General features: G+C 44.1%; 1 protein-coding gene across 2 annotated transcripts; it reads left to right on the top strand.

Annotated features, from left to right (window-relative positions):
* The first annotated feature begins 32,665 nt into the window (after positions 1–32,665).
* N4BP1 (NEDD4 binding protein 1) lies at positions 32,666–81,584 on the top strand. Of its 2 annotated transcripts, XM_032424182.1 has the most exons (7): positions 32,690–32,887; positions 59,862–61,552; positions 68,395–68,525; positions 70,307–70,403; positions 72,885–72,992; positions 74,737–74,844; positions 76,528–81,583. In XM_032424182.1, the coding sequence occupies exons 1-7, from the start codon at positions 32,690–32,692 to the stop codon at positions 76,883–76,885; spliced, it is 2,691 nt and encodes an 896-aa protein (XP_032280073.1). In that variant the 3' UTR covers positions 76,886–81,583. The 2 variants fall into 2 exon arrangements, with proteins under 2 accessions (XP_032280074.1, XP_032280073.1); XM_032424183.1 differs by lacking the exon at positions 72,885–72,992 and having other exon boundaries at positions 32,666–32,887; positions 76,528–81,584.
* The last annotated feature ends 62,595 nt before the right edge of the window (positions 81,585–144,179 follow it).

Genomic DNA, 144,179 nt, shown 5'->3' with positions numbered 1-144,179 from the left:
ATAAGCAACTAATGAATCATTGAACACTACATCAAAAACTAATGATGTACTGTATGGTGACTAACATAACATAATAAAAAAAAAGTAGCATGTAAGAAAAGAGGGGCATGTAAGCACAGAGATGTAAATCCTAACAAAGAATCAAAAAGAAAGGTTAGAGATTAAAAACACTGTAACAGAAATGAAGAATGCCTTTGATGGTTTCAGGGTAGACTAGACAGAGGTAGACATCTCTGAGTTTGAAGATACATCAGTAGAAACCCCCAAAATTAAAAAGCAAAGAGAACAAATACTGAAAAGAACAGAATATCTAAGGACTGTGGGACAACTAAAAAGGTGTGACATGCACATAATGGGAATACCAGAAGGAAAAGAAAAGGGAACAGGAGAAATATTTGAAACAATAGTTCCCCAAATTAATGTCAGACACCAAACCATAGGTCCAAATAGCTCAAAGAACACCAATCAGGATAAATGTGAAAAACAAAAACTAAACCTAGGCATATCATTTTCAAATTATAGAAAGTCAAAGATAGCAAAAAGAATTCTGAAAGAAGCCAAACAAGGAGAAAAAAAAAAAAAAACTTACCTATATAGGAACAAAGATAAGAATTGCATGCAATTTCTCCTCAGAAACCATCCAGTCACTAAGAGAATGGAGTGAAATATCTAAATTGTTGAGAGGAAGAAAAAAAAACCCACCAATCTAGAATTCTATACCCTGAGAAATTGCCCTTCAAAAACAAAGGAGAAATACACTTTTTCAGACAAACAAAAATTGAGGAAAGCTTTTGACAGTTTGCATGCTTTGCAAAAACATTAAAAGTTCTTCAGAGAGAAGGGAAATGATCCAAGTCAGAAACTCAAATCTACATAAAATAAGAAAGAATTTGTGAAGGTGAAATAAAAACTTTTGTTTTTCTTATCCTTGATTGATCTAAGATAAATTTTTCAAAATAATAGTAACAATAATACATTTGATTATATTTACTTATGTGTGCTTATACATAAGTCAAATGAATAAAGGCAATAATACAAGGATAGGAAGGAGAATTAGGATTAATTTGTTATTATCAGTATCTGCACTACCCGTGAAGTGATACAGTGTTATTTGAAAGTGGACTCGGATTGGTTGTAAATGTATATTGCAAACTCTATTATGGGTCTGTTCAGGTTTTCTATTTCTTCCTGTTTCAGTTTTGGTAGTTTATATGTTTCTAGGAATGTATCCATTTTTTCCTGATTGCCTAATTTGTTCGCATATAATTGCTCATATCATTCTCTTATAATTGTTTATATAGAAATGCAACAGATTTCTTTACATTGATTTTGTGTCCTGTGACTTTGCTAAATTTGTGTTTCAGTTCTAGCAATATTTTGGTAACGTCTTTTGGGTTTTCTATATAGAGTATCATGTCATCTGCAAATAGTGAAAGTTTTACGTCTTCTTGGTCAATTTATTTCTTTTTGTTGTCTGACTGCTGTGTCTAGGACTTCTAGTACTATGTTAAATAACAGTGGTAAGAGTGGACATACCTGTCTGTTCCTGACCATAGAGAAAAGCTCTGTTTTTCCCCATTGAGTATATTAGCTGTAGGTTTTTTGTGTATGGCCTTTATTATGTTGAGGTATGTTCCCCCTCAACTACTTTGCTGAGGGTTTTTATCATGAATGGATGTTTTACTTTGTCAAATGCTTTTTCTGCATCTATTGAAATGATCATATGGTTCTTATCCTTTCTTTTATTAATGTGGTGTATCATGTTGATTGTTTGCAAATATTGAACCACCCTCTCAACCCAGGGTGCAAATAAATCCCACTTGATCGTGGTGAATGATTCTTTAAATGTATTGTTGGATTCAGTTTGCTAGTATTTTATTGAGAATTTTTGCATCTCTGTTCATCAGGTATATTGGCCTATAGTTCTCTTTTCTAGTGGGATCTTTGTCTGGTTTTGGTATCAGGGTAATACTGGCCTCATAGAATGAATTTGGAAGTTTTCCTTCCTTTTCTACTTTTTTGAATAGTTTGAGAATACGTATTAACTCTTCTTTAAATAGAATTCACTGTGAAGCCATCTGGCCCTGGGCTTTTCTTTGTTTGGAGAATTTTTTTATTAGTGATTCAGTTATTTTGCCAGTTATCAGTCTGTTCAAGTTTTATATTTCTTCCTGTTTTAGTTTTGGTAGTTTATATGTTTCTAGGAATTTCTCCATTTCTTCCAGGTTATCCAATTTGTTGGCATATCATTTTTCATAATATTCTCTTATAATTGTATTTCTATGGTGTTGGTTTTTATTTCTCTTCTCTCACTTGTGATTTTATTTATTTGGATCCTTTCTTTTTGATAAATCTGCTTAGGAGCTTATCAATTTTATTAATTTTTTTCAGAGAACTAGCTCCTGGTTTCATTAATGTGCTCTGCTGTTTTTTTAGTTTCTATGTCATTTATTTCTCCTCTAATCTTTATTATTTACTTCCTTCTGCTGGTTTTAGGTTTGGTTTGTTGTTCTTTTTCTAGCTTCTTTAGGTATAAGGTTAAATTATTTATTTGGAATTTTTCTTGCCTCTTGAGGTAGGTAACGCTATATACTTCCTTCTTAGGACCACTTTTGCTGCATCTCAAAGGTTTTGGACATTTGTGTTTTCATTTTCATTTGTTTTAATGTATTTTTTTATTTCTTCTTTGATTTCCTGACCCATTCACTGTTTAGTAGCATCTTGTTTAAGATGTATTTGTGGTCTTTCCAAATTTTTTCATGTGGTTGACTTCAAGTTTAATAGCATTGTGGTCAGAAAAGATGCATTGGTATGATTTCAATCTTTTTGTATTTGTTGAGGTCTGATTTGTGATCCAGTATGTGATCTATTCTGGAGAATGTCCCATGTGCACTTGAAAAGAATGTGTGTTCTGCTGATGAAACCCACTTTAAATAAAAAGACACATATAGATGAAAAATTAAATGGATGGACCAAAATATACTATGCCAACGCTAATCAAAAGAAAGCAGAAGTGGTTATATTAATTTCAGACAGAGCAGACTTCAGAGCAAGGGAAGTTATCAAGGATAAAGAGAGGCATTACATAATGATAAAAGGGTCAATTTTCCAAGAAGGCAAACAACCCTTAACGTGTATGCACCTAACAACAGAGCGTCAAACTACATGAGGCAAAAACTGATAGAACTGCAAGGAGAAACAGATTAATCCACTATCATAGTTGGAGACTTCAACACTCCTGAATCAGGAATGGACAGATCCAGCAGGCAGAGATTCAGTAAAGACAGAGTTGAATTCAACAACACCATCAATCACCTGATATAACTTACATCTATAAACTACTACATCCCACAACAGCAGAAAATACATTTTTCTTTTATGGTTTTGTTTTTTTTTTGTTTTTTTTTTTACTTAAATTCAATTTAGTTAACATAAAGTGTATTGATAGTTTCAGGGGTAGAATTCAGTGATTCATCAGTTGCATATAACACCCAGTGCTCATTACATCAAGTGCCCTCCTTAATGTGCATCAGTCAATTACCCCATCCCCTCCCTTCCAGCAACCCTCAATTTGTTTCCTATAGTTAAGGGTCTCTTATGGTTTGTCTCCCTCTCTGTTTTTATCTTATTTTATTTTTCCTTCCCTTCCTCTATGCACATCTGTTTTGTTTCTTAAATCCTACATATGAGTAAAATCATATGGTATTTGTCTTTCTGTGACTGACCTATTTCACTTAGCACAATACCCTCTAGTTCCATCCACATCATTGCAAATGGCAAGATTTCATTCTTTTTGATGGCTGAGTAATATTCCGTGGACATCTGGGCTCTTTCCATATTTTGACTATTGTAAACATTGCTGTTATAAACATTGGGGTTCAGGTGCCCCTTCAAATCACTATATTTGTATCCTTTGGATAAATACCTAGTAGTGCAATTTGCAGGTCATAGGTTTGTTCTATTTTTAACTTTTTGAGGAACCTCTATACTGTTTTCCAGAGTGGCTGCACCAGTTCACGTTCCCACCAACAGTGTAAGAGGGTTCCCGCTTTCTCCGCATCCTCACCAACATCTGTTGCTTCCTGAGTTGTTCATTTTAGCCATTCTGACTGGTGTGAGGTGGTATCTCATTGTGGTTTTGATTTGTACTTCCCTGATGCCTTGATTTCTCTTTCTGCTGCTTCATCATTAGTGTACAGAAGTGCAACTGACTTCTGTGCATTGATTTTATATCTTGTGATTTTGCTGAATTCCTGTATCAGTTCTAGCAATTTTTTGGTGGAGTCTTTCAGGTTTTCTACAGAGTATCATGTCGTCTATAAAAAGTGAAAGTTTGATTTCTTCTTTGCCTATTTGGATGCCTTTTATTTCTTTTTGTTGTCTGATTGCTGAGGCTAGGACTTTCAGTACTATGTTGAAAAACAGTGGTAAGAGTGGACATCCCTGTCATGTTCCTGACTTTCGGGGAAAAGCTCTGTTTTTCCCCATTGAGGATGATATTCTCTGTGGGTCTTTCATATATGACCTTTGTGATGTTGAGTTATGTTCCCTCTACCCCTACATTGTGGAGGGTTTTTATCAAGAAAGCAACCCAGTAATAAATCCCACTTGGTCGTGCTGAATAATACTTTTAATGTACTGTTGGATCCTATTAGCTAGTATCTTGGTGAGAATTTTTCCATCCATGTTCATCAGGGATATTGGTCTGTAATTCAACTTTATAGTGGGATCTTTGGTTTTGAGATGTAGGTAATACCAGCCTCATAGAATGAGTTTGGAAGTGTTCCTTCATTTCTCTTTTTTGGAACAGTTTCAGAAGAATGGGTATCAATTCTTCTTTAAATGTTTGGTAGAATTCCCCTGGGAAGCCATCTGGCCCTGGACTCTTGTTTTTTGGGAGATTTTTGACTACTCATTCAATTTCTTTGTCGGTTATGGGTCTGTTCAGGTTTTCTATTTCTTCCTGTTTCAGTTTTGGTAGTTTATATGTGTCTAGGAATGCATCCATTTCTTCCAGATTGCCTAATTTATTGGCATATAATTGCTCATAATAGTCTCTTATAATTGTTTATGCTTCTTCAGTGTTGGCTGTGATCTCTCCTCTTTCATTCATAATTTTATTTATTTGGGTCCTTTCTCTTTTCTTTTTGATAAGTCTGCCTAGGGGTTTATCAATCTTTTTAATTCTTTCAAAGAACCAGCTCCCGGTTTCATTGAGCTGTTCTACTGGGTTTTTTTATTTCTATATCATTGATTGCTGCTCTAATCTGTATTATTTCTCTTCTCCTGCTGGATTTGGGCTTTATTTGCTATTCTTTTTCTAGGTCCTTAAGGTGTAAGGTTAAATTGTTTATTTGGGATTTTGTTGCTTCTTGAGGAAGGCCTGTATTGCTATATCCTTCCCTCTTAGGACCACCTTTGCTGCATTCCAAAGGTTTTGAACTGCTGTGTTTTCATTTTCATTTGCTTCCATGTATTTTTTTTAATTCTTTAATTTCTTGGTTGACCCATTCATTCTTTAGTAGGATGTTTTTTAACCTCCATGTATTTGTGGTCCTTCTAAATTTCTTCTTGTGGTTGTCTTCATGTTTCATAGCACTGTGGTCTGAAAATATGCATGGTATTATCTCAATCTTTTTGTATTTGTTGAGTCCTGGTTTGTGACCCAATATGTGATCTATTCTGGAGAATGTTCAATGTGCACCCTAGAAGAATGTATTCTGCTGCTTTAGGATGAAAAGCTCTGAATATATCAGCGAAGTCCATCTGGTCCAGTGTATCATTCAAAGCCCTTGTTTCCTTTTTGGTCTTCTGCTTAGATGATCTGTTCATTGCTGTGAGTGGGGTGCTAAAGTCCCCTACTATTACTGTATTATTATCAATGAGTTTCTTTTTTTTTTTAATTTTTTTTTTAAGATTTTATTTATTTATTTGAGAGAGAGAGAGAATGAGAGACAGAGAGCATGAGAGGGAGGAGGGTCAGAGGGAGAAGCAGACTCCCCACCGAGCAGGGAGCCTGATGTGGGACTCGATCCTGGGACTCCAGGATCACGACCTGAGCCGAAGGCAGTTGCCCAACCAACTGAGCCACCCAGGCGCCCTATCAATGAGTTTCTTTAAGTTTGTTATTAATTGGTTTATATATTTGGCTGCTCCCAAGTTATAGGGCATATTTACAATTATTATATCTTCTTGTTGGATAGACCCCTTTATTATAATATAGTGTCCTTCTTCATCTCTTAGTACAGTCTTTGTTTAAAATCTAGTTTGTTTGATATAAGAATGGCTACTCCAGGTTTTTTTGATGTCCATGAGTATGATAAATAGTTCTCCACCCCCTCACTTTCAATCTAGAAGTGTTTTGGGGTCTAAAAATGAGTTTCTTATAAGCAGCATATAAATGGGTCTTTTTTTTTTTTAATCCATTCTAATACCCTATGTCTTTTGATTGGATCATTAATCCATTTACATTCAGAGTAATTATTGAAAGATATGAAGTTAGTGCCACTGTGTTACCTATAAAGTTGCTGTTCTTGTAGGTTGTCTCTGTTCCTTTCTGGTCTTTGTTACTTTTGGTCTCTCTTTCTGCTCAAAGGGTCCCATTATTATTTCTTGCAGGGCTGGTTTAGTGTTCAGAAATTCCTTTAGTTTTTGTTTGTGTTGGAAACTCTCTCTCTCCTATTCTGAATGACGGCCTTGCTGGATAAAGTATTCTTGGCTGCATATTTTTCCACTTAGCACATTGAATACATCATGCCAGTCCTTTCTGGCCTGCCAGGTCTCTGTGGACAGGTCTGCTGCCCTTATGTGTCTACCCTTATAGTTTAAGGACCTCTTATCTTGAGCTGCTTTCAGGATTTTCTCTTTATCTTTGTAATTTGCAAGCTTCACTATAATATGTTGAGGTGTTGACCTATTTTTGTTCATTTTGAGGGGAGTTCTCTGTGCCTCTTGGACTTGAATGCCTATTTCCTTCCCCAGATTAAGGAAGCTCTCAGCTATAATTTGTTCAAATAAATTTTCTGCCCCCTTTTCCCACTCTTCTTCTTCTGGGACTCCTATAATATGGATCTAAAATCAATAATCTAATTTCTGCATTAGGAATCTAGAAAAAGAACCAACTACATTCAAAGTAAGCATAAGAAAAGAAAAATAAGAGCCCAAAGCAATCCACAGATTCAATGCAATCCCTATCAAAATTCCAATGACATTTTTCACAAAATGGAAAAAACAATTCTAAAATTTTTACAAAATCACAAAAGACGCTGAATAGCCAAAGCAATCTTGAGAAAGAAGAACAAAGTTGGAGGCATCACACTTCCTGATTTCAAACTATAATACAAAGCTATTCTAGTCAAAATAGTATGGTACTGGCATAAAAGCAGACACATAGACCAATCGAAAACAATGAGGAGTCCAGAAATAAGGCCATGCATATATGGTCATAATCTTTGACAAGGGTGTCAAGAATACACAATGGGGGAAGGATAGTCTCTTCAATAAATGGTTCTGGGAAAACTGCATATCCACATGCAAAAGACTGAAATTGGACCTTTATATTACACCATACACAAAATGAATTAAAGATTTAAATGTAAGACCCAAAACAACTCCTAGAAGAAAACATAAGAGAAAAATCCTTGATGTTGGTCTTGGCAATGATTTCTTAGATATAGCAACAAAAATATAGCCAACACAAGCAAACTCAAACAAGTGGAACTACATCAAACTAAAAACCCATCGTAAGCTAAGGAAATAATAAAATGAAAAGGCAACCTCATGCCATTCACAAAAATTAACCTGAAATGGATCGTAGATCTAAATGTAAAAGTTAGCTCTAAAAGAAAACAGAAGATTTTGGAGTGGGCCAAAAATGTTTTTGATAGGACACAAAAATCAAAAATCATAAAAGAAAAAATTTGATAAATTGGATCTCATCAAAATTAAAAACTCCTCACTATTATGTAAAAATTAGATGTATCTTCAAGTCCCACACCTTCAGCTCTGTTCGATTACTTGAGGTTAACCTGCCCAGAAAGCTTCTGTCTCAGTCCCGGTCATTTAAGGTGAAACTTGAGGCTGACACATGCACTGTAACACATGGCAATACATTCTAAGCAAGTGTATAATGCACTACAAGAACTGCTATTTAATGGATTGCTTTGAAAAGAACAAAGAATCTTTTTGGAATCTGTGGAGTTCTCCAGGCTTATATTTATTGTCCTAACAGTTGGACTTGTTTCCTGGAGAGTCTTTGAGGTCTTGTCCCACATCTTACAGCTGGAAAGAAGGAGGCGAAAGGAGACAAGAGTCAGGAAAGATGGACAAGAGGACAGGAGAGAAGGGCAAATAGGTACCACGCATCACCTGACAGACCAGAAGGGGATCCAAAGAGGGAAGAGGGTAAAGACAAAAACTAGTGTTCCTAAGACTGGGACCCCAGGCACATGGCTGAGAGATGGGGCTCTCCCTGCCCCATGCCAGAAGAGAATAACTAGCTTGCCCTGGTCCAGGGAGTGAACACCATGAGGGACTCTTTTCTGGCAAGAGTCAGGACTCCTTGTGGACTGTGGGAATGGGAACTGTCTGCCTTCTTCCCACAGTACTGGGCAAGTAAGACTCTGAAAGTCAAATTCAGCAAATACTAGGGCATTAAAATGGATATAGTCCTGCCCTCAGAGACAGTCAAGTGGAAAGACATATATAAACCCACCAAGATAAAATTACAAACCAGCATAAGCGCTACAGAGAAAAAGAAGAAGATGTTTCTAATTTAGATTCACATTATCAGATGTTGCCAATACAGGGCCCCAGGAGGGACACAAGCCTACCCCAATCACCTACCTGCGATTCAGCTCTGTGTCCTCTCTCTGGCAGCCCCCTCAGCTGAGATTCAGGGCCAAGGCATGTCCTAGCTGCCATCACTAACTGGGAGCCGGTGGGGGAGACAAATGGATCCCTCCCACACAGCATGGCAAAATACTTACAGCAAGGAGTGCCTGGGTGGCTCAGATGGTTAAGTGTCTGCCTTCAGCTCAGGTCATGATCCCAGGGTCCTGGGATCGAGTCCCTCATTGGGCTCCCTGCTAGGTGGGGAGCCTGCTTCTCCCTCTGCTTCTCTCTCTCTCTCTCTCTCTGACTCTCATGAATAAATAAATAAAACATTTAAAAAAAAATACTTACAGCAAAAGGGGCTTGGCCAGAGGAAGACTGGGGTCCAGCACATGTTATATAAATAAATAAATGGCCTTCCCACTTCTCATCACCAAAAGAACATGTGAAAATAAAATCTTAAAAATTCACTTAGCAATAATAGTAATAATAATAATTAAACTCCTGTTCTTCTAAAAATATCATTAAAAAAATGAAAGGGCAAGCCACAGAGTGGGAGAAAATATTTACAATATATATATATTTGAAAAAGGACTCGTGTCTGGATAGATTTTTTTAAAGGGAAAAAACTCTTATAACTCTAAATAAGACAATACCCAATTAAAAAATGAGCAAAAAAAAAAAAAAAACATGTGAACAGACACTTCACAGAAGATTTATATAAATGGCCAATAAGTACATGGAAAGATACCCAATATCACTGGTCATTAGAAAAGTGCAAATCAAAATCAAAATGAGGAGGTACCACTACATACCCAAGAGAATAGCTAGTATTAAGAAGACTGACAATATCAAGCATTGGGATGGATGTAGAGCACCTGGAACTCTCAAAAATTGCCAGTGGGAATATAAAATGCCAAAATCACTTTGAAAAATCGTTTGGCCTTTTCTTTTAAGGTTACTTATAGCAATATGACTCAGAAGTCACACCCATAGGTATCTACCTAAGAGAAATGAAAGTATAGGTCCACACAAAATCTCACACAAGGAATGTTCATGACAGCTTTATTCATCTTAGCCAAAAACTGGAAACAACCCAAATGTCCACCAACAGATAAATGAATGAACAAATTGGGGTATATACATACATATAAATGGAAACGAGTCAGAAAAAATAAATTAACACACATGACCTGGATAAATCTCAAAAACATTATGCTAAGAGAGAAAAGCCAGACATAAAAGAATACTTACTGCATGATTCTACTTGCAGGAAGCTCTAGAAATGGCGAATCTAATCTGTAGTGGCAGAAAGGTCAGTGGGCACAAAGAAACATTTGGAGTAATGGAAGTGGTCTATATTTGAACGTGGTAACAATGTACACCTGGGTGTAAACATTTGTCCACACTCACAGAACTGCACATCAAAAAAATGGGTGCACTTCATTGTATGCATATTATACTTCAAAGAAGTTGTTTTAAAAAAAAAAAAAAAATCCCAGGTCTGGTGACTTAAAGCATGACACTGCTAAAATAAGCAAGTCAGAAGAATTTTCTCAGTGAGAAAATAGAGCTGAAAATTGCCTATTGCCTCCTGCTAGCTCCACCCTCTGTGGGCACCTTCTCCCAATGAGACCCAGATTTATGTTCTTGAGCTGCCTACACAGAAAATGGCACTTCTGTACAATAGTCCTTAAAATATATAAAGGGAAATAGTATGTTGTAACAAGCCCTAGACTGAGGAATCAAAAGCCCCTCAGTGCTGCCCCTGACCAGCCAAGCAGCCTAGGTCAAGGAAGTAGCTTCAAATCGGTGACCCCTGGACTCCTTATCTGCAAACTTAGGGTAACCACCAAGAGCCCTGGTGGCTTTTGAGAGGGCAGCACACTGGGATGATGAGGCAGGAGCCACACCAAAGGGGATTTCGAAGGGAGTTTCTGAAGAATAAAATGCTTTTTGTTTCTGATGTTTCATCCAGCTTGACTGGAGTCCTTTTTTTTTTTAATTTTTTATTGTTATGTTAATCACAATACATTACATCATTAGTTTTTGATGTAGTGTTCCATGATTCATTGTTTGTGCATAACAACCAGTGCTCCATGCAGAACGTGCCCTCTTTAATACCCATCACCAGGCTAACCCATCCCCCCACCCCTCCCCTCTAGAACCCTCAGTTTGTTTCTCAGAGTCCATAGTCTCTCATGGTTCGTCTCCCCCTCCGATTTCCCCCCTTCATCCTTCCCCTCCTGCTATCTTCTTTTTTTTTAACATGTAATGTATTATTTGTTTCAGAGGTACAGGTCTATGATTCAATCAGTGAGGTCATATGATACATTTGACTGGAGTCCTTAACAACAGGATATGGTTTGACTTAATCAAGAAAACAGGCATGTGAGCCCACTGACAGTTGTTAAGGGCTGAGCAGTTGTAAAAGATTGGCACTTTGTCCCCCTCCCGTATCTTCTCGCTTCTCCGATTTCCTCACCTGATCTTGACAAGATAGCTCTCTCCTGGACATCTGTGCTGCACTCAGAACAGGCAGGCCCCAAGGGCTGCCTTATTAAGTAGTGAGTCCATTCCTTTCCTCCAGCCCTGTTCCCTCTTTCCAGGATAATGTCAACAGCTGTGTGATGTAATCCATGTTGGAGCCAGCAGTCTGCAGCACCTACAATCACATTGTATCAAATTATTTTAAAATTCAATGTCATTCCCAGAAGCAGGACTGTAGCACTTTGTGGGGGAGGGTACTTGCCAGGGGCCCACCTCCAAGCACCCTCATTTCAGAGTCCCTAGCCCAGCACCTCCCCGTACACCTTCGTTATTTTGCCAGAATATTTTTTTAAAGGTTTTATTTATTTATTTGAGAGAGTGAGAGCACTAGAGAGAGAGAGCAAGCATTAGTGGGGGGCAGAGGGAGAGGGAGAAGCAGGCTTCCTGCAGAGCAGGGAGCCTGATGTGGGGCTCGATCCCAGGACCCTAAGATCATGACCTGAGCCGAAGGCAGATGTTTAACGGACTGAGCCACCCAGGCGCCCTTGCCAGAATATTTTGCTGTATTTACTTATCACCCAACTAATTTTCTTTAAATCAACTTTGATTCAGTTTATTATTCTTTAACTTAGCCCATTCTAAATAATAACTGTGAAATCATGGGTGTGATGTGTTAATAATACATTTTTCTAATTTTAAAAAATTACATATTTATAATTAATATATACATTTTTATATATTTATATATAATATAAATATTATATATATATAATTACATATATATAGTCCACCCCACCAGGGTTCCACATATCTCACTTTGGGTAACACCTCCTAAAGGCACCACCATGATCCAAGCCTACACCTCAACATTGCAATAACACTCATCAATCCAGACCCCATTTTTTGGTTTTGGGTTTGTTTGGTTTTTGTTTTTCTTTTTTTTTAGGGCGAGAGAGTAAGAACAAGGGAGGAGAGGGGTAGAGGGAGAGGGAAAGAGAGAACTTTAAGCAGGCTCAGACCCAGCGTAGAGATTGACATGGGTCTGGATCTCACAACCCTGAGATCATGACTTGAGCAGAAATCAAGAGCCAGACACTGAACCGACCGAGCCACCCAGGTGCCCCACAGACCCCATTTTTTAAATAAAGCTACAGCTGTATGCGCTCAGTTTGGATTGAGGTTACTGCTTGTAGGGGGTTATATTAGTTTCCTAGGGCTTCCATAACCAAGTACCACAGACTGGCAGGCTTAAACAATAGAAACTTATTTCTTCATAGTTCTGAGGCTGGAAGTCTGAGATCGAGGTGTCAGCAGGGTTAGCTTCTTCTGAGGCCTCTCTCCTTAACTTGTAGATTCTGCCTTGTTACTGTGTCCTTGTAAGGTCTTCCCTTTGTGTCTGTCTGTGTCCTAATCTCCTCTTGTTATAAGAATACCAGTCATACTGGATTAGGGCCCACCCATATGACCTTGATTAACTTTTATTATCTCTTTATTAGTTTTTTTTTTAAGTTTTTATTTTAATTCCAGTTAGTTAACACACTGTAATATTAGTTTCATCTTTACAATATAGTGATTCAATAATTCCATACATCACCCAGTGGCCATCATAACAAGTGCCCTCCTTCATCCCCATCACCTATTTCACCCATCCCCCCACCCCACCCCCTCTGGTAACCATCAGTTTGTTCTCTAGAGTTAAGAGTCTGTTTCTTGTTTTGCCTCTCTGTCTCTTATTTTTCCCCTTTGCTCATTTGTTTCTTAAATTCCAATATGAGTGAAATCGTATGGTATTTGTCTTTCTCTGACTTATTTCACTTAGCATTACACTCTCTAGCACCATCCATGTCATTGCAAATGACAAGATTTCATTCTTCTTTATGGCTGAATAATATTCCAATGTGTATATATACCACATCCTCTTTTTCCATTCATCAGTCGATGGACACATGGGCTACTTCCATAATTTGGCTATGGTAAATAATGGTGGTATACACATAGGGGGACATGTATCCCTTTGAATCAGTATTTTTGTATTCTTTGGGTAAATATCCAGTAGTTCAATTGCTCGATCATAGGGAGTTCTATTTTTTTTTTCTGATTCCTTTTGTTTATTCTTTTTTAAAAATTTTTATTGTTATGTTAATCATCATACATTACATCATTAGTTTTTGATGTAGTGTTCCATGATTCATTGTTTGTGCATAACATCCAGTGCTCCATGCAGAATGTGCCCTCTTTAATACCCATCACCAGGCTAATCCATCCTCCCACCCCCCCTCCCCTCTAGAACCCTCAGTTTGTTTTTCAGAGTCCATCATCTCTCATGGTTTGTCTCCCCCTCCGATTTCCCCCCCTTCATTCTTCCCCTCCTGGGAGTTCTATTTTTAACTTTTGAGGAAACTCCACATTGTTTTCCAGGGTGACTGCACCAGTTTGCATTCCTACCAACAGTGCATGAGTGTTCCTTTTTCTCCACATGCTTGCCAACACCTGTTGTTTCTTGTGTTGTTGATTTTAGCTCTTCTGACAGGTGTAAGGTGGTATCTCATTGTGGTTTTGATTTGCATTTCCCTGATGGTAAGTGATGTAACTTTTATTACCTCTTTAAAGGCCCAATCTCCAAATACAGTCACATTCTCAAGTACTGGGTGTTAGGACTTCAATGTATGAATTTGGAGGAACACAATTTATCCCATAACAGGGTTTATGCAGGATGGGCAAAAATGGTGACTTAGGGGAATGGCTGGGAGAATCAGATTGCAGGGGATTTCAAAGGGAAAGCTAAGGGCGCCTGGGTGGCTCAGTTGGTTAAGCGACTGCCTTCAGCTCAGGTCATGATCCTGGAGTCCCAGGATCGAGTCCCGCATCGGACTCCCTGCTCGGCAGGGAGTCTGCTTCTCCCTCTGACCCTCCCCCCTCTCATGCTCTCTCTCTCTATCTCATTCTCTCTCTCAAATAAATAAATAAAATCTTTTAAAAAAATAAAAAAAAAAAAATAAAGGGAAAGCTAAGCTTTGAAAATGAAATGAGGAACAAAAAAAGCAACAAAAAGAGGGCCCAAACAACAACAAAACAAATAAACAAACAACAACAACAACAAAAAAAAACAGGTCCAAACATCTGAAGACATTATTCATGGCCAAGAAGTGTTTATATACCAAAAGACTGATGAGTTCCTAGAACATTCCAAATCGAGTCAAAACAACCCAAAAGTTGTTTAGTTACAACTGAAATTAGGAAGGCATAAACAACAGATCAGATGGTCCTTGTCCAAAGACAATGTGTGTAGGGTGTCTCAGGAGGTAAGACAGAAACACATGTGTCTGTGTATCTCAGGCACTGTCCAGAAGCAAGGTGTAAGGTGTGAGGGTCTGGGCGGATGGTGGTGGAGTGGGTTGGTGACTTACCCAGGAACACCAGTATCTGGAGCGACCTTAGTGTAGAGCCAGATGCATCAGGACAGCCCAGCCTGATGTTGCTATTAGGATGACCCCGCTGACTGCCCCGCCTACAAAAGTCTGACACTGGTGGGGAAATGTGTCCATCAGTGAGCACAGGTCCAGTTAGCTTGATATGCAATGTTTTTCATGTTTTATCCATCAGTCTCCTATAAGCATGGTTAGCAGGGCAATTAGGACTACTCCCAAATATTCCAGTTCTCTCCTTCCAAGAACCTGCTAGAATTGCATTTCCCTACTCCTCTGAAATTAGGTGTATCAACTTGACTTGCTTTGGCCAATGAAAAGTGAATTAGTGAACCCTAATGTAAACTATAGACTCTGGGTAGTAATGATTTGTCAGTGTAGGTTCATCAATTGCAACAAATGTACCCCTCTGATGGGGGATGTTGATAATGGGAAAGGGTTGGCATGTGTAAAGGCACAGGTAGATGAGAAATCTATCTTCCACTCAATTTTGTGGCGAACCTAAAACTGCTCTAAAAAAATAAAATCTATTTTTTAAGATTTATTTATTTATTTGAGAGAGAGAGAGTGCGTGGGTGGGGAGGAGCAGAGGGAGAGAATCTTCAAGCAGGCTCCCTGCTGAGCGTGGAGCCTGACACAGGGCTCCATCCCAGGACCCATGAGATCATGATCTGAACCAAAACCAAGAGTCAGACACTCAACCAACTGAGCCACCCAGGTGCCCCTAAAGTCCATTTTTTTTTTCAGTGAGTGGAAATAACATGGTCACCTCTAGGTAAAGAGTTTCAGAGGAAGTAAGGGATTTGCCTTGGTCCTCTTCCTTCCTCTGTAATTTTTAAGATGGAGCCTGTATCAGCCTGTACTCCTCCAGGGACAATGATGAGCAGAAGCCCTCTGCCAAAGTACATTGAATGTGTAGCATAAGTGAGCATAAGCATAAGTCTCAGTGCTCACTGAGACTTGGGGATTATTGTTACTGTAGCAGAACCTAGCCCATGCTTATTGATATAGTTGTGTAAGGCAACACTGCTGAGTCTTCTCATCTCATCTCATGGAAAAGAAAAATAGAATTTCTGAACAACAAAGCTGAGAACCAAGCCTTGAGACAAAGTAACCAGTCTTAAGTGGCTAACTAGCCTTTCTTCTCTTCAACTTGCAACCATTACTACTTGAGATCTTTCATTTGGTTTAATGACAGCAGCTAACTATGGGAGAAAGTCTGTATCACCCCATACACACTGGCTGCCTGTGGGCCATAACCAACCTACAGACATATTCCTTCAGCTGTGCTTAAAATTCTTAATTAGTTAAAATAAGAAAATTTTACACAAAAATCCACCTTCCAGATTTCTGGGTGCTCAGAAGATATTTCAATCCTCTGTGCTTTTGCATCCTACTTCCTCTGTCTAGAATGCCTTCATCATCTCTACTGACCTCTGTGAAGGCCCAGCTCAAATACTACCTGCTAGGGCAGCAGATGTCAACCTTGACATCCATCATCCCTTCCTACAACTCTCTGCCTTCCTTTGAGTCAGAGATGATATGTACCCAAGTCCTGGCAAATGAGATGAAAGTGGAAATATGTTGTGGGCTTCCAGGAAGGCTGCCTGAAGGAAAATGTCTCCACCAGGAACTGGCGTTCGTTGACACCTTTGCTCTGCCCTCAGTCCAGCCTCTAGAACATGGAATGTGGCCTCTCTCACTTCCAAGTCCCTTCATGAATGCCACCTCTAAGTGAGAACTTCTCTAACCATTCTCTTTAAAATATTGATTCCCTCTCCCTTCCAACACTCCTGACCACACTTTCCCTACCCTTTCCTTGCATGACACTTACTTTTGAATGTACTATCTAGTGTATAAAATTATATTATTTATTGCCTGCTCTTCCATTAGACTATAAGCCTCACAAGGGCAGGGAGTTGTCTGTGATCTTTTTTTTCTGCTGTGTATCCCAAGCACCTAGAACAGGCCTGTGATAAACATGAATACATACCTTGAATGAGTAAATAACCCTCATCCATTTCATGCAATTTGAAACTCAGGCATTTTTAAAGGTTTGGCATTACCCCCACTTTCAGTTTACACCAAGTCCTGTAGACTGCACCTGTGTATCACCTCTCAGATGTGTCCATCTGCCCTCTGCCCCCAAATACCACCTGCATGTGACTCTCCCTCACTTCCCTCTACGTATTACAACAGCACGCTAACCATCTTCCTGCTCCCAACTCTTCCCCTCCATCCTGCAGAGGACCTCCCACATCACTACCCTGCTTAAAACCTTTCTACGGCTCCATCGCCTCAAACTAAAGTGCAAACTCTACAACTGTCCACAGACCTACACAATCTGGCCCCAACTCCTACCATGCCTCCTTATCCTCTAATCCACCTTGAACATACCCCAGACCTAGAAAACTCCTCACTGTTGTCCAAAGAGCTCTCCTACACACCTTTGTATCTTCCACCCCTTCTGCTGAAAATGCTCTTCCCTGCCTCTTTCACCAGGCTTGCTCTGGCTTATCCTTGGGAACTTGTGTACCACCTCTTCCAAGAAGCCTTCCCTAACTGCTCCTCAGGCTGAGCGAGCTACCCCTTCTTTATGTTCACATATCACTCCATATTTATCCCCGTCAGCTTTCTGACTTCATCATGAGACCACATGTGCCTTGAGATGGAATTTTGTCTTATTCTATAACCCCAGTGTGAAGAACAGCACCATCACGTAGTAGGCACTCAGTAAATGAGAAGGGAAGGAAGGCAGGAAGAAAGGAATGAGGAAAGAAGAAAAGAAGGAAAGAAGGAAATCACTGGGTCACAAATGTGCAGCTGTCTTCTGAGCCCTTGAGTTCATGCCTGGCCGTGTAACCTGCTATGGTCCATGAAATGTGAGTGTCACTCACGTGTCACTACTGGACAGAAACTGAAGGGGCAGTCTGTGGTCTCCAGGCTCTTTTCGCTGCCTGTTGAGATGGAGCCTCTGTCAGCCCGGGCCCTGAGGGACTAAGGGGAGTGGAGCCCTGGCTGACCTGAAGCATGCTTACAGCATTAATGAGAGTGACACTCTGTTCTTTTCAATTGCTGAGATGTTAGAGTTTATTACTAACCCAGCATAATTATGTCTGTTCTAACACAGCTGGTTTGAAGTATTGGGAGGAAAAAATCACACATTTTTAACCTTTTATTTCCCAAGAATATCGGACACCACCTTGCCTTTCCCACTGCCATGCAATTTTCAATCGAATTTTATGTTTCTCCACAGCTTCCTTCTGTCATTGCAAAGACACTATAAGATAAACTGCTCCGAGAGTATTATCCCCTCTCCTACAGACTCAGAAAAATTACAAAAATGACTTGCCTGAGACTCCCTGGGTGGGAGAGAGGAGAGCTCATTCTAGCACCAGCTCCCTCTGACACCTGACTGAGTGCTCACTGCCTACTCCAGGAAATAAAATAAAATAGCCCCGGTCTAAATATAGTCTAAAATGTGGGGGCCTACGCCAGAAAGGGCTTCTTCTCTTGCTACCGAGGAAATATATCAAAACTAACAGAATGGTGGGCTCTGGAGCCAAGCTGCCCTGAGTTCCTTCCAGCTCCAGGCTTCAGTACCCAGAGTCCTTAAGCAAGTTGCTACATTTCTCCCAACCTCTGCTCCCGCAGCCCTGCAATATGGGGACAACAATCGTACCTACTGCATTCTCTCCTTGTGAGTTTTCCATAAATGAATCCATGAGGGAGGCCTGGCGTGGCATCTAGCACATAACAAAAGCTCAATACAACTTAGTTATGACTGTCCCTATTATCACAGATGGAAGTCACTCGGTCCTATCTTTACCAGCTGTACTCTGCATGGTAATGCCAGGCTCTTGCCACAGGGTGGCACTCTTGTCTCTGGTCACCCTTCCTTCCTGACTTACTAAAGCTCCGTTTCTCAAAATGCCAAGTTGGGCAAAGATGGAAGGGGGACCCAGAAAAAAACGACAAAGTCTGGGCACTCCAACCAAAAAGATGTCTTCTCTATCACATCAAAAGTGAAAATACAACTTCATTCATTCATCTCTGCTGCCCCTTAGAGCTGCGTCTCTCAGCCTGGCTGATCCCCAACCTTGAGAAGAGGCTAAAGGAGCTAGGAAAATTGTGTTGTCCGGCCCTGGCTCCACACGCCATCGTGGGGGGGGGTCAGAAGTTGCACCTGGGAATCTGATGGAAAAGGGTGATTGGAAGCCACTGCTGTAGAGCAGGTCTTTCTAGGATTTTGCAGCGCATGTAAATCACCTGGGCACCTTGCTAAAATACAGATTCTGATTCAGCTGGTCTGGGGTCGAGCCTGGGATTCTGCGTTTCTAACAAGTGCTCAGGTGATGCCCATGCTGCTGATCCATGCACCATGATCCAAGCACCAAGAACCTGGAGGACCTGGCCCATTGCCTGGTGCATGGAAGCAGCAGACACTTTCTGAGTGCTGACCAGGCGTAAGCCCCTTCAGTATACTAATTCATTTCCCCCTCACAATAGCCCCATGCAATCAGTCCTATTGTCACTGTTTTACTGATGAGAAACAAAAACATTAAGTAACTGTTCCAAAATCATAACAGCTCATTCGTAGCAGAGCCAGGACTCACAATATACTTTTGCTAAATCGAATGTTACTGTTTTAGGTTGAATTAAAGTAAGCACCATCCAGCTTTCCTCCCTAACTTTCCAGGACAAAGAGGAAAGATCCCTGAAGCAGCATAATGGAGTGGTAAAGAGGGCAGGTTCTGGAGCCAAATTACCCAGATTCACAATCTCAGCTCTGCCTCGTAGGAGTTGTGCGACTTTGATGGGTGGTTTGACCTCTCTGTGCCTCATTTTCTTCATCACAAAAGTGGAATAACAATAGCAGCTACTTCAAGGAGTTGTTAGGAGGATTAAGTGAGGTAACTGAATACGGTGCTCAGTAGGCACCTGGTAGATGGTAAGTACTCAGCATTGCCTGCACCCAGGTCATACTTCCAAGGCTGTGAGAACTGCAGGGACAAATGAGTCCCCACTTTGGGCTTTAAGGAACTCACAATGTTAGGGGCGCCTGGGTGGCTCAGTCAGTTAAGCACCTGCCTTTGGCTCAGGTCATGATCCCAGGTCCTGGGATGGAGCCCCATGTCAGGCTCCCCGCTCAGTGGGGAGTCTGCTTCTTCCTCTCCCTCTGCCTGCCACTCCCCCTGCTTGCTCTCTCTCTCTCTCTGTGAAATAAATAAATAAAATCTTAAACAAAAAAAAAAGTGGAACTCACAGTTTAATGAAGGAGAGGGAGAGAAAGTCCATGGGGGGCAATCATCACCATCCAGTACAGCAAGAGGCAGCCCTCCAGCACCCCCCACACTCACGACTTACATTTATTCACCTGTATGCACCTCCCCCCCACAAAAAAAGCTTAATGTCTTGACTGATGCCACCCACCACCCCACCCAACAAGCCCAGAGAGGGCATGAGATGGGGGCTGTGAACCTGCTGGGCCCTCTGTTCCAAAAGCCTCTCCTAGTGTGAGGTGACCACAACGTGGGTGACTGCAGTGTGTAGACACTTGATTTGTACCCCAAGGCCCAGAAACGCACCTCTACTACTTCATATGGCACCTCTACTACTTCATATCACCACAGTGATCCATTCCAGTGCTAGAGGAAAAACAGCATGGGGTTTACTGAGAGAAGGTGGCCAGTCTTGAATGTGGGCCTGTCTATTTTAAAGGGTGAGTCTAAATAACACATTTCACTTTGCAGTCACAGTTTAAACTCTGGGTAAGTTGAGCTGGCTCCTTTGGGTGGTAGTTAACAATGTGTCTTCATGAGACTGGAAACAATCTCAACACCCATCAGCTGGGGAGTGGTGAAAGAAATTATAGTCCCTGTACAATAGCAGCTTAAAAAAGGAATGAGGTAGGGGCGCCTGGGTGGCTCAGTTGGTTAAGCGACTGCCTTCGGCTCAGGTCATGATCCTGGAGTCCCTGGATCGAGTCCTGCATCGGGCTCCCTGCTCGGCAGGGAGTCTGCTTCTCCCTCTGACCCTCCTCCCTCTCATGCTCTCTGTCTCTCATTCTCTCTCTCGCAAATAAATAGAAAAAAAAAAAATCTTAAAAAAAAAAAAGGAATGAAGTATAGCATTATTTACAATAACCAAGGTGTGGAAACAACCTAAGTGTCCATCAATGGATAAATGGATAAGGAAGATGTGGTATATATATACAATGGAATACTATCCAGACACACACATACACAAAAAATCTTTCTGTTTGCAACATGGATGGACTGTGAGGGCATTATGCTAAGTGAAAGAAGTCTGACACAGAGAGACAAATACCATAGGATCTCACTGATATGTGGAACCAAACCAAAACAAAACAAAACAAACAACAACAAAAACCAAGCTCATAGGTACAGAGAACAGATTGGTGGCTGGGGAGTTGGGGGGCAAAATGAGTGAAGGAAGTCAAAAGGTATAAACTTCTAGCAATAAAATAAGTAAGTCCTGGAAATGTGACATACAGCATGATGACTATACTTAATGATACTGTATTGCATATTTGAAAGTTGCTAAGAGAGGAGATCTTAAAAGTTCCCATCACAAGAAAAAACATTTCTATAACTATGTACAGTGGCAGATGTTAACTAGACTTATCACGGTGACCATTTCACAATATATACAAATATCAGATCATTATGTTGTACACCTGAAACTAATATAATGCTTTATGTCAATTATACCTCAATTAAAAATAAATAAGTATAAATGAATTTTTAAAGGGTGAGGGGTTCTCGATGTTCTGATGTAGAACGATCTCCAAGTTATTAGTGTCCCCAGACAATAATAAGATAATGATTGGTATGGATAGTTTGCTACTCTTTGTGCAAAAAGAGCAGGGGTTGGGGGAGGATTACCTGTATTGTGTGTATTTTTAAAAGCTGAAAGATCCATATAAAACTAATAGTGACGGTTTCCCATGGTGAGGCAGACAAGGGACACTGAATGCCTTTTTTTACTTGTAAAAAAAAAAAACAAAGAACATAAAATTCACCATCTTTACCATTTCCAAGTGTACAGTAGTGTTAAGTGTATTCACATTATTGCATGATGGTACTGAATATATTTTAATATTTTTTTAATTTTGGAACCACATAATTGTATTGCTTGTATTTTAAAAGTTAACTTTAAAATCATCATGCCCAGATAATAGGAATAAAGAGAATCATTGTTCTGGAAAAAGAAAAAAGAACACGTGCTTTGAAATCAAAATGAACTGAACTCAAATCTTTTGTCCCTTCCATTGCTGGTCTTGGGCAAGTCAAGTAAATTCTTTAAGCCTTAGTCTCTCCCTCCTTTAAAATGAACCAAAAAAAATGGTGAGCATCCCCCTATGGCGATGTGATGATGAGCATTAAGTGAGAATTCTCAGAAAGCACCAAGTGCAGTACATAGCCCAAAGTAAGCTTTCAGTTCACAGTGATTTTTTTTTATGACATCCAGAAGAAGCTGGACAAAGGAGTGCCTTTTAAGCCTGCACAAGTGCTTTGTTACCTTTGGAGGACCAGAATCACCCAGGGCGCCTGTTAGAAATATACATGCCCAGGGCCCCACCCCAAGCCCCCCATTCCCCCACCACCCCCCACTCCCCCCAGACACTCCTTTTTCAACATAACCGTCCCTTTAATTCAGATAGACCAAAGCTAGAGAACAGCTAAGGTGAAAAGCTTCTGTGCCCCTGGACCGCACCTCCTGGCCTCCAACTGAAAACTCCAGTGGACTTTGAGAATCTTTGCTCATAGTTGCACTAGGTGGAGGAGCCCGGTGCTGGGGAGGTGGCATCCCTGTTAGACTGGCACGCAAATGTTGCATTCTGAACACAGAGGAGTTCCAGCCCCATCACTTAGACTGCCAAGAAAGAGAGCTTTGGGGAGCAATTTCCCCACATGTGGGAGTCGAGGATGTCCTCTGTGCACTGACACCTTGCATCACCTTCCTCTCCACTTAAAGTAAAAACAGAATGAAAAGTCCCGAATAAATTAATTCATCATCCATTTATTGAACCTCTGATGCAGCTCCCTAGCTGCTCTCTCCACACCCAGGGCTGCGGTGGGAAGCAGACCCAGTCCCTTTTCGTTGCCTGGAGGTGCTTTTTGTAAGCCTTTATTCATGTCGGAGAAAAGCATGGCTTAATAGGCCTGTTGCTGCTTGCCCATTCCTTTTGGTTCCCTCTGAGGCCCTTCCATCCATGGGAGGCTTTTCTGCCAATCACACAGATCCGTTTACCTTGCCTCCCCATTCGGCCTTGCCACCTGTTCCCAAAAGAGATGCCTCCCCAATTTCCCCAGGGGATTCTCCCGCGCGCTCCCAGCAAAGGAAGGCTTGAAATCAAGCCCACTCCGCCACTGTCGGAAGCTGCACTGGCGCCGCTGGGACAGCAGGTGGCGCCCCGGACGGACTTCGGCGGCCGAGACCGGGAGCCGGTGAGAAACAAGTTTCCTTAGAGCAGAGGTGCCTGGGGCGCGGACGGGCGCAGTAAATATTTGATAAGGGAGCGAGTGTGCGTGTGAAACGTGAAATCGTTTCCCGTGACACTCTGTGCCCTGGTCTAAGCTCCAACGCTAGCAGGAGGGGGAAGGAATGAGAATGTGTCAGCTGGAAGGGCCGCAACCTCGTCATTGCAGAAATGGGGAACTCAGCCCACAGCCGGGGAGGCTCGCCCAGGCACCCACGGAAAAGGGGCAGAGCCAAGACAGCCCTTGGACCCTCAGACGTGGGTCTTCCAAAAGATCTGCCACTATTAGCACATGCCCTTGCATAAGGGACAGGGGACAGGGTCCCAAAGCACCAACTACCATGAGTATTTCCCACACTTGAGTCCTTTATGTTCCCTTTCGTGATTCTGGCCATTTCCACACACCACCCGAGTTATTATTCCGTTAATACATTTTCTTTAACCGACTCACGTTTTAAAGTTAAATATAATTATAAGGGAAATACTTACTTCATTGCTACAACTGGAAGTTCAGTATTTCTTGCCAAAAACAGGACTGTAAAAAATAAATATATAACAATTACAATTTCTTCGAAGTCTGGCTGTTTACCAATGAAACTCATCTGCCATTCCATCAGTGGTGTTTTCCACCCTTTAGTAAAAACTGGGCTTCTAGGACTACCTCTCACGGAAATTCCAAATGAGGTGAAGAGGTGGTCATGGGGAGCCAGAGAGAGAGGCAGCCGCATTGTTGACGCCGTTGTGAACAAAGGGAACCCTGACATATTCCATGTCCTTCCTGCAGTACACACAAACTTCCGAAAACTACAAGTTGTTTTTTAGTCTGGAAAGCTGGAGGGGAAGGGTGGAGACCTGGCTTCCTGTGAGCCTGCCCCACCCTGGAGCTCTTAGGGAATGCATAAAGTCGCATCTCAGGATGAGGAGGTCCTTAGAGGTCACCCAGCCAGGCTCCTGTAGCTGGGCTGATCTCCTCTCCCTCCCCTTGGGGGGCAGGGGTCTTCTGGCCCCTACACCAGCACAGCGCCTGCTGCCAGGGCAGCAGGAAAGATGCGTGTGACCTGCGGATGGGGATGGAGAAAGACAAGGCCCTCCTCTAGACAAGGTGAACCTGGGTCTTAAAGAGGTTTGTCCATTCTGGATTGGGTTGTAGGGAAAGACAGTCATGGGTGTGGATAATTCACTTCCCCTCTCTGAATCTTGGTTTTCTCATCTATACGATAAAGAGGGTGGACTGGACAGGGGCCTTAAGTTAGGGCCAGCCCCAAGCACCTCTCCAGCCTGCAACTTGGGGCTGTCAGGAGGAGATGCCCCCTGGCCAACTCTGTCTTCCAGAGCATTCAGGAGTTTTATAACAGGACTTCCAGACCTGTCTTCCACATCTCCAGAGCACAAACGAGAGACTGGTCAAGTAGGAGAAAGACCTTCCAGCTGTCCGTGTCTTGCAGTCCTGGAATAAGGAAAACTCATTTGTACCCTCTTGTCCTAGAGATCTTCAGGTCAGCAAGACCCAGGTATTGGCCCTGGGCAGTCACTGAACTAGCCTGGTACGTGCCTGGGTGCAGCAGAGCTGGAGGGGAACCAAGGCGTGCCTGCCCCCTTCTGGTTCTTCCATACTGCAGACCTGTGGTGCCGGTTTGGGCTCTGCCCCTTCCTCTCCTTCCTAGGGGTACGGACCTCAGACAAGTTACTTGACCTCCCTAAGTCTCAGTTTCCTCGTCTTTAAAATGGGCATAACACCTACTTCATAGAGTTGTTTGTGGGGGTGGACAAATGAGATCATTCGTGTAGAGTCAGCCAATCAATAATTTGTGGAACATGTACTGTTCTGAGTGCTGGGTGCATAACCCAGTTCCTTGTGTTGCATCAAGCATGCAAGGGGCATTTGGAAAACCAATGTATAGATAGACACATATACATATGTTTAGATAGCATGTCTTCCATGCCATAGCAATTCCATCCAATTCCTTCCTCATTTGTGGTCTCTGCATCTTTTACCTGCCCCTCACCACTTGATTTCTGTCCCTCGTGGTGGTGACAGCATTCTATCTTTCATTATGAAGACATTACTTTCCTTCTCTTGCTCTTCTGGGAAGATAAGCAAAGACCACCTTCATCACTGTCACCCCTACCTCCCACCCCCACTGGTGACTTCAGAATATCCTGTACATTATGGGCACTCATATGAACTTTGTCTAAAATTCCACTGCCCAGGTAGCTCAGACCAAAGGTCTCACAAAGTGGATACCTTTGTTTGGCCACATTGTCCTAGAGGTATCTGTATCCACCCAGGTGTTAGACCAGATTGCAATACATGCAGCTGAGCACCTGGAGTCTCACGCCTAGAGTGGTGGCCTCACGCAAGTATAGGAACACTACGGCCCCTCTACTCTGACTCCAACACAGTTCCACAAACAGGAAACTTGATGACAAGACTGCTGAAGTCCTCGCAGCTCTGCGATTTGCAGAATCTATTGATCAAGGAGCGTCGATCATCTTCTAATGTCTTCCCATCACATGTAAAATAAAGTCCAACACTTTCCCAGGCCCACAAGGCCCCCATGCTCTGGCTGTTGCCCACGTTTCAACCTCAACCTCTTCTCCTCCTCTCCATGCTCACTCAGCTCCAGGCACATGGGCCTCCTTGCTGCTCTGCAAACACACTAACCACTCTCTGCCTAGAAGCTCTTCTCCAGATATCCCCAGGGCTCCCCGACTCCACTCAGATGTCAGCTCCTCAGAGAGGCTTTTCTTATCCAGCCCATCTAAAGGGTTGCAAATGCATCTTCTCCATTTCAGAATCCCCATCACTGTTGGGGCACCCTTTTTCTCTATTCTTCATGTTTCCTGTGAAGGAGACCAGCCAGACCATCTCTCTTGGCCTATCTCCCTCCCTGTCACTCCCTCCTCTCTATGGGAAGATTGAGTTGTCTGATTGATGAGTTTGGGAGAAGACACTGAGCATGGGCAGCTCAGCCCTCTTCTCTTGGGGAGCCAGCCTATCTGCAGAGAGCACACTCTTGTCTGCTCTCTGACTCACAGAAAGGGGCTCCCCATGTGCTCAGAGGATAGGAAAGAAGAGAAGCCTGGAGGGTGACCAGCTGTGCCTGTCCCTGGACTCTGTCTAGTTCATGAGTAGGGCAATAACTAGCCACAACCTCCATTCAACATCACAGTTATAAATTTCAATATCTGTCTGGCTTCTATGTTGCCTGTCAGTTGGTTATGAATTTAAATGTTTCTTTATCTAGTGCTGCATAACAGATCACCCAAAACTCAATAGCTGAATTAACAATTTACTATTTCATGTAAGTCTGTGGGTTGACTAGATGGTTCTTTTGTTTCACAAGTTGTCTGTCAGCTGGAATGCTGAACCAGCTGGAAGTCCAAAATAGCCCTTCACGTGACTGGTACTTGGTTATTGGCCACTAGCTGGGAGCTCATCTGGGGGCTGTCAGCTGGGAAAATGAGGACCTTGGCCCTCCTCCACATAGTTGTTTGGGCTTCCTCTTGGCATGGTAACTAGGTTCCAATCAGGACTGTTCCACAAGCAAGCATTCCATAAGGAAGGAAGTAGAAGCTAACAGTCTTCTTAAGAATTGGTCTTGGATATCCTGGAATATCATTTCTACAGATGTTATTGGTCAATTCAGTCACAGAGCAGCCCAGATTCCTGATATAAAGAGCAGTATGACCACACAGGGAGGAAAAGCATTGTTGAGGGCCATCTCTGGAGACTAGCTACCACAGATGGGGGATAGAATATTGAGCCCTCTAAATTCCCACAGCCACTTCCCGGCATTATACCATTCATTCATTCATTCATTCATTGCCTCTTCCCTTCTAGTGAGTTCATGAAAGCAGATACTTTGCTTTGTTCATTGCTATTTTCAGGACAGTGTCTAGCACATAGTAGGTATTCTCTAACTATTTGTTGAATGCATAAATGAATTATAGAACCAGTCATTCAATTGTCCTAGTCAGCCACAGGAAGCTGAACAGGCCAGCACATTTTCTCAGAAGTGAGACTTAAGCTGGGCCTTAAAGACAGGCGGGCCTAGCAAGAACATTCTCTGTAGGTAAGCTGATGAGAAGCAGTGATGGGTAATGGGCGGCCAGTTGCCAGATCACTTGCTTGGTGGCCACACACCTGACCAGGACCCTCTTAACCCATGTTGTTCCATACTCAGTCTATACAGGACAGCATATCAGAGGGAACTCAGAGAGCTTTCATTAGATTTGGGGGGTGTGTGTGTGTGTGTGTGTGTGTCCCATAGAGAAAATGCAGAAGAGAGAAGGAGGCAGAATTCCGACTGGCTCAGTCCCAGGGACAGGGCTTTCTCTGAACTGCTGTGTAGATCAGCAGTTCTTAATAGGGATGGGGACATTATACACTATCTGCAGATGTTTTTGTTGTTGTCACAACTGGGCTAGAAGGATGCTACTGGCATCTGCGGAGGGAGGCCAGGGTTGCTGCCCACCATCCTAAAATTCACAGGATGGGCTGCCACAACCAAGAATTATCTGGCCCAAAATGTCAATTGTGCCATTGTTGAGAAACCCTGCTGTAAAGGGTGATAGGAAAATACTGTAGATTCAGGGCATCTCGGAGCTGGTAGGTTGCAGGCAGTCATGGGGTAACACTTGCCCAGAAACTGTATTCCCACCCGAGATGACTGAGATTTATAAATGACTCTCCATGCTGTAGCAGGTTAGCAGTTTGAATTAATGTCAGAGGAGTTCCAATAACATGGGTAATAACAACACAGAGGAATTGTAAAGGGAAAGAAACATAAGACTGAAGCAGCAGAAGCACCAGGGCTTTTCTGCAGCTAAGGAGAAACAAGCCCCCTGTACTTCACTGTTGAGGTTTTACTACCAAAATACCTCTCAGATTCCTCCTCTCAGTCTCCACTCCAACTTCCCTGATCCAAACCACCGCCATCCCTCTCCTGGACCAATACCCCCTAAATTCTACTCCCAGGTCCACTCTGGCCCTCCACGCTTCCTCTCCCAGGGAAGAGAGGGGGATCTCAGAGCACACACTGAATGGTGCCCTTGCTGCTTAAAACCCAGGAAGGCTTCCCAGTGTACTTAAAACACAGAATCTGTAACTGGCCCACCAGGTTGGTTCTGGAGGATCCAGCCTCATTCTACCTGTGGGTGTCCCCCTGCCTCAGCACTCTCTAGCCATAAAGGGCTACATGCTGCCCTGCTTTCCATTCCTGAAATAATTCAAGCTCATTCCAGCCTCAGGTGACAGCCCCTATGGAGCTGATGGTCTGATGACATCTGGAGATGGACATGAATCAATCATATCACACAAGCATATGTAAGACTGATCCCAGTGATATGAGCAAGAGGGCCACAGTGTCCCCAAGAGCCTGTAACAAGGCAATTTGATTCATCAGAAAAGCCAGTGAATGAATTCTTTTTTTTTTAAAGATTGTATTTATTTATTTGACAGAGAGAAAGAGAGAGAGAGAGAGAGAGCGCGCGCACCACAAGCAGAGGGAGCAACAGAGGGAGAGAGAGAAGCAGGCTCTCCGCTGAGCAGAGACCCTGGGTTCATGACCTGAGCTGAAGGCAGACACTTGACCAACTGAGCCACCCAGGCACCCCCAGTGATTGAATTCTTAAACAAGTGGATCTTGAGCTGAAATCTGATGGAGAAGCAGGCATCAAAGAAGTAAAAAGAAAACAGGAAGAAAAAAACCAGCCTGTGCAAATGCCCTGAGGCAGTGTAAGTTAGGCTAGGTGGAGAGAGAAGTGCAGGAGGAATAAGCAGGTGACAGTTCTTGCAAAAGCTGAAACCTACAGTAAGGAGTTTGGATTTTATTCTGAGCATAAGGGAAAGCCCTTGAGGGGTCTTAAGAGATTGACTGATGAAATTTGCCATTTGAGAACATACTCTGGCTGCAGCATCGATATTTGTAAATAATTTCTCCCAACCAGATGGCAGTTGTAGCTCTTCAAATTTGGAGAGAGGGCAGGAAGAATGTGGGAGGTGGACCCCACAGTTGTCAAAGCAAGAAACGATAGTGGCTTGGATTAGTGACAAAGGAGATGAGAAAAACTGAACAGTTTGTAAATATATTAAAACGTATGTGGCTAAAACACAACTGTATTCCTATTTTCTACTCTAAAGCCGTAGATGTCATTATACAAAAAGAAAAAAAAAAAAGAACCCAGGAGGACTCACCACCCTAGAGACTGGGGCTGGAGGGCATGTTGAGTCAGGGTTTATCAGATTGGTTGGCTGTGCCAAGCAATGTTACTTGTGCAAATCTGTCTATTTTTGACAGCATTCCAAGGCAAGTAGGGCCCAAGGGTTAGGAGGTCAGTCATGTGAACATATTATCTCCCCTTGTTTACTTTTGCCCAAGGCCAGAAAAGGGGGTTGGGTGCAGATGAAGGCTTATCATCATTAAGGCATAGCATACATGAGCGCTCCAGCACAGAGGGCCTGGATTCAAATTCTTATTCCTATCACTTGACTTCCCAGCTCTGAAACATTTCCAAACCTCTCTATGCCTCTATTTCCCCACCTTGAAAATAGGAATGATAATAACAGCAACAACTGTTGGCATTTTAGAAGACCAATAAACACTTTCTGCCCCTCCTGCTTTCAGAACTGAGACCAAAAGCAAGTGTCAGACAGCTGGAGGTCAAAAGGTCATCTTTACTACTGACAAAGCTGGACTGGAGGATGTGGCTGAAGTGACCCAGTGAACAACTGCAGACAGCACACAATAACATACCTTCTCTGGGGGAGGATGGTCCAACTTAGTCTTCTCAGAAAGCCACTGGTCTGCTGGATCAGTTAAGTCTTCCTCCTGTCCTGGGGAAAAATGAGGGAGGGGTAGATGGAAGCTAGGATGTATTCCTCCATACTTGGCCCTGCTAGGGAATAAAGTAGGAATCCACCCCCCATCTCCATGAAAATATGAGAAGGGGAAATAAGTGATTCCCTCAACACTGTTTCATGGGGCTCTTATGGATATTAGAGAAAAAAATAGGTAAAGGGTTTGAAATATAGACTCCATAAAGGTCTCATCCTTGGCATCAACTGTCCTGGGCTGGTGACACTAGCCAAGATAGGCAAGGCTGGTCAACTGAGGAAAGTTGTGGTTCAGAAATTGCAGGAATCAAGGGAGTTTCTTAAAAAGGGGATTTCTCTTTCTCCCTCTCTCCTAGTTCCCTACACTCAGGAAACCTTGAGAGTTCCCTAGAGGGAAATGCTGACCAGATATGAACTGACAAGTCTTTTAAATAGGGGAAAAACCCCAACAGCTGTATGTCTGGTGATATACGAATCTAGTGACTTATGAACACAGTATAATGGCCCAGCTTTCTTTTATGGGTGTGTGTGTATGCACTACTTTTGTTGGTATAGGGCGGGTTTTTGTTGGGGGACAGGAAGGAGCTGTTGTGTGTTTTTCAAGGCAGCCTCTCCTCACCCCTTACAATTAAGCAATTAAGAATCACTGGCCAGGAAGTCAACTGGGAGCAAACAGGAAAGCCTTGGGGAAAGCCTTGGCCAATCACTGAACAATAGCAATTCCTTTTAAGGTGAGTGCAGCAAGAAGACAGGAAATAACATGTGTTGACTCTAGCTCTGAGTGCAATCTATCAACAAGGCCATGCTCACCACCTGCCTTGTCTCAGCCAATCTCAGGTCACCTACCTGACAGTTGTGTAGACACCAAGGGAAAAGCCCAGGGGAACAGGAAGTTGTTGGTCTGTGAGCCTAATGGTTCTCTTCCCTGTGTTGAGTCATCTCTCATTGGGGCACCAGGGAACCACACCTGCCTAAATTTCTGAGGCAAATGGAAAACCCCAGCAGCCAGGATCCCTGAGAGGTTTTACCTTGGGTAATCCCTCTTACCAAGACCATTCACCTTTGGCATTTCCAACTGTAACATCTTTAGATCCCCTTCTTTCTCCTTAAGGGGAAATCTACACAGATGGAGGGGGCTCCCAGGGCCACAAGTTCAACATGGTTGTATAATCCATACAAAGTTTTTCCATGAAAATAGAACCTTAAATGCATTGCTAATTTAGCAATAGTAGTAGCTAATACTTAGTGATCATTTACTGTGTCCAGGTACTGCAGTAATTTTCACAACAGCAGGTACTATTGTTGCCCACATTTCACAGATGAGGAATTAAGACATAGAGAAGCTAAGTAATATTCCCACGATCCTTATCTATCTATCTACTATATCCACGACATTTAGCCCAGAGAAAGGAAACCAACATTTATCTCCCACAATCTCTTGTTATGGACTCACAGAATGGAAGATCTGGAAAAGCCTTTAAAGATAACTGAGTAAACCCATGATTTTATAGATGAGAAAACAGAGCTGGAGAGGGGTTAGGGTGTATTTATTCAAGTCCCACAATAAAACGGATGCACCCCTAATCCCCCACTTTTTGTACCTCTATTATAACATATCCCGCTTCTTCCCTCCCAGAAGAAATCACTCTTCTGAATTTTTAAATCATTTCTTTGCTCTTCAATTCTCTATATTTATTATTCCCATTTTCTTCTCTTCTTGTTACCATTTTTACCAAAAGAGCAATAGGAAAGAAAAGAGGGAAGGGAATGGAAAGGAAGAAGATGGGTAGGTAGAGAGAGAGAAAGAAGAGAGGGTGAGAGGGAAGGAGGGAGGGAGGAATGAAGGAAATCTGCCTAGCAATTACTGAGAAGCTGGAAGGGAGGAAGAGAGGGTGGAAGGGAGGGAGGGAGGGAGGGAGGAAGGAAAGGAGGGAGGAAGGTGGGAAGGAAAGGAGGGAGGAAGGGTGGGAAGGGAGAGAGGAAGGGAGGGAGGGAGACCATCTACCTATCAGTTACTCAGAAGCTAGAAAACTTCAATTGCTAGAGCCCTAGTTTGGGCTTCAAGATGTCTCAAGACAAGCCAAATCCCTTGTGACACTGGGTCAGTCCTGTCAACTGATTCAGAGCCTCAATTTCCCCATCTGTAAAACCAGGGATTCACCATCCATCAGGTCACCAAAAAGCGTTCTGCCCTCACCAAAGAAGGCCAACCGGGCCCCTCTCCGTAGCCGTCGCCTTGCCCTCAACAAACATGGCCACTGCACGTGACGTCGAGTTCCGTCGCCTCCGCCCTCCCTCCTTCCCTGGGGGGCGGCGAGCATCAATGACGGCGGCAGGCTGGGCGCATGCGCGGCGGCGGGGCCCTGCCCGCGGCGGCGGCGGCGAAGGGGCGGAGGGGTTCTCTTCCCGCAGTTGCCAAGCTGCGGCGGCCGTGCAGGGATGGTGTAGCTGGGCCTGCGGGCAGGCGGCGGGGCGCGGGCGGGGGCGAGGCGGCCGCGACGGCCGACGCCGCCTGACGGGCTCGGGTATAGCGGCAGCACGCTGAGGGGGCGTCGCCGCCGCCGGCCCCCGGCGCCGCCGCCGGAGGCCGCGCCCGCCATGGCGGCCCGGGCGGTGCTGGACGAGTTCACGGCGCCCGCGGAGAAGGCGGCGCTGCTGGAGCGGAGCCGCGGCCGCATCGAGGGCCTGTTCGGTGTGAGCCTGGCGGTGCTCGGCGCGCTCGGGGCTGAAGAACCGCTGCCCGCGCGCATCTGGCTGCAGCTCCGCGGGGCGCAGGAGGCGGTGCACAGCGCCAAGGTGAGTCCCGCCGCCGCCCCCGCGCGCCCGCCTTCCGCGGCCCGGCCCCCGCGGCCTCGGCTCAGCCGGGCTGCCTGGCCGCCCCCACCCCTTTCCTCCCTGCCCTTCGTACGGGGACGCAGCGAAGCGCGGTGGGTAAGAGCGCAGTCTCCAGAGCCCACGAACCTGCGTTCTCAGCTTTTCGAGCCATGTGACCTTGGGCTAGCGGTTCAGTCCTGGGGCGCCTCAGTTTCCCCATTTGTAAAGTGGCGCTGACGAAAGGATCTTCCTCGGAGGGCTGTCGCGAGGATTGGAGTAGGTGCTGTTGTAAAGCGCAGAGCTCAGTGGCTGGCGTGGAGTGAGCACGCTGCGAATGTTGCCTGTTGTCTTCCCTCCCGGCCCTGGGATGGTGCGCAGGGCCTGGTATCAGGGCCCACAGCCTCCTTGTCCACCACATCAGCCACCTTTCTCTTCCCAGGCCTCCAGTACAGTGGTTCTGAACCTTTTTGGGATTTCAGTCCCTTTTGAGAATCTGACAAAACCATTCTAGTAGTAAAATACACAGAATATCAAGAAGAGTGGGGATGTTTAATAATAGTGTTAAAAAGAGCATTATTTCTTGTATTGATGTTATGTTCAACTAACATTTATTTAATGGTTATAGCACATCAGACGTTATGCTGAACACTTAAGGATTATCTAATGCAGCTCTTAAAAAATCCAGTGAGGTAGATTTTATTATCTTCCTTTCTCTAAATTAACAGCTGGGGAAACTGAAACTCTGCAAGTGGTGACTCACCTTCTCTCAAAATCAGCATTTCAGGCTTATACCTACGCAACACCTTCAACTATTCCCCTTCCTTCCCAAGCCAAGAAACTAACAAAGCACATCCCCCGCTTTCCCAGGTGGCCAAGTTTCTCCAGGTTTTCCCGTCTAGTACGTGGGGGAACCAGGATTCAGATTTAGGGCCCTTGTTCTTGATACCTGTCTCCCAAATGATGAGCCCTCTGGCTGGGAAGAAAATGCTCCTTTTTTGGCATCCCACTTGAGAAATTTCACAGTGTACTTGGAGAATTAGATATGCTGTAATTCCTGACTCCCTTAGATAAAAAAGCCTGGGTGCTTTTTGTTTTAATATCTTCAGAAGAGATAGGACACTTAACTGTGATTCTTCTCCACAGCATAACTTAAAACATTGAAGATGTTGAATCAGGTTTGTTTTCCTGTGCTTAATCTTTCCCCTAACTTTTAATTTTCCCCCTAACTTTTAAATTTCTAAGTGTTTTTTTTATTTTATTTTTTAAGGTAGGCTCCATGCCCAAAGTGGGTCTTGAACTCAAGACCCTGAGATCAAGAGCCACACATTCTATGGACTGAGCCAGCCAGGCAACCCCTAACTTTTAATTTTTAGCTTCTTGGGCCCCTCATTCTTTTCTCCCTAGCTACCGAATTTCTTCCCACTCCCCAGAGCTAAAAGGTTTGACATGACTAAGTCCTGTTAATGCTTCTGAAAATCTCTTAGGTGCACTCATTCCTCTCCTTTCCATTGCCTCTGCTGCAATTAAGACCTTTATTCTTGGTATGTGCCCCTCCCTTAGTTCATTGCCCTCACTCCCTAGTACAACTTGCATTTAACTGATCCTCCCGCAGAAAATCATTTTCCTGCCCTGGGACCTACGAGGACCTCCTGTTGCCTATCTCATTCACTCTAAACTCCTCCTCTGGAGATTTACAAAGCATTTACTAGTCCAGTCCCACCTTATTTTCCCAATTCTCTGTCATAGCAACTCTCAAGCTTAAACCTCTCCTGTTGTCTGACTAGTCTCACTGCTTTTACTTGTGCTTCACCTGCTCCTAGTTCAGCTTTACTCAAGACTCATCCCAAGTGTGGAAAGTGCTTCTTTTGCTCTACAGAAAAACCTGGCGTATTCTGCCAGACTGTCCCAACTCCTGTTCTCTTGCCTGTCCTGCCACGCAGTTTAGCATAAGCTATTTGGAAAAGGTGTGTCTTAATATCTTGGTAGTGTCACTTGCCCATATATCTTTGTGATGTGTGTTACTCATAATCCAATCCTCCCACTTGTAAGAAATCCTGTTTCTTTTTCCTTGAGACTCATGGGTAAGCATTGAATGCCATAGTTGTTCATTGGTTTTGGAGTTTGTTTTACATTGTTTTGAGGAAGAAAAAACCATTAACTTAAAAATTAAGAACAGGAAAGCAAACTTCAACATCTACAGTATTTTAAGTTAAGTTGTGGAGGAGGAGAAAGTTTGGGGGAAGGAAGATTTAGAGTAAATAAGAATTGTTTAAACTAGCTGGTAGGTAGAGTCCTGATTAAGATAAGATACAGGCAACTGTTTTGGGTCCCTTCGGATGGTTTACTTTGTTTTCCTGCTCTTTCACTGCATTTAGCTAATGCTAGAGTAGAGGAGAATGTGGAGATTTAGTTTGTTAGGGCTCCATTGGCTAGAGAGAATGGGGCCTACAGGTAAAAAGTGATAATGTCCTAGGTTTACAACAAAGACACGCTCTAGAAGAGTGGCCACTTTTGTCAAAGGGGAAATGTGTTGGGGGAGACAGCACTTGAGCCGGGCTTTGAAGAGCTAATAATATTCCCAGGTGGAGGTAGTTGTGGGCAAAGGCTTGAAGTCCAAAAACACACAGAATATCTTGGTAGGAAGTGTCAGAGCCTTGAGGGACCCAAATGCCAGGTTAAGCCATTGGGCCTTATTCAATAAGTAGTCAGTGAGGATTTTTGAGAAAAGAAGGACTTGTCTTCTCTTTAGTTGGAAGGCAGGAAGACCCAGCTGTGGAAAAGACATGTTCCAACCTGGACATGGGTAGGTGACAAAGTTTTCACTGGGATTTGGCAACTGAGTGGATGTAGGGATTGAGGGAGAGGTTTTAAACCTTGGTGTCAGGAAGGATGGTGGGTATGTTGTTTGACCTGTTGGTGGGGCCAGGTAGCCAACATTTAAAGAAAATTTATGTGTCAGGAAGTTCACTAATGGTTGCCTCTGGACCTCAGGTAATCCACAGCCTAGTAGGGGAGACAAACTTGGAAACAAATAGTACAGTATGATACATGTTAACAATTGATATATGTGCAAGGTGTTTACAGTAATACAGGAGAAAAAGGGTTGTTCTGCCTAACTGGGTGTTAAAGGATGAACAAGAGTTTTCCAGAGGGAAGAGCATGTGTAAAGTCACAGGGATATGAAATAGTGCTAGTTTATCGCTGATTTCTCAAATCTAGGAGTAGATTGGTGGAAAGGGGCCAAGTCGCAGGTACTTGGGGCCTGCAGAAGAACATGGATTTTACCAAGCAGGCAGGTAGTAGAGAGTCACGGAAGTGTTGTGAGAACAGGAGTGCTGCCATCAGATTTACATTTCTAAGAAATACCTCCATTGTCAGTGTTTATACGTCTAGGCTTGTTTTTCTCAGTGTGGTCCATTGCTGGTTTGTGTTGATGTAAGGGTAGAAATTGGGGGTGTTTAGTGACTTTTATGGCAATGTGACATTACCATGAGGGCTGGAGAGGCGATGTCTCAAAGAGCAGAAAACCAATAGAGAACTTTGTACGTGGGGGCCCAGCAGGAGGGGGTTGAAGTCAGGGGTGGCCGAAGTTGTGGAATCAAAGGAGGTTGAGGACTGAATTTCAGAGAGGAAGTGTAGGTACTGACTTGATGCTGCCTCATTCATAGAGAGATCAAAGATGCAGTGCCTGGGTGGGATCCTTGGAGTCAGACAGTGGTGGGGAGGGGTGAGGCTGAAAAGATCTCAGCCCTGGGAGCAAGAAGTTATAATTCTTCCTTTAGCTCTAGGAGCCACAAATTCCATGCTCCATGGGTCCATGTAGAGAGACTGCATATGGAAGCAGCTGGTTGGTAGGGAGGACCTGGTGAATAAGGTGCTCATGCTTTGTGGGAAAAGGTAACTGCCAATGCTTAGTATTAGCCAGTTGCATAGTAGGGGCCCAGTGATGTCTCATCTCATTATCTGAGAAAAGCCAGGGGTTTGGATTTCATAATGTTAAATCTATTTTGTTTTTTAAGAGGCAACTAATTTATGTTTTAAAAACCATGCATGCTGTGAATGATATCTCAATAAAATTTGCATTAATGTATTCTTTTAAAAGTGTGTATGCTAAAAGCAAAAAGCAACCATGCATGCTAAACCAACCATGTCAGAGGACCAGGTTCAGCTTTTTAGGACCTCTTCTTTAGATACAGGAGACAGGATGAGTGATGATATGCTACCCCCTCTCCCATTTGGTGAAGAGGGCAGTTGAACACCTTCATGGCCTGTAGTACTGTCTCAATAAAGTAAGATACCAGTTCACGCCTAGAGAGGGAGGGTGGGAGCTTGAAGATGGTGGAGTGTTAGGGTGGATGCAGTGGAACTTGGAAGTGCATTGGAAGAGAACAAAAAGGGATTGGAACTGAAGTAAGGACCAGGGAAAGTTAAATGGCTGAATTTATACTATCACTTGATCCAGAAGTTCTTCAGTAGGTGATGATTTCCCCCACTCTGGGTATTGTGAAGCCAACACACCAAGGACTAAAGGAATCCAAGGTGTAATTGAACAAGGCAGAATGGGGCCCAGGCAATGCTTCTGAGTGGTCAGCATTATTTGGGTTAGAACAATCCAAAAATACATAAGACTTAACCTTCTACTTTTAGTGAACTGACAGCCAGAGAGGTTCAGACTGGAGAGGAGAAGGCAGAAAGGGGCATAATGAACTGTGAGAACAAAGGAAGGAATAAGACCTTAGACCCTGTCCCCTCCTAGACTCATGGAATCATATAGATAGGGCAAGTTCAGTGAGTATTGGAGAATTGTGGAAGTTGTAGTTAGGGAGGAATTTCAGAGATTAGAATCTTGGATATGGAGAAATTCTGAGAACCAAGGAGTGGTGCCTCAGTGGTCTGGATATGAATGGAAGTATTCCCTTCAACTTAGAGAATTAAGAAGATAGAGGGGATGAAAGTGTGAGGCATCTGGAGATAATAACAGTGCTGAGGTCAACAAGGTCCATAGTAGTGAATTGGGTGCTAACGTTAGTTTAGTTGGTTGATCCCGGAGCCTGTCCTGGAGGGTAACAAAACAGGAGGGAGTAATGGGAAACAAATGGCATGGCTACTTGTACAGTTTTTCCATGAACCTTTAGGTTGCTAATCACAATTGCCTATCAGTTGGTGTTTTAGGCGTTACCTCGTAACAGTGAGTAGCCACCATGAGCCATAGCCGGAACCAGTATGGAGGACTTATAAGAATAATTTGGAGGACTGGGAAGCCTTGGTGGCTCAGTTGGTTAAGATTCTGCCTTCAGCTCAGGTCATGATTCCAGGGTCCTGGGATCAAGTCCCGCATTGGGCTCCCTGCTCAGTGGGGAGTCTGCTTTTCCCTCTCCCACTCCCCCTGCTTGTGCACTCTCTCGCTCTCTCTCTGACAAGTAAATAAATAAAATCTTTAAAAAAAAAAAGGATTTGGAGGACTGATAAATCTTAAACATTGAAATTATAGTACACCCAAGAAACTATGCTAAGGTAGACTAAACATCTGATCCATTTTAATTTGTAAGGAAGAGAAAAAGAGAGGGAGAAAGAAGGTTGAAGAGTTGGCAGTTGTCCTTAGGGTTTTTACTTACATGTTTGTAGTGTAAGAGAGGAGAAAGATAAGGATTAAAAAAAAAAAAAAAAATGGAATTCGAGTAGAAGTGGCCCATTACTGCATTGACTTCAGAGGGTTAAAATGGACACTGTATTGTTTCATTTCCTTTTCTGTTAGGAGAGCTTGGTACCTGGTTTCATGAATGAATTCTTGAACAGTAGATTTGTTCATGGAGGAAATAATTTGTAGATGTAATACTGGGTAGTGACATGGAGTTTTTGTTTTGATTTTACCAGAAAGGTGGTGGGTGGCCTCTTTCATTTCCTAGAATGATTTTTTTTTTTTAACTCACGATAGTTGTGAAAATCATCTTCTTAAGAAATGGTGGTTTGTTCAGTTTCTTTTTATGGTTAATATTTTGGGGTTATACCAGAATGTTGAAATAAGGGATACTCACACTGGTTATACTGGGGTCAAAGTGATTGCTCATGACCGTAGTTTCCTCTTCCCTGTTTACCAGCTAGTATTGTAGGGTTTTAATTAAATCAAGGACAACATCTTGTTCTGTGTTGGCTTTTTACTAAATTAATGTAACTGTATTAAGTTAGAAGTCTTGCATTTCAAAGCCAAAATTATGGGGGAGGGGAATACTTAGAGTAATTAATTAAAGAACTTTTTTTTTAATAAGTTATGTCAAATGGAAACAACATAGGAAACTTCTTTGTTTAAAGAAACAGAATTGTTATTTTAAGAGGTTCCCTTTGACTTGGAGAAGGTTTTTTGTTCAGTTTAGTGCTGAGAGAATTAGTAATTTACATTAGTTGATGAATAAAGAGCCACATAATAAATATTTTAGATTTTGTGGACTATACAGGGTGTCTGTCTCATACTCTGTTTTTGTTTTTGCTTTTTTACAACCTTTTTGAAGGTAAAAACAATTCTTATCCTGGGGGCTGTACAGAAATAGTCCAGAGATATCCAGTATGTAGCCACTACCACATGGCTATTTAAATTAGTCAGAGTTCAGTGAAATACTTACTTTCTCAGTTGCATGTCAGGTGCACCATGGCCACGTGTGACTAGTGTGTACCAGTGTGGGGCAGTGCAGTTAGAGAACGTTTGTGCTGTTTTGTCCAGAAGTTCTGTCAGACAGTGCACGCCTAGATAGGAGATAATCCTTGGTTGGGCCTCCTAGACAATTCTCTGGCATGATATTGAAAGGACATGCAGCCATTCTTTTACCTTACTTTCTGAGTTTCTGTAATTTTTGTTGTGTCTCCTGTAATCATAAATAACTTCCAAGGACGACTCTTGATCATAGAACACATGCATATAGACTAGCTTCATTGTATTTGGAATATGGCAGGAGATATTAGCAATTAGTAAACCTGGAGAATTATCCTCTGTGGAAATTTCATAGGGAACCTTCTGTTGCATTTTTAATAGCCAGGTGGTTTTCATTTTTAATTGCCTTTTATGGCTCTTTTATTCTAAAGCTAGGAAACAGACCTCCAAAAAAATCAAGAAAGTCATCTTTCCATATTTCACCTATAGTATCTATACATTTGCATGACGACTTCTCTTCTCAAGGTTCCCAAAATATGCTAACATTTCTGGCCTGTCAGGAAGTGACTTTATACTGTATGTAAGGCTGGGACCCTGTGTGCCACAGAGCGGGTACCAGAGCAGTTCCCTGAGCATTGGTTCCATACGTGAACTACAGTCCTTGTTTTGTAATAGTGATGCTGCCATATCTGATCCAGCGGGATTCGTAAATAGGCATTCTAGTTATGGCCTGGGTTGCACATTGAATTTGTCTAATTTTATCCTAGTTAAAGTGAGGACAGATTGTCACTGATCCCTATGCAAATAACCACATTGCCATGAAAAAGTAAAAGAAACCAGACTTCCTTTTTGATTTGAGACAACTTAATAGTGTTACACTACTTAAGAAATATGGAGTACCCGGAAATAAGTCACCTAGTTTTAGCATCCTTCTTGTTAGAAGGTAAAAGACAAATCTTTGTGACTGATTGCTGGGGACCTTTGGGAAACCCCAAGGATAATTTAGGAGTTAATGCTTTCAGAGCGGTATACTGCACAGCACTAATGTGGATGAACCTCAAAGATAAGCCGAGTGAAAGAAGACTTATATAAGAGTATATATTGTATGATTCTATATATGTGAAATACTAGATAGGGCAAAAAATTGTGTAATTATGGTGAAAAAATCAGAATAATTAGAGCAGAACAACTGGAAAAGGACATTAAACATAGACTGAGTATTAGCAATACTAGGGAATCACTGTTCATTTTGTTGGGTGCCGTAATGACATTGTGGTTTTATTAGAAAGCCTGTATGTGTATGTGTTTAAATTGCACTTGGTGTCTGACTCATTTGGAAATTAATGATGTATCTAAAGAGGACCTTCGTTAACCATTTACTGTTAGTCCAATCAAGGTTTTAAAGTTAACAAGGATATTGAAAATTATGCTTATGCTGACAGCTGAATAGCATATAATTTCTTATATTATGAAAGTTGTCAGTGTTATAATTCAATTTAGTTGAACATATAAGCTTGTATTTTTCCTAATTATAAATGTGAGTAATCATGAGTAATATTAGCTTATCTGACCGGCAAGCCAGCAAAGTTTAGAAAGTTCAGATGTGTCTTCTTCATTTAAAAAAAAAATCTTATTTTTCAAAAAATATATGCGTGCATTGTATTCTACACTGATGAAATCAGGTTTTTAAATTAGCATTAAAATTATGAAATCCAACTGACCTAAGGATTATTTTCATTACATGAATTAGGATTCTTAAATAAAAATTCTTTTGAAGTGTCAGTTTCTGTGAATTTGTGAGATTTTTTTCTTTTGGTCCTTAAAAGGCTAACATAAGTATTAGATGTTTAGTTTATTTTCTAGGAATTCTAGGTACATAGATTTATGTAAAAGCTTGTTATTCTCTATAAACCAATTAGAACAGCGGTTCTTTAAGAAACTTTCTAATTTATTAATACCCCTGGAGGTAGGAATATATTTCATACTCACACCATGAGAAATAAATTTTTTTTTTTTAAGATTTTATTTATTTATTTGACAGAGAGAGACATAGAGAGCACAAGCAGGGGGATGGGAGAGGGAGAAGCAGGCTTCCCGCTGAGCAGGGAGCCCAATGCAGGGCTCGATCCCAGGACCCTGGGATCATGACCTGAGCCAAAGGCAGACGCTTAACGACTGAGCCACCCAGGCGCCCCACACCATGAGAAATAAAGGCTTTTCCTCATTTTATGGATAAAAACATGCAGAGAGCTTTGAGTTCTGGTTCCACAGTCTTAGCCATACGTCAGAAGTAATCCAAAAACACAAAACTGGTCCAGATTTCAAAAAAGCTGTTCTTTCAGTGGTTCTGAGACATGTTCTTACACAAACAGAAAAGACGAAAACCAGATTTTCTTGTAGTCTGTCATCCAGTAGAAAATAGATTCATCCTCCACTGACAGATCCCTTGGTCAGACTGTAAAATCAGATTACTGTAGTCTAGGTTCATGTGTACCAAGGGTGTAGTTGAGGCTGACCTGGTAGTATGTAACCAATGGTGCAGCTGCAGAAAGGGACATGTGGCCAAGAACTCTAAAGTGAAAACAAAATCAAAAGAAAAAAAAAACAAGGAAATAGCATCAGTAAAATTCTCTTCCTGCTTGGGATTCACTCTGGGACCCAAAATGAGACATGGTTGGGCTTACCCAACCCATGCAGTCCTCTTTGTGGGCCACTCAGTTTAATAGCTCCAAGCAGGTGAGTCCACTTGGACATCTCCATGAGTCCTATAAACTGCCAAAGTGTAAGTTAAAAAAAAAAAACCAAAAAACTGTAAACGTGACTTTCAGACAGGTAACTCGTGAATGAGGGAACCAGCAGTAATGTAAACTGGTTCAGAGAGCATTTGAGGATCTGAGTATTTACACTAAAAGAATGGTGGAGTAAAATTGCTTGATGAGATACAGATTGCTTTATATCTCTCAGAGCAGTAAAAAATGGAGATACTGGCATCTCTGCTGGACAAAAAAATCTACATTTTAATATGTAGCATCCCGGTTTAGGCCCAAATGAGTAATGAATGGTGTGTCAGACAAAGGTAAATTTCCCAGGGAATTAAGTACTCTGTGGGTGGGCCAAAGAGAGTGCTCCATTATGATCGAAAGGCTATCCTTTTGCCTTATTTTGGAGTATTTAAAGCTTTCTTAATGTTATACAAACAGTTAAAATGGGACCCCTCCCCCCACCTCATTTTGGTCATCTTGGCCATTTTCTCTTTTACAGTATTACCCACATCATTGATACTAGGCTGGATGTCGGCCTGTGTTCTCAAACTTACTGATTCCTTTTTTTTTTTTTTTATTAAGATTTTATTTATTTATTTGACAGAAACAGAGTTAGCGAGAGCAGGAACACAAGCAGTGGGAGTGGGAGAGGGAGAGCAGGCTTCCCGCCGAGCAGGGAGCCCGATGTGGGGCTTGATCCCAGGACCTTGGGATCATGACCTGAGCAGAAGGCAGAAGCTTAACAGCTGAGCCACCCAGGCGCCCCTCAAAGTTACTAATTTCTTTTTGAATGCATATTTGTTCAACATTCATTGATTAGTTCAGGGTTTCTCAACAATGGCACTATTGACATTTTGGTTAGAGAGTATTTTGTTGTGGAGGTTGTATTGTGCTTTCTAGGATGTTTAGCAGCATCCCTGACCTCTACCCCTGAGATGCCAGGAGCACCCCATCAGGGTGACAATCAGAAATGTCTCCTGACACTGCCAGTGCCCCCAGGAAGAGCAAAATCATCCCTGGTTGAGAACCACTGTGTTAAATAACCAAGGCCAGGCCCCGCACTGTCTAGTCGAGTTGTGTAAATGCTGTAGTTCAAATAATGAGATAACCGTTGTGTGTAGAAAACATTAACATCTCCCTCACCCTGTTCTTGAAAGGTGTTTTTGGATGAATATAAGGAAGGAAAGGTTAAAGTAGGCTGCAGAAATAAGAAAATGGACTAAAATCCAAACCACAGAGGACTTTGAATATGGTTCTGAGGATCTTGAACATTAATGCTGTGTAGTGAGGACCTTTAGAAAGTTTTTGAGTAAGGAAGTGAAACAGGTGTGCTTTCACATGTCACCAATACTGTTACTAGGGGGTGGAGTGTGACAAGACTCGCAACAGAAAGAAGGGTTTAGAGTTGCTGCAGTAATACTCACGTGAGACAAGATTTGTGAAAAATTGCATGTGATGAGAAGGAAAGAAAGCTTTGAATCCAGGCAACTATGTTTCATTTTCAAGGGAACTTGGACCAAAGACAAGTGGAAGGCTCACTGCATCAGCTGTGAGCTCTGATGCAGATCATTAAATTTGAGGCACTTGTGGGACAGTCCAGTAGAAGTGCCCAGGGGATGGATAGTTTGCAGCCTGTTGGTTTTAAGGGCTAGAGATGGAGATTTGGAGTTGGCATCATAGAAGTAAAAGTTACGGTTGGAACCTGAAGAGTCTGTGAGAATATAATTGAGGGAGAAGACCAGGAAGGAACCTTGGGGAAGGCATACGTTTAAGGTGCAGTAGGAAGTGGCAGCAGAGGATTTTGGGAAGTAGTCAGAAAGATAGGAAGTAGACAGCTAGTGGTATTTCCGAAGCATGGAGAGGAAATAACTTGTCAAGGAGAAGTTGGGCAACCATATCGTGCTACAGAGAGCCGGAGTAGGGGAGTACGGAGAAGGGGCCTTTGCATTTGACAGTAGTTGTCATGGTTGGCTTCAAGAAAGTGGTTTCAGTTTGAATGGGGGCAGAATCCAGATTTCAAGGGGTTGGCAGTGAAATGGAGTTTAGGCTACTTTTTCAAAAAGTGTGGAAATGAAGACAGAGATGGAGCAGTCCCATGCTTAGGCAGTAGGGCTGAAGGAAGTGTTCTGTAGGATCAGGGAAACCCACACAGATTTGTAGGTGGGCAGGGGTGAGTAAAAAGGGAGTGTGAATCAAGACCTGGGAAAGGGGCATGGCTTTGAAACGGAAGGAGAGAACAAATTAATGAAAGGTAGAATTTTTTAGATGAAAAAGGAGAGGCAGTTGAAGAGGTTCACAAATGTTGGCCTTTGGACTGTGATAAAATAATTTATTTTACTAAGAGTGAGAAGAGTAACAAATGAAGTTTGGGACCTGAACATAATTTGGGAAGAGTGAAGAATAAACTGTTCAGGAGAGCTGAAAGCTGTAGAATTTCAGAGATTTACAGGAATGGGGATGAAGTCAAGGGTAAATACTGAGTGTGGCCCCTGGTCCTGTTTCAAGAAGGACACTCAGAGTGAGCATGAAGGAAGTTCTTCCCTGTGGAGCTGTTAAGGCACCCCTCCTGGCAAAGAACTTGGAGACATTTTAGAAATGAGATTGAAGAGAAAGATGGAACAGAAAGCAAATGTGGGAATTGCATTGGAAAAATGGCTAATATGGTTATTCATTTTATAGCAATATTATTAATATAGATAGCCAGCTAGATACCTAAAATGGATCTGTTACAAATTTGTAGATTAATGATGTTAAAACGCTTGTTTTTTTCTAAGGCTTATATGGTGCTTCGAACTTACACATATTCTTTGGGATTCATGTCAATGTCTAAAAATCGCATTACTCCTCCTACTTTCTTTTTCTCTTAGAGATAACATACAATACCATTTATGCAAGAGTCTCCTGAATACAAGAAATCTTTAGACTCCTGAAGTGTGCAGCCAGAGATGAGAACTACTATTCCAAAACATTTTAGGAGTCTCTCTAATGTATTAAGAGCTTCCTTGCCTGCATAGTTTCTTTTTCCTCGATGATTTGTGGCCCACTTGAGTGTCTTCTGTTACGTTGTGCTAGGGCACAGTTACGCTCCTGGCGGCTGCCAAAATGTGTTAGATTTGCACTCATGCTACCTGATCTTGAGTTGCTGTGGCTTTAACCATCATGTCTTCCTTAAATTTGTTTTTGCACCTGTGCTGTCCGTTGTTATCTGCTGTTATGGGCTCTGTAAGTAGTACCCTCTGTTCCTTCTGTACTTTCAACCAGCTGCTTCAAACCATATGTGACCTGGGCCACAAGCTGACAAAGCCCCTCACGTGTGCGCCCATGATAAGAGATGGTAGATGGTGAACCGTGGTGCCGAGAAACCTTTGCCCGGGTCAAACCTGTAGACTCTTGAGTAGCCACTTTGATCTTTTCTGATTTTAGATAGGTTCTGAAGGGCACAGGTTGCCAGGACCTTCTGTCTGGATTTGTGAAATGTTAGAATAGAGTTGAGAAGAGCTGAGTTTGTAGAAGGTAGAATAATAGAAAGTCACTTTGCTATTGAAAGGGAAGTTATTATTGTATATACCAGATGCCTCCTCCCTCCTTTTTTTTTCCTTAAAAGCCTGAGTAGAGTAAACAGAATATGAATATTGCAGGATGGGGGAAACAGTTTTTGCCTAACATTCAAATGTTCAGATAACCAAATACAGCCAAATGCAAATGATGGATATTTGGGTCCACAGATGTTTATCAGTGCAACTGATGGCCAGACATCTAGAATGTAGTAATACTGTATACTTGTATACTTTACTGTTCACTTCTGAATTTGAATATAAAAATCCATTGTTGCTACTTAGTAATTCACAAGAGTAAATTATTAATGAAAAAATGGTAGTCTGAATCTCAAGGGATAATTACTCCTTTCTTTTGGGAGTATACACACAGTTTTGTGCATGTGAAGCTATAACAAGCTCTTAGCACAACTCTCCCTCAAAACTATGCATTTAATCTTGCAGTAATAGTTTTAGTTTCTTGGGGAATAATGTCAGATGACTCTGCTTATATTGGGCATTTCTCTGCCAGTCCTCCTGGTGCTTACACACTGAGAGCCACCAGAGCTCTCCTGAGGCCCTCTGTCATCTTTTCAGAGGATCTCACTTTTACTTAATTTTTTTTTTTCTCTGAAAGATAGTAATCTAAATAGTATCTGGATACATCCCCAAGAATATCTCTTGCTGTGAAATGATTGCATAAGCAATGAAAAGTAAATTGATTTTTTCTAAATCACACAACAGATTTACAATTTTAGAGTATGTATTTTCTGTAGGTTCAAATGTATAAAATTAAGTTGGTAAAAACATACAGACTTATAATTATCATTAAATGATAATATGGGAAATCTCTGTACCTTCTCAATTTTGCTGTGAACCTTTAACTGAAAAAGTCTATTTAAAAAAATCAAAATCAGGATTATCACTAATCTTTGCAGTTACCTGTCTTATCTCAGTATCCAGTTTAATTTTTACTTTTTTTGTTGTTGTTGTTGCATAGGATTGAGAACATCCTAAATCAATCAGTACAATCACGATTAATTAGTTATAGCTCTTCTTGAAGATTATACCAATCCAGAAAAATAACAGAAATAATGGAAAATGTTTGTTTCAGAGATGAATCACTCACAACATTTCAAAACAGCTAACATTTTTTATGTTAAATGTCAGATAAGAATCAAGCAAAACAAAATTAACACCAAAGCTATCACTAATATAGCATCACAACATGCTATGTATCCATTTTTAAAATTTAATTAAAATTAGGAAATAAGGAGTATACCAAAATAATATATGCACGTGGTTAAAACAAAAAAGTAGTACTGGGGGTTTTTATAAGAAACAATAACAGTCCCTTCTACTTCCTAAAGGCAACTACTTTTTACAGTTCTTAGCTGTTTGTTTTGATGGTTACCTAAAGAATTATAAATATACTGCTATTTCTTATAAATTTTAGGCATTATCCACTTTCTTTAAGATAGATGAGGTGGGGCACCTGGGTGGCTCAGTCGGTTAAGCATCCAGCTCTTGGTTTTGGCTCAGGTCATGATCTCGTGGTCCTGGATCGAGCCCCTCATCAAGCTTTGCGCTCAGTGTGGAGTCTGCTTCAGATTCTCTCTCCCTCACCCTCACGCTCACTCTCTCTCTCTTTATCTCAGATGAATAAATAAAATCTTCAAAAAAAAAAATCAGTGAGGCAAAAGCTACCCCCCATTTTCCCATTTGCTATGGTCTGAATATTTGTGTTCTGTCACAATTCATATGGTGAAATCCCAATGCGTGATATGATGGTATTAGGAGGAGGTGGGGCTTTGGGGAGCTGATTAGGTCAGGAGGAGCTCGAATGAAGTTAATACCCTTATAAAAGAGGCCCGGGAGAACTCCTTTGCTTCTTCCACCACGTGGAAATACAACAAGAAGTCTGTACCCTGAAAGAGAGCCCTTACCGGAGCACACTGGCCCTCTGATCTTAGGCTTCCAGCCATCAGAACTGTGAGAAATAAATTTCTGTTGTTTCTAAGACACCCAGTCTGGTATTTTGTTATAGCAGCCTAAATGGACTGAGACACCAGTATAGTTATTTTATTTTTAGTTAAAGCAAGAAGCAAGGTTTATGTAGTAATATGACTTATGTAAATATTACTGCAAAGCCCAGTACTGTATTACATTATGTTTTCCTTCTGATACAGCTTTAATTTTTACTGTAATTTATCTGCCGTCTTTTCATCTACTTGTGAAATATGATTTAAACACACCCTTAATATTGTACAAATACTCCTTTATATCAGCTACTCATTGAGCTTCCTTTTCTGGGAGAACGTCCCTTGAGCCTCCTTCCCTCCTCCACTCAGCTAGTTGCTCAGCTTGTTTGCCGCACAGCTATAGTTTTTGGACTTCTGTTTGCCAGTCTTGGATTGAATTTACTAATTACTTCATCTCCCTTATTTTTGGTGACCTTCATCATCAAATAGTTTTTCAAGAAAACAGTCTGTGGGAGTAATTTTGTTGGCTTTTAGCATGTCTAGAAATGTCTTTAATGTGGATGGTATAGAATTATGGATTGAAAATCACTTTCCCTTAGAATTTTGAATGCATTGCTGTCCTTTTTCTCCCCCATTCGTCCAGATCTGCTGTTGAGAATTTCTGATATTCCGATTGTCATTCTTTTATATGTGCCCTGTTCCCATCCTGTCCGCAGGATTTTTTTTCTTGTGGGCCTTTAAAAAGTGATCATGCTTGGATATTCTAGGGACCCTAAGATAGTACCTGTGTGCTTTAGTTCCCAAACAGGATTTGATGTAATTTTTTCACTGATCATACATGGGTCTTGTGTATTTTAGTTCCAGGAAATTATTTGTTTTACTTCTTTATTAATTGCCATTCTGTTTTTGTTTTGGTTTTCGGTTTTGGTTTTGGTTTTTTTTGGAATGTCAGTTATTTGGATTTTGGATATTGTGTATGGACCCTTAAAGTTTCTTTTCCCTCCTGTTTTTCACTTTGTTTTTTGTGGTACTTTTGGAGAGATTTCTTTCACTATGTCTTTGAAATTCTTCTGTTGACTTTTATTTTGATCATCATATCCTTAATTTACTAGTACTCTTATTTTGATTATTTGTCTTTCTTTAGCATCTTGATTTCTGTTATATGAATTCATTATCATCGTATATCTTTTTGAAAGCACTAATTAAACTTTTGTTGAAGTTTTCTTTCCTACCCTGCATTCAGTACCCAGTTTTGCTCTATTTTATGTTCTATTCTATTGGTTTCTGTCTTTCATATTTGAGATCTTATTCTGACATGGGTCCTTTTTTGTATTTCATATGGAATCTGAAAAACTAGTTGGAAGCCTTGTGTCTGGGTAGGATCTGTTGCTAGGTGGGCTTTACAACTTGGATCAATTTGAGAGTTAGCCCTTGTTTGAGAGGATACTTGTTTTAGAAGCCTTTTATCTGGAGAAGAAACCTCTTCTCTCCAGGTTGGCTAATAATTGCTGGCATTCCACTTTTTCTCATCCAGTGGCTGCACAGTAGTCTCAACAGTATTTGACTCATGTGAATTCAGCCATGCACTTACTTATGCTAAACAGGCAGCATTACTTAAATATTAACAGGTAGCCAGGAGATTCTAGTTCTGAGGAAGATAGAACAAGCATACTCTACCCTGTCACTTCTGTTGAATATAGTTAGAAAACCTGGATAGAATGCATGGAGCAACTAATATGAGGGCTCTGAAAAGTAAACAGTAGGCAGACTGGGTTAGAAAACCAGAATTCAGAGCACCACCAAACCAGTGGTGAGTTTGCCATTTTTTCTTCTCTTTTGTCCCCCAGCCTGAATTCAGCACAGCTCAACCTGGAAGTGAAATGAGCACCAAGGCATAGAAAGAGCAGTAGGAGAAGCCCTCTAGTTTGGGCTCCAGGGTCAGAAAAGGGAGCACCTAATAGAAGGCAAAGGCCATTTTCTTCATTCCAATGCATACCAGCTTCCAGACAATCTTGTGACCGTGGCAGGGGGAGGTTGCAGGAACCAAAGTTCTGAGGGAGGAGAACCTTCCTCCAGTTGGTGGAGTTGTGGTCTCAAGAGGATGGGGCCAGCCTCATTACTTTCTGTGTGTGTGTCCTCTGGGATGACCCAGGCACAGCTGCAGAATGCAAGGCAAAGTGGGGTAACCAAAGCCCCAGCTTTCTAACTGGAGGACTGAAAAAAAGACCCTCAGGGAACCAGAAAGCACTAAAAATGTGGCAGAGAGGGAGGAGCTCAGAAAAGTGACTCCATAAAGTTTGTTGATGATCTCCTGGGTTTATCCCTAAACTACACATGTGTGGATCTACTTTTCATCAGGATAACAAAGACTTTTGAAAACTGAACTAACAGAAAAACTACCATCCAGGTCCCAGATTGGCCTCTGGTAGCACACATGCGGAACAGATACAGATAACATCGCAGAGACTTTAAAAACTGAATTGACACTAGAATCACAGCTTACTGAAGACAGGTTGCAGCTTGCAGCCTGAATCTAACTAGGTCAATTACCTGCTAGAACAGAAGTATCAACATTCATCCTAGGATTTAAATAAGACTCAGAGTCTCATAATATTCAGAATGAATACAATACAGAATCACTTGGCATGTGAAGAACAAGGAAAATATCAGCTCTCCTGAGAAAAGACAGCAGACACCAATGCCAAGATGACACAGATGTTAGAATCATCTAACAAAGACTTTTTTATTTTATTTTTTTAAGATTTATTTATTTGAGAGCATGCCCACAAGCTGGGGAAGGGGGGGGCAGTATGAGAGAATCTCAAGCAGACTCCCTGCAAAGCACAGAGCCCAACTTGGGGCTGGATCTCACAACCCCGAGATCATGACCTGAGCCCAAATCAAGAGTCGGTTGCTCAGTTGACTGAGCCACCCAAGCGTCCCTTACCTACCTACCTACCTATCTATCTGTCTATCTCTCTATCTCCACACCCATTGTGGAGCCCAGTGCGGAGCTTAAACTCATGATCCTGAGATCAAGAGATCTGAGCTGAGATCAGGACTCAGACACTTAACCAACTGAGCCATCCATGTGCCCCATCTAACAAAGACTTTAAAAACATCTATTATAAAAATGCTCCAACAGACAATCACAAATACTCTTAAAAGTAATTAAAAAATAGAAGGTTTCAGCAGGGAAATAGAAGATACAAAGAACCAAATGGAGAGGTTAGCAGTGAAAAATACAATAACCTTAATTAAAAACTCACTGGATAGGCTTGATTTTAAAATGTAGGTGACAGAAGAGTCAGTGAGTTTGAAGATAGAAAGTAGAAGTTACCCAGTCTGAATGAGAGGAGACAAGAGTGTGGCGCTAAAAAAATTTGGAGAAATAATGGCTGAAGACTTCCAAAACCTGGCAGAAGATGTAAACATACAATTTAAGAAGCTCAGTGAACACAAACAGAATAAGCTCCAAGACTTCCACACCCAGATGTCATAACCACAGTGCTGAAAACTGAAGACAAATGAAAAATTATGAAGGCATCTAGAGAAAAACACATGTAGAGTAACAGCAATTAGAATGAGTACAGGTTTCTCATCAGAAACCACAGAGGCCAGAGAAGTGGCACAATATTTTTGAAGTCGTAAAAAACAAAACAAACAAAAAAATGTTAACCAAAAATTCCCTATCCTGTGAAGTTATCCTTCAAGAATGAAAGTGAAATAAAGCATGATAAAAATTCTCAGTTGCAGAAAAACTAAAATGAAATCATTGCCAGTAGCCTGCTCCAAAAGAATTGGTAAAGGAAGTGCTTCAGACAGAAGTGATAAATATCTGGATAAATATAATAGATTACTTTCTCCTCTTGAGTTCTTTAAAATGAGTTAATGGTTGAAAACAAAATTTAAAACGTAGTCTGATGGGATTTCAAATATATATACATGTAATTTATGTGATAGCTATAACATACAAGGGAGGGCAGAGAGAATGGAGACCAAGACCAATGGAGACCCACCCACTAAGGATGATAGTGGTGTTCTAAAATTTATACCCGGAGGATTTTAAGTTACGGAAGTGACTGAATGATGGCATGGAGAAGTCAATGCCACTGAAGGAAGATTTTGATTATTTATATCTCCCAGGAGAAGGATGCATACTTCACTGTGCTGGGCTACAGGTGAAGCATCAGGTTTTGGTCAGGAGGCAGAAGCAGGAGCAAGGGGGAAGGCAAGGCAGGATAGGATAAACCACTTAGAATTGGCTAGTTTGGGTAATTCTAGTGGGCTTTGGGACATAAAGACTGCTCTTAGTTGTCTGGTTTCTGGCCCAGGCTTGATACAGGGTAGGGGAAATATTGGCTTAGTGTGTGAGTTAGATAAGGAGATGGGGGTGGAGGGGGCCCACAGCCCTAGATCGGTCAGTCTGCACACATGTCCACCCCTGATAGAAATCAGAGGTAAGTCTCTCCTCAGGTCTGAAAGGCCCCCTAAGATGTCAGAACATCTTAAGATACAGAAAATAAAAGAATGGCTAGTGCAGACAATAAGGTTTATACATTCTTTTTGAAATGATAAAATATTGACTTTGAAGTGGATCAGTTATGTTATAGATAGCATGACCGCTTTAAAAACTATACAAAGAGATATAGTAAAAAATGCAATATATAAATTATAATACTAAAAAATATTTGTATAATGCAAAAGAAGGCCAGGTAAGTAAAAAAAGGATTTAGGAGTAGGGAACAAGCAGAAAATAAATAAATGGTGGACTTAAACCCAAACAATAATTTCATTAAAAGTAAATAGTATAAACACACCAATTAAAAGAGATTGTCAGAGTGGATTTAAAAAACATAACCAAACTATATGGTGTCTTCATGAAAGTTATTTCAAATATAATGATACAGGTAAGTTAAAATGAGGGTAAAACATACTGTGCAGCCATTAATCAGAACAAAGCTGGAATGGCAATATTACTGTCAGACAAAGCCTTCAGAGCAAACAGGAGTATTTACATAATGATAAGAGGGTCCATTCACCAAGAAGACCTAACAGTGCTTAAATGTGTATATTCCTAACAGTACAGCTGCAAAATATATGAAGCAAAACCTGGGAGAACTGACAGGGGAAATTCTCTCAACAAATGACAGAACCATCAGAAGATCAGCAAGAGGGGCGCCTGAGTGGCTCAGTCGTTAAGCATCTGCCTTCGGCTCAGGTCATGATCCCAGGGTCCTGGGATTGAACCCCCATTGGGCTCCCTGTTTGGTGGGAAGTCTGCTTCTCCCTCTCCCACTGCCCCTGCTTGTGTTCCCTCTCTCTGTGTCAAATAAATAAAATCTTTAAACAAAAAAAAGATCAGCAAGAATAAGAACTCAACATCATTAGCCAGCCAGGTCCAAATAGATGTTTTTTGAACATTGCCCAACGGTCGCAGAATGCACGTTCTTTCCAAGTACCCACAGAATATCCATCAAGATAGACCATATCCTGGGCCATAAAACAGATCTCAACAAATTTAAAAAATAGAAGTCATTTAGTGTGTTCTCTGATTACCAAGGAATCAAACTAGAAATCAATAACAAAGATAACCAGAAAATCTCCAAATATTTGGAAACTAAACAACACTCTTCTGAATATTGAATAATTTCTAGAGAAATTTAAAAAATACATTGAACTAAATAAAAATGAAAATACAGCATATCAAAATGTGTGGGATGTAGCTTAAAGTAGTGCTGATTTATAACATAACTACTTTAGAAAAGAAGAAGGTGTCAAATCCATAATCGAAGCTCCCACTTCTAGGAACTAGAAAAAGAAGAGCAAAATAGTGCAGAGCAAGCAACAGGAGGGAAATAGCAGAGGTCAACAAATTTGGAAAAAACAGAAACAATAGAGAAAAATCAATGAGATAACAAGCTTGTTCTTTGGAAAAAAAAATCAGTAAAATTAACCTCTTAGCAACCCTTAAGAAAGCAGACATGAATTACTAATATCAGGAATGAAACAGGGTATCAACTGTAGAGTAGACCCTGCAGACATCAAAAAGATATGGAAACACTACAAACAACTGCAGGCATAAAGTTGACAGCTTAGTGAAATCGGCCAATTCCTCAAAAAGTACAAACTACCATAACTTATCCAACATGAAATAGATAATTTGAATAGACTTACAGCTGTTAAGGAAATTGAATTAATAATTTGAAAATTCTTATAAAAGAAATCTCCAATATGAGTCCATCAACATCCTAAAGGAGAACACAGGCAGCAACCTCTTCCACCTCAGCTGCAGCAACTTCTTCCTAGAAACATCGCCAAAGGCAAGGGAAGCAAGGGCAAAAATGAACTATTGGGACTTCAACAAGATAAAAAGCTTTTGCACAGCAAAAGAAACAGTCAACAAAACCAAAAGACAACCGACAGAATGGGAGAAGATATTTGCAAATGACAGATCAGATAAAGGGCTAGTATCCAAAATCTATCAAGAACTTATCAAACTCAACACCCAAAGAACAAAGAATCCAATCAAGAAATGGGCAGAAGACATGAACAGACATTTCTGCAAAGAAGACATCCAAATGGCCAACAGACACATGAAAAAGTGCTCAACATGGCTCGGCATCAGGGAAATCCAAATCAAAACCTCAATGAGATACCACCTCACACCAGTCAGAATGGCTAAAATTAACAAGTCAGGAAATGACAGATGTTGGCAGGGATGCGGAGAAAGGGGAACCCTCCTACACTGTTGGTGGGAATGCAAGCTGGTGCAGCCACTCTGGAAAACAGTATGGAGGTTCCTCAAAAAGTTGAAAATAGAGCTACCCTACGATCCAGCAATTGCACTACTGGGTATTTACCCCAAAGATACAAATGTAGGGATCCGAAGAGGTACGTGCACCCTGATGTTTATAGCAGCAATGTCCACAATAGCCAAACTGTGGAAAGAGCCAAGATGTCCATTGACAGATGAATGGATAAAGAAGAGGTGGTATATATATACAATGGAATATTATGCAGCCATCAAAAGGAATGAGATCTTGCCATTTGCAATGACATGGATGGAACTGGAGGGTGTTATGCTAAGCAAAATAAGTCAATCAGAGAAAGATATGTATGATATGACCTCACTGATATGAGGAATTCTTAATCTCAGGAAACAAACTGAGGGTTGCTGGAGTGGGGGGTGGGGTGGGAGGGATGGGGTGGCTGGGTGATAGACATTGGGGAAGGTATGTGCTATGGTGAGCGCTGTGAATTATGCAAGACTATTGAATCACAGATCTGTACCTCTGAAACAAATAATGCAATATATGTTAAGAAAAAAAAAGATAGGAGGGGAAGAATGGAGGGGGGAAATCCGAGGGGTAGACGAACCATGAGAGACGATGGACTCTGAAAAACAAACTGAGGGTTCTAGAGGGGAGGGGGGTGGGAGGATGGGTTAGCCTGGTGATGGGTATTAAAGAGGGCACGTTCTGCATGGAGCACTGGGTGTTATGCACAAACAATGAATCATGAAACACTACATCAAAAACTAATGATACAATGTATGGTGATTAACATAACAATAGAAAATTTTAAAAATAGGACTATAAAAAAAAAGAGAAATCTCCAGGCCCAGATTGTTTCACTGGAGAAGTCTACAAAATGTTTTGGAAAGAATTAACATCAATTCTACACAATCTTTTCTAGAAAATACAAGAGGAGAGAATACTTTCCTTCTTCACTCACTCATTATTATCCTGATGCTAAAACCAGACAAAGATGGTACGAAAGTGGAAAACTACAGACTAAAGTTCCTCATGAATATAGTTGCAAAAGATGCAAAAATTCTTAACAAAATATTAGCAAGTAGAATTCATCAATATATTTACATATCAGGACCAAGTGGCAATCATTCCAGGGATACAAGGCTGGTTCAGTATTCAAAAAATCAGTCAGTGCAACCTACCATATTAACAGGCTGGAGAAGTAAAGTCACATGAGAACAGTTGATACAGTAAATAAAGCATTTAACAAGTTTCAGTACCTGTTCATATACCTGTTCCTAGATAAGTAGGAATACAGATTGACTTCCTCAACATGATTTTTTTTTAAGTATATGAAAATCTAACATCATAGGGGCACCTGGGTGACTCAGTTGGTTGAGTGTCTGCCTTCAGCTCGGGTTGTGATCTCAGGGTCCTCCCGCCACTTGTGTGCATGCTCTCTCAAATAAATAAGTAAAATCTTATTAAAAAAAAAAAAAGAAAGAAAAAATTCCTAAGTCTATAAGAAAAAATCCTAGAACTAGAAATAGGTTTAGCAAGGTCACAGGATACATGATCAAAATCTATTTGTCTCTATTACCAGTGAACACATAGAAATCAAAATTAAAAGAGTGCCATGTTCAGTCACTCCAAAAAATGAAATATTTGGAAAATCAGGGTTTGTATGCTCAAAATTATAAAACACTGATGAAAGAAGGCAAAGATCTAGAGAAACAGACTTTGTTCTTGCAGCAGAAGACTCAGCAAATGTCTGTTATCCTCAAGTCAGTGTGCTAGTTTAACACAACTGCTAAACAATAGCTAAACAAGATTATTCTAAAATTTATATGGAAAGGCAAAGGAACTGGAATAAGAACAATTTTAAAATTAATAAAATAGCAGTTACTATCCAATTTCAAGACATTATATAATTACAGTAATCAAGATTGTGTGGCATTGGTGAAGGGATAGATACCTAAGTCAGTGGAACAGAATAGGAACCCAGAAATAGCCTGACACAAGTATGACCAACTGATTTTTGACACCTGCAAAAGTAATTAGAGGAAAGATAGTCTTTTCAAGAAACATTGCTAGAATTAGATATCCATAAGTAAAAACATGAACCTCAGCCTAAATCTCACATCTTATACGAAAACCAACTCAAAATGGGTTGTAGATTTAAATGTAAAACTTCTGGAAGATTAACATAGGAGTAATCTCTGGGACCTGGGGCTTGGTGAAGAAAAAAGCCAACAAACTAGACTTCCTTAAAATTAAAAACTTTTCCTGTCACAAAAGACCCTGTTAAGAGGATGAAAAAACAAACTATAGAACAAAATATTTGTAAGCTGCATATCTGAGAAAGGACTCCTGTCTTTCTAGAATATATCAAGAACTCCCAAAATCCAACATAAAACCCAAATATTCCAGTTAGAAAATGGACCAAAAAATTGAGCAGACAGTTCACCAAAGAGGGAATATAGATGGCAGATAACACATGGAAAGATGTTCAACATCACTTGCCATTAGGGAAATATAAACTAAGACCATGGTGAGATACACTACACTCTTAATAGAACAGCTAAAATAAAAAATAGTGATATCAAGTGCTGGTGAGGATGAGGAGAAACTGGATCTCTCGATCTCATACATTGCTAGTGGAAATGTAAAATGGTAGAACTATTCTGGAGCACAGTTTGGCTGTTCCTTGAAATATAAACATGCACTTAACCATATGGCCCAGCAGTTGGACTGCTGGGCATTTATCCCAGAGAAATGAGAAGTTAATGAAAGAGAAATGAAAACCTGTTCATGAAAATCATTCATAGTGGCTTCATTGTAATAGCTCCAAACAGGAACAACCAAAATGCCACTTGGTAGATAGTGGTTAAAAACCTATAGGTCATCTGTATCGTGGAATAGTACTCAGCGATAAAAAGGAATGAGCTTGATAAATGCAACAGCTTGGGTGGGTTTCAAGAGCATCATGTTGAGTGAAAAAGGCATCTTGGGGCGCCTGGGTAGCTCAGTGGTTAAGCGTCTGCCTTCGGCTCAGGTCATGATCCCAGGGTCCTGGGATTGAGCCCTGCATCGGGCTCCCTCTCAATGGGGAGCCTGCTTCACCTTCTCCCTCTGCTGCTCCCCCTGCTTGTGCTTTCTCTCGCTCTCTGTCAAATAAATAAGATCTTAAAAAAAAAAGAAAAAGAAAAAGACCAATCTCAAAAGGCAGAAACTGTATAATTCTATTTATATAATATTCTTGAAGTCACAGTATGATAGAGACAAAAACAGATTGGCAGTTGTCGGGGGTAGGGACGGTGTGGGTGGAAGTAGGGGTAAATAGGACTAAAAAGGGGTGGCATGAAGGTAATCTTTGTGGTGATGGAGTAATTCTGTATCTTGATTGCAGTGGTACTTGCTTGAATGTGATAAAATAGCACAGAACTATGTACACACTGTATCAGTGTGAGTACCCTGATTGTGATACTGTGCTGTGATTAGGTAAGATACAAGTCCTGATTGGAGAGGACTGGGTGAAGAGTACACAGAACCTTTATGTCCTGTCTTTGCAGCTTCATGGAAACCTAGGATTATTTCAAAATAAAAATGTTTTTAAAGAGAAACAACTTCAAAACACAACCTAAATGCAGCATAGGTTCAAACAAGTGGTAGCAAAATGTCCATTTGGTGGTGTTCAGGGATGCTGACATCAATATTTAGCACTCTGCTTGCATATCCAGGAAAAAAGGATGTTTGGTTACTGTACTTTGTGTTTAACGCAGTTACCGTGTCACACAAATAGCAGGCCGCTCTAATAAACAACCAGCACTCCTGTGTCCAGCACCAGTCATCTCCCGTCTTTACCGCCAAGCCCACCGACACTCCAGGTTTATCCAGGGGACATAAGGAAGCAAAGATCTCATAACTGAACATTATACAGCTTAGATCAGGCTTTTCCTCTGCGACATTTTCCTCCTGTTTCTGGAGTTTCATCTACTCACAGGAATGTTCTACATGTGTGAACAAGGGATTGGTGTATGAGTTCTCCCTGAAGTCGTGTGACCACTGTGACACCAAGCAGGCAGTGGGGGCAGGGCCCCAGAGCCTCGCGGGCACCCAGTGCCACACACGCTGAGCTCTTCAGTAGCACCATCTTGGGGAGCACCATTCTGGTTTTTGTGTCAAGTATGGGTCATGTGTTGCCAGGCTCATTTCTTATAAATGTCCACTAATAAGTTAGGAGTGTTATTATTCAGGAAGCACTTACTAGATGCAAGACGGTGTCGTCAGAACTTTATTATCTCCTCGAATTTCCTCAAAACACCTGGGATTGCACCGTCTTCCTCTTGCTCTTACAGTTGGGGACATGGGGTTAGAGGGGCTGCGGAACTGCAGCAAGGCCCCCAGACCCCCATGGCTGGGGTTTGAGCCCAGGAACGGACTCCAGTGCCCACGTTACTAAGTGTATCCCACCATGCCTGTGTGTGTGCATGCGTGTTCAGTGTTCACGTCATTCACACTTAGGCCTCTGGGAACAACCTAATTGGTGGAGAACCCAGTTTCCTTTCTTACCTCACTGAGGCCTTGTTTAATACCAAATTTACTAGAAACTCTGGTTTTCTATCTGAGAGGAGCAGGGCTATTCAGCACTCTCTGGTTCTTGATATTTAGGTCTACATTTAAACAGTCTGGCCTTTCTATTAAAAAAAAAAAAGACATAAAATTATATAAAATATGCATTGTTCCAGCCAGCTGGGGAAAAAATTGTGGGTTTTTGTTTTGTTTTGTTTTTAAGGCCTTCAGAATCTCTCTTTGTTTTATCTGGAAACTAAGGGCGGTAGTAGCAAAGCAAAAGTCAAGGTTTATTCTGGAGTAATTGTTTGACTTGGTTATCTTATCTCTTAATTATGTCATTGTATCAATAAATGCCTGGTAGCAAGCAAAAATGTTTGTTCTTTATAGATGTAAATAAGTCCAGTCTTGTCCTTATCCACTGCAGTTGGGCAGACCCCAAAGATCACATTGCAAGATATATTATTGAAAATGTTACGAACACCTGCTTTTTAGACTTAAAGGCAAAGTTTTCAAGTGCAATGGAAATGATTAAGCAACTTATATCTGTTATCTTGAATCTTTTATTTAGAACATGGCATTTTTTTCCCAAGTTATTAGCATGCTTTTGATTTTTGTGCAGCTTGACATTTGTAATTACATGTGTAACATAATGGGTGCTATAAAGAGCTTTTGTAAATTGATCTAATTTCTTATCTCCTCTTTACAGGAATATATTAAAGGAATCTGTGAACCTGAACTAGAAGAAAGAGAATGTTACCCCAAGGCCATGCACTGCATTTTTGTTGGGGCTCAGAGCCTGTTTCTGAAGAGCTTGATTCAGGACACCTGTGCTGATCTCTGCATTCTGGACATTGGTCTTCTTGGCATCAGAGGAAGTGCCGAAGCTGTGGTCATGGCTAGGAGTCACATTCAGCAGTTTGTAAAACTCTTTGAGAATAATGAGAACCTACCCAACAGTCAGAAAGAATCCGAGGTGAAAAGGGAATTTAAACAATTTGTTGAAGCTCGTGCAGATAACTATACGATGGACTTGTTGATTTTGCCCACTTCCTTGAAGAAAGAGCTTTTGACACTCACACAAGGTGAGGAGAATTTATTTGAAACGGGAGATGATGATGTTATTGAAATTAGAGATTCTAAACAAGCAGAGTTTCCACAGAATGCTGCCACAGGGCTGAATATTTCCAGAGATGAAATTGTTTTGCAAGAAGATGCAAGAAATAAAGCTGGCACTCCTGTTTCTGAGCTTACAAAACAAATGGACACGGTCTTTTCTAGTTCGCAAGATGTCCTTTTTGTTCCAATAAATGGTCTAACCCCAGATGAAGAGGCACTTTCCAAAGACAGAATTTGTCACAAAAGGAGATTTTCTGATTCTGAAGAAAGGCATACCAAGAAACAGTTTTCTTTAGAAAACGTTCAAGAGGGGGAGCTTCTACGTGACGGTAAGACATTAGCTGGAAGTGTAATCATTGACTTATCTGATTCTTCTGCTGATCCTGAAAATTTAAGTCCAGATGTAAAGGACACTACTGAGGAAATGGAATACAACATCCTCGTAAACTTTTTTAAAACCATGGGCTATTCCCAAGAAATTGTTGAAAAGGTCATTAGGGAGTATGGGCCATCTACTGAACCATTATTGCTCTTAGAAGAAATTGAAAAAGAAAATAAAAGATTCCAAGAAGACAGAGAATTTTCACCTGGTACTTTGTATCCAGAGACCAACAGAACCAAAAACAAAGGTGTTTGTAGCAGCATAAATGAGCTTACAACAGATTCCACTCCAAAGAAAACACAAACTCACACACAGCAAAATATGGTAGAAAAATTTTCTCAGTTACCATTCAAAGAATCAAAACCATGTACCTCAAATTGCAAAATTAATACTTTCAGAACAGTGCCAGTAGAACAGAAACAAGAAATCTGGAGTTCAAACCAGAATTACGTTTGTAACATGGACCTTGAAACTGACGGCCTTTCACCTTCTGTTGTCCCTTCAAGTCCCAAAGAAGTTGTCAGTTTTGTTTCAAGAGGAGCTTCAAATCATCAGCCCAGAATTCCAGTTTTTCCTGAAAATGGTTTGCAGCAGCAAGCAGAGCCCTTACATCCAAGTAATATGAAGTCTGCCTGTGAAAACCGTTCAGGGTGTTGTAGCTCTCCCCAGTCTAAGCCAAATTGTCCACCCCTTTCTCCACCGATGCCACTGCCCCAGCTGTTACCTTCAGTTACTGACGCAAGGTTGGCGGGAACGTCTGATCATATTGATTCCTCAGTCACTGGCGTTCAAAGGTTCCGAGATACTCTGAAAGTACCTTACAAGCTGGAATTAAAAAATGAGCCAGGAAGAACGGATTTGAAGCACATTGTTATAGATGGGAGCAATGTCGCAATTACGTAAGTCCACTCTCTGCAAGTTATATTATAGTTGTAAATAGGGTCCTAAGCAGTGTCTCGGAATTATATGCAGTTGTAGGAACTTAGGCTATGCATCTGTCTAGTTGATCGATTTTCTTACCTGGAAAAAAAAAAACAAAACACGAAACAGCTGTTTGGAAAGTTGTGTTATTCCATCTTCTGGAGTTGTAAACTTTGCTTTTCATCCTGCTGAACCTCTGTTTCTGAGGGCGAGAGATGATAGAAAATTTGTCTTCACTTTGCATTGCCTAGTCAGCGATAAACAGTATAGAGATTTTTAAATCATTAGCTTTTTTTTTTTTTTTAATCATTAGGTTCTTAATACCATGAATACCATTAGGTTCTGAATACGAGGATGCAGCTTAAAGCCAAAAAAGATTTTTCTGTCTCTTTATACTACAGTATGTTAGGTCTCTAGGCAGGAGTGCAGTGATAATGGATGTGCTGTATTTCTCTTACACTTTGTTGATAGAGTGATAGCAATTTCCTTTTTAAGGAAATTCATCAGTTTGAGCTTCTTTATGGTCCTCTGCTGCTACTAAAAGCTTGTATATTTGCTTTTAGTAAAAAAGAGTTAAATGATCATTTCTATTTAACCTGTCTTAGAACCCTCTGAAGAGTCTGATTTTATACACATCTGGTACGGGATTGGGTTTCTTCTCTAAGGGGTGGTTTAATACAGTGACTATGAAGAGGAGAGGGGGTCAAGTTAGAGTATCTGCCCCATTGTTTGACCTCGTGTAGGTTTTTGCCTGAGTTTCATTTGCTGTATTTTGTTGCCTTTTGCCCTGTCCTAAAGGGCATCTTTATCATGCCATTTCAACAACTGGTAGGTAAAGTCTCTCTCCAGTTTTCAAAATCAGTCACTCCGTTGATTTTGAAGAATTCTGCACAGTCTGGCATTTTAAGTGGCTGTCATTTAAGAAAAGGGGCCCTGGACATGGGATGAAGATGGTGATACAGTCTTCTGAATTTTAGCGAATAGTGTGTGTGGCCTCTCTTCTAGGAATTCTGTAAGTGTTATATATTTATTTTTTGTTTTGTTAATTTTTTACTAGAATTTTCAAACAAATACATTAAAAGGTAATAGAATGCATCCCTTTTTGAATTTGGGATTTCCATGTGCCCATCCCCCACCTTCAGTAGTTCTCAGCTCCTGGCCAGTCTTGTTGAGCCTATACCCCCACCTACTGCCTTTCACCGGAGTTATTTTGAGGGAAAGCTCAGCTATGTCATTTTATCCATACGTACTTTAATGTCTATTTTTTAAAATAAGGATTCTTTTTATTTTTTGACTGAATTGTTGATGCTGTATTTTGCTGTCAAAAGAAAGAAAAATCCCAGCATTCCCCATGTTAAAGTTTAAAGATAGGCTGGAAAAATATGTAATATACTTGTCTTCATTTCTAAATAATACTGTTTGTTGTCATTTCACTTTGCTTTTTGGCAGTTCTTTTCGGGGAAACCCAGCAAATGGCCCACAGCTGCATAGCATTATCTAAGTAAAAATGTGAAGTGCAGTTTCAGTCACCCACAGTCCAAGCCCAGCACCAGTTCCTCATTGTTACAATTTCTTGAGCCAAGTGGTGATAGAAAATTTAGGTCATGATTGTGAGTAATATTAATCCTTTTTCAATTTCTGTAAGTGCAAAGATGTTCCAAATTGGTGTTCAAGGACTGAGAAATGCAAATTAACATAGAATGAGCAGTGATGATGACACTGTTTAAAAACCTTTTGGGAGTAGTAACTAATGTATTTCTCAGAGGGGTCACTATTGGAATTTAGAGTGGTACTGCCTGGGCGTGACAGGATGTTTTGCATATTTAGTCCCTCCTACTTTGCCCATAGTACCTCCCCCCGTCATTATGACACCCCAAAACACTCCCACGTATTTCCTAACACCCTTGGGTACAGTGCCATCTCTTTTGAAAACCACTGAATTAGTGCACTGAGGGAAACCACGAGCAGACTTTCATTACTTTTTCTTTTAAAAGCTGATTATCTGGGGAGGATTCCAGTTTTCTTTGAATTCACAGATGTCTCAGTTTAAAAGCAACATTTATTTATAAGGATGTATTATCCAAAAAAGACAGACTTATACTTAATCTAATAAAGATTGATCTGAAAATATCAGTAACTAAAATTAACTCTTATTCTGGGGGAAAACTGCTTAATAGGTACAGGGTCTTATTTGAGAGTGATGGAAATGTTTTGGAACAAGATCTAAGTGCTGATTGTACAATACTGTGAATGTACTAAATGCCACTGAATTGTTCACTTTAAAATGATTATGTTATGTGAATTTCAACTCAGGTTTTTTAAATTTGGGAAAAAATCAACCCTTATTTGAAATCGCTTTGATAGTAAATGTGAATTATAGATTGTACATTCCATGAAGGAAGTGATTTATATGTGTCCTGTTCCCTGAAATACCCCCAAGGTCCATGCTGCTTGCACATGATGGGCACTCAGTAACATTTTGTTGAATGAATGAATGAATGAACTAAAGACTTAAGAAATATTAGGATTTTTAAAATGACTTTTCACCACTCTTTTATAACTTCCTATTCCAGTGATCGATTTAGATTAAATTTTGACTGATTTTTCAGCAAGTATTTGGAATCTTAAAACTGAAACACCTGTTATGTGTCAGGTACTTTTCTCTTTTAAAATGTAATCTTCACACTGATTTGTGAGATAAAAATGATCTATACTTTTATATAACATGAAATGGCTTAAAAATCTTGTCCAAGATTACACAGATAGGAGATGTGGGCCCATAGGCTCCCAGAGCCATCATACATCCTGCCTCCTCCCATAGAAGGTGAGGTTGGAATTTTCAGGCCTTGGCAATATAGAGTACTTAAGTCTTGAGTTGCTTAAGCATTGCTGAGTAAACCTCACTTATTTGACCCACCTAGTTGGGGAAGTAGTTAAAAATGAAATTTGAACCCTTAAACAATAGGATTTGTTGGTTTGATCCTACTCAGCAGCTCAGACCTACCCATCCCTGGGTTTCTGCCAGTCCTTTATTATATTAGTCTATCCAGCGTGCTGTCTGCAATTCATACACACTGTGAGAAATTCCAAAATACCCACTTCATGCTGCTAATCATGCATATCTTTACTTGGTTTTTCCCCTTGTCACCATGAATGAGTCAAATGATGAGTAAATGGAAATTGTTTGCGGTACACGGCTAGACATCACAGTAGTGGCTAGATAACACTCAGACTCGGTCAGTTTGAAACTTCAGCATTAGGACACCTGACTTATCTGGGTAGATAATTTTCCGTGTAGATGAGGTTTGCCCCTTCTCTTGCCAGCACTATGTATTTTAAACATTTTTTTCATGCTAGTCTTCTATATCAGGGTCCCATGGCTAATTTTTATTAAGTGGAAACGATAGAAGGAAATGACTCTTTCCCAGGGTAACTCCAAAAGGGTTTTTTTAACCATTTCCCCCACACTGCCCGGTCTGGTTCTGTCACTGCTGTGAGTTTTTAATCAAGTATCTTGCCCATCTCCTCTCTGCTTGGGACAGTCTTCCTTCCAGTTTACTGCCTGCTATAATATGGAAAACAACTGGATGATGTAACTTGTTTCCAACTACATGAAACAGTAGTTTAAATCTCCCTTGAAAGCCCACACACCTGGCCTCTCGGGCCTATTATCTGTTCATTGGTGCATTTGGAGCTGGAAGCCCCAGAGCTTTGGTCTTCTCAGAAGTAGAGGAGGAGTTACGGTATGTAAATCCTTTGTCTTTGAGTCTAAATAGACAGTTGGTCTGGGTCTACCTGTCAACAAGTTCCTCTGGCTTGACTGCAGGGAGGTGAGGAGGCGCATTTCTGCCTAGCCAGGATGTGGGGGAGTTGAAGTGGGAAGCAGCAGGGACCTTCCATATTACTTAGAGGACACGAACTTGGCTCCACTTGATTTTCTTGTGTAGTTCTATTTTCTGTCTAACTCTGTGTTTTCCACTAGAATTTTGAACTGCTCTTTTTATTCCTAAAACAGCTCTCAAGATTTTTCAGGGTATCCATAGTGATTTGATCTTATCACTGAGGATAACACTGGAAATTAGTATAGAGCTAATGTTTCTGGAAACGCCATTTCTTCCGGTCTAAGTTTGAGTGTGGTACAGGGCAGCGGGATTGCATCTACTTGAATTTCCCTTCATTTTTCTCCGAGACCCAGTGGGACGGAGCTGGGTTCCACCCACTTTGAACTTTTGCAGTCAAAAGCTTTATAGGGAGAGAAGAAGTTCGCACACATTTGTAGCTGATGAATAAGCCAAACTTGACAAGCTTTTTTAGTGCATTTCTCTCAAGGATTGTTCTTTTCAGACTTAACTAACATACATATCCCTTGGTTTTTTTAAGAACCAGTAGGCTGTTGTATTTTGGATTTTCATGTTCAGGCTGTGGTTGACATTAACTCTGGGTGTGTTCTTGCTGTTAAGCAATTAGAATGATTTTTAAAGATATTTTAAAAAGATGACGCCTACAAAAACTACCTCTAGCCTTTCTCCAGTAACAGATGTCCTGTTGCTACATTCTTGCCATATTTTGAATGCTTTGAGATAAACAAACCACTGCTGAGTTACTTCATGGAGAATGGGTTTACTTGCATGTGTTTTCTGGAGCAAAGCTGATGCCCGTGCAGTCTCTTATTTGTGACTCACTGAGAAGAGCGTGGGCTTTAGCCTCTTAAAGGAGGAGTTTCTGAGCTGCTCTTCTGCGTGTTAGAAGTTTATTGAATGTCCAGCCCATTCCTGCTTCGTGAGAATATAGATTTAGGTGGGGACAGTCCCACTGTGGGATGGTAGGAAGGGCCCAGGAATAAGGAAGCCTGAATAATCCCAGCGCAACCACCCTGTGGCAGTGCAGCCTGGGAAAGTTGCTCAGCCTCTCAGGGCTTTCGTTCTTTTTATCTAACAGGAATCTAACTCCGTTCCATCTCCTAAATTCTGTCATTCCAGTGGACAGTACAGGATAGCAAGACAGGAAAGAGGAGAGATGATTGAGGGCCTGTTTCTAGAAATGGCTTCATAGAAGAGGGTCTGAATTGAGTCCCGAGGCACTGGAGGAAGGTTAAGAGAAGGTCTACAAAGATTGCAGCAAAAAGAAAGCTCACTGCCCAGGAAGAGGGAGATGGCAAGCAAACGTGGCCAGAAATGAGTGTGGTGACACATGGTGGTGGCTAGATCCCTCCTGACTAGTCGGGTGTGGAGGGGACCTTGAAGCCGTGCCCTGAGTTTGTCGAGAGGAATCCTGCCAGTAAAGACCCTGAGCAGGATCAAAGGCCTCATGGCTGCATTTCAGGGTCTGTCTAACGAGTTTGAGGAGGGATGGGAATTGGGAGAGCCTGGGGTTGACTTGGGACACACTGTGCCTGAGGTGGCAGGAATTTTAAGTGAAGGAATTCTCCACCAGGTGGTTTTGACATGGAGACACTAGACATGAAGAGAAGACAGGACTGAAGATGCAGGATTTCCTGTCACTGGAACCTCAGTGACTGTTGAAATAGTAAGATAGATTATGCTCATTGCATAAACTGTAGCTTCAAAGTTTGGGGGGGTTGTTTTTTTTTTCTTTCTAATACTCATGGTTAGACAAATGGATTACCACCTACAAAATTTCAAACTTTGAAAACCCTTTTTTAAGAATCTCCACTTTTACTTAACTGTGGGAGAATACAATTTAAATATTTTTACTCGTTTCTTTTGAAATTTGTTACCACATTTTTGGGTGGGGTCAGCTTTTAATCCACTATACCACGGGTTGCGAACTGTGGGCCAAATCTGGCCACCACCTGTTTTTGTAAATAAGGAACACAGCCACCCTCATTCATTTCCACTTGGCCGACTTGAGTGGTGCGGCAGAGACCATATGGCCTGCAAGGCCTATCTGGCCCTTTACAGAAAATCATACCCTGACTTACGTTCTGTAATGTTCCTTGTTTGTTTGCATCTGCTCCCGGCACTTTCTGCTTCCTTCAGTAAAATCATTTGCCATGGCCCCCAGATAGTTCCATTGGAATCATGTCCTCAGCCTATCTCCGGGAAGCTGTAAACTGAGTAGGTTTCACAGTTCCCTAGAAAGGGTATGGAGCCCTGGAGCTGGAGGCATCTGCAGCCTTTGGAAGTTGTGAGGACCACGTCATGGGAGAGTCCTGTCTACTTCTGCTTCAGCAACAAGTTTCTTTTTTTCTTTCTTTCTTTTTTTCTTTTTTTAAAGATTGTATTTATTTGAGAGGGAGAGAGCACAAGCAGGGGGAGCAGCAGAGGGAGAGGGAGAAGCAGGCTCCTTGCTGAGCAGGGAGCCCGACGCGGGGCTTGATCCCAGGACCCGGGATCATGACCTGAGCTGAAGGCAGACGCCCTACCGACTGAGCCACCCAGGTACCCCCAGCAACAAGTTTCTTAATAAAATATATAAAATATTCTTAGAGGTCAGTGACCAGGCAGGACTCTTTGGAATGGGCTCTCTAAAAAAAAACAAAAACAGAAATAAAAAGTGCAATAAACAAGTATTACCATGAAGCTCAAACTGCCTTCTGTCCCAATAGCACATTCAATTAAATTAACTAAACAAAGTGCAAGAAAAATCATAAAGCTATTAAGAATCACATGTCATGCAAAGGCTTCTGTCTTGGCTTTGCAAAGTCATAAACTATGCAACTTGATGCCAAAGAATGTAAAAGAGTATTAAAGGGAATTTTGTTGTAATTGTTTTTGTTGTATATGGAGTTCACCTTTTCACTTTTTCATGGTGAAACTTTAACATACTTTAAGCTGAAATAAATTTTGTTTTCTTCTAGCCATGGTCTGAAAAAGTTCTTTTCTTGTCGTGGAATTGCAATTGCAGTTGAATATTTTTGGAAGCTTGGCAACAGAAACATCACTGTATTTGTCCCACAGTGGAGAACAAGACGTGATCCTAATGTCACAGGTGAGGCAAACTGATCCTTTCAGATTTCTCCTTTTCTAGATGTTTAATGAGTTGGCTTTTAATTGCAGCACATACTACTTAGAGCAGGGCCATGTGCCTTAGGCAGCAGTTTTAAAAGCAAAATGGTAAATCTGTTGCACCCAGTAGAACATAAGTTGGAGTGTGTTACAGCATAAGAAGTACTTGGGGGAATGATGGAAAGGTAACATAGTTGTTTATGTAGAAAGTTAGGTTAGAGTTCATTATACATTACAAAAATTTTCCTGACTTTCTAAAAAGTAGGTTAAATCTGTCTTTCCATTAGTCTGGGCTTCTGCCCCATTAAATAATCTTTTCTAAAATGGTCACTTGATAAATTTGGGAACCCCCATATAGAGTGGGTTTTGAGCAGTCTATTTAATAGCTTAATATAAATTATGCCTGTTAATTGTGCAGTACTGCATGATTGACTGCAGGCCACATATGAGAGCTTTGAACTTAGCAAATTGTGCAGTAGTCCATAGAAACCTAAGGTTGTTTCTTAGGTCACAGTAGGAGGAGTGGTGAGACTATGCCAGGCAGCCTGACACAGCAGCGGGCCTAGACACAAAGGGTAGATTGGGAGGAGAAAGGGTGAGTTCAGAGCTCACACAGCACTTAAACAGGAAGTGAAACTTAGTCACTGTTGAGGTGGAAATGGTAAGACCACACATTTCTCAAGTATCCCAACTTCCCTCATTCTGGAGAGCATATTTGTCTTTTTTTTTTTTTTTTTTTAAGATTTTATTTATTTATTTGACAGAGAGAGAGACAGCGAGAGAGAGAACACAAGCAGGGGGAGTGGGAGAGGGAGAAGCAGGCTTCCTGCTGAGCAAGCAGCCCGATGCGGGGCTCGGTCCCAGGACCCTGGGATCATGACCTGAGCCAAAGGCAGACACTTAATGGCTGAGCCACCCAGGCGCCCCTGGGGAGTGTATTTGTCTTAACTGAGGGTGCTTGAGGACTGAGGCAGAGCCACTAATTTTTGCAATAGGATCTGTGAGAGGGTCTTGTGACCCCTCCTGTGAGCCCTCCATGCTGTGCATCTCTAGGACAGTAAAACACTGGAGGGGGGGCGGGGGGGGCAGGTGGGTTTCAGTCCAAGCCAGTGCTAAGTACCGTTGCAGGGGATACTCTCTTACCCTGAGCTTTTAGCTGCTTTTTGCCCATTGACTGGTTTTCTAAAGTTTGGCTTTGACCCTCTTTTCTTCTCTGTCATGACCCACTCCCATGAAAATCAGTAAAGGTTCATGCAGATAACAGAGAGGTTGGATACAGTGCCAGCTAGAGGGATATTTTGACATACTCTTGGAATGGGGTCCACACAGGCCTTCCTTGGGATGGGGCAGAGCTGAGTGTCCCTGCCACTCCCTCTGCTTCCAGCCCTGTTTCCTGCCCCACCCTACCCTCTTTCTGGGACTTGTGTCATCAGTCTCTCTGTCCTACTGCTTGTGATGTGAGTGTGAAAAAGTTCTGGATGGTAGGGTTCATTAAATACAGGCTTATGGCTTACTCTTAATTTCAGGAGCAAATGAGTTGAACTTTTTTATATTTAAAAAAATAGCTAAGATCAGTTTTTATGTTGTATTTGCCTTAGTATATATGTTGCTTTTTTTTTTTCCCCTTCCCAATGAATTAGTCTTCTTGAGTCAGTAAAGGTTTTCGTAACTCTCCAAGTGAAACATTTGGGGTACTTTTATTTATTTAAACATCTGGAAGGATAGCCTTTTTCTGAATGTGTATTCAACTTATTCCATGAACAGAACAGCACTTCTTAACCCAGCTCCAGGAGCTTGGAATATTATCTTTAACTCCTGCCCGGATGGTCTTTGGAGAAAGAATTGCTTCTCATGATGACAGGTACGAAAGGCTGTTTTCCTTCCCGAGGTGGGTGCGGGGTGCTGAGGAGCCCACCACCTGCTCCATTGGACAGTTTGTGGTGCTGCTGTGCCCCCTGCATGGAGGGCTTAATAGATCAAGGGGTTTGAGAATTTTAATACTTACGGTCACTAAGGTTATATACTCAGTGGGTTATTTTTTTTTTTGCTATATGGGTTTAGGAACATTACCTAAAATCTGTTTGGTTAGAATGTTTGTTTGTTTATTTGTTTGTTTGTTTCTTAGTAAAACATGACTGAGAATCCATAAGTAGAGCAGATACTGAGTTCTCTTTTTTGATGCATACTAAAAGTAATGTTCCAGTAGAGTTTGTCTTGTCTTAGTGTGGCAGCCTCAAGAATGCTTTTCAAACATTATCTATCTCCTGCTGGTTGATTTTGGCCAGTGACTTAGTTTGTCATTGTCATACCTGAGCCCTCAGTATTTCTTCCATGTCATAAAAGATGGTCTCAGCTGACCCAAAGTGTGATAGGAGTAAGCTGCATTTCTTAGGTTGGTGTGTCACTCAGAAAGCAGGTGTTAGTGCATTGGAGACAGTAGGCTTTAATCTGCACCTTTTGCATTTTTTTCTAAAAGCTTTACTGAGCACCAACCAAGTGCAATGCACAGAGCTAGGCTCTGGGAACACACATGATTCAGACACATTTCCTGCAGTAAGGAGTTTGTGATCTAAAGAAGAAGGCACACAAATAAATAATAGGGGGGAGTTCTGTTGTGGTTGAATAAGAGAAGGTCCCAAATATGACCGGTGGCACGACAGCCAGTTTTTCAAACCCTTCTCTTTGGAGGGAAGTCAGTAGTAGCAAACCTACCAGTATCTGGGAACCTAAGTAGTGGCCTCTTCTTCTTTCCACTCCTGCATTCACCCCCATTATGGTGTTCTGGCCTGAAGCTCTTAGAATGTGCTGGTGGTTTTGCCTCAGTATTCCGCCAAAATGGTCCCCCCACGTTGAAGACAGTGCTTGGCTTATAACCCAAACTAGTGAATGATAGTCAGATGGGTGAGAGATGAAAAGAGGGGCTCAGGAGGGGGGGCGCAGATTTGGGATGACGGGCATTCCTTCAGCAAAAGGTCCACAGGGCCTTCTCCTTGCCAGCCCCTTGCCCTTCTCCAGGCTGGAATGAAAGACCAGATCAGATGGGGAGAATCAGAGGTGATGTGAGAAAATAGCATGAGAGGAAGTGGAAGGAGAACAGCACGTCAGGGTGGGGCAGGGCTGAGAAAGTACTGGGAGACCAGTCCCACTCCTCTCTGTGATACTGGCCTCAGACCCTGCAGTACTCGGGTGGAGGGGCAGGAGGGCTGCTGGGCTCGTGAAGAACCTTCAGATCTCTAACACTGTAGCTGCACACCTGCAGAATTTCAAGGCATGTGCGAGTATGCAGACTAAATAAGCTTGTGCTTAATTTATGACTCTGGGTTTTTAGCAGACCTGGATCTATGTCTTGATTCATAGTACATGCACTCAGAATGCCTTACTATTTTTGTTAGTGCCTCTGAGCAAACTTCACCACTTACAAGTCATGCCAGCTAGGAGTAGTTTATAAAATATTCATTAATAAAGTGTTAATTCATACTTTCCAAGGCATCCTAAGACCTCTGAAATTAATGAGGCTTGTTTTTTAATTCCTTTGAAGTATTCACTATCACTAATAAAAGCAGTTGTTTGCACCTTCTATTGTAGTGATTCTCTTAATGTATTGTTCTGTCGTCTTTGTCTACATTGCCTTAGACAAATGCGGTCTCCCTGACTAAGGGAGAAAACTCAATATTATTATCCTCACAAATCTCTCATTAAGAGGGTTTGAGCGTGAATAATCTCCAGCGATGAACTAGAATTCTCAGTATTGAATTCTTACCCTTCCGTATCACCAGTGCAGCTTCTCATAAATGGCATTCGAGTGGATCTATAACTGGGGCTAAACAGAATGATAGTTCTAGACATCTCAAGTCCGAGCCGAAGATGTGAACCTGTGGGTTTTTGTTTTTGTTTTTTGATGCAAGGCTGACTGTACCAAGCAGCTAATCTTAGAACCAGAGTACTATAGCTTAGCAACCAAAACTTGAAGAGTGATTTCACAGGCTTGTCACCTCGAATTTATTCTTGACTTTAGTCCTTGTGCATCATCTGATGACCACTATCTATGATAATACAACTTCTCTAGAAAAATGTGTAAATCATGTTTGAGATCATTTTTAAAAAGAGAATAATACTGTATGAAAACCAAACCTTCATTTATAATTACACTAATAATTTCAGAGGTATTCAATATTTCAGATTGATCTTCAGCTGACAAGGGCTTAACTTTTCTACCTCCTAGCCATAGTTAAATTCTTTGGTGATTTTCCTGTGAAGAGGAAATCCTTCTGTTTTCTTATAACATAGCTTCTGTAAGCCAGGAATGCCTGCTTGCCCATTTTAACCTCTTATATTACTATAGGTTTCTACTACACTTAGCGGACAAAACTGGTGGCATAATTGTAACAAATGATAACTTCAGAGAATTTGTGACTGAGTCACTCTCTTGGAGAGAAATTATTACAAAAAGGTAATATTTTCTTCTTTGTCTTTGGTTAAGTGTTTTTTGTTGTTTATTGTTTAGTTTTGTTTGGTGTCCACCTTGGCCCTGCAGAAAGCAGTATAGGGAACCAAAGTATCGTAAGACTATCCTCCCCGTCCCCGTCCAAGACTATGGCTGGCCCCTCTAGGTAAGTGGGGGTCCCAGTACAAAGCCTCAAAACCAGCAGGTGATGTGTGGGCATGCTGTGGTGGCTGCAGGGGGTCTTCGAGAGATCCGGTGTTCCCTGACAGGAGGCAAGAGGCACATGTTTATGGCGTAGTTAACTCTTGTTAACAGTGTAGTGGAGCAGAAATGGCCTCCTAACTTGGCTTTGCCCTGATGCTGGGGGAGACTTTGGCAACTCACTGGGTGTCCGTGCTTGATTCAGCCATGAAATACGAAGGGTGGGTTTAATGACAGCGCTGTGATTCCAGTAAGCGGATGGAACCAAAATCAACCTGCTGATTGAGTTTTCACTTCTTGGGAGTGGGAAGAGTATTTGTGCTTTTTAATCTGTGATGCTTTTCTTGATCATTTACCATCATAGTTTACTCATCTATATTGAAAACGTGTTTGAATATCATCCAGAATAAAGTCAAGAGTTGAGCATTCACAGATGTGTTTTATTTGTGATGATACTCTGAATATGTCCACCTGCCTGAAGATCAGTGAACACTGGCTTCCAGGACTTCTTGTTAACAAGCATCATCTGATCGAGTTACGTAACAGCAACAGTCTGTGCTGGCGCCAGGGAGGAGGCCCGTATGCCACAAATCTAAAAACATAAATCAGCATACCTTGAGCTGTGTATAAGTAGTATGTAACAGGTATAACTGGATATTTACCTCTGTTGGGGTTTCACAGTTGCCCCTTGTCTGATACTTGTATTTTGCTAAATCATTAGAGGATTTTAGAAAATAATTCTTTGCTGTAAGTGCCCAGGTGTGAGTTAATTACTCTATGCATTTTGACTCACATGCTGTTAATAAGCTGTTCGTGAGAGCTGAACTGAGAATTGGTCTTTGACCTTCTGGGCACAGTTAACAAGCCATCAATCTTCTAGGACATGTTTCTGTTGGATCTTTGCCCTGGACTCATTGTCAGTATTTATTGGACACTCATCTGTGTATGAAAGGTCTAAATGCAGTCAGGACTCATGTTTCTGTACCAACCCATTTCTTTTAGAACTCACAAAACAAGGCAGAAACCAAGGTCTAGACAACAAAAACAAGCACTTGACTTTTTTTTTTTTTTACATCTTGCCCAGATTTACTAAATCATGCTGAACTGATCTCAGATTTTCTGTCCTCATAGATCATATTGTTTTGTTGTTTTAAGAGGTTTCCTTCAGTGGGTTTGCCTGTAGACACAACTATTCAAAACAAAAGTAAAACCTTTGTTGAGCCCCTGTTGTGTCCTAAGCTGACAGTCTTTAAATCTTGTTTTCAAAGTTGTATTAGGAGAAGCTGCTTCCTAAGCCCAGATAAAAAAATCTGTAAGTCTCAATAAGAAATGTGAGGGCCAACTACTTTATTGAATTTGTATCCAAGAGAGAAATACAGATGGTTTAACTTGGATGTTGTTTTTTTCCGTTAGGCGATTAAGCAGCCTTATGATTTTATAGGTGACTGTTGCCTTGGAATTAGGTGGCCACTGCTACTTTCTTCTCAGTTCCTGCAGCAATAAAAGCTTCATGTTTTCTCCAGCATTGTAATCATACTCTGTGTTGTAGATTGCTTCAGTATACCTTCGTTGGGGACATATTTATGGTTCCTGATGACCCTCTGGGAAGAAGCGGACCTCGATTAGAAGACTTTCTTCGGAAGGAAGTCTTCCTTAGGTATTTGCTTTTTCACATTGTTTTGTATTTACAGACTTGTTTCAGTTCTTTGTGCTTTAGTGTAAGTGATGTCTCTGAAGGACTAAAGATGGCACTTTTAAAATTTTTATTAGCCTTAGACTTAGTGCTGGTGTAATATATTTGAAAACTAATCAAGCACACACCTTGAAGACCAGATTTTCATTTGTGGTCCTTTTGTTTTTAATCCTAGGAGAGGATGGGAGCCAAACTTTCTGTAGGTCTAAAAAAAATAAGCAGATTTTGCTGGCGCTCACTTATTAGCAAATGCCACTTAGGTTCGTTTTGTACGTGTGAATATCCTTCTGTATTCATTTTCCAAAATCATTTGCTTTTTTAATTTGTTATGCTCCTATTAATTTACTTACTATTCAGGAATCACTACCTGGGGAACTGACTCTTTATCTCCACTGGATGGAGAAGCCAGTATTTCATATTCATCTGAAATTGATTTGATAGTTTAGGTTTTCTTTATTGTAGTTTGGGTTTTTGTTTTGTTTTTTTAAAGATATGTTGCTAGTGGTTGTTTCTGTTTTCAGAATTCTCGGGTAATGGACATTGTTTAAACTAGAGTATTTGTGTGCCCAGCTGGCATACAGTATGACCCGGTGACAGCTGATCTGTTTTATTTATAACCGGATCCCTTTGGGGTTCTAGGGTTGGATTTGGGGGTAGTTCACACAGAGGTACTTTTACAGAGGAGACCAGCGAGATTTCAGCTCCCTGGTCTTAGAAATCATTTCTCTTTTGAGCCTTTGGGTTTTATTATATAGATGAGGGCTTACTTCCCAAGGTTCTGCTTCTCTACCTACACCAAGGAAATGGCGGCCATTTTAACATCTGCTGAGTGTCATTGCATCTCCGCTGGGCATTTAAGACCCGGTGCCTGTGTGCAAGCGTCAAGGCCCATGGGTCAGACTTAATGGAAAGAGCGTTCTCTGGCTCCTTCCACACCTCAGCAGCCTGGCAGCAGGGTCCGTCCTGCCTGCACACCTAATCGCTCTTTACAGTGTGTTAACTAATTGAGTAAGAAGTTAATAACAACCCCTCACAGAGGGTCTAACTTTGGAATTCCAGTTAGTTAAGCTTTTGAAGTTGGGAAAAGTGTTCAGCCAGCCCATTTCTCGCCTGCAAGTCCGAGTCACCTGGGAAGCTTCTTAATGAGACATATGCCCTTTATGCATGCGCGCACACGCACACACTCACACCCATGAACATAGAGGTTGTGGGTGCCAGCACCTCGCCCAGACCGGGGGCCTACCGGAACCGGAAGTGGCTCCTCTCCCCAGAGGAGTCCCTTTTTCTAAGCCCTTCCAGCCGGGGCCCCACACAGAATTCGAGTCTCCAGAAGAGTGAGACCCTGTTATCTGTGTCTCTTGAAAGCTCCCAGGTGATTCTGGCAAACCCAGGCTTAGGGCCAGCAGTTGGCTGGGGTCAGTTCTCGGAGCTACAGACCTGGGAGGGTGGGGCAGCTGGTGAAGAGCTGTCACTCCCCATCATGACCGGTCGGGAGGTGGTGTAGGCGCCAGCCCCGTGGACCCCTCTGTGGGCAGCTTGCCTTCAGAAGCCGTGGAGCAGCACAGCCTCAAGGTCACCAGCAGATCTTTTTTGACAGGTTTCTCATTTCTCTTATAACCCAACTCACCAGACTCACTCTATTCACAGAGATATGCAGCCCCTACTCAATGCCTTGCCAAATGTGGGCATGTTTGACCCCAGCTTCAGAGTCCCTGGCACCCAGGCAGCCAGCACCAGTCACCAGCCTCCGGCCCGGCTTCAGGGCGCTCCACCCGGCCACTGGCTTCCTCAGCAGCCCCGCTTTCCAGTTCTGCCAAGCCTTCCCAGTATGCAGCAGAGCGTGCCCATGCCGGCACAGAGGTCTCCTGCAGAAACCAGCGAGCTGAGGGAAGCCCTTCTGAAGATCTTCCCTGACTCTGAGCAAAGACTGAAAATCGACCAGATCCTTGCAGCCCATCCGTACATGAAAGACCTGAATGCACTGTCTGCCATGGTGTTGGACTAAAGGTCACACTTTAGCTTGTGTCTGCACGTGGCAGCAGGAAGCGACATAATGTGAAGAGACCGATTTCCCAGTGGAAATTCTGTTGTAGTGTATAGAAAAGAAAACAGATGTTTTGTGTATAAAAAAATCTGGGTTTTCAAAACCAGCTTTTTCTATATATAAATTATGCTGCTATTACAGATTTAACATTTTCTGTAAAAGGAAAGTACATTTTCTGCCTGTTCAGAACTGTTTAATAGCAGTTACTCTTGAGTGTATTTACATTTTTATGTTTTTTAAACTATTTTCCTTAAAGCTGAAAATATTGACAAATGGATATGATTAGCCTTTCTAAATAAAAAAAAAAAAAGAGTTGCTTTTTTAGGGAAAGCAAGATCTCTTAAAGTATATTTTCTTGAGATGACTATGTAACGTCCACTAACATGAAGTGTGCTCACCACTCCCCAGCCTCCTCTGCCCTCAGCCTGGAATTAGAGTCCTAGGAGTAGGTTTTGCTCCTATCGGTCTTTCGTTGGAGCCACTTGTGAGGGGGCAGGTGGTGCCACTAGATGGCTCCTGTGCCCAGCCATTGTGAATGACCAGGGCTCAGTTAGACTCCCAGAGTGTCAGGGCAAGGAGAAATTCTAGAACTCCTGCAGACCCACCCTGCTTCCCCTCCCACCCTGCAGAAGAGGGAGCTGAGGCTCAGCATGCTCGCCTCCACACACGCCCAGGTCCACAGCTGTGGAGCAGCCGGGCAGGAACCGGACTCCTCGTCCAGTGCTCTGACACGTTCACCAGGCTGAGGCCTCACTATACCTGGCCTGACTAGAAGTCATGTCTTAGCCTCTGAAGATAATAGCGGGATGTGAGGAAGATCCACGAAGAGCCCCGTTGTTACCATAATTTTGTGTCCACAACCTCCATGCGAAGTCTGTGCAGCTTTGCCAAAAAGTGGTTTTCTATTCTCAAGAATGACCCAAGCCAACAAATAGCATTAGTAGCTGCCGTGGGGGCTCAGCCCCTTATTTATTTATCCTGTGTTTGTCTTTTTAGTGTTCTCCTCAGCCGTCCTTCCAGTGAGTCTATCTCAGCATTGGTATCTTGGTATTGTGTTTTCAGTGTTGCTCAAATTCTGTCAGTGAAGTTCTTTTCCTGGGTAATTATACTTAACATCTTTACTGTTCTCTGGACTTTCAAAGGGCTTTGTATTTTCTACCTGTTCTCTTCCCAGGCTGCTCACCGGCAGTTTCGTGTCTGCCCTGGGGGTCGTGCGCCTCCCAGCCCCCAGAACAGCTGCTGAGGACTCGGGGCGGTCTGTTCTTCACGGTGAAGGGACTTTGTTGGCCGTGAGCAGAGCTGGTGGCTCCCCAGGAGGCTCCCTCCCCGTGTGTACGACCCCTCCTTCCCTCAGGGGATGAATCCAGAGTCCTCCAGGTGGCTGGACTTGCATTTCAATCATGTTTTTCTCTCCCGATGCCTTTAAGATGCCTCCCAACGAGGAACTGGTTGTCAGCTGCCACTTTGGGGCAGGTGGCCAGAGTCCCCACCCAGCGGTAGATGTGGAGGTGGGAGACTTGAGGTGGGCAGGAAGTGACTCAGTCGCAGCCCCTGTGCCTCGGCTTCAGAACTGGTGGTTTGTTAAAGTGTGGCAGACGTGTGATGGCTAGGGCTGTCTCGCAGTGACTCTGATCTTCTGGGTTGAGGTTTGGTCTGACAGCCCTGCCAATCCAGTATTTCTCCTATTTGCAGAGGAGGACCCAACAGTAAACCTTGCTGGCCCAGGCTTAGCCACACAGGTCTTCCTGGAAGGGGACTGGGCCTCCGGTGACGCCAGGTGGGGCTGGCTAGGCCGGGGGTTCCATAGTTTTCCTGGGCTCTAGAAGTGACTTGACCCTTGACCTTTGGGTTATCTAAGCCTCTGTATTCTTAGTATTGTTTCTGAGGGCTCTACCTGCCCCTTTCCTCTTTCTAGGGTATGGGAAGGAAGGATGCAGGAAATTAAGTGGGTTAATTACTTCCCTTGATAAATTACAACATAACACGAAAGTCACAGCTCTTTCTGAAACTTGAAAATTAAAAACTCCATTTTCAAACCATTAAAGAGTCATTACTTGTTCTCAGCCTTCTCTTAATACTAGGCTCAGTGTTGACGCTACTCAGATGTTTCTTCGTGGTCTGCCCCCAGCAGTCGATTCCTGAACCACCTTGGTGGTGTTGGCAGCAACGCGCCGCCTCCTGCAACTCCTTGGGCGTTCGTGTGTCGTGGCTCTGCTTCCTGCACTCCCTGGCATTCCTAGAAGGAGGGGGCCAGGCAGGGGGTGCCACCTCGTTCAGTAGACGGCGGGTGTCTGCTCCTCAGAGAGAGGTTGTCCAGGGTTAGAGAATTAAGTAGATGGTGATTCAGGATGGTTCCCGGGCCTGCCTTCTGCCCCAGGCCCTGGCTGCCTTCTCTGGGGGAAAAAAACCTTGTTTGACCTTTCTGTCCAGTAGCCTGTGTTTGAGAGCCTGTAGGCTGCGGGCGAGAAGACGGGGAAGGCATCTCAGCCATCCTGGATGTTTTTGGCTCAGCTTTGTCTGGCAGGCTCAGCTGTGGCTTGGCGGAGTCGCCAGGGACTCAGGCCTGTTGCAGCTTTTGGTTTCTGAGAGGAGGCCTGGGGTCTTGCTTCCTTAGGCTTGTTGTGGTCCTTGTGGAATCCGATTCACGGAGAAAGCCATACTCCCAAGCACCCTCCTGCATCACAGGAAATGCCCTGGGCCCTGGGCCCCCCTGAGTTTGGGCCTGGGCAGGCACCGTTCTCTCTCAGCTCCCAGCCTGGCACCTCCGAGATGTGGCCTTCCTACTTGGAGCTCTCCACCAGCACTGCCATGTCCCCTCCTGCCCTCCTTCCTGTGTCCCTGTCCTCTCCTAATCATGGTCTGTTCCGTCGGCCACGCGGCCTCATGCCATTTGTTTCTTCATGATCAACCTCCCTGTTATTCCCCGTTACTACAGTTCAGACCCTATAAGAACGTCACCTGATTTCTCCTAAGAACCCTCTCCATGTATTGCTGCTCTCCCTCACCTTCCCACTCTTCCTGTTTGGCAAACTTGGCCTTCATCCCACCACTTGGAAACAGTCTAGAAGTCACCGGGGACCACGAAATTGCTGAATTCAGAGGCCTTTTCTCAGTCTTCAGTCTTCATGTCCACACTCAGTGACCAGACTGTTTTGATATTGTTGCCCTTATTTTCCCCATTTTCTGAGATTTCCCTCCCAAATGTTCTTCATTCCTTTCTCTTTTACTGGAAGGCCAGTCTGATTTTCTTTCTTGACAGGTGGTTCTCAAAACTTTGGACCAGCCATGGAACTCATGGTGGGGAGGGCAGCTCTTACTAAAAATTGCAGTTACTGGACACAGCCCTCAGAGCTGTTTATTCGGTGGCCCTGGAGTAAAGCGTGGAAATCAGAGACTTCAGCAAGCTCCCTGGGTGTTTTCCACGCAGGCTGTCCGGGGACCACATGGTGAGAAAGTGCACTCACCCTTAGGGCTCACTAACTCCAGCTTTTGTCCTCCCTAACTTTCCTAGCTCCATGTGTACCCCCTGGGCAGCGACTTGTAGTCCCACCGCTAGGCCTGCCCTGCAGGAACACGTTTCTAGCTCAGCTGGGAGCCCTGTGCCATCCTCAGACTCAGTCCCCAGGCCCTCCACCTGCATCTGTCCCTCACTCTCCATCTCCACCCCACCTGCCACAAAGTCCCCTCCATCCACCCTTGTCTGTGGGTGGCGGCCCCTGACCAGTCAGCCCACCTCTCCCTCCCAGACTCCACAGTGCTCCCAGATTTCTCTTCCAAAACCACATTGCTGGTCACACACTCATCTCTGTTCAGTGATCTTCAGTGCCTCGCGACCAGAGCACCAAGCTCAGCCGTCCCCGAGTGTAGTCTCTGTGCCGTCCGCCTCATGGCCACGTGTGACTGCCCACTTGGAATAGCCCTTCGCCGGACGCTCACTGCAGCCCACACACACTTCCTCAGTTACCTGTGGGCCCCTGCCTCTGCGTGCACCTCTTTCCTTGGCTAGAGATGCCCTTTCTCCCAAATGGCTTCCCCCTGAAAGGCCCAGCCTGCGTCCTGTTTGTACCCTTGCCCGTGCTTCTGCCCAGAAGCAACCCCATGGCGCTCTGTGACCCACAGCACTTGTGTCTGGCTTTTGGCACTGGCCGCGCCGGCTGGTGTCACCACAGCTGATTGTGCACTGTGTCTCACCTCCCTTTCTAGACTGTGAGCTCCTCGCGGGCAGGGACCGTCTGTGTTCACTCTTTGTATTTCCCATGGCACCTAGCACAGTGCCTTGCACTTAATAGGTGCTCAATAAACGTCTGCTCAATTGAACTGGACGACAGTGCCTTCTTGACTGCGGTATCTGGCAGCCGATAAGGCCTTCAGAAGTCACACTGTCGGCATTTGCACCAGGGCCTCCACTGCTCCGCGGCGGTAGACCGCGGGTGGGGTGTCTGCCTGGCTTTCCCCTTCCCTCCGAGGCTCCCAACACACCATGTGGTCCAGGGTGGGCCCCGGACAGGCTGAGCCAAGCCGTGTGCTCTCACTTCTGCCCGCGAGTGGGCCAGGGGCAGATACCCGGCCCAAGCTAGGCCAGTCAGAGCCACTCCTTGGGCCCTAACCCCCCTGCTGGTGGGTCTGAGGAGTGTCATGTCCGGATCTGTTGGAGGCCATTTCCCGCCGTAGGGGGAAGCTGACTATGGTAGAGAGGTAGGAGCAGGACAGCGAGATTCCTGGGCGGGGGTGCCAGGCTGCTGGTGTCGCGGGAGCGTGATGGCACCCGTGCCCTTCCGCAGCTATCGAGAAACGCACTTCCCTTTGCTAAAGCTAGTTCAGGTTGGGTTTACAACACTTGAAATCAAGCGTCTTGAGTAAAATGGATATCACGGCCCCTAGACTTAGCAGATTAAACGGGAGAGGCTCATATCTTTAGAAAGATCCCAAAGACTGGTGCAAACAGAACTTAGGAGTGTTCACCCCAGTCAGAAAATGGTGGTAAGAGGCTGACAGTTTCTGATGTGTTTGAAACTCCCTTCCACCTCCAGGAGAGCGCCGCCCCCACCTTCAAGCAGGCTGTTTCCTGCGGCCGCTTTCCTTCTCAACATCCCCACTTCCTCTTGGGGCTGTCTGGAAAATTCCCTGATGTGAATTTCTTTGTTCAGTTCCCCGGCTGGGCAGACACCAGGCCTGTCTGTCCGGAGTCAGACCTTCCCATACCGTTCCATGTCCCCACCTGTCAGACGGGCGTAACGGAACCACACGTCCTACTCCAGGGGCACTGTGCAGAAGAGGTGTGTCACACCCGTGACGCGTCCGTGACAGCAGTGACATTCAGAGCCATCACCGTGGCCCTGATCAGTAGCCCCTCTGGGACGCCCACTACTGGTCACACCCTTGCAGTTCGCCCCTCATCTCCTAACCAAAGGTCCAAGAGCTTGTCCTCCAGATTCCGGATGCTCTTCTGTCCCTGCCGACTCACTGGGAGTGTGGACCACACCTCCTTCAGAGCCTCAACAGGACCATGGAAGTCCAGCGAGAGAGGGCACTGCTCCTAAAATCTAGGCACCCAGGAGGGCCCCCCAATCTCACCACCAGGGAGGGGAGAGAGGGAAGTGTGGCCACGGGATGCGTGAGTGGGCAGACCCCGACAGCTGGTGCTGAGCACTCGCCACGCCTGGTTCTGTCTTGTTACCCTCACCACACTCCTCTGAGGTCTCTGGGAAGAGCTGGAGCACGGGGCTACTAAGAGATCTGCGTGGCCAGGATTCGTCACCTTCCCCAGAGGTGACGTGGCAGCCAGAATGGTGCCTGAGACGGACCCCCTGCCCCCACCCAGGGAACAGAATCGAGGGCCCGTGACCTGGGTCCAGGCTGTCAGGCTGCAGAGCAGAGAAGCTGTGGAAGGAAGCTGCCTCCCGTCCCCCCGTCCCCCCCTCCCCGCCCCGCCCCTTTCCGTGCAGCGGCAGGGGGGGCCCACGCCCAGCACTGTTCCTGTGGGAGGGCACCAGGAGCAGTTTCCAAAAGGAAAAGTTGGCCAGCACTGTCCGGAGTGAGCCCATGTGTGCATCATACCCACCTTCCATTTCACTTAGGGTGACGCAGATCAGTAAAAGGACCCTGGGTGGGTTTTGAAACCTGAAAGAAGCCTTTTTCACAGCTCCAGTCCTCTGACATTGTGATTCCAGGGTGGGCAGCAGTGACTGGCAAGCAGGGATTTGCCAGAAACAGGGCAGAAGTGCCTACAGCCAGTGCTGGAGCTGGAAGCCCAGGGGTCCTGGGACTCCTTGACTCAGCCCCGCCCACTGGACTCCAGCTTTGGGGCTTTCCTTCCCACCCCCACCAAGGCCCCAGGGAGCTCTGCCGGGCCCCACAGCCTGAAACGCAGTCTGGGGTCAGCCTGGGCAGGCCCTGCCCTTCCCCGTCCTGTGCCCAGAGAGGAGGAGGCCGCCCTGAAGAGAATGCGCTTGTCTGCGCGCCTGTCTGGCTCCAGCTTCCGTCTAGAGTTTCACCCACCAAAACAGGCTGCAGGAAGGAGAGGGCCTCCCACCGCCGGCCAAGGAGCTGCAGCCACTGCTGGGCCCCCATGCCTTCCCCAGACCAGAGTGGGCCTCTCCCCTTGCCGGCCCAGCACAGGCCACTGGTCCCCTCCAGGATGGGCGGGGCGCCGTGCTTCCTCCCGGTGTGGGGCTCAGGAGCCCGAGGCCCCGCTAGTAAGGGGCCGAGATGGGGCCGGAGTCTCCGACACCCACATCCTTCTCTGCCTGCTTCTGCTTCCCACCCCTTCTGTGATTCCATCTCCTCTGTTCACCAGCGGTCCCTGAGCGGCTGCTGTGCGCAGGGGACGGTGCTGGGGGCAGGGGGACAGCCAGATGGCCCCCTTTCAAATCCCAGCCTGGCCTCGTGGGCTTGGGCCCAGTGCTGGCCCTTCTTGCCATGTGACCTTGAGAAGGTAACTCAGCCTCAAGGTCTGTTTCCTCATCCGAGTGGAGGTGACGCTGCTACCCTTGGAGCTGGTGGTTTGCAGCCCTGGCTGCACATTCGGATCACCTGTAGGGAGAGCTTCCAAAACGCTCGCGGCCAGGCCACACCCCAGACTATGGAGATCTGAATCTCTGTAACTCCCCAGGTGGCCCCAGGGTGCCCTCAGATTGCGAACCAACACCCTCCCGGAGAGTTGCTGCAGTCAGAATGAAACCCTAAGAAGCAGGCCCGGCCCCTGGGCGAGTGCTGCTCTTTCCTGACCCCCACCGCTAGGAATGCACCTCGAAGGCCTGGCAGTGCCCCTCACGATGCATGGCGCTCCGGTAAGGCTTCCTCCTCAAGGCCTCATCTTACCTTTGGTGTTTCTCAAACCCAAGATGCTGCCGAGGCAGGATGCCACGGGGAGCACTGAGCCAGGGGAGCCCAGAGGAGCCCCTCCCAGGACTCTCCTGTTTGCAGGACTGACCTTGATTTTCCCCCGCCCTCGGCCCAGCTGTGTATCATTCACTTCCTGGCAGAAGCTGGCTCCGATCACATCCCGGGACAGTTTCTGAAGGAGAACAAAAGGGAGGGGCGCCTGGCATCCATGAAACATGTAAGCTACTCTCCGCCAAACCCGCGCCATCCCGCTGTCCATCACGCACAGCCCCAGGGACCCCAGTCGCCGTCCAGCAGAGCGCAGAGGGGGCCTGGGAGTCCAGAGGGGCAGTACACACCGTGGGGAAGGACAGGAGTCGTCCAGCCCGGGAGAACGCCTATTTCAGGCCGGCTGAAAGAGGCTGGCTGGCTTGGGTTCCCACGACCATCAGCCATTAGGTGAGGCAAGACTCAACTCCAGATCTTAATCCAACGCCGGTTCTCTTCACTGCCTCCCTGGAACAGTGTTTTCCAGTGACACCTGCAGGTGCACCCCGGCCCCGGAGCATTGACATGGAGGACCGGCCTGAGCACCAAGTGCACAGGGTGGTTCCCCTGAAGTGGGGATGTTGGATAGTGACTGCCCGAGTCCCCTGGTTCCTCGGTCCCATATCCCCGGCCCTGGGAGGGCACCCGGGAGAGCTGCCGGGAAGAGGCCTTCCTCCACCACAGAGATGGCCTTGGCAGAGGTGACGGTCTCCCTCCGATGTTCCAGCACCCAGGCCTGGGTCCATCTGCTGCCCTGAGGCTTGTTTCAACCGAAACAAGCAAAGCTAAGGCTTTGCATCCCCATGTCACTGTTACCATAATCCCCAGGAAACTCTGCATGATGGGGCCAGGGCCTGTGCCTGAGAACCAGCCCCAGCAGCAAGTGACTCTACGACACAAGCCCCTTTCCAGACTGGAGATCAGGCCCCTTCTGTTTGGTCTTTTCAGGTGTCCCTCACAGCTACCCCCAGTCCCAGCCAGGGCTGTTCACCAGCCTCTTACTAGGACCGAGCTCCACCACAGCTGGTGGGTAGAGTAGTTATCCCATCTTGCACGTGTGGAAACTGAGGCAGAGCCATTCTGTGACCTGCAGAGCCAAGACTCGAAGCCAAGCCTCCACACTCGGTCCCTCCTGCGATGGCTCGTGTCCACCAGCTCATCCACCGACGTCAGGCTCTAGTCAGACCTGCCAGATTCTGAATTTCTGGTGGGAGGAGGGCTGAGGGCTGGAGGGCCAGAGAGCAGAAGTGTGAGTGGGGTGACTGGGAGGCGGCCAGTGGGAACAGGGGAGCTGTGGATGGGGAGGAGTGTCCCTGTCAGAGGAAACAGCACATGGAAAGGGAGGCCAGGCGGAGGGACTCAGGAGAAGGTCAGGGAGGACGGTCTGGCCCTCCATTTCTAGCCTCCTTGAGGGGCCAGCACTAAGGGGCCGGCCAGTCCTGTCACTTGAGACCAAAATTCCATGCCCTTCCCTGGTATCAAGAAAACGCCTGCCCCCATCCCTTTCCCCCCGTGGGTCTGCTTCTCCGCAGCAGACCCGGCTTCCCTGCTTCTCTGTGCTTGCAGCAAAAATGGCCACGCCAAACCTCCCTGGCCTCACTGTTCCAAACTGCACCAGGACCAACTACGATCACCATGTACCACTTCCACGTTACAGGAGGTAGACTCTGAGGAGTCAGCTTGTATCAAGCGGTCCACTCCTAGCCACCCTGCTATGGCCCAGGTGTGCAGGGGCAGGCCACAAAATGAGAACAACCACAGCTCACATGTATGATCTCCTAGCACGTGCCCAGTAGTACTGTGGGAAACGAGGTACACACTAGCGGACTCTCGCTGAACCGACGTAACAACCCTCTGATGTTACAAGGGTCACCCCTGCTCCGAGTCCAGAACTGCCAAGTCCCACACCTGGGCGGGGCCGCCCAGGACCGGGGCTGCTCCAGCTTTAAGCAAGACAGGTGCACCACAAGCTGTGATGAAGCCCCAGGGAGGTGAGACACTGAGATGATGAGGGGTGACAGCTGGGTGCTCCAGGAGCAAGGAGCTGATGGCCCAAGAGCCAGGTGAGGCACCAAGGAGGTGCCTAAGAGCAGAGCTTCGCAGGGATATTTGGGGACGTGGGTTACCAAAGAAGGCTCTCAGGAGGGAGAAGGAGGGAAGCAGGAGGGGCCAGGGACAAAGCTAAACAAGGACGCAGTCTCAGCACAGGTGGCTTTCCCTGACCCCCCAGGAGGCCGCGGGGCATGAGAGGCACTGGAGTTAGTCCCCCCTTGCCACGGCTGTGCAGCGTGATGGTCAGTCGCGGAGTGTAGCCGTCCACACAGGCAGCCCCGCTGCAGGCATCAGCCAACACTTGTGGCCACAGGTGGACACGCCGGCCCAGCCACGGAGTGTGGCTGTGGCACCACCACATCCCTTTGAACATAGCCCCAGCAGCTCTCAGCTCCCATGCGGTCATGATGTCTGGGAGGGCGTTCCAAGGGACATCAGTGGGACGAGCTCCTGCAGCCGGTCCCAAGGCCGTACCTGGCTCTCATCATCTCCCTTTCACATGACCCATGCTGAATTCTCATCCCCCTGCTGGCCTAGGTGGCTTGTCTGCTGGGGGACCCAGACCCTCAGCCCCGCAGGGACTCATGCCCTCTGTTGGCTGTGCTTGCACACTCCCAGTTAGAACTGGGCATGGCAGGTCAAAGTGGGGCTCCGGTGGATCTGAGCGCCAAACGTGTGCCTCCCTCCCCCTGGGATGTGGCAGAAGTCCCCTCTGCTCTTGATGGGCAGGGTCCCCCTGCCACTGTGCCTGCAAGCCTCTGGGCACACAGGGCCCAAAGTGACCATATGGCGGTTATAGCCTGAAGTCGGTAGGGCTCGTACTGTGTCCCCGATGGAAGCACCACCCCCCGTGGGAGCCAGGACCTCCAGATTCAAGAGCAGAAAGTTGCGAGGACAGGAAGCCCTGAGTCCTCAAGTGCTCACTGGAAGGAACGGGGCCATAATGACTTCCATCCCTTGGCTCCCAGACCCGTCTCCTCTGCCTGCGGAGTAGCTGTTGCTTCAAAGAGTACACCGCATCCGATACAGGACAGCTCCCCGTCCTGGCGGGTGACATCGCCACGCTCGCACCTCCCCCGTGCTCTTAAGAGACCATTCCACTGCGCTGTCAGGATGAAGCTTCTGGTCGGGCAGATGGGCAGGACAGTGGCTGCCACGGGCACATGCTCACTTCTGCTCCTTCTTTGCTGCCAAATGAGTCCCTTGGCCTGCAGGAGGTCTTTGCTGAGGGATCTCTGACCCTAGGACAGTGGTGCCGGCCGAGACCCCGCAGGCAGGGAAGGCAGACCCTCACCTCCCCCAGCGCAGTCTGCATGGGAGCAAGCACCCGAGACAATCTAACTCTCCCCGAGCCTAATCTCGCTTAGACCTGAAAAGGGTCTCTTTGATGTCTTAAATGGGGGAAAGAAGGAACAAAACCAGGTTTAATCTCTCACAAGGCACTCTGCTACGCATGCTATTTGGGAACACGATTCAAACCAACCAGGCCAGGGCCAGGGTGTATCCCCAGTAAATGGGGCAACTTTCCTCTTGGAAAGACATGGTGCCTCTGTCTTCCAAGCACTGGGCCAGAGTCTAGACACCAGTCAGTCCTGGTTCTGGCTCTGACCAGGCTTCACAGAGGTTTCTTGGAGGAACCCTGCCCCTCCCTGGGCCTGCGTCCCCATCTCAGGATGAGGGGTGGAGGGCTGACCTCTGAAAGCTCTTCCATCTCCAACCTTTCCTGTTTGTTGGAATCTTTTTTTCTTATCCAGAGCAGAGGAGGCCAAGAGCAGGAAGAATAAGGTGAGGCTTCCTTAGAAAACAAACCAGAAGTTTCTTACAAAGTGAGATGCATATCTACCCTATGACTCAGGAATTCCACTCCTAGGTAATTACCAAAGTGGATGAACACATATGTCCACAAAAAGACTTGTACAAGAACATTTACAGCAGCCTTATTTCTAATAGCAACCTAGAAGTAACCCAAGTACCCAAGAGGTAAATGGATAAACTAATTGTGGAATGTTCATATGATGGAATTACTCAGCAGGTACTCAGACCACACTCTTCTGACTCTACAGACAGACACAACAGCATGGACAGATGGGTGAAAAAAGCCAGACATGAGTACACACTGTATGATTCCATTTATATGAAATTCTAGAACAGGCAAAACTGCTCTATGGGAATGGCAATCAGAAAGCAGTGGGTAAGGGGAGAAGACAGAGGAACCTTTCTGGGCTGATGGAAATGTCCTATATCTTCTTTGAGTTCCGGTCATACAGGTGATATAGGTATACACAACTGTCAGAACATAGACTGAAAAATTAGGATCTGTGCATTTTAATGCATGTACATAATGCCTTAATTTTAAGAAGTTAATTAAACTAAAAAAGGAAGAGAAAGAAAACTAGCCACACAGGGAAGCTGGTCCTGGGTTTCCAGCCGAGACCTGCCCCAACCTCTAAGGAGCTCGTTTGTCTTGTTAATGTTTAGCAGTTTCCAGGCCGGGGACCAAGGGTCCTACCTAGCCACTTTCACAGGCATGTCATTCAGGGAGGAGACCCTAGGGGTAGAGATGAGGAGGGGGGAGGGAGGACATGAGGAACAGCTTATAAGTTCCTCAGCTACAGCCCAGGAAAAGGGCTCATTTATTCTGTGAGCATTCACTGAGCATCTACTATGTGCCGGACACTGTGGTAGGCACTGGAGATACAGCGATGACCAAGAGACATGGTCCCTACCCTCATGGAGCTCTCTGGCAGACAGAGACATTGAACAATTAATCACTCCAACAAGCACCTCACCCCCGGGCCATGATCTGAGAAGGAGAAGCACAGGGAGCTCCAAGATCACATGCCTGGGTTTCCCCCCTCGCCTGTGTCCAGGAAAGGCCTCTCAGGGGCCATGAGTACAGAACTGGGTTCTGAATGATCAGAAGATGTTAACCAGGTGAAAAATACAAGTGAGAGCATCCCACCCCAAAAGCCAGAGCAGAGAGAACCTGACACAGGAATTACAAAATTAGCTGTCTAGGAGAGGGCAGGTGATCAACAGCAATGGTGGAAAGGTACAGCATCAGGCACCAAAGTCACTGTAGGTGTGGGGACCTCAGGGGCACTGCACATAGAGGGCCCTTCTGCATAGAGGGGATTGTTGCCCTGAAGGACTGCAGGCCTAGAGTTGTCCTATCATCCTGCATTTTTTTTAAAGATTTATTTATTTATTTGAGAGAGAGAGCATGAGTGGGGGGGGAGGGGAAGAGGGAAAGGGAGAGAATCTCAAGCAGACTTCACGCTGAGCATGGGGCCCAATGTGGGGCTCAATCTCATAACCCTGAGACCATGACCTGAGCCGAAATCAAGAGTCGGATGCTTAACTGCCTGAGCCACCCAGGCACAAGCCCCCATCATCCTGCTTTTCAAGAAAATCTAGAAATCTGGAGTTTTTAAAATGTAAACGCAAATCAATTTTTAAATCTTGACTCCATGGGGCGCCTGGGTGGCTCAATCGGTTAAGTGTCTGCCTTTGGCTCAGGTCATGATCCCAGGGTCCTGGGATCAAGCCCCATGTGCGGGCTCCCTGCTCAGTGGGGAGCCTGCTTCTCCCTCTCCCACTCCCCCTGCTTGTGTTCCCCCCTCACTGTGTCTCTCTCTGTCAAATAAATAAATAAAATATTTTAAAAAAATAAAATAAAATAAAAAATAAAAAATAAATCTTGACTCCATTTTTTATATCATTTCGATAAATTCAAAGCAATCCCAATCAAAATTCCAGCAGGATTTTTTGTAAATTTTGCAAGCTGGTTATAATATTTATACAGAAAAGCAAAGGACCTAGAATATCCAAAAGCAATTTTGAAAAAGAAGAACAAAGAAGACTCACAGTACCTGATTTCCAGATTTAGTATAAAGATCAGAATTAGGACATTATATTTTGGCAAAAGGACAAATTCACAGATCAATGAAATGGAAGACAGCATGCAGAAATAGGCTCACATATATATAATCCATTATTATTATTATTATTATTATTTTTGCAAAAGTGCAAAAACAACTCAATGAAGAAAGGATATTCTTTTCAGAAATGATATGTCCATGTGACAGACCCCCATGACCCTCACTTCCTGGTCCTGTAAGTCTCTCTCCTTGAGTGTGGGTGGGACATATGACTTGCTTCTAACCAATGGAATATGGCAAAGTGATGGAATGTTGCTCCCATGACTGTTACATTTTATGAATGTCCATCCTGCGAGCACTTGCCCCAGAGACTCTCCTTGCTGGCTTAATGGAATGAGCAGTTATGTTTGGAAAGTCCATGTGACTAGGATCTGCCTCTAGTTTGGCCAGCAAGAAGCCAGGAAGGAATTGAATCCTGACAACAACTTGGAATGAACTTGGAAGCAGAGTCTTTCCAGTCAAGCCTCCAGATGAGAATGCAGCCCAACCAACACCCAGATTGCAGCCCAGTAAAACCCTAAAGAGATACCCCAGGTAAGCTGTGCCTAGACTCCTGAAAGAAAATATGAGATAATAAAACATGTGTTGTTTTAAGCCACTAAGTTTGTGGCAATTTTTGATGCAACATAGAAAAGTAATAAAATTCATAAGCCAAAAACGAATCACCACCAAATGTTATACCATACATAAAATTTAACTGAAAATAGATCATAGGTCTAAATGCAGAACCATAAACCTAATAGAGGGGGGAAAAAAACTGAACACGGGTATATTTGGACAGGCAGTGGCCAAGATGGGAGCCATGGGGTGAGTGGGAGCAGTGATGGAGAGAGAGCCCAGTGGTGGTCCACTAGGATCTGAGGTCAAGGCAGCCTGAAGTAGCATGGAGGCAGCCACAGCCTCGGCTCCAGGATCTCTGGTGGCATCTCTGTTCCCTCTGGTCTCTTGCTCCCAACAGCCCAGTGGCTCTGTATTCTCTAGTCTGGTCCAAACCTGACTGGCTTAGCTAATGCCACCCCCATGGGTCAGAATCCTTTGCCCCAAGCCCTTCTAAGCAGTTTAGGGTGCCCAGTCCTGGGTCAGTGCTCACTCCAGGTCTAATTCGTTTCCACCCCTGTGCACACTCAGCCATCGCCACTTCCTGGCGGGGCCACGGGAAGGACACTATGCAGGTGCAGTGATGGACACATCTGAAAGTTGGCCGGCTTTCTCGGCCTCGACCTCCTCTGCTGCCCACAAGGGCCCAGTACCTTCCATGCCCACACTCCACAGTTCCCTGTGGCCCTCCAGTGCCTCCTATGTCATCACAGCTTCAACCACCAGCTCCTGCTGCGCTGCTGGGACTGCAAGCCCAGTCCAGCCACAACTGCCCGCAAGCCCCAGCTGAGGAGGCTGGAAAGCAACTTTGCAAGGACAGGTGTGGGGTGGGTGCAGAAGGCTCCCTGGGAAGTGCAGGGCCCATCTTCTAAGAATAGCCTCCAGGGAAATAGGCAGCACAGCCCTGAGTCACCACAGACGACTGGCGCCAAGGGATCTCTGGGTGGCTTTAAGTTCACAAGCATCTATGTGTGCCAGAGCCGTGCAGGGACCAAGAGATGGGAAAACTTTCAAGTAAACGAACAGGATGGCTCGTGATCCAAGCGAGTGTCAGCAGGGCCCCCTAGCAACATCCGTGCAGGGAGGTGCAAAGGGGTGCTCTTCGAAACCAGAGCTCAGTGGAGGGTGCTGGGCACCCAGATTAAAGGAGGATTGAGTTCTACGCTGCCTTGGCTGACCCCCAGATCAGTCCCTGGCACAGCCCCCAGCAAGCCCCTCCTGTGTTCTTTCATCTGTGGACAGAGCCACCAGGGACTGTGGGTGGGGACAGGGTGGGGTGGGGACTGTGACTTCTGGAATGTCCAAAGGACACCAAAGCTGTTTCAAGAATGGCAAAATGTAAATCTCAGTTTCTTTTTGTCCTGCAGTGCCGTAAATGTGCCAATGTCTTCAGCAAGCTAGAAAAATAGAGTAAAGAAAACTGGGATGGCGCAGAAGGGCTACGCCGGGCAGCCAACCAATTTATGCCCAGAAGGGGAGGTGAAAACCTCTGAGGAAAGATGGAGGTCCCATGCCCCCCCACACACACACAGCACCTCTGTGGCTTGTCACCAGATGTAGGTTGCTACGGTGTTGGGGAGGGAAGGTCCAACTGAGCAGACCATGAAAATGTCTCCAGGGGAAGAAGTTGGGGAGGGTCTATTTGCTTGTTCTGTTGTGCACGCAACAAGTTTTTTCAACTTATATTCATTTGAGGTGGTTTGAGGATGTCACACTGCTGCACCCTAGGGCTGACCAGGGGCCACCAAGTGCCTAAGTCCTAATGTGACAGGTGACAAAGGTGACCCAATATATAGGGGGCTCCATCCTGGGAGGCTTCCTAGGGAAGAAACATGTGGGAGTGGGTCTGAAAGGTTGCAGTGACTCTGGGGGGTGGGGCATGCAGCAGGATAGAGCACTCCCAGTGGCGGTGGGACCAAAGCCTCTGCAGGAATTAGCAAGCTGTGTCCAACAGAATGGGAAGAAACCGAAGGGTCCCCCAGCCAGCAGGAAGGGCTGCCAAGTGGACCAGCATCAGACAGAGAACCAGAGTCTGAAGTTCATCCTGCTCCAGTGGCTATTGGTACCTGCCCTTGGCTGCCACCCACTGCGTCCCCTGCCATCCGGAAGCTCATTGACATCCCTGGAGTCTAGCTGGGACTGTCATCCAGGACAGTCTCATGTGGCCTCACTATTTGGCCTGGACTTCCTCGCAATGTGGTAGCTGAGTTCTAAGGACAAGCATCCCAAAAGAGAAAGAGCAAGGAGGAAGCTATATTGCTTTGTTTAGGCTTCAGAAGTCACACAGAGTCACTTTTGCCATTTCCTATTGGTCAGGGCAGTTATAAAGATCTAGTGGGGCCACATATAGGGAACCTAGACTCTACCTCTTGAAGAAGAGCATCAATGCCATCTTGTAAGAGCATGGGGGAATGGCGTGTCAATATTGGTGCCGCTATCTTTGGAAAATAGTGACTACCTCCCAGAAGCAAGCAAAATTTATTTCAGCCTTGAAGGATGAGCTGGAGTTAGCCAGGTTATGGGAAGGAGCATTCCAGGCAGAGAGAACAGCATAGGGAACAACTCTGAGGTGTTCTGCATATCTGAGCACCGAAGAGAAGACCTGTGTTCTTACAACAAGGGTGCACAGATACAGAAAGTGAGGCTGGAAAGGTAGGCAGGGCCAGAGTGTACAGGGCTCCGGAAGCCAGAGCGGGTTTAAGTAAGCCTAAGGGCACTGTGAGGCCACCAAGTGACATGATCAAGTGGATATTCTGAAACGCTTAAAGCGCTGCCGTCTGGAAAATGGGTTGGAAGGGGTAAGAGTGGATGAATGAAGAGATGGTTCTGAGAACCCAGGTGCCTGGGAACAGAGGAGAGAGGATGATCCCCTGGCGGAGCTGTGAAGAAGGCAAGGTGGGAGAAGGTGGGAGAAGGCGGGGTAGACTGGCAGGTGGTGCAGGCACAGAGCTGTCTCCGAGGGGAACACGAGCCAGTGTGAGCAAAGAGCCGGCCGTTAGAAGCCCCCTGACGTGCTGATGGAACCTTATAAATTACCAAGAACAGGTACAAATCCTCCTGAGGCCCTCAAGGTAAACATCATGTTTCTCGGCACTTCTAAATGACATGTCTTGGTCCTTCTAAATAAAATACAATCCGTTTGGAAACTCTTTTGGCCAAGGTTGCCAAGATCCAATACCAGCCATGGTTTCGTGGTTTCTTCCCCAGCCTGGGGTCATCCGAGGACTCCAGGACTCAGCTACCTAGGATCTAGCAGGCAAGGCCCCGCTTCTCAGCTGGGGTGTCCCATGCTGGAAATCCGGGTTCAGAACGGAGAGACCCATTGGAAGATAGATGTCTCTAGGCCCAGACCCGCCACAGGAGTGGGGCTGGTGCTGCCAAAGACAGGATATCCCAACATCCCTGCCACCCAAAGACCAGCCACTTCTTGGTGCTGAGTTTCTACCATGTGGAAAACTGTTATTTTCCCCAAACTCCAGCTTCTCGTGTTGGGCCCTTCCCTGTTCCTCCTTCAAGGCCCACAGCCCATCCTCTCCCCACCTGAGCTAGCCAGAGCAGTCCTGCCAAAGGACCCCCGTGTTCATAAGCAAAGCCTCTCTGAGATCTGCCTGGAAACCAGCCAAGCCACTCGTTTCTTCCCCTGGGCTTAAGGTGAGTCACAGGCCTGACCTCCGCATTCCGGAGTGGGGGTGGGGGGAACGCTCTGACAGTCTGCAGTGTTGACAGCAGTGGAGGGCAGACCCCAGGGACACGTCTAAGTAAATCATTCAGTCTCCCCCGCAGTGGAGGGAAGGGATGGCCTGACTTGTCTCTGAGGGCCCCTCCAGCCCTGCTGCTCTGACATTCCAGGTGAACAGAGCTGCATGCGGCAGCCACCCCTCAGCACCGAGGGGGCCCCCGTCCCCAGGCCTGCCGGGCGGAGCCTGACAGACAGGCCCGCCAGCTCCTCCCAAAACTGCAGACAGCCACCGCCTGGGGAGACAACAAAGGCCGCCTTTTCTTGCCTCCCCACATGTGCTTCTAAAACAAAACCCAACACGCTCTTCACAGCCACCTGGTTGCCCCTCCAGGTCGCCTGATGGATGCCAATGAAACCTTAAGGATCCCGGACCTTCAGGACCTGAATCTGGCCAGAAGCCAAGGGCCGATCCGGAATGTGGATGAAGGGGGGTGGGTTTTAAGACCCTAGGCGCTCTAAGTCACCAGGCTCTGACCTGGTGGGAGCCAGGACAGCAAGGGGCTTCACCAAAGCTGGGGGAAGTTTCCTAGTTAGAGTTCTGCTCTGGCCTTCCAGCCCAGCCTCGTTGCTAGGATTGACTCACGGGGCCCTGCGTGGGCTCTGAGGTTCCGAGCGGCCTCTACATTTACAGCCCAAGGTGTCTCTCTTCTCTTGACCTCCCGTCTGTCACTGTCACGCCCCTCTAGGGGACTGCTTTCTCCTGTATGTACTCCCACGCCACCCTCAACCAAAAGCCACGCTCTCCCCTTCCTGCCGCCGCCTGGGGCCGGGGTCTGGGGCGGGGGCCGGGGTCAGGGCAACGCCAGCAGGCTCAGACTCTGTCTTGGGACCAAATGACAACTCTTCACTTATCGAGCACCTACATGTGTCTGATGATCAATAAGAGGATGGCCACATAGGTCTCACGGAATCCCCATTTCACCAAGGAAGACACCCAGGCTCAGTGGAGGGAGTGTTTTACCCAAGGCCACACAGTCAGGATTCAACTCAGGCCTGTCTGAACCCAAAGACCACGCCCTCTCTCCACGGCACACCCTTCCTTCACTTCCATCCCCACCACTGAACTCTGAACCTCACAGGGCTTCTCATTTGTCCCCTCCTTAGATGGGACAGGATGGGTGGAAGGAGCTGGAGTCTGTGTGTCTCCTCCCCCAGGTTGGTTAGGTTCTGATAAAATCCTGAAAGTTCAAGCTCCGGTAAAGCAGTTTCTCCTGGCCTGTTGAGAATAGAGTGCTCTGGCGGATTTCAACATGGTTCCTTTTCCCATCCCTCTGCCAGATGCACGAGGGGAATTCTCTTCTCTGACAGTCATTGTGAGAACCCAGTAGAGTTTCTGGAGGTAAAATTCACAAAAGCCTTGGGAACCCCCATGATGGGCGCCCCCTAGGGTTTTTAATTCTCAGACTTGTCCTCATGGAGCCTCCAGCAGCTCCTCAAGTCCAGTCCGGGTTTCCTGCTCTGTCATTGGTTCCTGCTCTGGGTTTCTGCTCTGCTGAGTGACTCCCTGTATCCAGCCTGCCTGTGTCCCCAATTTTGGGGGCGGCAATTTGCCTTGTGACCTTACTTCTCTGACAGGTGTAAGAAGAGTTGTTGATTTTTAGTTTGTTCAATGGTTTGCTTATTGTTGATGGAGTGGTGACTTGTAAGCTCCTTACATGCTGGACTGGAGACCAGGAAGCCCCTTCCCCTTCCTCTCAATGCCCGCCTGCCAGCAATGTCCCCCACTCGCAAGCAAGCCCATACAGGTGACTCTCCGGGGCCCCAAAGGCAGGAAGTGAAGCACAAACACTGGGGAGATTACATCTGACTGGGGAAGTGGACTAGTAGGTGGCATAGGGAGCCAGAACCGCCCCCACTTCTCTCTACTGTCTGTCCTCTGGCCTCACTGCCTTCCAGCTAGAGGCACCACTGAGTTCTAGCACATGCACATGCTCAGTCTAACGCACTCTCCCAGGCCACCAGCTCACCCGGGTGCCCTCCCAACTGTCCTAGTTAACTCTGACCCATCCTCCAGAATAACTCTGGCAACCTGGCGCCCAATCTAGTTTGGGGCTTTCTGACACGCTGTCATGGAACAGAGCCTGGCACACAGAAAGTCTTCAATAAATGTTTGCGGCAGAAATGAGTTCATGGCACCATGTTCTCTTCCTTCAGTGTGTGTGTTTCCCCTGTAATCAAGTACGCATTGGGATGCAGTGTATGGCGTCCATCTTATCACTGGCCCTCTAGGCCAGGAGGACTTATCTTTTCATACTGTATTCCCTACACTTAGCACAATGTGGCCTGCAGTAGGTGCTCAATAAATGTTTGAATGGCCAAAAGGATGATGAAGGGTGAGTGAGTCCCTCAGCCAGCAGAGGATTTAGATGTGTGCAGGAGGACACGTCATGCATGCGGCAGCAGGGATGAGAAAGCACTGACCTAGGAGAATGAACTCACTGGGTTTCTGGGGAGACTGTCAGAAAGACAATCCTGCACCCGGAGGCCAAATTCCTTGTGGATTATGCAAAGGCATGTTTTTTAGTGGGTGCCCTGGGGCGGCAGGGAAAGGAGACATTTCGCTGCAGTCTGTAGCTCATGTCAAAGGTAGGCAGGAAGACAGCAGGCTGGCTCAGTGGGAGGACCAGACATCCAGCTTGTCCTGACCAGCTTGTCGGGACCAGACACCCAGAAACCAGTCAGCATTCCCAGTAGCTCCTGACTCACACACAGCTTCTGGGCAGGGGGGCAGAAACAGCCCCTCCAGCCCAGGGTCTGGGGCTCCATGTTGGCAGGGAAGGTGGGGATCCTGGACAGCAGGCTGTAGGAAGCTAAGCAGGATGGTGGAGGCTCGTGGGGCTCTAAGTGAGGTGAGGATGAGGATCCTGGCAGGGGAGGCTGATGTCAGGAACAGGTCCTCCCTGGGTGTTGGGAGGCCTCAGTGGAAGGGATGGAGGACAAGCCCCTTACAGAGCTAGCCTTAGACTTCCACCATCCCCTGGATGGAGCCCCATGCTGGGAACTGGAAGGTTCTGGCTCTTCCCAGTTGTGGGACCTCAGATTTGTCATGGGGACCCCAGAAGGTTAGAGCTGAAAGGACCCATAGGTTCACTGTACAGATGGGAAGATAGGGCCAGAGTGGGTAAGACAATGTCCAGGGTGCCACAGGAGACCAGCAGGTACCTGAACCTGGGGCCAGATTTCCCAGGCCTCCGGGGTCACCCATTTACTATCTTTCAGAGGTGGCTTTAACCTCTCTGAGCCTCAGTGTACTCATCTATAAAATGGGGATAATAACACCTACCTCTGAGGGGTGTCATGAGGATTAAATAGAGATCATCCCTCCATTCAATAAATATTTATTGAGGGCCATGGCAGACTGCTGGTTATCCTCCGCCTGCTGGAAACAGAACCCCAACTTTTAGCTGGGAACACCTAGAACAGAGTACATCCCTCCCATTTCCTTTGCATATATGGTAATGGGACTTGGGAATATAAGTGAAAGTGGTAAATGCTACTCCTGGGAAGCATCCTTACAATGAGGAAGGAGGGTCAGCATCCCTCCCCTTGCTAGCTAGAATTTGGCAGGGACGGCTAGGACAGCCATCATGGACCATGACATTGAAGCCAAGGGTAGATTGTGCAGAAAAACAAAGTAAAAGACACCTGGGTTCTTGATCATCATGGGGGTCCCCCATTCCATAGTCACAGGATGAGCCATTGTTCTCCTTACCTCTGGACCTTGTTTACGTGAGGCAAAAATAAACGTGCACTTCTGTAAGTCATCGCTGCTACGCCAAATCCTAGTTGATACAAGAGCCATGTATGTGCAGGGCCCTGGCCTCTGCACTGGGGATAAAATGGAGAGCCAAACCAGAGGCAGCCTCCGCCCTCCTGAAGCTTCTGGTCGGGTGGAGGCAAGAGACAATTAGAAAAGCATGTGCAGGGGCGCCTGGGTGGCTCAGTCGGTTGAGCGGCTGCCTTCGACTCAGGTCATGATCCTGGGGTCCTGGGATCGAGCCCCACGTCCGGCTCCCTGCTCAGCGGAGAGCCTGCTTCTCCCTCTCCCTCTGCCTACTTGTGCTCTCTATCTCTCTGTCAAATAAATAAATAAAATCTTTAAAAAAAAAAAAGAAAGAAAAGCATGTGCAGAAGGGAAAAATTACAAATATGCCAGGAGGGTGGACAGTCCAGGGACTTGACCTCATCAGGGTGCAGAAGAATCCCGAGGAAGCCCCGTGTGACCAGCGGTCTGACGGATGAGAGGATTTTCCAGGAGGTGGAGGGGTGAAGCCTGGTCCAGGGTAAGGAAATAGCCTGTGGCAGGAGCGACGGTGGCAGAAAGGAAAAGTAGAAGAGGACCAGGAAGCACGAGACAGAGCTGGGACAGCATGGTGGGAGGCGAGGTGGGGGCCAGAGCAATGGGCCACGGCAAGTTCAGTCTTGCTCCTATTGTCCATCCATAGACAATAATGCACAGAAGGTGCCCAGCACAGAGCCGCTCATGGTTAGTGCTTTCTCTGTGGTTCTTGCCATTGTGTGGTTAACAAAAAATCGCATTTGCTGTTTAAAACCACAGATATCGGGCGCCTGGGTGGCTCAGTTGTTAAGCGTCTGCCTTCGGCTCAGGTCATGGTCCCAGGGTCCTGGGATCGAGTCCCACATTGGGCTCCCTGCTCTGCGGGAAGCCTGCTTCTCCCTTTCCCGCTCCCCCTGCTTGTGTTCCTGCTCTCGCTATGTCTCTCTCTGTCAAATAAATAAATAAAATCTTTAAAAAAATAAAAAATAAAACCACAGATATCAGCATGTCCATAACAGCAAAAACATGGACACAACCTAAATGCCCACTGATGGATGAATGGATAAAGAGAATGCAGTAGATAGACACAGCGGGATGTGACTCAGCCATGAGAAAGAAGGAAATCCTGCCCTTTGCAACAACATGGATGGATCTTGAAGACATTACGCTAAGTGAAATAAGTCACACAGAGAAGGACAAATACTGTATGATCTCACTTATATGTGCAATTTGAAAAAAAGAAAGGCCAAACTCATAGGCACAAAGAACAGATTCGTGGTTGCCAAAGGCAGGGGTGGGGGCAGGAGTAACATGGGGGAAGGTCAAAAGGCATTAAAAAGAAAAAAAAATGTTTTCAAACACACCAGGGCTATATCCAACAGAGGGGCTACAACGAAAAAGAAGCTATCACTGTTGGTGAGGTTGTGGGGCAACTGAACTCTCCGACATAAGCAGGCGTGTAAATTGTTACAACCACTAGGGAAGACTGGAAACAGATCCCCTATTCCAGATCCCCTGACCCAGCCGTTCCACTCCCGATAGAAATCCATGTGTGTGGTCACCAAAAGCATGGACCCAAAGGCGTATGCACGATATGTAAATAACAGCCCCAAACTGGAAACCACCCAAATGCCCATTAGGAGTAAAACAGATAAAGTGGGATACAGTCACGTAATGAAACGCCACACAGCAACGAGACCAAAGGTATGCGGCAGCACACGACACGATGAGCCTCACAAAGAGCAGTGAGGTGAAGAGGCCGGACACACAGGACCGCACGCAGTGTGGCCCCACTGATGGGAGGAACAGAGCCAGGCAAAGGCCTTCTATGCCCTTAGAAGTCAGGACAGTGGTTCTCCTTGGGGAAGGAGGTCAGGAGCAGGGTTTCTGAGTACTGGCTGTGCTCTACTTTTTGGCCAGAGAGCTAGTAACAAATGCATCATATTATACACCCATTATAAATTATGGATTCATCAAATGATGCACATATGATATGTGCCCTGTTCACTCTGTATGTCTCGTTTAATACGTATGGTTGAATAAAATGCAGCAGAGCCTCCGGCAGGGAATGGCTCCCACTGAACCGCAGCTGGGCTGTTTGCTGTGCATTTCGAGAGGTCTGGATGGCGAATGGGAGAGGGCCTCGGGAGAGCCCCCCGGCCAGAAGAGTAAGGGAGAACACAGGGAGCTCTCAAACAGCAGGGTGCAGGGCAAGGAAAAGAGGGAAGTGGAGATAGTGCAGGGGAGGAGCAGGGAGACGCCCTGGGAAGGCCCTTGGTTATTTTGCAGGGTTGGCGAAAAATCTGGTGTGCAGTCCACAGTGTGACCTTTTCTCCTGACGCAGCGGATGAGCCCTCACTCGTGAACGTGGGTGAGATTGGCATTTTTTTTAAGAAACTGGACACTGACCAAGGTGCGGAGCTTCTTCAGGGATCCCCAAGGTGCAAATGCAGAAGAAAGAGCCAAGGCCAAAACCAACCGTGAGAAAGTGAGGCCTCTGGGAATCGGCTCAAACCCTGGGAAGAGCTTTGGACTCCTCAGAGCAGAGTGGGGTTCAAGCCTTGTGTGGACCTCAGAGATCAGACGCCCCTCCCCGACAGTAGGTGACACAGCTTTGAGCTGCCTCTCTTGGGTGACAGGGGTTGGAGGTGAGTCACTGGCTGGGAGAGGGCTCGGTTTGGAAAACTTGAAAAGCCCCGGGCCAGGGCAATGGGATATTTTGGTCCTCTCAGGGCTTCTGAGTCACCCACCTGCCACTGGCCAGACCCCCGCCCTTGCCACCAGGGGTGCAGCTTTCCCAGGTGAAGCAGAGGCCCAAGATGGAGCTGCGGTTGGGAGCTCAGGCCCTTGGGCAAACCTGCACTAGGGGTTGAGAAGAACCCAGATCGCAGCAGCAGGCTGCAGCACCCCTGCACTTCTGAGGACCCCTTTAGCAAGAAGGGACCCAGACCGCCCCCTGCATCCCACCCCTAGACAACTGACGGCGGCCTGGTTGGTGTTCGCTTGCCCGATGTGCTTTAGACTTTCTTTCCTTCTGTCTTTTCTCTACTTTTCTTTCTTTCCCTTCTCTTTCTTTTCTTTCTTCTCTCCTTCCTTCTTCTCTCTTTGCCTCTCTCCCCGCTCTGCTTCCTTGTTCCCTCCCACCCTTTCTTTCTTTCTTCAAACTTAAAAATTTTATCAAAATAAATACCAAAAATTACCCAAAAGAATAAGGAAGAAAATAAAAACATCTAAACTCCCACACTTCCTGAGATAATTACCGTTTTACGGGAAATCTTTTTGTTTTGAAAACAGACTTGTTTTAAAGTAAACTCTTTATTTATTTATTTACTTACTTTTTTTTTTGACAGAATACCAAACTATATTTACTGTTTACAGTAGCAAAGGACAACAAATAATGTACAAATTGGTGAATAAACAGAGCCAGCAGACATCCCACCCACGCCCGAACAGCAGAACACAAAGGAAATGCGAACACCTTCAGCAAGATTCCAGGCAAGCAAGAGATGACGGTCATGGTCACGTTCTGTGACTAGAACAAGGCAGCAGTGGGTCCATACACGAAGACAGGAGGAAAACTATCAGTTTAATTGGTACGGATCCTAAAACATCTCACAGAACCGAAATCACGTACTAAAGCGTAAGTCCCATACCTATTTGGAAAGCAGCACAGCCCAAATCCGTGAGGGTGACACGGAGTCACCTTTCCATGAACTCCATGGGTAACACACTTTGAAGCAGGCCTTTCACACAAAAACAAGTGCAAATTCAGCAATACTGAATCTTGCTTTTTTATAGAGACCATAATTACTCAGAGGAGGAGAAATGCGAGGCCACGGCACTATGACCAAGTGAGACATGCAGGGACTGCTTTCATTTCTGTTAAGGGGAAAAGCCTGTTTCTGTGGTCCCAGGTGCCAGGCAGTGGGTGCTGATGCCTAGGGCCACGTTACTGAAGGACCTGCTTATTTTCCTTTTCACCTTTTAAAAAGCATTCCAGTATTTTCCCTTCAACTTTACCATATCCTGAAATGCAATATTTAGCATTTAAAAAACCTATGCTTATACAAAATCATGAAAGTTTGTCTCCCATTCCCAAACTGCCCCCAAAACTTGTCCAACAGAAGCACCCCCACTGTGGTCCCGTGAGCTCTCGACTGGAATAAGCAGTGGGTGGGCGGGGATCAACCCCTGGGGTCAGATCCCCATCTACACTAAAAGTGGACATTCAGACCACAAGTTTGGGGGCAAAGTTAGAGGGGAGAAAAAAACAAAAATGAAAGCAAAAACAAACCCCCAAACCCTCACAACTCATTTCACCCCAACAAAGACAAGTGTGACTGGCCCGCTTCCAGCTGCAGGCTCCCCCCTGGCAGACAGAGTTCTGAGTTGCCCTCGCAAAATGTCACAGAGAAGGAAGTAATTTTGGTGACTGTCCTCGGGTTTTGGCAGGCTCCTTTGGGATGGGTACAGTCACGTGTTCACCCTTTAGCAGATGTAAGAACGCCAACACAGAGGGGACGGACAGTCCCTGTTGAGGTGGTGCCCTTAGAGACAGCCGCTCTCCCTCGAGCCCCCCGCCCGCCCCTGGAACACATCGATGGTGTCTTCGTCCTCCATCTCCAGCTGTGCAGGGGTGTCGGTTTCGTTAACTGGCTGCCCATCAAACCTGAGTCTAATCTGTCTCAAGGACCGGCCCTGCCTCTCCCAGTACGCCTTCCTCAGCTTGCTAGCGGGGTGTGTCTCTTGATTTTGAACTGGACCACGGAGCCGGCCTGCCCGGCCACCCTCAGGGTGATGTGGTCGTTCTCTGTCTTCACACCCTCCTCAGGCTTCTCCTCGGGAGGCGGCGGGGAAGCGGGAACCCCCGGAGCCGGCGAGTCACGCCCGGGGCCCGCCGCTCTCCCGCCGCAGCTCTTACTTATTTAATGCAGGTGCCACACCCAGAGTGGAGCCCAACGTGGGGCTTGAACTCACGACCCTGAGACCAAGACCTGAGCCAAGATCAAGAGTCGGACGCTTAACTGACTGAGCCATCCAGGCGCCCCAAAACTTTTTATTTTAGAATAGATTTGCATTGGCAGAAAATGTGCAGAGAGTACAGACAGCCCCCCCCAAAAAACTCCCCTGTCTTAGTTTGGGTTGCTATAAACAAAAATACCACAGATGGGGTGGCTTAAACAACAAAACTTCACTTCTCACAGTGCTGGGGGCTGGGGAGCCCCAGGTCAAGGGGCCAGCAGATCCAATGACCAGTGACAACCTGCTTCCTGGTTTGCAAATGGCCACCTTCTCCTTGTATCCTCACTCAGCAGAGAGAAGACAGCAGGACAAAGCTGTGTCTCTTCTTATCAGGGCATTCATCCCATTTCCAAGGGCCCTCCCCTCATGACCGACTTACCTTCCAAAGGCCCCGCCTCCTAACACCATCACCTTGGGGGCTAGGACATCAACAAATGAATTTGGGGGCTAGATAGGAACATTCAGTCCCTGACACCTCCACAAGCCATTTCTCCTATTATTATTAACATCTCAGGTATGTGTGATACATTTGTTACAACTAATGAACCAATACTGACACATTATTATTAACCGAAGCCTATACTTTACTCAGATTTCCTTCGTTTTACCTAATGTCCTCAGATTTCCTTCGTTTTACCTAATGTCCTGTTACCGGTCAAGGAGCCCACCTAGGGCGTCACTTGACATTTGGTCTTCACGTCCAAAGGCTCCCCAAGGCCCCTCTATGGCTGTGGCTGTGTCAATTTCTCAAACTTCCCTTGTTTTTGACGACCTTGAAAGTTTTGAAAACTGGTCATATATTTTACACAATGTCTCTCAATTGGGATTTGCTTTATGTTTTCCTCACGATTAGACTGAGGGTATGAGGCAGGGTTGGGCCCCTCTGGAAGAGGTGGCCTCTCGTATGTGGGGGAAATGCCAGGCCTGGCCTTCCCCTTAAGCAGAGGGGCTGGTCTGGCCCCTACAGGCCCTCCTGGCATGAGATTGACTTCCCAGGCCAGCAAAGATGAGGAAAGAGGATGCAGCCAGGCTGGGGGTCCTCCAAGGTAATGTCCACCCCCAGGCTTCCTTCCTAAATGACTCCAGCTCATGGTCTGAAGTTGATTATTAAAAGCTATGACCAGCGTGTTTGCAGCCCTTCAGAGTTTAGTAATAGTCTTTAGACTATTATTCATAACAAAATGGATCACTAGAAGAGCTGCTCCAGGGCCAACCTATTGTTAGTAGCCCTGGAGTAGCCTGGTATCATGCCCATTTCACAGATGGGCAACAGCTTCACTGAGGTTAAATGACCTGCCCAGTCACAAGGCTGAGAAGTGAGAAAACAGAGAGGTAAAACCAGATCTGTCCTAACTGCGTTCCAGTGTTCCTCTCTTACCCTGCCATCCGCCTGCACTGATTTACAACCCTGCTCTCACTTACACAGGTGAAGAAACCAAGGCGCATGGAGGAGAGGCGCCTCGGCGCTCAGAGGCCCAGCCGGTCATCACCCGGCAGAACTTGGACCTAAGCCCAGGTGTCCTGATCTGCCCAGGGCCAGCGGGGAGCAGGGCTGGTATTGGGGCCCTGGGGTGCGGCCTGAGGAGCACTTCACAAGCAGCCCAGCCAGGTGGCATTTCAGAGGGAGGGTGTGTGTGGGCAGAGTCTTGCCCAGGTTCTGGGGCCCCGTGGGGTTGGCGTCCCGTGCAGGGTTGCCCCCAGACCTCTGCAGGAGTACAGGGGTCAGAAAGGACTTCCAGGATGGCCACTCGCTGGATGCTAGACAGCCCGGAGGCTCCAGTCCTCGGGGGTTCCTCGACGCAGCCCCAAGCCTGGCCTAAGGCAGTTGCTCAAAGGACAGAGAAGGAAGGAATACGTCAGTCCAGAGCAACACCCCATCCCCGGGGCTGAAATGCCATCTGTACTGGCCCTGGGGTGCCACCAATCTGGCCTTTCTCCCAGAGATGGGACACTCACTTCCCACTCCCGGAGCACCTCCCTTCAGCTTTTGGACTCTCCTATCTCTTAACATACAAGTTTCCCTTCAACGGAACAAAAACCTCCTCCTTTTGGCAGCAGTTCAACTTTCTGGGCCACACAGAACAGAAGGACTTTCTTCACTTCTCTTAATATTCAACGGGGTGACCCCACTGCACCCCAAACGGCCTCCACTTCATCTCCAGCCCCACTTCCCCCGGGGCCCTGCCCTTCCCCTGCCCTCCCACCCCCTTCCCCGTCCTGTTCCGCCTGTGATGGGTTGAATTGTGTCTCCCCAAATCCATATGTTGACGTCCTAACCCCCAGTACCTCAGAATGTGACCTTGTTTGGAAACAGGGCCAACACAGATGTAACAAGGCAGTAGGGTGGGTCCTAATCTAGTATGGCTGGTGTCCTTAGCAAAAGGGGAAATTTGGACACAGACGTAGATGTGCACAGAGGGAAGACGATGTGAAGACACAGGAGAAGATGACCATCTGTGAACCAAGGAGAGAGGCTTGATCCTTCCTCCCAGACTTCAGAAGGAACCAACCCTGCCAACAGCTTGACCTTGGACTTCCAGCCTCCAGAACCCTGAGACAATATATTTCTGTCATGTAAGCTGCCCAGTCTCTGGGCCTTTGTTACCGCAGCCCTAGCAAATGAATATGCCCCCCGGCCCCTTTTCATTCATTCAAAAATACTGAGCCCCTGACCTGTGCTAGGGATAAAGCAGTGAAGATTCACAGAAGTCTTCATGGGGCGTACACCCTGGTGGAGGGAAAAGACCAGCGGATAATGAATACCTGAAGATAGGAGAATTCTACACTGTGGTAAGAGCTGAGACAGAAACAGACATGGGCTCCTTTGACTCTTCAGCTATTCTCTGCTCCCATCAGCCTTTTCCCTTCTTCCTAGAGAAGGACTCAGGCCTCTGTCCTAAGAAGGTCTTTGCTCAACCTTGCTGTACTCCCCCACCTGTCCACCTGTCCTCCATTCTGTTGCTGGAGAAAACTTTGAAAGGGTACCCTCCACCCCTGCCCCCCTCAACTCTCCTGCACCCCTAACCTCAGAGACTAGCAGCGACCTCCAAGAGCCCCCCAAACCACTCTTCAGCCACCCCTATGTCCCTGCCAACCTCCACCTTCCCACAGTCTCTGCTGCCTTCCTGGACTCATGTCCCCTCTCGACTGCCAGGACCCTGCCCTTTCCCCTCCTCTTCTCCATTGCCACCTTCTTCCTCTGCTCCCACTCCTTTAACGTTTCATTGGGAAGAATTTCAATCCTACAGAATAGTTGCAAGAACAGGACAATAAATACCCCTGTATCTTTCATCCAAATTCACCAGTTGTTAACATTTTGCCACTTTGCTTTATCTCTATGTGTATATACCTGGTAGGATTAGCTGCTGAACCGTTGGACAGGAAGTTGGAGCCATCATGACCCATTGTCCTGAAATATTTCAGCTGACTCTCCTAAGAGCAGAGCACTCTCTTACGTGACTACAGTTTAAATAGTAAGGAAATTTTACATTGATACACTACCATTACTATGATGTAAAATACAGTCCATACTCAAATCCCATCAATTACCCTAATTAATGTCCTTTGAAGCATTTTTTTTTTCCCGATCCAAGAGCCAACCTGGAATCTCGCACTGCACTGAGTCGTCATACCCTCCACCTCAGAAAGCCACCGTTTCCAAGCCTGCCTGCCCTTGGGTCATCACCTCTCTGTGGCTGGCTCAGGGTTGGCATCTACACCACCATTTCCAGCCTCTTTTGGTTGTTTCCTCCTCCCTGCACTGCCAGCTTCTCTGGAGCAGGGATTCTAGTCCATCTCTTTATCCTCTGTGCCAGGCCCAGTGCACAGTGAGTGCGCCATGGAAGCGTGGGGAAAACCCTCCACCGCAGTCAGCTAGACCTGACTTAAACTGTGGCTCCACCAGCCTCTGCTGCTGGGACCTCCTCAGGTTCTTTCACAGTTGCTGTGAGCAGATAATACAACCTACCTTGCAGGGCTACTGTGAGAATCTCCTTAGGTACTGTCTGGCACACAGCCTGCCTGGAAGGAGGAAGGGAGCAGGGCAGAGGAAGGACTGATTGTCTGTGATGTCCAGTAGAGCTCAAAATGGAGGAGGGCAATGGGGCACCGACCCTGGGCTCCTGGACTCTCCCCGCTCCCTGGCTCTAAGCAGTCTGACCCTCCCTGGCTTGGTGAAGAGGGAGACTCATGTGAAGGAAAGCACCTTTAATACATGAAAAATCAAGCTGGTCTGGAGCTGGCTCCCAAGATGGAGAGGCAGGATTCAAGCACCTTGGCAAGAGATCCAGCCCATCATCTTGACCAGACACTTCATGAATATGATAACCTGGCAGTAAATTAGCCCAGCTAGAGAACATCCCCTACCTCCCCACAGAAGAAATGATCGGGGATCCCATCAGCCTAGGGCCTCTCCAAAACCTCCATCAGGGCTGCGATGGGGGTCTGACGCTTCCCGCAGTAGGAAGCACCGGCTGCCCCAGGAACACATTTGTTAATATCAGATTCCAGAGCAATGGATCCAATTTAGCTGCGGAGCATTGACAGCAAGGCCTGGCCACCAGCCAGCACCCCTCGGGAGGCTCCGAGCCTGCCATTCCGTTGTCCACGGAGATAGAGTTGCTAAGGACTCACTGTGCGCATCCAGCCCCCTTGTGCCTTCCAAGCAGCTGGGGAGGGAGAGGAAGTGACCAGCGTTCACTGGTAACACAACCTTTGTTCCCTGCAGACTGGTCTCTCTGCCCACTTCTCCAAAACAGATTGCCACGGGCGCCTGGTGGCAGGAAGTTGAAGGCTCTCTGTCTGCAGAAGGAGTAACATTTCTGCCTAATGCTAAGGGACACACATACACTCATGCTCCCCACAAACACACACACACACGGACTAACATTTCCGCCTAATGCTAAGGGACACACATACACTCATGCTCCCCCCAAACACACACACACACGGACTAACATTTCCGCCTAATGCTAAGGGACACACATACACTCATGCTCCCCCCAAACACACACACACACACACACACACAAACACACGTGTGCATGCACACCATGCTACTCTCTGGCACTGGACTTCCATCATGCTCTCCGCTTGGAAATCACAGGCTCTCAGAGCAGGCAGAGTATCTAGTCCAACCCTCATTGTCCAGAGAGGGGCAGGGACTTGGCAAAGAGGTCAACCAGCAAAGCAGCTTTCTGACCCCAGTGCATTCCACTGCAAATCAGTAATATGTATTAATGATAATAGTAACCTTATGTTTACTGGGTGCCTAATTTAAACCAGATTCTTTTGATGGGTATTTGAAATACAGTTGTCCTTTTAAATTAATGGTCAAAATAACTCGAGGCTTGGCAAGGTTAAGTACTTTGCCCAAAGCCACATATTTAATACATGACAAAGCTGGGAATCAAACTCAGGTCAACCTGGTATCAAATGAGAGGATTTCCTCCACCGCAGGTGGCTGCCTGAAATTCCACAACTCAGTCCTCCCAGGCCCTGTCATTAAAATGTAGATGGCCCTGTCAGGTCCTGCCTTAATGCTGCAGCCGACAAGTGAGGGGAGCAAGAGAGGAGGACGCCAGAAGGGGCTGTGGGGCCTCCCACAAGAAGGTGAAAGGGTGTGAGGGATGCATTCTCCAGCCGTCTCAATTTGTCAGCCTCCAAGATGGAGCTGGAGGTTGAGGCCCCCTGAAAAATCCCTTCCTGGGAAGAGCCCCCTTTTCTGTGGGAGGACAGTTTTCTGGGTAGGGGGCAGGGAAGCAGGGCTCGGGCACCGTATGTGCAGCACATAGATGAAATCCTCCTGGCGATGGTTTCGTCATTTATATTGAGAGCTTTCCAAATGTGCTTACTTTCTGACGCAGCCTTACTGTGCAAATGTCTGTCCTGAGCTACCGTCTTTGCCTGATACTCATTTCCCTCATTTTGAGAACTATGACCCCAGTCCGACCCCGCAACAATCAGTCCACCTCTTCCACGTGGGGTGGACATGCCGCTGGGTCGTGGCCAGTCCGATTCCTCCCATCCAGCCACAGTGATTTGTGTGGGGATGAGCACATGAATCAAACCAGGCCAATGGGATTCAACTCAGACTTTTGTTGGAACTATTGACAAAGAGAACTCTTTTTCTGGATACTATGAAGCTATAAGAAGGTGAGCCTATTGGCAGCCATCCTGCCCCCCCAGCTCCTGCCCCCTCTTCCTCATGATGGGGGATGGTGTGTGAAGTGGGAGCCGAAGTTCTGCTGCCCCTCAACCACATCATCTGAAATTCCACCACGATTGTTCCTTTGGCTCATGTAGGCCTTCCAGACTCACAACGGCAATGCCTTTGGGATGCGTTGTATGGGTTAACAACAAAATCAATCCACATCCTCACCTTTCAGTCCATTTACTGTGGGGCTTCGTGAAAATAACATTGAGGCAGGAGCTAAGAATCCAGTGAGGTTGTCAAGATCAGGCACCGATGGACAGCATCCAAGTGCTTCTGTCCATCCCTGTAAGTCTTTGAGCATTTGAAAAAATTCCTGTGGGTGGGTGGGGTAGTGAAGGCACCTGTGGGTTAGGACGCTTGCAGAAAGTAAAGAGAACATGTGAGTTGGTGGTTTAGAAAAAGCAGGTTGAATGAGAGAAGACCTTGCTGGGCCTAAAGAATTAAAAATGCACAGATTGACTCAAGGGAGTCTTTGACTGTTGGAAGCCAGAGGTTTTTGTTCCTTACTCTAAGCAAGAAGTAGTTTGTGCAACACAACAGGACACAACAAAGAACATTTTGGGGGTTAGTCAACCCCCAAAAGTAGCCAGGAGAAGTTAACTGCCCTTTTGATTCCATTCGTTTTAGATTCTGCTAATGAATCTGGTGGCAGTCACAGGGAGACTGAAGCTGACGTGCGGGCTGAGGGATACAGGTTCCCACCACCTGCATGTTCACCCTCAGCCATCAGCTGTGCAACCAGGTGCCAAAGTCAAAGGGCAACTAATGAAAACAGGTCTTCTAAGCCAGAGTGGCATCTTACAAGAAGTTGGGGCTGTAAGTTCATTAGGGATCTGTTGGTTAAAAGTCTGGGATTACAGGCCTTGTGTAGTCTTTTGCAGGGCAAAGTGAGCCTTCCCCAGAAAAATAAATTGCCCACCTGGGGGCATAACCTTCTGCTTTGGTATCTCCAGAGTTCTGATTTTAATGACCACATACATGGGTCCCACTGGCTTGGAGCTGAGATCTGGACTGATGGGACAGGTTATTGTTATCAAACATATTTCCTTCTTATTCTTGTTGAAAAGCTCTCAAAGGGACTGGGAGTTTATTTTGAGTTAGGATACTCCTCACTTTTTCTCTCTCACGAAAAACATTGCGCTAGTCACGGGCCTGAAGAATTGTAAACGTGTGATTTTAGTTAAGAAGGTGCTTTTTATTTTTCTTAGAGGCTTTCTGACTTCGAAGCTAGGTCTCAGTATCTGACACCACATTGGCAGAGACCAGCAGGAAAGGAAGGGGATTTAAATTGGCAACATGCCTGGAAATGAGAGAGAGAAAAAGTTCTACCTCCCTAGAGCTGGTAGCTTAGCCAAGGCCACAAAGAAAGAAATATTCTTGTGTCACTTTTTTTTCCCTTTAAGTTTTCTTTAAAAATTCACTGAAGTAATACAAAAGTTTTTAAGAAAATCAAGGGTTACAGAAGGTCAAATAATGAAAAGCAATCATTTCTTGTTCCTACTGCTGCTCCTAAGAAGGAATCACTTTCAGCTCTGACTTTTGGTGGATCCTTCTCTATCTCTAATTCTCGGTGTACAAAGCTGTTTCTGTTGTTGTTTTGTTTTTTATTGAGGCATAATTCAATGGAACAAAATTCGTCCTTTTAAAGACTGCAACTCAGTGGTTTTTTGTATATTCATAAAGTTGTGTGACCATCACCACTATCTAGTTCGAGAACATCGTCATCACCCCAAAAGGAAACCCCGAACTCATTGGCCGTTGTTCTCCATTACTCCCCTTCCAGACTCTTGGCAACTCATCTACTTTATGCTTCTGTGGATTTGCCCATTCTGGACATTTCATATAAATGGACCCACACAATATGTGACTTTTTGTTATCTGGCTTCTTTCACTTAGTAAAGTGTTTTTAAGATACATCCATGTTGTGGGGCACCTGGGTGGCTCAGTCGTTAAGCGTCTGCCTTCAGCTCAGGTCACCATCCCAGGGTCCTGGGATTGAGCCCCACATCGGGCTCCCTGCTCCGCGGGAAGCCTGCTTCTCCCTCTCCCACTCCCCCTGCTTGTGTCCCTCTCTCGCTGTGTCTCTCTCTGTCAAATAAATAAAATCTTTAAAAAAAAAAAGATACATCCATGTTGTAATACGAACAGGCACTTTATTCCCATTTATGGCTGCATAATATTCCACGGTGTGGATATACCACATTTTGTTTATTCATTCATCAGTTGATGAACATTCGGTTTGTTTCCTCTTTTGAGCTATTATGAATAATGCTGCAGTGAACATTCATGCGCAAGTGTTTGTTTGAACATCTGTTTTCAATTCTTTGGGGCATGTATAACTGGTTTTGATTTATCCCTTTAGCATTCCTGTTATGAGAAATGAGGATTTTAACTTGTTCATACTGCCCTCTCTCTTCCCTGCCCCATCCCACTGATATATTTTTACTTCCTCTCTTCATTGCATTTATAATCACAGCAGCTGTGATTGCTTTCCACTCGAGTAACAGAAACCTTACTACAGTGGCTTAAACACATGCAGATATTTTTCTCACTTCTCAAGTCTAGCTTATTGTTAGTTCAGCCACCAGAAACTGCCAGCAACAGTCCAGGCTCTCTTTATCTTTCCTCTCTGCTATCCTTAACAAACCAGTTTTATATTTATGTTTGTCTCCTTTACAAAATAGCTGCTGCAGCTCCAGACATCACATCTGCATGTGATCTCTTGCATACAAGAGAGGAAGAAGCAAATGGGCAAGAAACTGAAGGTATGTTGGTTATCTTTTATCAAAAAAGCATAGCTTTCTTAGAATTCCTCCCACCAACAAACTTCTACTTCAATCTCGTTAGCCAGAACTAAGTCACAAGGCCACACCTAGCTGTCAGGGAGCTGGAGAAACCTACAAGACAAGGACTGACATCATTGGCTTAGATTGGTGGTTCTCAACCTTGGGTATATGTTAGAATCTTCTAGGGATATTTGAAAATGTACTGTTGTGTATATGGTCTTACCCTAGTCCAAATGGTTCTCAACCAGGGGTGGTTTTGTCCCCCATGGGACATTTGGCAATATCTGGGGACATGTTTTATTGTTGAGAAAGGGGATGGGATGTTCCTGGCATCCAATGGTTAGAGGCCAGGATATTGCCAAACATCCTACAATGCACTAAACAGCCCCCACAACAAAGACTTATCCAGTCCAAACTGTAAATAGTGTCAAGACTGAGAAACTGTGCCCTAGACCCATGAAATTATAATCTCCTCCAGGTAGTTCCAATATGCAACCAGTGTTGAGAATCACTGGTTTCATGAATGATCCATTGCCTGTGGTTGGGCACATTGATACCCTGAACAACACTGGGGTGCTCTCAATAGGACATAGAGTGAAGTGGATATTGGTTAGGTAGTATGTCTGCTCCAGTAACTGTCATATATTGACACTTTACTTCTAATTCAGTATCTTTTGGCTCTCTTTTTATGAGATGAAATTAGTCCCCTCACTTTGAATTCTTTTTCTCCCTTCTGCCTTTGAACTTCTATAATTTGAACTTTTACATTGACAAAGTTAATAACATTTATTTTCTGTCTCATAACCAAAGTTATATCTGTATGTTGTATAACTATATATCCTAAAAGTTGAAATTTAATAAACAGGATTTATATTTTGATGATATAAATATTTACTGCAAAGCCAAGAAATGGTTTTTAATTACATTTTTTTCTTTGTCAGCTTTTTGTTTTTCCTGGAGTTTATAATTTCATTTTTTCCCTTGTACTATTTGACTTAGGTCATTTTATTTGTTTATTTTTAAGATTTTATTTATTTATTTGACAGAGAGAGACATAGCAAGAGAGGGAACACAAGCAGGAGGAGTGGGAGAGGGAGAAGCAGGCTTCCCACGGAGCAGGGAGCCCGATGCGGGACTCAATCCCAAGACCCTGAGATCATGACCTTAACGAGCTGAAGGCAGACGCTTAACGACTGAGCCACCCAGGCACCCCAACTTAGGTCATTTTAAAGAGTTGTTCATATAACCCCATTTCTATGTGGTATAAAAGAATGAACAAGGAAGAGATAAGCACTAAAACTGACGAAGTTCCTTTAGAACTGGAAGCTTTCACAATCACCTACTTCCAGTTAGATAAAAAAGTAACTGAGGAATCTAATTAAGGTAAAGTTGGGAATACAGAATTGAGTGCTAATATTACTATCCTATGTACCTAATGTTCAATAAATATTTGGTGAATATTGTTAAATATCTGCACCTGTTTGAGAAGTCTTATTGGATGCTTCTAATTTAAATAAGAAAAATATTTCTTCTAATTTAAATAAGAAAAATATTTCATTGATGTGTTTGTCAAGTACATATGATTTTATATATCATGCAATGGTGATGTAAGGATTCAGCAATAGATTAACTAGCCATGTAACAATTGTAGACATTTTTACCTGCAATGGATATTTCTCATTACTGATTGCTCTACAGACAAAGAACTTTAATGTGAACCTACATTCAGACTTCCTGTGACCAAGAAGCAAGTTCCCTACTGTTTGTACGTCTGTAACAGCAACATGCTGTGACCTTCAGCTGCTGAACACTTATCCTGATTGCAATTCCACATGTGAATCCCTTCTAGACCTCAGTAGTAATTTAAATAACTTTTATGATATGCTTCCTAGATCTCTACACAGCAGTGTAGATGAATACTTGGATTCCCAGAAGCTGTGTAATTCAACCTATCCTATAGGTAGCACAATATCATATTTCCACAGACTATTTTTGCATTTAGTGTTGTTGTATTTTCTGTTACTCTTGCTTGGCTAATTTTTATTAGGGTAAAATTTATATACAGTGAAACACACAGATGTTAAGAACAATTCAAGGAGTTTTGACAAATGCATACACCTGTGTTAACAAGCACCTTAATTGGTTAATTTTCTCCGGGGAATTTAGGGTAACTATTAATTTGAGATAATGCCTGAAGATATCTGAAAAATATTTTTTTTGCTTTCTAAAAAAGTTTTTTTATTGTAGTAGAATACACATATAATAAAGTTTACTGTCAGTGACATTTAGTACATTTGCAGTGTTGTGTGGCCATCACGTCCATCTAGGTCTAGAACATTTTCATCACCCCAAAGGAAACTCTGTACCATTAAATGGCCACTTCCTATTCTCCCTTCTCCCTAGCCCCCTGGCAACCACTAATCTGCTTTCTGTCTCTGTAGATTTGCCTATTCTGGACATTTCATGTCAATTAAATCACACAGTATGTGGCTTTTTGTGTCTGGCCTTTTTTTTTTTTCCTTAGCATAATGTTTTCAAGGTTCACCCATTTTGTAACATGCACTTCATTTCTGTTTATACCTGAATAATATTCCATTGTATGGACATACCACAAGGTGTTTCTCCATCCATCTGTTAATGGACATTTGGGCTATTTCCACCTTTTGGCTATTGTGAATAGTGCTGTATGAACATTCATGCACAAGTTTTGTTTGAACATTTGTTTTTGGTTCCAAAAAAAAAGGCATTATTTTATTTGTCACCTAAGTAATCCAAATCTGATAAGTTATCTTCAAGATAAGAGCTGCGTTGGGACCTGCTATTTTGTTCCCTCGCTCCCTGTTACTTCTAAAACAAGAGAAAATAAAGTAAGAAGAGCAAGTCAGTGGTGAAACTGCCAAAGAAGAAAAAGTCAACAGTAATCATGCTGCTTGGCATCATTTTTGACGACACCCTTGGCCAGTGCACAGGAACATGAAAACCACAGAAATGGAGAATAGAAATGAGATACTGGTGTGTTTTGAGTTATCAAAATCACAAGCTTTTCTAACATATTGTGTGAAAGGCTTTGATTCCTGTCTACGTCCAAAGAAGATTGTCATTTGAACCACAATGGCTTCTTAGTGGCTCGTTGCAAACCAGGTTGAAGTGTGTCAAAATGGTAAAAGTGATAATTATCCAACAAGCAGTTCAGGCATTGGCTAAGCCCGCATGGCCACGTGCAGACCTTAGCAAGGAGGGACAGAATGAGTTACAATGAAAATTTGATGGACCCTGTCCACAGGGATCCCCCCACCCCTGGAATCCAAGCAATTCTAAAACTCTGAGAAAGTGTAATGTCCCTGTTTGGCCAGTACAAACAGGACCTGGGACCTGGGGATTAGTTGAAGAGCAAGCAAGAGCATCTCAGCCCAGTGTTCCTGAGGTTGAAAGGCCTGGGAATATGGTTGCCGAGGCAGCGAGGAATTTTTTTCTGTTCCTGAGCACTCAGCTCACCAGAGACAGTCGTCTTCACCTGTGTGTGACTGCTTAGGGGTGGATGGATCCCTTTACACTCTGCTACTAGCTGTGTGATCTTGGACAACTTATTTAATACCCCTCAGCTTTAGTTTCCTCAACTGTAAAATGGTGTTAATAAAAGGGCCGACCAGGGCGCCTGGGTGGCTCAGTCGGTTAAGCGACTGCCTTCAGCTCAGGTCATGATCCCAGGGTCCTGGGATCGAGTCCCACATCAGGCTCCCCCTTCTCTGCGGGGAGCCTACTTCTCCCTCTGCCTCTGCCTGCCACTCCCCCTGCTTGTGCTCTCTCTCTCTCTCTGTCAAATAAATAAATAAAATCTTTAAAAAAAATAAAAATAAAAAATAAATAAATAAAAAATAAATAAATGAAAGGGCCGACCACTTCAGGTTAATGAGAGAATTGGGTTACTCTGCAGAAAACACTTAGCAGAGTATCAGGCATACCATCAGTGACAGGTTTGCTGACAGAGTGAGGAGAGGACAGCGGGACTACAGATGAGGTATTTGCTCCCCGGGCTCCCTGAGCCACCCCCCAGGGCCCACAAATGGGGAGAGGTGGTGAGAAGGAACGGTGTAGCCAGATCCCCAGATATCAGGGAGCACTACCAAGAGAAGCCAGTCTCTGCGCTCAGCTGCTAGCCGTACACCTACGGCCTGTCCTGGAAAGACTCTCTAGTTCAGCCCGGGTAAGCGTTCCGGCTAATTAAATGCCTGGGGATTGTTGGGGAGCCTGGCTGGCTCAGTCCGTAGAGCAGGTGACTCTTGATTTCAGGGTCGTGAGTTTGAGCCCTGTGTTGGGGGTAGAGATAAATTTTTTTAAAGATTTTATTTATTTATTGTACAGAGAGAGAGAGAGCATGCACACCTGCAAGTGGGGAGAGGGGCAGAGGGAGAGGGAAAGAAAATCTTCAAGCAGATTCCAAGCTGAGCACGGAGCCTGACGCGAGGCTCAATCCCAGGACCCCGATATCCTGACCTGAGCCGAAATCAGGAGTTTGACACTTAACCAACTGAGCCACCCAGGCACCCTGAGATAATTTTTTTTAAAGATTTTATTTATTTATTTGAGAGAGAGAGAATGAGAGAGAGCACATGAGAGGGGGGGAGGGGCAGAGGGAGAAGCAGACTCCCTGCCGAGCAGGGAGCCCGATGCGGGACTCGATTCTGGGACTCCAGGATCATGACCTGAGCCGAAGGCAGTCGCTTAACCAACTAAGCCACCCAGGCACCCTAAGATCATTTTTTTTTAAGATTTATTTATTTCAGGGGACGCCTGGGTGGCTCAGTCGGTTAAGCATCTGCCTTCGGCTCAGGTCATGATCTCAGAGTCCTGGGATCGAGTCTCACATCGGGCTACCTGCTCAGCGAGGAGCCTGCTTCTCCCTCTGCCTGCCACTCCCCCTGCTTGTGCTTCCTCTCTCTCTCCCTACTAAATAAATAAAATCTTTAAAAAAAAAAAAAAAGATTTATTTATTTCAGAGAGAGAGAGAGAGAGCTTGCATGTGCCAGGGGGAGAGCCAGAGGGAGAGAGAATCTTAAGCAGACTCTGTGCTGAGCACAGAGCCCGACACCGGGCTCCATCTCACAAACATGAAATCATGACCTGAGCTGAAACCAAGAGCCAGATGCTTAACCAACCGAACCGCCCAGGAACCCCTAGAGATAATTTTTTTAATGCTTTTTGATTGTATAATTCTGCAGGTAAGTTTAAATATACAAAAATTTGTCTTACACACTCGTTCACTCAACAACTATTTATTGATTACCTACTCTGTGCCAGCCGTTGTTCTAGAACCGGGAACACAGCAACAACAAGACACACCAGCATTTATGCTCTCGTGAGCATACATTCCGGAGGCGCTGTGCCACGCCATGCCTGTGTTCTTAACTTCCTGTCACTGAACCTCTCTAGCTCTCAGTTTTCTAATCTGTAAAAGGAGTATGAGAATAAAAAGAGCTATGTCATAAAGTCGTCATGAGTTTTTGGTTTTTGTTTGTCTTTAAAGAGGTGTACATGACACTGTATTAGTTTCAGGGGCACAACATAATGATTTGATATTTGTATAGATTATAAAATGATCACCATAATACATCTAGTTAACATCATCACCATAGGTAGTTACAAATCTTTTTTCTTGTGGTAAGGACTTTTAAGATCTACTCTCTTAGCAATTTTCAAATATGCAATACAACATTACTAGCTATGGTCACCATGCCCTACATTACATCCCCATGGCTTATTTATTTTATAACTGGAACTTTGTATCTTTTGACCCCTTCTCCCATTGTGCCCACCACCCCCACCTCTGCCTCTGGCAACCACCACTCTGTCCCCTGTGTCTATGAGTGTGGAGTTTTTGTTGTTGTTGTTGTTATTGTTATGTTTTAGATTCCACATCTAAGTGAGATCATAAAGTATTTCTCTTCCTCTGTCTGACTTATTACATTTAGCATCATGCTCTCAAGGTCCATTCATGTTGTTGCAAATGGCAAGATTTCCTTCTTCCTCATGGCTAAGTTATATATATATATATATATATATATATATATATATATATATTATATATATATATATATATACACACATATATATACATATGCCGCAATTTCTTTATCCATTTATCCATCGATGGACACTTAAGTTATTTCCATATCTTGGCTATTATAAATAATGCTGCAATAAACATAGGGGTGCATTTATCTTTTTGAATTGTTTTCATTTTCTTTAGATAAATACCCTGAAGTGGAATTGCAGGATCATATGGCAATTCTGTTTTTTAATTTTTTTTTTTAGGAGGGGGTGGCAGAGGGAGAGGGAGAGAGAGAGAATCTTAAGCAGGCTCCATGCCCAGCATGGAGCCCCATATGGGGTTTGATCTCACAACCCTGAGATTGTGTTCTGAGCCAAAATCAAGAGTTGAATGCGTAAGTGCCTGAGCCACCGAGGCGCCCCTATTTTTAAAGGAACCTTCATATGTTTTCCATAATGCACTGATTTACATTTCCGCCACCAGTGCACAAGGGTTTCCTTTTTTCCATATCCTTGCCAACACTTTATTTATTGTCTTTTTGATAATCATCATTCCAATGGTAATGAGGTGATATGTCATTGTGGTTTTAATTTGCATTTTCTTGATGATGAGTGATGTCGAGCATCTTTCATGTATCCATTGGCCACCTGTATGTCTTCCTTGGAAAAATGTCTTTCTTAGCTCCTCCATCCATTTTTTATTTAATTGGACTGTTTATTTTTCTTAATGCATTAATATAAACACTTAGAACAGGGCAAAACACAGAATATGCACTGTGTATGTGATAGCTATTATTATTTGGGAGAAGTTTGAATGAGAAGCACGTTTGGGGAGAAGATAAGGAGTTTCTTTTGGATGCACGTTAACTCTGAGATGTCTGTTAAACACTCAAAGGAAGATCATTGATCAGGAGCTCAGATACATAAGTCTGGAGGTCAAAGGACAGGTCTGAGTTGGAAATGTAAATGTGGGGGTAACTGCTTATGGTTAGTATTTAGAGTCATGAAACTAATTGTATCACCAAGGGAGTAGAGGTGGAGAAGAGAAACATCCCGAGGACTGAGCCCTGGGGCACCCCAACATTTAGGAGTTGTGATCTGAGCAGGAATAAGCAGGAGACTGGGCAGGGGGGCACCAGAGTGGTAGGAGGACAGCTTGGAAAGTATAAAGTCTAGGAAACCCAGTGAAGAAAGCTTTGCAAAACAAAGGGAAGGTTAATGGTCTAATGCTCCTAATGGGTCAAGTGAAATGTGGACTGAGAGGTGGTCCTTGAATGTAGCCACAGGAAGGTCATTTGCAGCAGTCCTGGAGGTGGCAGAGGCAAATATCACTTTGGAGTATGTTTCAAGGAGAATGGGAAGACATGAATTCCATGAAGTACAGGCATCACGTTTAGAGATATGTCTGTAAAGGAGAAGAAGAAATGAGAGAGACTATGATGTAAAGGACATTTTCTTGTTTGTCTTTATATTTGTAAGATGGGCTTTATTTCATTCAGCATATTCACAGTGAGGTACACATATATTCGAAGTATTCCTTTATGGGACATTTGGATAAAGTAGTCTAATCAATGAACCGGGTAGAACTCTAGGGGAAATTGTAAGTGTTCTAGGTCATACTGCTCCACGAGGTTGGAAACCACTTCCTGTATACTGAGTCAAGTTAACTCAAGGGCCTAATAATACAGGTTATGGGTATCTAATAGCTGATGTTATGGAAGCGTTGGTAAGCCTTGTAACTGAACACATATGTGTAGTCTGGAGTGATACAGAATGGAATAGGTTGTATCTGAAGGAAAAGAAGAATGCTGGTAACTCAGAAGGAAGAGGTATAAATTGAACAATTCTTGTATAGAGTATGCTGGGAAAGGGCTTCAGTGAAGCTCCTGGACTGTCAATAAAACAAACCTGAGTGGTCTCTCTGGGGTCCCCCAATGAGAGCTGTAAACATAACATGATGGGCATCCCCACACCCCAGAGTTCAGGCCTTTGATGCCATCTTTCACCAAAAGGACCCAGAGCTTCTCTGACATGGTCAAGGGGCCGAAAGACTTGGAGTTAAGAGAGCAACAAAAGCCTGAGACATCTAGTGGAGAAGAAGCCAGGATGCTTTCCAAGACTAGAGGGCACTGTGGAGCGAGGGTAGGAGGCCAGTCTGTGGGGAGGACTCCCATTTGGAAGGGCAGCCAAGGAATGAGTTGAGAAGGAAAATCCATCTCAGCCTTTCTGAAGAAGCTGAATCTGTGAAAACTCTTAAGTCCTGAAAAGGGAATGTTAACATGATCGTTATGATGCTCATGTGAATTTTCAGTGTTGTTTTCTAGAGAAAATGCTACATATTGATTAAACCAAAGTATGAAAGTTTCCTATTAAGATTTTGTTCAACAAGCAAAATGACAAGCTAATTTATTTTGCCCTATCTCTTAGGCAGTTTGCACTGTTATAACAAGAATACCATAGAGTGGTGGCTTATAAACAATAGACATTTATTTCTCACAGTTCTGGAAGCTGAGAGTCTGAGATCAAGGTGCCAGCAGATTCAACGTCTGGTGAGGTCCACTTCCCAGTTCAAGGTCATTCTTCTCGCTCTGTGCTCACATGGCAGGAGGGGGGTGAGCGGGATCTCTGGGGTCCTTTTTTCAAGGGCACTAATCCCGTTCATGAGGGTTCTACCCTCCTGACCTAATGACCTCCCAAAGGCCTCACTTCCTGATACTATCACACTGGGATCAGGTTTCATTGTATGAATTTTGGGGAGATACAAAACACCCTACAAGCCTTTGGATCTGTTCAAGTGGTTTGATTAGATACTTGGAATTTCCAAATCTTCTGTCTCTTCCCGGTAGTTTTGATTGGCATGTAGCATTGGTCAATGTGTTAAACAAAAGGTGTTGATGATAGCCTGCAAGAACTGTTTTAAACTCTTAAGGTATACACAAGCTTGCCACTGGCCAGTATAACTAGCCAGGATGACATGTCTGCCTGCCTCTATCATGAGGAAGATAGGTCTTGTTCTTAGGCTAAAGAAATATTGGGGAAATGTTTTCAACAGAGATCAAGGACAGAGATGCGTCGTTCCCCTGAAGCACTTGTGTTTTTTATTTGAAACTTTCATTTTTATCACCTACCCCCTGTGGCCGCTTCTGGTCTCAAGCAAGTTAAAGAAGCTAAGAAGGAAGCTATTCTTCCTACTGTCTGAATCCCACCAAAATCGATTGCTATCCACTTCATGCTCACTGTAATTAGAGGGATAATTCCTATCACATTTGGACTAACCAGTAAGTATCCAGGGGGCATTTCTGGGGAAAGTAGAAAACTGACACAAATAAGGAAGCATAAAATCAAGGACCTAAACTGCCCAGGGTTCGTCACCTTCAGAGACCTAGTCTCCGCCACCCTTTCTGGTTGAGTGGGAGGACCCAACTGTGATATCATAAAAAATAAATATTTGATCTTTGTCCCTGTTTCCTGGCTCTCAGCTCCTAAAACCCTTGGAATTCCCAGAGATAAGAGTCTTTTGTATGATAATGCCATGACTAGTGGCTGAGGGCATGGGGCTGGTCACCAGGAAGACCGAGGCATGATAAGAGGGTTGGAACTTTCATTTCCAAACCCAGACCTCTGGGAAGGGGGACAGGTTGGAGATCACCAGAGGACAAGGATTTAATCAATCGTGCCTACATAATGGAATTTCCATCATAAAGGAAATGATGGGGTTTTGAGGGCTGCCAGGTTTGTGAACACACTGAGGTGCTGGGAGGGTGGTACTATTAACTGAACTGAAGGGGTTTGCTGCTTGGAGTGCATCAAAGGAACACAATCCAAGGAAGTGTTAAAAGTAAAGAACTTTTGGTTACTTGTTACAAGTAAGGAAACAAGGAGAAAGCTCTCAAAGCACTGTGGGGTTAGTACAAGTAACTTTTATTTAGTGTATCAGGGGCCAGGTGCAGGAAGCTTGCATAGGCCCTGTGGTGCAATTGTACATACCTAGTGTGTCAACATGCTAGTGCATACACTGTATGTTCAAAAAATAGCAGAAAACTCCACCCAGAAAAGGAAATCTGAGTATTATAATGAGCTAACGATGACTTCAGGTCAGGTCAGGGGGGCTTCTGCACAGGTCCTCATCTCCAATGCAGCTCACACTGGCTCATGTAAGGGGACATCAGGTGAAACCCCTAGTTGAGTGCCTCCTTGGCTGGAACCGTTGGTTCTGGAAAACAAAGCACATTCTTTCCCTATGTTTGTCCCTTCCCCTCTTCCCTTCTGCTGACAGCTTTCTGCTCTCTTATTTGAGGAGCTTCCCCTTGCATCCTAGCTAACCATGCACCCCATACCTTGCCCTGTGCATCTCTTCCAACTGGCTGTTTCTGAGTGGAATCCTTTATGACAAACTGGTAACCATAAGTAAAGTGCTTTCCTGAGTTCCATGAGTTGTTCTAGTGAATTATCAAACCTGAGGAGGGGGTTGTGGGAACCCCCTGAATTTATAGCCAGTCAGAAGTACCTGAGTCCTTGCAACTGACATCTGCAGTGGGGGCAGTCTCGTGGGGCTGAGCCCTTAATTTGTTGGATCTGACACTGACCCCAGGTAGACAGTGTCAGAGTGGAACTGAATCGTAGGACACACAGCTGGAGAAGCAGTGCTGGACAAGACACCACGAATTTGGTGTCAGAAGCATTGGGAGTAAAGACAGCTCACCAACCACAGAAGCCTGCGGCAAGGCAAGGAGGGGAGGGGAGGAGCAGGGGAAAGTCAGGCAGGATCCATGCTGTGGGCCAGCAGAGTATTCAGGTTCAACAAACAATCTTTTGGCTGAAAAACCTCATATTTACTACTTTGACTTTCTGTAAAGTCGCAAGAGGAAAAACAAATCCGTGCCTTCAGGAGGGGTCAGTGGTGGGGTAAATATTAAGTCTCGATCCAGTCACTGAGCAGCCAGGCTGAGGACTGGTACAAAATAAAGGTGACCTTGCAGATTTGGAGGAGGAAGAAATGAGGTTGTGGATATAAAACTCAGCACAATGCCTAGAACACAACAGATTTGTCTACAGTCATCACAAGCAGAGGAAAGAAACCCAAGCTTTTTGACTTCCAGTCAACATTCAGTTTTCCTTTTATTTTGCAGCCTGAAAATTTGTTTGTTTCAATAAAACCCTTGGCCTAGAATCCAGCAAACAGGAAAAAAAGATGCTTCATGATAATGAGATGCTGCTGAGAAAATAGAAAATTATAAAATTTCAACCCACTACTTGGAAATGCAAACACATTTCATTTATTCATGGTCACTGATGTCTTTATCAGAGCTGGAACGTCTAACACATCCAAACAACACATGATTAGTCTCCATAATAAGAACGAAACAAGCTCCCAGTGAACTAATCAGCTAATCACGTTGCAGAGGGTGTTCAGTGCTTTTCCACAACAAATGTGGTATTCAGTTGGTTCCCTGATGCCTTGTGCTAATGCCACGTGGGGCATCATCTGTCCCAGCACCTGCTGATTTCAGATGCGTCAGCATCCTCAGTCACCATAGCCTGACACCCTCCAGGTACTGGGCTCAGCTCCAGGCCCTTGGTGGGGTCAGACCTGATTCCAGACTCTGAGAGATCATGAGGCCCGAAGAGTGCTGGCTGGCTTGTTTATTTGATTTAGAAAAGAGAAGGCTCCACTGTTACAGAACAAAGAGTGAAAAGCAAGCCCCTGGGCCTGGACCTGTTCCTGACTCCATTATTTTACTTACATATTTTATAATGCTTAGTCGATATGGGACATTGCTCTATTGCTTAGCAACCAAAATTACAGAGGAAATTAGATCTGAAAGAGTCATGACAATAAGCAGGATTCCAAAGGGAGATACAGTGAAGAGAACGGTCTGGAATGACTAAAACAAGCTGACTCCCCTTTGTAATAATAGTCATAGTTAACACGACTTGAGCACTTTTTGAGTGAGGCGCTATTCAAAGTGTTACACATTCACTATCTCATGCATTCCTCACAATAGCCCTAGAGGTAGATATAATGATTGTCTCCTTTTCCTCACAAGAAAATAGAGGCATAGAGAGATGAGTGTTTGTTTAAGTCACTCAGCCAGTATGGGGCAGGTGCCGAATGTGAACTCCAGACCCTTGGGTTTTATGCATCAAACATACTGACCCAAGAGTGCAGTTCCGTGTGCAGTTCACAGGAAAAGATGTTTTGGAGGCTAAATAATCCAGACAGTGAACTCAGTTTTTTCCTTCACTGAGAAACATAGTCATAGATCACCGTAACAAAGATGAAGGCCGCTGTTTTGCTCTGTTATTTTTACAAAATGGACAAAGCATCATTGTTTTTACTGGTTGTAAAATAAAATACGTGCTTATTATAAAATATACAAATAATATAGGACTGTAGAAAGTGAAACCCGCAAATGCACATAGCCATATATAATCTCATTTGCCACAGATGCCAGAGATAATCACTGTTAATAATTTTTCTAAACATGGAATATTAAAAAAAAAAATACAGCAGACTTTTGTTTCTAGCCACAACAAACTAGCTTGCACTGAGAACAAGTAGACACACAAGTTTATGAAAAAGCAAAAGTTAACAACCTGTTTCAGGGACAGATCTTCTATACAGAAGAATTTCCACTTAGATAAATAGATACCCCACCTGCAATCGTGAGTGGAGCTTAATTCTCCCTGAGTGTGGGCTGTTTTTTAGAGACCCACTTCCAAAAAATATAGTACTGCAAGGGGAAAAGGGTACCTTTATAGTGGAGAAATCTGGCAGACACTAAGTGATCAAAATTAACATCACTAGTATAAGTCATGTTGACATCATGTACTGTCTTAGTCTGTTTGGGTTGCTATAACAAAATACCACAGACTGTGCGTAGAGGCTGCTTTTAGCAACAGGCTTGAGCAATGGAAACTTGAGTAAGGCACGAGGGCCCACAGAGACCACCGAGCTGAATGCAAGCAGGCTCAGTAAGTGACCCACCTTGAAATGGCCATAGGCCCTCAATGACCAAGGGGCTACTAACAACCAGGCACAGTCACCAAAAAAGGGGGGAAATTCTCTACCTTCCCATACTTGCTTACTCCACCTTGTAACTATAGCCCCTCACCACCACCTCGCAGCGGACAGTCTCTCCTTTGCAGTTATTCAGTAAAATTCTATCACCTTTGTGCTGCCTTGGCTGAATTCTTGCCCCCCTCCCTCCCCATGCCACCGACCTCCATCCAATTGGAATGCACCACATTTGGTGGCCCTTATGGGGAACCTCTGGTGGTCTGGGACTCTCCCTGCATTCTCCAGGAATTTCTTGGGACTTTTCCTCAGTGGACCAACTCTAGAACTCCTTGGGGAACTGATGTCCTCTGGTGGACGTTACTCCCCCAGGGGCATTGGATCCAAAGCCCCAGGGGGAGCCTGCTTGACAGCCTTTGCGGGAAAGGGTTAGGGATTTCCCCTCCTGCCCTTCGGAGGGATCTTTCCCTCCCTCTCCTTTCTCTTTTCAGCCCTTCAGTGGTCTAACCCTAGTACTCCTCAGACAACTGAAGGTCTCTGGCCAGGGCAGCTCCCTGGTGTGGTCTGAAGGTCTGAGGACGAACAGGTTGAACTGTCCTTGCCTACGAGGGCAAAGGACCTCTTTCCTCTCCTCTCCCACTCCCTCTCTTCTGAGGCCTCCATTCCCCTTGTGCAGCACTGTTGGCAGCGGCAGCTCAACCCAGGGGGAATCTACACATGCTACAGACTCGGTTGGGACCCCTTCCTGATGCTGGCTGACTCCCAGCTACGTTGCTTCTTTTGCCTTCCCCCCTTCCTTTGTTCCCACTTGTCCAGCCGCCATCTTGATCTAGGAGCAAAACACAATCCTCCACATCTGAGTAGTGAGTCCCCCCCTCCTTTTCCTGACCTGGTTTGGCCACCTGGTGTTCAGCTTCTCCTGTTGGAAGGGACGGCCCAGTAGGGATTGCTGTTGGCATCTGTCACAGCCCTCTCCTTAGTGGGACACCTCAGTAGAGTCAGTTGCCTCATATAAGGTCAGGTCCTTTCCCGGTCAGTGGGACACCCTGACTGAAATCACGACCACTAGTTGGAGCTCCATTCCCTTTAGTGGGACGCCCCTTTGGGAATGAGCAGCTGGTCTTTCCCACTATGGGACAAACCCCAATACCCTGAGATCACATCCTGAGCCAAAGGCAGAGGCTTAACCGCTTAATCCTTAACCGACTGAGCCACCCAAGTACCCCATGTTTACACTTTCTTATCAAGAGCAAACCAACAATCCAAGGAAACAAGGGATAAACCCTTCTATTCCTTTGGACTCACCCTTGAGCTATATTCTTAAAAACTGGAACAATTTGACCCCCAAAGCCAGAGGAAAAAGTCTCATCGTTTTATGTTACGTTTCCTGGTCTCAGTATAAACTCCCAGATCAAGAAGTATGGCCCCTCCATGGAATCCTTTCTTATAACACTATAAGAAAAGCTGACCTCTTTTGCCATAACTCCTCCAACGGGTGGGAGGTCCCATATATGCAAGCCTTCATGGCATTGTCCCAAAAGTCCTGACCTCCACAAAAACTGTAGAAAGTGCTTTGCTCAGTTTCATGGCCCTTCTGACCCTGTGGACAGTCTAGATGACCCATCTTTTATTCTACCCTATCATCTTTTCCCCACCCCCGAAGGCCCAGGGGCTCCCCTGGACTTAAACCACCCACTTTAGATTTTCCCAAAGGTACCCCAGGTAGAAATTAACAGTGGGGAACAAACTGATTGACTTTTAGTGGACACAGATACAACATACTTGGTATTAAAGCTAATTTAAGCTTGTTGATGTAATTATGAATCATGGAACACTACACCAAAAACTAATGATGTAATGTATAGTGATTAACATAACATAATAATAAAAAATAATAATAATAAAAAATAAATTAAAAAAATAGACATGTTTTTAGAGTTATCCACATTAAATATAAAACTTTTATTCTATCAAGGTTTACTAAAGGACAAATAAGCTCAGGTTATTTCTGCTGCAATTTGTCAGCAAAAGATAGCTTAAAATGATGGTTAATTTTGTCTGTCTCATAAAATTCTCAAGGATAATTGTTAAGATCACTTTCAAAATCTATGGTAACCTGAAACTTTAAAGTTTTGCTAAGTCAAATGATAGATTAGGTTGAATTCATTAGATATCTAAGTCTTTTCCAAATAAGATAAAATACTGAAACATTAATTACTAAACATAAGGTTTATCTGCTTTTGACTTCTTATTGCAGAGAAATTAAAGATACTTGGGTCTGTTGGAAAACATGCTTTGTGCCTTATTAAAAGATTGTACCATGGGGACACCTGGGTAGCTCAGTAGGTTGTTTGACTCATGATTTTGGCTCATGTCATGATCTAAGGTCATGAGATTGAGCCCCAAGTTGGGCTCTGTGTGCAGCATGAGTCTGCTTGAGATTCTCTCTCTCCCTCCCCCTCTGCCCTTCCCCACATTTGCGCACAGTGTCTCTCTAAAATAAATAAATAAAATCTTTAAAAAAAGATTGTTCTATGAAAAATGTGTATTTATAAAAATTATGAAATGTATTCATAAATTTGCCATCTAAAGAATCCTGTTGTAATAGACAGCTCACAATTGCTTACTACTGGAGACTAAGGTTTCTAAGAGTTAAAATTCTGCTAAATGTAATTAAGACTGATGGAAATACGGAAAGCAACTCTATATAGTAAAGTAGGAGATGTGTAAGAAAAGTATAAGAAGTGAGAATACATTTTTGTTGATGTAAAAGAAAGCAATTTTGTCCTAAAATGAGACTGGTTATTTAGAGAGAAAAGGCTTAGGACAAAATCTAAATGCAAAAGAAAGTTGTAGAAGGTTTGTGAAGGAAAAGCTTTAGAAAAGAATTTAATGTGTAGTCAGGACCAAAATTTGAAATGAGTGAATTTTTAAAGTACACTGGTATAAGATTGAAATTCTGCTTTACTCTCTGTTAAAAAGGACAAAGTTTCCTTGGATTGTTGGTCTGCTCTTGATAAGAAAGTGTAAACATGGGGTGCTTGGGTGGCTCAGTCGGTTAAGGGTTAAGCGGTTAAGCCCCTGCCTTTGGCTCAGGATGTGATCTCAGGGTATTAGGATCAAGCCCCTGCTCAGCAGAAACTCTGCTTCTCCCTTTCCCTCTGCCTCCTCCCCCACCCAACTCGTGTTCTATCTCTCTTAAATAAAAAAATAAAATCTTTAAAAAAAAAAAAGTGTTTTGTTTTTTTTTTCTTTTCTTTATCCACCCAAATAACCAAAGTTTCTGTTTTATCTTTATCAGGTCTCTGATTATTGAAAGTTAAAACTTCTCAAAATTTATAATGATCTATAATCCTATTTAAGCACATGCTTTAAAATTTTCTGAGGGTTCTAACAAAATTCCCTGAGATTTCAATTGTAAATGAAGTCTTTTTGACTAATTAGGCTTGTTTATTTGATATGTTACTTGGGAAGCACTCAAACAAATAATGATAAGCCTTAGGCTGTATTGTATGGGTAAATGCTATAACTGTTCAAAAAAAATACATGAAATTCCTGAAGTTTTAATGTCTTGCTTATAAGGTCATGACTTGATAATCTGATTACTGAAGTGTTGTGTGTCACAGAAATAACTAGATTTCCTTGTCAGCTACATTATAATGAACTCTCATATCAGATCTCTAACCATGTCCATTTTTTGAGTCTTTTGTCATTTATAGTTACTGTTCTGATGCTCTTGCAGAATGAGTTTTGTCTTTAAGGAGATTAATGAAAAGGACTTTTGACAAATACAGGTTTTTGATATCTTTAAAATCATAAAACTAAAATGGGTAAGAATTTCCAGGACTAACAGAAAGGCTGCATCCAAACAACTAGAATTAGTAATACGGGACTGAATGAATTGAGGAAGGTGATTATAGTTTTTGTGACTCTTATTTAAAACATTGTTGGTTTCTAATATTTGTTCTTCCAGACTGAGAAAGTTTTCTCTTAAACTATCTATGACTTACGGAAATGTGATAAACTATTCCTTTGTGAACAAATTGAAACATTTAACTTTTCTCCCTTGCCTGAACCCTCTGAAATTCAAAAACTCTCACTGAATATTCTTTCTTCCATGGCAATTATAATTATTTGCATAAGTTCAATGAGAATCTGTTCTCCTTGTAACAGGACACCATTAGAAACATTGGTTATTTTACCAAGGTTTTGACTGGAGTGTCATATTTGAGAGAGACACGCATAGACTCAGATATCACCAGACAGCTTTAAGGAACTAAGATTGACTTTATGGAGCCAATGAAGGCCCTTGAAAATGTTGGTCAGATAACTTGCTTACAGAGTTCCCAGCAACCTTACCAGGTGAGTTAAAATGTGAGTAAAAAATCCTGGCAGGTGCAGGAAATCTCAGGATATTTTGGGGACCTTAAGAAAAGGAATTCACCCAAATCTACAGGTATTGCAAGCATGTCTGATGGCAAGTATTTGGCTTGGCTTCTGGCCTCCAGAATCTATTAAAAGTTCAATCTAGAGATTCCCCTTATGAAAAGTTTCAGTGAAGCAAGTTTTAAAGAATCTATATGATCAATCACCATTCTTGATGAGCTCATGTAAATATTTAGACCAAGTTTGTTAAAATTGGACTTGTTTTTCAAATGAATTAGTCTTGATTTGGCTATCTTTGGAAATGAGGGTGATTTTAGAGAGAAAAGTTATGTTTCAATAATGCATCTTCGAGGATGTTAAATTCTAATTCTGATTAATTGTCTTTGAATGCTTGTTGTTTGCCACAGTAGCCCATGTATAGACAAATATTGGTGCTTGTTACTCTGTGGAGCTAATAACAGGACCCTATGGACATATGCTTGTTTGAGCAGCTGGAAAACAGGATGGACTCCACACAGTTGTATAACTCAACTATCACCTTGACAAATTCTGTGTGGCTGGGATGACAAAATCACTCCTTAAAAGCTGGAGTGTACCCCCACTCTATAGCATTAACTATGGACTTACGGAGATGGAAATAATAGATGGCCTCACTTAAGACTGGACTGGATGAAGCACTTGGGGATGCCCTTGTCTCCTGGGACAGGTCATCTCCCACCTGCCAGTGATTCCTCATACTTATGATATTGTTAAGGCTAGACATAAACAAAGAGGGCTTCTTGAAGGTTTTATCCCTTAGCCATATTGTCCTAGGAACCATCTCTATTGATTGCAGGCAGAGGCTTTAGTCAAGCATACAGTGTCCATCTTTAACTAAGCCCAACCCACAATCACCCACAAATTCAAAAGGTGGCCTTCCAAAACCAAATGGCCCTTCTGACTACAGATCAAGGAAGAGCCTATGCTTTATTAATACAGAATGTTATGTTACTCCAGATTACCACAAAAATGTGACAGGGTGACTAGATGACATGAATACTCAAATTGGCACTTTAAAGGATCCCTCCCTCTCTCTTAATGGTTAGCTAAAAACTCCTGGACTGGAGGAGGATTTTGTCAACCATCAGAGGTCTTTTATTCAGGCTTCTCTTTCTCATGATGACAAGAATTTTATTTTGTTGTCTTTTCTGATGTTTCTCCACTTGGTGCCGAGATTCCATTACTGCCATAACTTCAAGTCCGCAGATGATCCTCTCCACTCAGGGAGATTCATATATGTTGTCCACCTTGGATTTGGCTGCTCCACCTTTCATAATTCCTCCATATAAATTTCCACTGACCAATGTTGACCAATAGGTAGGGACGACATCTCTACACCCCTCATTCTGCAGGAAGAAGCTACTGAAGATGCGACTTCTGCCTAAATGCCAAAGATTTGTCATTGTTGGTTTGCCAGGGGGAATATAGAGGCTGCTTTTAGACAACAGGCTTGAGCAATGGGAACTCGAGCAAAGCACAAGGGCCCACAGTGACCACCAAGCCGAATGCAAGCAGGCTCATTAAGTAACTCACCTGGAAATGGCCACAGGCCCTAACTAATCAATGGGCTACTTACAACCAGGCACAGTCACCAAAAAAGGAGAAATTCCATACATTCCTGTACTTCCTCACTCCACCCTATAACTATAGCCCCTCACACCACTTCGTGGCAGACAGTCTCTCCTTTGCTATCTGTCCACTGCTCCCTTGCAGTGTATTCAGTAAACTATTTCCTTTGTTCTGTCTTAGGTGAATTCTTTCACTGCCAGCACTGCCAGCCCCCATCCAATTGGAATGCACCACACTGTGTGGCTTAAACAACAAATATTTATTTCTCACAGTTCTGGAGGCTGGACATCAAGATCAAGGTGATGGCAGATTCTGCTTCTAATGAGAGCCCTCTTCCTGGCTTGCAGATGATCACCTTCTTTTCTCTCTGTGTATTCACATGGCAAAGAGAGGGAGAGAAAACAAGCTCTTACCTAATCTTAATAGGCATTAATCCCATCATGAGGGCCCTATTCTCACAACCTCATCTAAATCTAATTACTTCCCAAAGGCCTTACCTCCGACCTACAAATTTTGGCCGATACAACCATCCAGTCCATAACATGTACCCCTTGATATGATGTAATGAGAATGGTACTTTTCATCTGTGGTACTCTTCCCCCAAACCAATAATCCCATCTGATCTATGAGAAAATAATGGACAAGCCCAAATTGAGAGACAGTCTACAAAATCCCTGACTAGTACTCCTCAAAACTATCAAGGTCATGAAGAACAAACAATAAAGACTGATAAAACTGTTATAGACCACGTTACAGACCTGACAACTTAATGTGGTACCTGGATTATAGGAACAGAAAAACCTGGTGAAATCTGAATAATGTCTGTCAATTACTTAATAGCATTGTACCAATGTTAACTTATTGGTTTTGATAAACCTAACAAGGTTAGGTAAGACGTCAACATCAGGGGAAACTGGATGAAGGATATACAGGAACTCTGTACTATTTTGCAACTTTCTGTAATTAAAAAAATTATTCAAAAAACCGTTTATTTACACATCTTTGTGTGAAGAAAGCTGGGACTTAAAGAGCCAAAATCCCTAAGGAAAAGGGAGGTTTTTTGAAGTGAGCCTAGCCCTATGCCCAGTTCCCCTTTGAGGCATTAGCCACAGGGCTAATAAGTGCCATAGGGCTGAGAGGCACAGAGGCTTTTGTGCTGGGTCTTTCCTGATTCATAAGCAGTGTCGGTCCTGAAGTCTTATAAACTAAGCAGGGTCCTCAGCAGTCTCACATGATGAGGAAGAGCAAGGTTGAAGTTCAGGGCTCATCAAGGAGTTATAAGGACCTCAGAGCTCCAATTAGTATTCCAGAAGAGCTACACCTGAGGAATGAAGGTGAAATGGAAATAGTCTGATCCTTCTAAAGACTAAAATTTGGTTTCAAACCAACTCAGGCTCAGACTGGACTAAGGTGATCCACACTTATTCAAACTGCTGCCAGAGGCAAAAACAAATCCTCTCTGGAGGAAACTAACATCATCACAGCCTCAAATTATTTCTACAATTTTTTTATACACGACATATGGCATTCAGTAAAAAAATCTAAGTGACGTGGGATATGGTAGAAAGGCTAAACATACATAGAATTGGAATTTCATCAAAATGAGAGAAAAAAAGAGAATGGAAAAGCAGTTCTATTTGAAGAGAATATGGCTGAGTGGTGAAAGATATCAAGTCATAAATCCAAGAAGGCCTTTGAGTGTCAAGAATAAATATAAAGAAATACACATCTAGTTACACCATACTAAAACTACTGGAACTCAAAGACAAAGAACACTCTGTAAAAGCAACCAGAAGAAAAAAGACACATACTTTCAAAAGAACAACAAAAAGATTGGCAGTTCTTCAACAGAAATTATGGAAGCCTAGAGGACAATTCAATGGAATCTTTATGGAGCTCAAACAAAATAACACCAACCTAGACTTCTAGTCTCAGTGAAAATATCTTCCAAAATGAAAGTAAAGTAAATATATTTCCAGTCAAACAAAAACTGAGAACGCATTTCTAGGAGATGGGAATAAAAGAAATACTATGGAGATCTACAATAGGATTAACAGCTGACTTCTCATCAGAAACCATGAAGGCCAGAAAGCAGTGTAAAGACATATTCAATATGCCAGGGGTAGAGGGAGATTATCAACCAAGAATTCTATATCCAGCAAAACTATAACTCAAAAATTTAGACATTCACAGAAAATTAATCATCAGTAGATCGTTCTCTATAAGAAATACTAATGGGGATCTTTCAAGCTGAAATAAAAGGACACTTGGCAATAACTTGAACACACACAAAGAAATAAAGAGTACCGGTGAAAGTAACTACATAAATCAATATAAAAGATAGCACAAATGTATTTTTGTTTGTAACTCTTTTCTGTTCCTTTCTGTCTTAAAAGACAACCACATAAAACAATAATTATAAAACTCTGTTAGTGGGCTTATAATGTACAAAGATGTCATTTGTATGACACCAAAAGCACAAAGGAAGGGCAAAGGTTTGGAGTTATATTGGAGCAAAGTTTTTGTATAAGATTGAGATGAAGTTGGTATTAATCCAAACTAGATTGTTTTACATTAAGATGTTAATTGCAATCCTCAGGGAAACCAAGAAGCAGACACAGAAGCAGGAGAAGCAGAAGGAGAAGGAGAAGAAAAAGAAGGAGGAGGAGGAGGAGAGGAAGAAGAAGAAGAAGAAGGATAGAATTAAGCTAATACACTATAAAATATCAATTTAATGTAAAAGGAAACAGTAACCCTGAAATAGTAGAACAAAAAAACATATAAGATATGTAGAAAACAAATAGCAAAATGGCAGGCATAAATTCTACCTTATTAATAGTTACATAAAATATAAGTGGGTTAAACACTTCAATCAAAAGGAAGAGATCAGAAAAATGGATTTTAAATGATTCAACACTGTGCTATATACATTTCCGATTTAGATTCAAAGATACAATAGGTTAAAAATAAAAGAATGGAAAAAGATGTACCATGTAAAAATTAGGCAGACTGTTAGAGTGGTTATACTAATATCAGACAAAATAAATATTAAGACAAAAATTTTTACTAGAGACAAAGAAAGGTATTTTATAATGATAAAATATTCAATCCATCAGGAAGATGTAACAGTTATAAGCATATGTGCACCTAACAACAGAGCCCCCAAATACATAAAATACAAGAGAAAATACATAAAATATCATAAAGAGAGGGAGCAAGGTAAATGGGGTTAAAATGTTCTAAGGACCTTCCACCACCCAGAAATATAAAGTACCAATTTATATGATATTCCAGTAGTCAAGAATGCATATTGTAATCTCTAGGGTAACTCCATGAATAAAAGAAAGTATAACTAACAAACTAATAGAAATGGAAAATGTGTTCTTAAAAAAACTAATCCAGGAGAAGAAAAAAGAAAAATAAACATTAAGTCAGTCAGTTGTAGATTAAATGGTAGATTTAAAATTTCAATATATTAATAGCTATATTAAGTGTAAATAGACTATGCTAATTAAAGGATAAAAATTATTAGTTGGGATTTTTAGAACTATATGTTGTTTATAAGAGATGATCTTAAATACAAGGATACAGAAAATTTGGATACAAGAGAATGAGAAAAGATACAAACATTAGCATTAACCAAAAAGAAACATTAACCAAAAGGAAACTGAGAGGTGATTCTAATATCAGACAAAGTAGACTATAAGCCAGAACATTATCAGAAATAAAGAGAGGCATTATCAGACAAAGAGAGAATAATAAAAGGGTCCATCCACTAGCACTATGTAACAACTCTAAATCTGTAAGCACTTACAACATCTCCTCTAATAACACAAAGTAAAAGCTATCGAATTAAAAGGAGAAATAAATTCACATTATACCAGGAGATTTTAACACAACTTTCTCATAACTGATAAACAGACTAAAAATCAATAGGTATACAAACAACTCAACATGATTACTGCATTTCACCCCATGGCCATATATAGAACACTGCACTCAACAACTGCATAATACACATTCTTTTCAAGTAGACATGGAAAAAAAATTAAGTGAAAGTATATTTGGCCATAAAGCAAGTCTCAACAAATTTCAGAGAATTAAAATCATATGGAATGTGTGGCTCTGACTACCATGGAAATAAGCTAGATATGAATTACAGAATGAAAACTAGAAAGGTTCCAAAGAGTTTGCGGTTTAAGCCATATACTTATCAATAACCCATGGATCAGAAAAGAAATTACAAGAAAAATTAGAAAGTATTTTGAAGGAAATTATAAAAACAACATATTAATACTTCTGGGCTGCTGTGTAGGCGATGCTTAAAGAAAAACAGTATAGCCCCAAATGCATGTATTAGAAAAAAATTAATACCCAAAATCAATTATCTAAATATTCCAGATCAAGTAGTTAGAAAATAGCAAATTAAAAGCAAAGAAAGTATAAGGGAAGCAATGATAAAGATAGCAACAGAGATTAAGAAAGTTGAAAACAAATATAGAATAAAGAGCATCAAAAGATTTACATTTATAAGCCCCCTAGCAAAGGTGATTTAGAATAAAAATAGGAAAGACACAAAATATCAATACCAGGAACAAACTGGAGCATTATTACAGATCCCACACATTATAAACAATATGGCAGTGAACGTGAAAATTTAAATAGACAAATTTCTAGAAAAGCGCAATTTACCAAAATTGACACAAGGTAAATATAAAGTATCTTAACCATATTCCCAAAGAAATCAAATCTGTAGTTAAAAACCCTCTTACAATGAAAATGTTAGGCCAGGTGACGTCCTTGATGAAAATACCAAGCATTTAAAGAAGAAACAATACCAATCGTAAACTCTTTCATAAAATAGGTAAAGAAACATTTCCCAGCTTGTATTATGAGATCACATAACCTTAATCCCGAAATCTGATAAGGACATAACAACAAAGGAAAATCACCCACTGAACTTTCTCAGAAACATAGATGTACCAAAAAAAAAAAAATCCTAAAAAAAGAAAATAGCAAAACAATTTAGCAACATATAAGAAGAGTAAGAGAGGGTTACTGAAGGGGAGGTGGGGGGGATGGGTTAAATGGGTGATTAAGGTGATAAGGAGGGCACTTGTGATAAGCACCAGGTGTTGTATGTAAGTGATGAATCACTAGATTCTACCTCTGAAACTAATATTACACTGTATGTTAACTAACTGTAATTTAAATAAAAACTTCTAAAAAGGGGCGCTTAGGTGGCTCAGTCAGATAAGCCCCTGCCGTTGGATTAGGTCATGATCCCCGAGTCCTGGGATCAAGCCCGGCATCGGGCTCCCTGCTCAGCAGGAAGCCTACTTTTCCATCTCCTGCTCCTCCTGATTGTGTGTTCTCTCTCTCTGTCAAATAAATAAATAAAATCTTAAAAAAAAAAAAAACTCGGAATAAAAAAAGAAACTACAAAAAAAACAAAACAAAAAGGGTAACATATCAAAGCAAAGTTGGGTTTATTCCAGGAAAAAAAGGCAGGTCTAACAGTTAAAAACCAATCACTGTAACTCAGTATGTCAATAAAATGAAGAAGAAAATTGCATAAAACATCAATATATACAGAGAAAGCATTGCTAAAATTCAATCCCATTCACAATAAACACATAGCAAACTAGGAATAGACGAGAACTTTTTTTAAACACATCTTAAAAAGAATTATTTTAGACTTAGAGAAAAGTTGCAAAAATAGTGCAGAGGGTTCCCATATACTCTTAACTATCTGTGATCTTACAGTAATCTTACACAACCACAGTGCAAATCAGGAAATTAACACTGATACAATATGGCTAATGAATTTATAGAACTTATTCACATTTTGCTAGTTTTCCCATTACTGTCCTTTTCTGGTTCAGGATCCAATCCAAGATCCCACCTTGCCTCTACTTATCACGTCCTTTACTCCAACTTGAGACAGTTCCTTCCTTGGTCTTTATTTTTCAGGACCTTAACACTTCCAAAGAGTATTACAAAATGATGCTGTGCCAGGAGGGAACTTTCTTAATCTGACAAAGAATGTGTTTTTAAAATCTACAACACACTTCACATCCAAGAGGATGGCTATAATCAAAAAAGTGGAGAATAGCAAGTGTTGATAAGGAAGGACATGGAGACACTGTACTCCTCACACATTGCTGGTGGGGTATAAAATGGTGCAGCTGCTGTGGGAAGCAGATCGGTGATTCCCCAAATACACACACACACACACACACACACACACACACCAATTTGGTGGTTAAACACAGAATTAGTATATGGCTCAGCTATTCCACTGCTGTGTATATGCCCCAAAGAATTGAAAACAGGGACTCAAACAAATCCTTGTACGTGAATGTTCACAGCAGCACTACTCACAAGAGGCAAACAGATGGAGACAACTCAAATGTCCATCAACAGATGCCTGGATAAACAAATCATGGTAGGTACACACAACAGAATATTATTCCACATAAAATGAAATGAAGTCCCAATAGAAGCTACCACATGGATGAATCTTGAAAATGTCATGCTAGGAGAAAGAAGTCAAACACAAAAGATAACATATTGTATGATTTCATTTAGTATGTGAAATATTTAGAACAGGCAAACCCATAGAAACAGAAAGTAGATTGGTAATTGCCAGAAACAAGGGTTTTGGGGGAATGGGGAGTAATTGCTTAATGGGTACAGGATTTTATTTTGTAATAATGGGAATGTTTTGGAAGTAGATAGAGGTGGTGGTTGCAAAATATTGTAAATTACTAAATGCCACTCAATTGTTCTCTTGAAAGGAGTTAATTTTATGTTATCTGAATTTCATCTCAAATTTTAAAATTCTACAGCAAACACCATACTTAATGGTGGAATGTTTTCCACTGAGATGGGAAGAGAGATACCCATTATCATCAGTTCTATTTAACACTGTAGTAAAGGTCTTAGCCAGGAAAATCGTTATAAAGAAGAAAAAGGGGGATGCCTGAGTGGCGCCTGACTTTTGGTTTCAGCTCCAGCCATGATCTCAGGGTCTTGAGATCAAGCCCACGTAAGGCTCCACGCTGGGTGCAGAGCCTGCTTAAGATTCTCTCCCTCTCCTTCTGCCCCTCCCCTACTTGCCCATGTGTGTGCTCTTTCTCTCAAAAAAAGGAGGAGGAGGAGGGGGAGGAGGAGGAGGAAAAGAAGGGAAAGAAGAAAGGAAAGAAGAAAAAGAAGAAGGAGTGGGGGTGGAGGTGGGGCGGAGGAAGGGAAGGGAGAAACAGAATGCACAAGGATCAGTAAGGAAGAAATAAAAACTGTCATAACGCATAGATGGCAGTATTATATACCTAGAAGATCTAAACAAATCTACAGATAAAATGTTACAATCTATAAGTGAATTTAGAAACAAGGTCAAAAATTTTTTAAATCCATTGCATTTCCATCTCATTAGAAATTGAAGAAAAAGTCAAATACCATATACAGTACCAGCAACAACAGAAACATAAAGGAATAAAGATAACAAAACTGTGCAGAAACTTTAGGCAGAAAATGACAAAAATTTATTGAGGAATATTAAAGAAGACTTACAAAAGTGAAAGGCTATCTTAGGTTCACTGATGTAACATTCAGACACAGATCAAACTCATTTCTGATATTAGAAGTCAGAGGAATGGTCCTCTGGGGAAAGGAAAATGGCTGACGGGCGCACAAGGGGTGTTCTGGGGTTTCTTCTGGTAATATGTCTGAATGGCAGTTATAGGAGTGTGCTCACTTTGTGAAAATTCATCAAGGTGCACATTTTTTGTGTTTATGTTCAATAAATTTGTTTACTTTTAAGTGAGTGTAGCTCACACAACAATCTTCAATACGTATAAATAGAGATGCACAAAAAAACCCCAGGGGCGCCTGGGTGGCGTTGGTTAAGCATCTGCCTCCGGTTCAGGTCATCATCCCAGGGTCCTGGGATCGAGTCCCGCCTCGGCCTTCCTCATCAGCGGGGAGCTTGCTTCCCCTTCTCCCTCTGCCACTCCCCCTTGCTTGTGTTCTCTCTCTGTCAAATGCATAAATAAAATCTTAAAAAAAAAAATCTTGTGCTGCCCTTTGCTTATGCGGCCTGTAACTCTAACCTTGCTTGAAACCTCCTACCACTTCCTAGCTCTTTCGTGGAGACTGCAAAGGGAAACCTCCCAGTATTTACAAAATCATCTGCCAAACATTTCAACTTCTGCAAATACCAGAAAACCAGTTGTATAGTCAAAATCCAAATCCAAGTTAGGGTCAGTTGGGAGATCTCCTGTCCAAAATAAGACCATATAAGGCAATTTGCTTTCTGAATTTACTATAGATTTCCCCCCTTATTTAAATCCACCTTATCCCCTTGAATAGTTGTGTAATAATCTGTTCTGTGGCTTTACAGAATTTTTCCTAACACATCACCTTTTAAAAGGCATTTAAGTTGTTTTCAACTTTTTGATTTGTAAAAAAAGTCTCCCAGTGAATATTCTAGCACATACATCTTTTCCATTTGACTATTCCTTTTTATTAGAATAAATGATTTGAAGTTAAAATAATAAGGCAAAAGGGGCCCAGGTGGATAAGGGTTTGGATACATGTTACTAGCTTGTCTGCAAAAAGGCTGTCAGCATTTACCCCACCCCCTGGCCAACACTGTCTACTGTCAGTCTTCCGAATCCTTGCCAAATCTGATGCATGAAAATAGCAGCTTGTCAGCTTACTTACTTACTTACTCTTTCTGTAACTGTAAGCAAGGTTGAATATAGATCTAGTGGTCATTTGTAGTTCTGTTGTGGAATCTCCCATTTTTAGTGAGGTCCACTTCTCATGAATTTTTAAAGGGCTGTTCACATATGACAAAGATTAACCATATTTTTATCACATACGAAGTAACTATTACTTCTCTTGATATCTGTGTGTGTCAACTCCTTGCTAGACTGTTCGCAATAACAGCAAGTATCTCTGGATGTTAAGAACATAGGTTACTTGAACTTATTTTTACTCACCTGTGTTTTCACCCATGTGGACAAGAAGCCATGATGGTACGACAGATGAATGGATAAAGAAGATGTGGTATATATATACAATGGAATATTATGCAGCCATGAAAAGGAATGAGATCTTGCCATTTGCAACGACGTGGATGGAACTGGAGGGTATTATGCTGAGCGAAATAAGTCAAACAGAGAAAGACATGTATCATATGACCTCACTGATATGAGGAATTCTTAATCTCAGGAAACAAACTGAGGGTTGCTGGAGTGGGGGGTGGGGTGGGAGGGATGGGATGACTGGGTGATAGACATTGGGGAGGGTATGTGCTCTGGTAAGCCCTGTGAATTGTGCAAGACTTTTGAATCTCAGATGTGTACCTATGAAACAAATAATGCAATATATGTTAAGAAAGAAAAAAAGAAGAAGAATGTAGCAGGAGGGGAAGAATGAAGGGGGGGAGATCGGAGGGGGAGAAGAACCATGAGAGACGATGGACTCTGAAAAACAAACTGAGGGTTCTAGAGGGGAGGGGGGTGGGAGGATGGGTTAGCCTGGTGATGGGTATTGAGGAGGGCACGTTCTGCATGGAGCACTGGGTGTTATGCACAAACAATGAATCATGGAACACTATATCTAAAACTAATGATGTAATGTATGGGGATTAACATAACAATAAAAAATTAAAAAAAAAAAAAAAAAGAAGGCATGATGGTATAGTGGTTAAGAGCAGGGACTCTGGAGCCCGACAGCTCTGTTACTTCTGAGCCCCGTGACTCCAGGAAATGTACCTGTGTACCTTGATTTACTTATAAAATGCAGGAAATGATAGTACCTACCTTGTAAAATTTTGTGCAAATTCAATCAATTAAGCTGTGTTAGAACAGTGCCTGGTATCATAAATTTGCTATAAGCTTTTGTCTTAATGAACACATACCACTTATATAATAACAACTAACTAAAGTTATTTTTGAAATGAGAATATTCATTATTAGGGCAAGGAACTGAAACGCCCGTTAGCCCAGTTCCCTGGAGAGCTGTCCTGGGATTCCGGGACGAGCTACTCACTGCCCAGGCCTCACACTCAGCTTGGTCAGATCAAGCCCCCAGGAGGGCACAGCAGCCCTTCCCCCTGCCCCCAGTCGTGCCCCTCCCCCGCCTTGTTTCCAAGCATCAGAACTTTCTGACCCCAACTAGCTTTTCAGGTAAAGAACAAATATTTGGAAGACAAAAAAGGAAAAGTGTCTAATTCATTCTGTAGACATTTCCCGAGTGCCTGTTGTGTGTGATGTCCCCAGTCAGGTAACTGTTGCCATTTATGAGGATGGACTGTGTGTTGGTCACTTAAGGGACGTTATCTCACAAAAAAATTCACACACACACACCCCTTAGGGCAGACACCACTGTATCCCCATTTTATAGAGGAGGAAACTAAAGGCAAGTGACTTGGCCCAAATCCCCAAAGGTGGTAAGTGGGCGGGTCAGCCTTGTCGAGAGGTGGCTTGACCCCCACTGCATTCTACTGATTTGGCTGCAGTGTTTCTCCTGCGGGTGGTCTGAGCCCTGAGCTCTGCTGAGTGTGAAGCAGCCGTTGGAAGGATTATCTTCAAAGGAGAGAGGTGGATCTGCCCTGCTCTTCCTGGTGAGTGAACACACACACTCGCTCTCTCTCTTTCTCGTTCCTGGCCACCTCTACAGAGTAACATTATTTGGGAAGACATTGGGGCATTGAAGAAGGTCCAGCCAGGCAGGCATTTGGAGGATCCAGTCAGCTTCCCCTCAGCGTTGGCCAGAGCACCCACACAGGGCCACAGGGAAGGAAAGGGCTCCTTCACCTACAGGCCTGGCCAGGGGTCCTGACCGGGAACCCGGTCTGCTCCCAGCACCAGTCTCAGCAGTATGGAGCCCAGGAAGGAGGTGAAGGCCCTGGAAATTGTGTTTAGTGGGAAGAGTGCCCTTGTTATGATTTCTCATCCACCATGAGGTGTAGGGATCCTAGGGGCGAGACAGTGTCTTGTTCAGGCCTCCCCAACCCAAGCTAGCCATGCCCATCCAACAGCTCTGTTTTCAGACTTCTGGGAACCAAACACTCACAAAAGGGACTTTGAAATTCCAGGGCCTCACTCGATCCTAGAAGCCAGTTTTCTTTCCCAGACCCTCGGCTCCCCGTGCAAGGTCTGAGGCAGAGGAAGGACAAGACAGGGTGACAGGTGCCTGCCAGGGGACTTTTAAGTCCAGGCAGTGGCCTGCCAGCCACGTCCAAAGCTCTGAGGTCATTTCCCCTGATGCCAGAGACTTGGCACCTGCTGGAATCTTTGGTGGATTAGAAGGCCAGGAGTGCCCCAGATCTGACGCCTCCCACCCTGGCACCTGGCAAAAGGAAGCCTGGCAGGAGCAGACAGCCCTCTGCTTCTAAGAGCCCAGACCTGTGGCAGGGGCAGGGGCCGCCCAGGATGGGGCAGCGGGGAGGGGCCAAGGTGCCAAGACCCTGCCTGCGCCCTGCGAGGCTGACCTTGGACTCGGGGACAGCCAAATGCCAAGGGAAAGGGCAGACCCCTTCTGAAGACCCCAGGAGCTCTGAAATGGAATCCAGCTCACTCTTGCGCCCCCTCAGGGTTGATGCCACCAACAGTTGCTACAAGACAGTGGGCATCACCAGTGCTGGCAGGAGGGGATCCTCAGAGCTGTGGGTAATGCCGGGCGCCTGGCAGCTGCGGGGGCTCTGCCCGCAGCCAGAAGCCAGTGGCTTTGCTGAGAAATCACTTCCTTGGAGCAGCAGGCTGTGCCCAGCAGTCCTCCGAGAGCAGGCCAGGGCGGCAGGGAAGACACCAGGTCTGGGCACGAAGCTGTGTGATCGTGGGGCCTCCCTAGCTGGCAAATCACAGGACCTCTTTGAACTTGAATTTCCTTCTCAAGAAAATGAGGGTAATTGGACAACATCGACTGACCTCCCAGAGGGATTGTTAGAATTAAAGGAGATAATGGCTGGAGAGGCTCCGTGAGTTGTAAGGTGGGGTTCAACGCCAGTCGCCGTCGCTATAAAACGGAGAACTGGGCTGATGGCACTCTGTGAAACAAGCCGCACCCATCCTCCACTTGGCCAAACAAGCTTCACCAAACCATGGCCAGGGAGAGTCCTTATTCCATTCTCTTATAAATATATAAACATGTATGTTACCAAATGAGCCACAGAAGTTATAAAGCAGTATTTTATTTTATTTTTAAAGATTTTATTTATTTTAGAGAGAGGGAGAGCGAGAGATAGTGACAGAGCACGAGTAGGGAGGAGAAGGAGAAGCAGGCTCCCCACTGAGCAGGGAGCCCAATGCGGGGCTCGATCCCAGGACCCTGGGATCATGACCTGAACTAAAGGCAGACGCTTAACTGACTGAGCCACCCAGGCGCCCTAAAACAGTATTTTAAAATGACGCATTTTATTAAATATAATTCCTATAAATTAGAAATAAAATCTGTGAGGGGCGCCTGGGTGGCTCAATTGGTTAAGCGTCTGCCTTCGGCTCAGGCCATGATCCCAGGGTCCTGGGAGGAAGCCCCCTGGTGTCATCATCGTGGGGATCCCTGCTCAGCAGGAAGTCTGCTTCTCCCTCTCCTTCTGACCCTCCCCACCATCCATTCACTCTCTCTTAAATAAATAAATAAAATCTTTTTAAAAAAGAAAAATAATAAATTTATTTTAAAAAGCA

Source organism: Phoca vitulina, unplaced genomic scaffold (assembly GCF_004348235.1).
Source record: "Phoca vitulina isolate PV1807 unplaced genomic scaffold, GSC_HSeal_1.0 scaffold30, whole genome shotgun sequence".
Lineage (NCBI taxonomy): Eukaryota > Metazoa > Chordata > Mammalia > Carnivora > Phocidae > Phoca > Phoca vitulina.
Note: the sequence above shows the minus strand (reverse complement) of the source record. Positions and strands in the feature narration are given on the sequence as shown.

What these genes read in the sequence shown, in the direction of transcription:
- N4BP1 (XM_032424182.1), top strand. Translation starts at nt 32,690, where the DNA reads ATGGCGGCCCGGGCGGTGCTGGACGAGTTCACGGCGCCCGCGGAGAAG. An exon ending in GGGAGCAATGTCGCAATTAC is followed by an intron (nt 61,553 to 68,394) that starts GTAAGTCCACTC and finishes GTTTTCTTCTAG; the next exon opens with CCATGGTCTGAAAAAGTTCT. An exon ending in ACGTGATCCTAATGTCACAG is followed by an intron (nt 68,526 to 70,306) that starts GTGAGGCAAACT and finishes TTCCATGAACAG; the next exon opens with AACAGCACTTCTTAACCCAG.